The following is a 144,179-nucleotide window of genomic DNA, read 5'->3' as shown; positions in this document are numbered from 1 at the left end:
GTTTTTATTAACTATTGAAAATTCAGAATAATAATGAATATTAATATTAATCGGATATTAATAGAAAACTTAATATCAGTGCAAATCAGTGATGCATATACTAACGAAAAAAAAAAATATCGAAATGAATAAATATCATACGATAATTTTTTTTATTAATATCAAGAGACTCGGTAGAGTCTCCAGTCATTTTTTTCCAGCGCGAGATGACTTACCGAGTAATAATATAAATAGGTTGCATGGGTATGACGTCACGAATTTTTAATTTCTCAATAACTTACTTATTATTAAATATAAATCAAAACTAAAATCGAGGGTCCGGATACAGTGACACGCTCCGCGCTCGAAGACAAAAAAAGGGGCGTTGTTTAAGTTGAAAATTAAAATTCAAAAATAAAAAAAATAAAAAATACAGTCATCTATAAAATTGAAAAATATACATTTTTATTTAAATAATTTTTTTTTTATGATAATTAGTTAATGAGATAAAAAATAAAAACGAAATTTTTTTTTTTTGAAAAAATACTTTTTTTTAAACATATAACTCGTGATAACTTCTTTAAAAATTAATAAATTGACCTGAAAATTTGACTGTAGCTTTATTATAGACTAGCGATGGCAACCGTAACATTAAAAAATCTATTTATTAATATTGTTCAATTTTTATTATACGATTGTTTAATGTCGACGAAAAATTCAATTTGTCAAACTTTGAATGAAAAAAGAGTCGGAGAAATTTAAAAACTGAGTAACTTGTCAGCGGCAATATTGTTAAGCAGTATATCAAGAAGTTTTATACAAATTTTTAGATATTTTTATTAATTATTTACTGAGTTATTAATTTAATAACAAATAGCGCATATATCGTTTCCATGTATATATAATGGATATACGAACGCGCGAGCATAGGCGTTCGCGAAAAAAGGGGCGGACAATCACGCATGTAAATAGCCTTAACGGTGGTTCTGAATTTGTTATTAAATTATTAACTCAGTAAATAATTAATAAAAATATGTAAAAATTTGTATAAAACTTCTTGATATACTGCTTAACAATATTGCCGCTGACAAGTTACTCAGTTTTCAAATTTCTCCGACTCTTTTTTCATTCAAAAATTGACAAATTGAATTATTCATCGACATTAAACAATCGTATAATAAAAATTGAATAATATTAATAAATAGATTTTTTTAATGTTATGGTTGCCATCGCTAGTCTATAATAAAGCTACAGTCAAATTTTCAGGTCACTTTATTAATTTTTAAAGAAGTTATCACGAGTTATATGTTGAAAAAAAGTATTTTTTCAAAAAAAAAAAATTTCGTTTTTATTTTTTATCTCATTAACTAATTATCATAAAAAAAAAATTATTTAAATAAAAATGTATATTTTTTAATTTTATAGATGACTGTATTTTTTATTTTTCTTATTTTTGAATTTTAATTTTCAACTTAAACAACGTCGCTTTTTCTTGTCTTCGAACGCGGAGCGTGTTACTGTATCCGGACCCTCAATTACTTTCCTTATTAATATCAATATTTCCCTATTCAACGAGCCTAGTCTCGAATTTTTCTGATGTATAGTTAAATAGATATGATAACCCGTAAAAGCCAGGTACAAAATTTTATTAAAAAATAAATGTTTTTTGTTAAAATTGTCCGATTCTGCATTTTTCTCTTTCTCGCGTTCGCAATTTCTATCTCTTCTTCGCCTCTAATCCACTACCAAGAAGACTAGAGACCAGGAGAGTCAACTATGTACATTGGGAATGGGACAAAATATGTCGTGAAATAAGGCTTGTACATTTGGCCACAGAGAGGCGCTTTCGGCGTCTCGCGAACCAAAATTGTTCACAATTGTTGTTGATATTTTAATGCTGATTTGTTCTATTTTACGTATATCAATTTGATATCAAAATACGCCACAAGTTTGTTATCTAAATTTATACAATTAATTGATTGTATGTAATAATTTTTGCTAAAAGAAGGATGTAGCTAAATAAATTATTCGTAGTCTAAAAAAATTGCTCAACTATTCGCCACAAATATTTTAATTTATTATAGAAAATGTTGCCAAGAAATTAATCTAGACAACATATAAATTTATTTGGCCAGATCTTTCCCTTAGATACATTTTCTAATAGCTATTCAATCGATTAATTATGGAAAATATTTTCTAAGAAAAGGATGGAACCAAATAAATAAATTAACAGTCTAAATTAATTCTTCAATTATTTGCCACCAATATTTTGATTTATCATATATAATAATTTATATATGATAAAATAATTGATTTAGCCAAATAATTTAATTTGTAGTCTATATCATATTTTTTATGATAAATAAAAATATTGGTGGCAAGTGATTAAGGAATTAATTTAAATAGACTGTTAATTTATTAAGTATATGTATTATATGTATTATATTCAATACATGTGTGCGTGGTTCGTGGGTCGACAACAGCGCTGAAACGGCGTTTTTATAAAGCCTGCCCCTGTGTAAAAGTTTACGACGTTTTTGGTCCCATCCAGCCTATCCCCCACTACAGGGAGTTGACTCTCCTGGTCTCTAGTCTTCTTGTCCACTACTTACACATACATGTAGAACACGCATGCGTATTAGCAGCTGTGCATACGGGATAACTCGGCACGTATTTGAACTCATTTTTTCTCTTTTTTAATAAACAAAATATGTGAAATATAAATAAAAAAAATTAGGCTATTCTTTCAAAATCACAGAATCAACTTTACAAACTATCGTAAGATATAACCACCTAATTTTATTTATTTATATTTTTATTTCACATATTTTGTTTATTAAAAAAGGGAAAAAATGTAACTACTTTTGTTTATGAAAATTAACAATTTTTGTTTTGATGTTATATATTTGATTTTCATTGAAATATATTGCATAAAATTTTTCATTGTTCAAACAATATAATGTTTTTATTTATATAATGCCATTGACAAATGGCTCAAGAAAAACGAAATATTAGCCATTTTTTGAATTTATTTTATCTACAAGTCGTGGTAAATATAAAACTGCATAAAATAAAGAGTTATACTTAATCATTTCATGAAATTGTTTGGAGATTTTTATTGAGGGTGAGTTTGAAGTCTCAGATTCATAGTTTCACAAAAATTCTATTTAGAAATATATGTTTTATGTACATGACTTGAAGCAGGAAACGTCGTATTTCGTGTACAAGTTATAGCAAATATAAAAAAGAGTCAAAATTGATTTTAAAATTTTTTAGGATAGAAGTACTGCACGGACAAAAATGAAAAGTAAAATTTATCATAAAAAAATTGTATAATTAATATTTTACGGAGGAAAAGAAGAATCTAAGGACAAAATCAAATGAAAATTACCTATTAATAAAATGAAAAAACGGAGACGTGTTTTTATATTTTTTTAATATGAATTTTACAATTTAAAAAAATAAAACACAAGCTTAACCATATTAATTTATAAAATTTACATTTTTTTTTTCCTGTAGTTTTTTTCATGAGGTGTTTTTTGAATATAGGAATCATGATTTCGGGAAAATTCTATTTAGAAATATTTTATTATGAACATGAGTAATTTTGAAATGAATGTTTAATTAATTAATTGGGAATTGCATCACAGAAATAAAAGAATCGAAAATAAAGTGATCGAGACTTTGATGAATAAAGTATTATGGGTAAATTATGAGAAGGGTTTTTTAAAAGACATGAGAAAACATAATTATAGTTTGCTCTTTTTGTAACTGAATGATTAAGTTATCAAAAATACTCAGCCATGAAAAACTGAATAGTGAAATAAAAAATATTCGAACTAAACATCCACAAAAATGTCATAAAGAAATGAGTTTTGCTTCAACAGTGGCTGTACGAATTTGTTTAAACTCTATCTTTTTTAAAAATTGTCTTTTATTCGTGTGAACAGAGTGTTGTTTTTTTTTTTTAAATTATTACTAAATAACAATGAAAATAATTGAAACATAAATGTGAATTACTATTTTTACAAAATAGCTCAATGAATAATGACATCAAGAGAAAGTATGATTGTGATAATATTTTTTAAAAAACTATCTTCTCATTTTTATAAGAAAACATATGAAGGCCCAGTGATCTCGTATTATATAAAAAATATTCATAATTATATATTTATTTGGTTTAAATTTGGATATTAATTGTGAAGGTAATTAATATTATAATAATACAATAAATAAATAAAATCAATATAGATTGATGCATATAGTAATCAGGTATTGTGTGCAATTGTGTGATATTTTGGTGACAATTCATTTCCATTTACAAATGAAAAACAATAGAAGAAAAGAATGAAATTAAATGTAACCAGTGCAATAAAATTTTTAGTGAAAAAAGTAGTCTTTATGCTTATACAAGTTGGATTCATAAAATTGAGCTGGTTAAGGTACAACTAGGGCAAAATGAGAGACATCTGGCGGATGTTTGCTAAAAACATTATAAATTCATGAGTGCGAAAAGGACGAAAGATTAGAAAGAGAATACTGTTTCTCACTTCCACTCAAGTATTTAGACAAAGACATAAATTTATTATCCTCTATTAATTAAAATTAAATATTAAAACCTATACTAAATTTGGGTGATGATTTTTCGTCTTTTTTTCTAGTTTTATCCTTTAGTTTTTGGTAAATATGGCATTATTTTTTCAAGTATTTCGATGGGGTATTATGAAAAGCCGAACATCATTTTCCATAAGAGCCTATGTTTAACCTCAAAAAAAAGGACCATCTTTAACAGTTAATTAATCAAAAAAACATCTTATAACAAAAAAACTGATTAAAGAAAAAGGTGTATCGTTATTTCAATTATCTACTCTATAAAATTCGTGAAATCGTCATTATTTTTAATTTTCCCTAGTTGTACCTTAAGACAATAACTGAAAACGAAACTTGTGTATACTGTGATGAAAAATATGCAAATAAAACAGACTTGTATTATCACTATTCACATTTTCATCAAGTCTCAGATTATCAAACTCTGAATTTAGTTGGCAGTCCTAGAAGTTCTTTCTGAATGGTCGTCCTAGGACGGAAATGGAAGTTTAAGAATTTAGTTACTTTTTTGGTGATTTTTATAACTGCCATTTTTGCAAGCGGAAATTTTAGCTTGTCGTGAGTTCGCACCCTAAAATTGATGTCAAGTATTGGTTATTTGATTAGAGAAAAACCTTAAATTTTCCAAAAAAAAATTTAAATCTTTTAATACCAAATAAAAATAACACATTCATTTTGCAAGAACTTATTGATCAATCACTATCATTGTGGCACAAAGGGGTTTAATACATGTGTCAATTGTTTTAGATCAACGAAAATTCTAAGAAAGATTGAGGTCGGGCGGGGTCAAGTATAAAATTTCGTCAAAGATTAAGACTTAATTATATGCGTTTAATATTTCCTTCTTGACTTATTTTGGTATTATATCTGTTTGTATCTTAAAAATTAATAAATATCAATATAAAATAAAATTACTATAATCACATAATTAGTGGGGATTTCGAATACTTGACGCTCCTTTTTGTAAAAAAAACTGTGTTTCTTTTTTTGTTCAGATATATTATTGAACAAACAAACTTCCAATATTAAATACATAACAGTGGCTTTATATTTATATATTTTGAAAGAATGAAAAATGATTAGTTTCGGTGACCCAAAGAACAATCAACGAATGTCAAGTTATATGTTGGCCAGTCTTCAATGTGCCAACTCTTGGCTTAATTGTATTTTCTAGTCTTGGCCACCAAATAATTTACCAAGGCTTGGCCAATTTATTGCTTAATAAGAGCTGGCCACCTCTTCTTTAACCAATGGTCGGTCAAGTATTAGAATACGAGCCTTGGTAAGCAAATAACCAGCCAAGAGTCAGCCAAGCCTTAGCCCATGGATTGAAATTATTGTGGGAAATGGCCGAGAAATTAATTCAGACTACGCATTAATTTATTCGATAACATTCTTTTCTTAGCAACATTTTTCATTCATAATTTATAAAAAAAACTATTGGCAAATGTATCAAGGAATGGATGTAAAAAAACAAGATGTTGAAAATTGAATGTGACCTCAAATTTAACCTGAAATATTTATCCTCAATATTTAGAATAAATAAACTATTGAATGAATATTCTAAAATAAATATATGAATTCTAACAAGTACAGATTAAACTAAGATAAAAAGTTCTTGTTTTTTATACTTTGTGTTCCAAAAAAAAAAAATAATTATTTTTTCGTTAAAAATTTTTAGACTGTTAGATAATTAAAAAAAAAAAATGTTATAAAGTAAATATTTTATAATTTTAATTTATTATAAAAAATATGGCTACGAAATTAATCTAGACTGTTAATTAATTTATTTGCGGCTTAATTTTTTTCTTAGATACATTTGTCATAATTAATTAATTAAAAAAATATTCGCAAACGTTGCTGAGAAAAAGATGTAACCAAATAAGTTAATTTATAATCTAAATTAACTCTACAGCCATTTGACACGATAATTTTAATTTAATATAGAAAAAATTGCTGTGAAATTAATCTAGACTAGGATGTAATTTTTTTGGTGACATCCTCTCCTTAGGAACATTTGCTGATAGATTTTTCATTAATTAATCATGGCAAAAATAGCTAATGAAAGGGTGTAACCAAATAAATTAATCCAAAGCCTAGATTAACTTTACAGCAATTTTTCCCATATTAAATTAAAATTATTGTATCAAACGGCTATGGAGTTAATTTAGATTATAAATCAATTTATTTTTTCTTCGTTTTTATATTGATGAAAGATTTTCAGAAGTTGATCGATCTCTATAGTCATAGTGATATCAATTACAAAAGAGGTTTGAAAACAGTGACGGAGTTGAGAGCCGTCAATGCTGCTGCTAAACGAGCTGTTTGCCTGTTTGATGAATACAATTCAATAATAACACAAAATAAAGATCAAAAGCAATTTGTCATACAGATTGTGTCAGAATACCGTTTCCTGATGCAAAAAAAAACAACGGTCTAACCTTGTAGAGTTCAGTCAGTATGTAACGTCTCACATTAATAAGAACACTCAGGTTGACGTGATATATACAGACATGACAAAGGCTTTTGACAGGATAAACTGGTTAACACTTGTCTCTAAATTAATTGCAATAAACTTGCCTCGTACTCTAATAAATCTTATCTGGTCTTATCTTGTTAATCGATGTTGTTATGTCTATATAAATAGTACTCTTTCATCAGCATATTCACCAACATCTGGAGTCCCACAGGGCTCCAATTTAGGTCCATTATTATTTAACATCTACATTAATGATCTATCTAAGAGACTATCCTGTTACTCGCTCTTATATGCTGATGATGTTAAATTGTACCTGCCTATAAAATCATTGTATGATAGCAATCATTTACAAAAAAACATCAATAAATTTGTGAACTGGTGTGAATTTAATGACCTGCAAGTTAACATAGCAAAATGTAAAGTACTATCATTCAGTAAGTCCTGTCACCCACTCGTATTTAATTATACTATACATGGCGAAATATTGACACGAACAAGACAAACAACTGATTTAGGCATTGTATTTGATGATAAATTTCTCTTCAACTCTCAGGTTGAGCAGGTAGTTAGATCTGCAATGTCCTCATTGGGTATGCTAATTCGTTGAGCTAGATCTTTCAAAAGTCCTACCTCAATTAAGGCATTATATAATGCTTTTGTAAAGTCAAAATTAGATTACTGTAGTGCTGTTTACTCATTAAGAACAAAAAAACAATTACATATGATAAATAAGGTGCAACGTAAGTTTATTAAGTACTTATTATATCGTACGCAGGCACTTGTGTTAGATAAGGGATGTGATGATGACACATTGGTCCAGCTGGCTAACATGAACAACATCTCAGTTCACCGTGATACATTAACAATTATTTTCTTTATAAAGCTTTTAACTGGGGCTGTTGACTGTCCTGGTCTTTTGGCTGATATTAGAATACGAATATTATCAACTAAATTGCGTAATGTATCACCGTTTTATGCAGCATCTGGATCAAGTGTGTCATCAACTATTCCCCCACTACAAAACATGATTAATCTTACCAATGAGGTATGTCGTAAGTCATCACTGTTTAATAAAATCATGACATTTGAGTCAATTTCTCCTTGTTTTGTTCTTGATTGTGTCAAGGCATCTAGGCGCTCCTGATACTACTATTTTCTTTGTAATTTATTTTGTGATTTAATTTAATATAACTGAATAGTATTCAATTTAATATATATAAAATTCTAACTCCCATGGTCAATATATATGCTAAATCTGATATAATTGTTAATATCATTTTACTATATTGTAAATAACACATCATATATTTTATCTGTAAATATTTTGTAATATTATTATGTATAATGATAAATTGCTTAATGCAATTTAACCTGTATCCCAATAATGGCATCTTCGCCGCTGGGTACAACAAAAATTTAATAAATAAATAAATAAATACTATCTATATAAATTATATATAATTGTTGTATATAACTTTTATATTATTTTTATATTTATTTTATAAAAAAAAATATACAATTTTTATAAAAAATTTTTACAAAAAATTTTTACAGTATTTCGAATGTCAAAATGTTTGTTACAAACAATGATTGTTGAAATATTTAAATAATTGAAAAAAAAAAAATATATTAATTTTATTGTAGAAACCATACAGAAGTAATTAGCTTTTGTTAATTATTCCTAAATCTAAAAATGTCACTTAGCGGAGATCGAACTGGGGTCTACCGGCTGAAATTTGGGGTGGGGGGGGGGTCGTTTTATAAATAGCAAATAACTTTTGAAATAATTCCGAAAAAAAAAACGAAAACGCGAAAATTTACTTTGATTATCGTACATTAAATTCGGCTTAGGGCTTGTTTCGTGTAAACACAACAGCTATTTGTGTGTGTGTGTGCGTCGAGTCGGATACAGTTGGATAGCGTCGGGTAGCGTCAGGTCGAAATAAAACCATCTCTCTTTTTTATATATCTATTGCTCTCGCGCAGGAGAGTTTTGGGTGAAGAGGTACGTTCCAAAAATAACTCGGAAGCCCGGAAACGGCGCAGTAGACAGAAAAATTTAGGAATAAAATAAACTTAAAAGTTACTGGAGGTTACTGTTGATTGTAAACAACAAAATTGGCCATATTGCATACATGCCACTTGCTTTTGTTATTTATTACAGTTGTGAAAAGTATTTTTATAATAATTAAACAATAACATTTTTCTGATTTGCACCTATTAAAATTCATGGAAAAAAATCATGTCTACCACAACAAAATATCAAAAATTTTCTATGATCACAATCTTGAACTTCCGGGCTTCCGAGTGATTTTTGGAACGTACCCAAGATTCGTAAAGAGGTAACGCGTTAATCAAAAATACAACACTTTTAAAATTAATTATTCGAAAACGGGTGGTTAAACTTATTCTAAAGCTAACAGGAAACGCGAAATAAATAAAAATCCCGAGGAAAAGCCGTAGCTAAGAAAAAGGACTAGCTAAGGAATTAAAGTTGCCAAAGAAATTATGTTTTAAACAACAGTAATTCCTTAGCTACATCTTTTTTTTAGCTACTGCTTTTCTTTGGACATATTTATTGTTGAAAAATAAATTTACATGTATTTTTTTTATAAAATAAATAAAAATCCTAAGGAAAAGCAGTAGCTAAGGATAAGATGTAGCTATGGAATTAAGGCTGCTAAAATATTATGTCTTAGGGAATTAATGTTGCTTAAAACATAATTTCTTGGGCAACTTTAATTCCTTAGCTACATCTTTTCCTAAGCTACATTAATTTCTTGGCTACATCTTTTCCTTGTCTACTGCTCAGCTACATCTTTTCATTGGCTAGATTCTTTACTTAGCTAGATTTTTTCCTTAGCTTTAATTATAGCCAAACACACAATATCTATATAATTTTACCAGCTTAAATTTTCCTTTAGCTGCATCTTTTCCTTAGCTAGATTTTTTACTTAGCTACATCTTTTACATAGCTTTAATTATAGCCAAACACACAATATCTGCATAGATTTGCCAGCTTAATTTTCTACTCAGCTAGATTTTTTACTTATAGGTGTAATTGTAGAAAAACAATCAATATCTAGCTTATTTTACTATCTAAATTCTTGGGTAAATTGTGAATAAGGGAAATATTTAAAGTGAATTATAAAAAAATATTATAATCAAACTTAAAGAAAAATTAGAAAAAAAACTTGAAAAAACAAAAATTTCACGAAAAAAAACTAAGTCCCTTATTTTGAACTATGCAAAACTAACAAAAATAAAATGCAAAGGGAACTACGAATGGTTGAAAAGACATAATCCATAATAAGGCGCCACGGGGGGTGCAACGAATCTGAATTTACCTACGTCCAAAATGACAACGGACAATTTAACAAATTGTTATATTTTATTTATTCGTTAAATTCACTTCACAAATTCTAATTTAAGTTTTTTTTCTGCTGATGTAATCTATAAAAGCACAAAATCACAACACATCATCGATAGACGTTATGGCCCGTAGTTGTTATCTGAACGTTCCGAGTTCGCGTCCCGTTGATGGTTAGGTGATTTAAGTGATGTTATATAACATTGCTATAGTAAATTAGTTAATCGATTTACAAAACAACAAATAATGAAAAACAGTTTTTTTTTAAATTTACTTGATCCGTTTCAGATCAGGAATCCTGTTCCATTCATGATCAGGTATCCTGGCCAGGTTTCCTGACCCGATTCTGATCAGAATCCTAAAAAAAAGCGTTACATTCTGTTCCGTTCCTGAACAAGATTCCTGATCTGGTTCTGATTTGAAATCAGGTTTCCTGATCGGGTTCTGATCAGAGCTCGAGTGCTTTTCCTTGGAGAATTTCATTTAAAAAAAATAAAATTCCATGTATTTTATTTATTAAAAAAATAACAATCCCAAGGTCAACATTCATTCCTTTGCCTTTTCTATTTAACACTAAAAAATCTAAGCAATTTTCTGTTTATTTATTAAAATAAAACTATTAACGCTTAAAACGCTTAAATGATAGTAAATATTAAAAAAGCTGTTAAAACCGTCTTTCATAAATAAACGCAATATTGTTAGTAGGTTGAGAACCGTTGGACGCCGCTTTTATTCCGGTATTCTACGAGTATTGTACAAGCATTGCTTACAACCCTTGTGCGAGAGTTGTACAATGCTTGTAACTTTCAACAAGTCTTGTGTGAGTCTTACAAGTATTGTATACATGCAGTACAAGCTCGTACAAGCAGAATACACGGGAGGGATAAACGAAATAAAAAACCATCGTTGTACATACATTGTACAAGACTTGTAGCCATGCTCGTACAATGCTTGAACGAGTATTGTAATCGATCTCAACGATTCAGTCCGTAGACACAGCCTTGTACAAGACTTGTTCAAACCACAATTAAGCCACGTCTACAAGGCTTGAATAATCCATGTATTTTTGGACAAAACAAGCCTTGTAGCGTTCCGTCAGGGTTTTACTACAATTATATTTAAAATAAATTGAAAGATGATGAGGCCAAAGCACTGTATATGGATACTGATTCATTAATTTTATGGTCTAAAGTGCCTGATATTTAGGAGAATATGAAAGAAAATTTGAAAAGATTTGACACATCAGATTATCTACCTAATAATATTTATAACATGACAAGATTCAACAAAAAAGTTATGAAAAAGCATGATGAAGGATGAAAATAATGGTAAAATTATGACTGAATTTGCTGGTTTAAGAGCCAAAATGTATAGTTATAAAATCATGAACATTGATGATGATAAAACTTACAAAAAAGCAAAAGGTGTAAAAGGTTCAGTTCTAAAAGATATAAATTTCAATAATTATATGGCGTGTCTTTTCGATCATCGCACCAAGTATTACGCGTACTGATCTCATAGTGATATTTAGCAATTTTTATCTTTTAGTCATATATAAAATTAGGAGAAAATAATAATATATACAACAATTTTTATTTTCATGTACATTATTCGATTTATTTTTTTTTTTTACATATTGTTATGAGATATATATGGAATTAGTAAGTTTACAGGTAAATTGAATATATATATTAAGGAGGTTATGCAGAAATTACTCTTTTTTTTTAAAATATAATAAGAATGTTCTGAAATTTTGTACACAAGTAGATCTTTTCATTCTGAATACAACGGTATAATTATTTTCTTATGTTGATCGGTTAAATTTTTTGTAATTAATTATTTAAAATAATATTTAACATTGGTTCTAATGGAGATTTCAACCATTTTTTTCGGATAGAAAAAATGATGAAAAAGTCTTGAAAAAAATCACACATATACTAGAAACCGAGTTTAATTAATTGCGCGAAAAATTTTCATATGTTAATCGGTCAATTAATGAGAAATTAATTATAAACTTTACAAAAATTAGATATGGCAACGGATGGCATGTTCAAACACACACACATACCCGCAATCCCATATATTTTATACGGGGCGCAGGCGCTTTTCACTTTATTTTTTTACAGTGTAGCCAGATTTCAGTTTTGTCTGTGACGTCAGAAGCGCCCCGCAACACCCGCAATGAATTTGTGCATAACCTCCTTAAACGAGCTTGCGTACTGAACCACTAATTGGATTATATTCAACAATTCGATCATGCAAAATCAAACAATAAGCTGATGTTTGAGCTGGAAATTGTGTTGTTGAGTCAAATTCAAGTCGAATATCTACTAGTCCAGATTTCAAAAATTCATTTTGCTTTGAACCATCTATGACAATAAATGGAGCTTCTTCCAAAAAATTTTGTCTTGTAAATAATGGTTGTGGTGTTACTGTGTAATAGTAGGAAGCTTGGAAATATGCAAACTGTAACGAAATTTATTATTTTGCTGGTTCTCGAAATAAATAATCAACAGAAAGAGCTTGTTAACGAGTAATGATTTCTGATTATCTATTTGCTGTCGTGCGAATTGTTAATAATTGATTCGAGTTGATTATGAATAATTCCAAGGGTCACTGTTATAGCTCTGTGGAGGGTCAAGTCTGCTACGAGTGGTGTCAGTGTGGCACATGTTTCTATTGAAGCCGGGTAGGGACATTGAGTGCTTACGTGCAATCGTACAAACGTAATCAGACAAACCGAAGTTAGTGTACGTGCGATCGTACGATTGCACGTACGCACTCAAGAAAAAATGATAGAAATCAGCGCGCGCATGCTTAATCCGCCATATTATTTATGCGGAAAGCGTGCTGCGCATGTCCGGGACGATAGATGGGAGAGTGCGCGAGTGGGAGAAGAGAGCCCTCAGTAGCTAAGCACTCAACGCCGTCGTGAAACGACACAACTTGTCTGGCTCTCGAACTGATCACTACCTTCTCTTGACTGGCTCTCTATGGTTCACTACTAGTTCTCTCGACATCGTTTGGATATTTCGTAAAGGCTCTATGGGTATCAGAAATTAAGTCCTGGTGAAACTCTGTCCGAATTTCCAATGACAGTCTAATACTAATGATCACGCTATATGGCTCTCTTATTATAATGATAATTATTATTATATTCTTACTACGCAATATGTATACGATGGTTAGACTATCATCACACATAAATGTGTATGTGTGAGTTCACGAATGGATCGCTGTAAATAATAACAATAATAATAATATTGAGATATCAAGAGGCACGGTAGTGCCTCGAGTCAAGTATGAGAAAGAAAGTACGCGTGTGGATGATAATATGTGTGAGATGAGATTAACTACTACTACCGTGCCTTATTATACATCAAATATTTTGCCCCCTTTCGTCGCGAATCTATTAGAAATTTAATTAAAATATGATAGACTTGAATGAGGATGCTGAGGTTTGGTAATGATCCCATAAATCGATGTCGACCTTTTTTTAAAAGAAAAAATCAGATTTTTCCGTTGCGTAATTATATTTAAAGCATAATTTTGATATTTACGGTCTTTGCATTTTTCTCAAATCGACCAGATTTCTTCCGTTCAGTTGGTAATAAACTTTGCAATTATTTCTTTTTTCTTTTTTTGTGTTGCTATATTTTGTGTTGCTATATTGGCTGCACTGCATAATTTTATTATTATTATTTTATTTTTTATATTCATTCATACATAACCTCCAGAATATGTTGCTTCTCACGTCAAATGCAGTTAAATGTTAGAAAAATAAACAACATAAATTTATAAATAAATAATATAAATAAATATTGTTTGTGATGGTGACAAATTATTATTTTATAAATTTACAAGGATGAAAGTGTATTTCCATTTGATACACCGGTAAAATAATTGTTTAAAAATAATGAATTTATAAATACTTCTAAACATGAAAAAAAACATCTATAAATTATTTAATTTATATTATTCAAGGAATCACCAAATGATTATCCATCAGTTTGAAAACATTTCTTGGTTTTAGTCGTGACTTTGTTGAATATGATGAAACTTATGAAATAATAATATTACCAAATTTTACAAGTATGAAATATACATCAGTTGATTTACCAGAACAGGTAGGTATAAATAAATAACGCTAATAATAATATACAAATTGAAATATAAATAAACATATCAAAATTAATTTTACAGATAATAAAACAATTACTGGAATATTAGAAGCTGAATCAGCAATTAAAATTGGTGAAAGAGAAACATTACTTACGAAGCTGGTACATGGGATGGTGAAGCAAGAATAATAACAAAGTAATTATAAAAAAAAAAATAATAAGTTTAAGTATGAATATTTATTTGTTTTTTTGAATTTTTAGACATGCAACAACATTGCCACAATTAAATAATGGTAAAAAAATACCACCAAGTAGTTGGAAATGTAAAAAATGTGATTTAACACAAAATTTAGGGTTAAATTTAACTGATGGTAGTATATTATGTGGACGTAAATTTTTTAATGGTACTGGTGGTAATGATTAATGATCATGTAAATAAACATTATCGTACAACTGGTTATCCACTTGTTGTTAAATTAAGTACAATAACAAAAAAAGGTAATGGTGATGTTTATTCATATGAAAATGATATAGTTGATGATCCAAATTTATATAATACATTTATATCACATTAGGGTATCAATATTTCAAATATGGAAAAAACTGAAAAATCAATGACCGAACTTGAGCTTGATTTAAATCAGAAATTTGGTGAATGGGTTGTATTACAAAAAGCATCAAGTAAATTAATACCAATTTATGGTGCTGGTTATACTGGTTTAAATGATCTTGGTAATTCATGTTATTTAAATTGTGTTAAATTGTGATTTTTAACTATAGGTATATTATTTTTTTGACTCATTCACATTCCACACACGCCAACAATGTTATTATCAACGATAAACAAACTGACAAATGACAATGTCAACAACAGTGTCATGTCAGACTACCAATAATCATTGGATAATGTAAAATACAATACATAATAACAAATAAAATAGAACAAAAAGCTATATAGTTTTATCAGGAGAATCTCTAGGATTTGATGATGAAACTGTTGACATAAAAAGTGTATGTTAAATGATAATTTTTATTGTTTATTTCATTTGTTTACATAACTATTGTTTTTTTGTATACCCTAGCGAAAATGGCGACACCGATCCGACACCAATCCGACAGTCGGTTTGTGCACTGATCTCATACAAAAACGACACAAAACCGACACACGACTATAAGAATTTCTAAGTCACAAAAAAAAAATAGTAAAAAGCATTTAAAAAATAAAATATTATGTCTAAAAATTTCTAAATAATATTCTTATAATTTAAGACACATTAAAATTTTTTTTAAATAATTTTTTTATTGAAAAAACTTAATTCTGTTTATGTATTATAAGCGAGGTTAGCTGTCAGATTCATCTGTACACGACTGTGAGATTTTACAATTCTCACACAATTCCGACACAATTCCGACACACGACTGTGAGAATTGTAAATCCGACACAATTCCGACACAAATCCGACAGACATACGACAGTATATTTTTATTTTGTATTTAATATAAAAAAAGAGCATTTTATTAATAAAAATTTTTTTTCAATATTAAAGTTATAATATTTTAATAATTTTAGACATATTAGTTTTTTTTTTTTTTTTTTGAATAAATTTTGACAAAAAAAATAATTGGAAACATATGGGAAACCAAATACATGGTTTCATTACAAATTACATTCGAGTTACAAAAATACCAAATACGTGGGAAACTGATTAAATGTATTAGTTTTGAAAAAAAAAAAAAAAATGATAATTTTTTAATAAAATAATTTTAAAAAAATCTAATATGCCTATAATTATTAAAAGATTATAATTTTATTATCAAACAAAAATTTTTGCAAATCGCAAATTCTCACAGACGATTCCAATTATTTTTTTTGTCAAAATTTATTCAAAAAAAAAAAAAAAACTAATATGCCTAAAATTATTAAAATATTATAACTTCAATATTGAACAAAAATTTTTATTAATAAAATGCTCTTTTTTTATATTAAATACAAAATAAAAATATACTGTCGTATGTCTGTCGGATTTGTGTCGGAATTGTGTCGGATTTACAATTCTCACAGTCGTGTGTCGGAATTGTGTCGGAATTGTGTGAGAATTGTAAAATCTTACAGTCGTGTACAGATGATTCTGACAGCTAACCTCGCTTATAATACATAAACAGAATTAAGTTTTTTCAATAAAAAGATTATTTTAAAAAAATTTTAATGTGTCTTAAATTATAAGAATATTATTTAGAAATTTTTAGACATAATATTTTATTTTTTAAATGCTTTTTACTATTTTTTTTTGTGACTTAGAAATTCTTATAGTCGTGTGTCGGTTTTGTGTCGTTTTTGTATGAGATCAGTGCACAATCCGACTATCGGCATTTTCGCTAGGGTAAGAAACATTTTTATCAGCTTATCATCTAGACTTAGTTGTTATCAAATTTTTGAATTACAGTTTAATTTGTTTTTTCAAGGGGATATTTCAATAAAGTATCACACCAACTTGTCATAAACAATTGAACCAGCTGGTGAAGCAACTGAATCAGTTGATGATAGTATTTTTAAATAAAATACTTATTAATTAACACAAGTATTAATTTAATCAGATGAACATACTTGAGGAAGGTGCAAGTACAGCTATATTGATGCAATAGCATGTGCACCATACGTTGAATGAACCAGCAAATGCTAAAACACATTTCATCAAATACAACAGCAGATTCTCCACAACAATGTGTACAAAAAAAACAGCTGAACTAAATCGACAATCATTTGATACAAATAATACAATTATTAGACCACATATTAAATTATCATCATGTTTAAAATCATGTTCATATTTATAAAAAAAACAGCACTCACACTTTTTTTTAACGATAAATCTAGATGGAAAATTGGGGAATTAAAAAATTGACAATAAATACATTGTAAAAAAAGTTTCTTTTCGTTTGGTGTAATACAAATTATCTTTATTTAGTTTTAGTTTAGTCTTAATTCTTTTTTTAATATTTAAAAGGTTATTTTTTTTTTAGTTTTTTAGTACGTTTGTTTACTTATTTATTATTATTATTATCAAGTAATCTATACTTGTTAATAATTAATAATATATTATTTACTTTATTATTATTATAATGATATGATTTATTTACTTTATTATTATAATAATATGATTTATTTACTTTATTATTATTATGATAATATATATTTATTATTATTAAATTAACTTTGTACTTTTCACATCACCTTTTGTTAACCATATCACGTTTTTTTTTTTTTTTTTGATTAAGACTTCTTTATAAAATTTTTTATAAAAAAAAGACATTTTTCCCACTATTATATGCACCTCCACCACCTCGTGTACCTCCTCGTCTACCTTCTCGTCCTTGTCTTCGTGATCCTCCATCACCACCACTGAGTATGGATTTGAAATATTGTTTACGCCAATATCTAGACAAAATGATTAAAAATTTATAGTTTATTATTGTTATTTATTTTTTTTATTGTTGATTAATTCGATAGTTTATTGTTGTTATTTATTTTTTTTAATTGTTGTTTAATTTGAAAGTTTATTGTTGTTACTTGTTGTTTATTTTTTTTATTTATACATATAGTATTTATTATTTATATATTATTTATATTTAGTATTTATTATTTATAAATACATATAGTATTCATTGTTTACCTGAAACGTTCAGAGTCATCGACTGGCATCTGGCCAGGATTGACAGCTACAGCACGACCTCCATAACCTCCATAAGCCCCAGCATTACCACGTCCAGTATTTTCCCCTCTCAATCTTCCATCACCACCACCACGACGACCAACACGAGCAATACGATGGACTGGTACCCCAGCAATACCGCCGACTGGTACACCTCGTAACATCTCCTCACGACGAGCAATTGCATCACCAGGATCATCATTAAGATTAACAGCAGCACCCAAATCACCACGATCATCAGCATTATCATCATCAGCATGTTGATCAATATTATTATTATTTTCAAAGATAACTTCGTCCAAAGCAGTACCTGGTACATCATAACCTTCCTGAATGAATTCTTCTTCAATTAAATAGAGCTGTGCTCGAGCTTGCTCGTGACGTCGAGCAAGATCAGCCCTGCGGCGTGTCCGATTTGCTTCCTCTTTTTCACGAGCAAGCTCGTTACTTCTCATTGTACTTATGATGTCCTGAAAATAATTAATTATATTGTTATTATTATAATCTTGTATTTAATTTAATAATTAATAGTCGTGAATAAATAAACTCGTAAGTTAAAATAATGAATATATAAATGTTATAATTATAAAAAAAAGTAAAATGAAGGTTATGGTATTTTTTGGTAGAGATATCTTACAATATTTTACTATTAGTACTGTTAGAAATTTTATTCATTATTTTAACCTAAAAGTTTATGTATTCACGACTATTAATTATTTATTGATATAAATAATAATTGAAATTTATTTTGTTAACAATAATTAATAAATATGAACTTACTCTTGGTCTTTGTGCCATGGTTTGTTTTGTTTTTTATTGCCACTGCGAAACAACGATAACGAGGGCTCGCCTTTGCAAACCGCTTACGGCGTTGTTTACAACAACCAAAAAGACTAGAGGGCCTAGAGTCTCTAGTTTCCTTGATAAAAAGCTTCGTTTACAACGTGGAGTATAGTCAAAATAGTGATTGTACAATTGTATTGTAAAATTATTCCTTTAATAATTATAGCATAATTTTTTATAGATGCCAATGAATTAATTTATTATTTATTGTTGTATAAAAAAAAAAAAATTTCGACAGTTGTGTAGTGGTGTAGATTAAATAAATGAGTCAGTTCATTACAAAGGAAAAAGAGGGCACTTTCAACTATCATACACTTTTGTAGTATCATCTGTATGATTGTCTAATAACCCAAAAATGGTGTGTTAATTAGTAATTAGGAATAGCATTACTGGGTGCATTCCTTTAATAAAAAATTTTTTTCGCTCTGCGATTTCGCCCTGTAATACTGACTAAAAGCTAGTCACAGAAAAAATGACAAAAGTGACGAAATCCTCTATGTAATTATCCAGACTTTAAACTTTTACGATAATATTTTGTATCACCTATGTGATAATAACAAGCAAGTACAACAAGTCTATTTTCTATTTATTTCAGTTTGATATGATCATTAAACAGTCATTCAGGTTATTTCTTCAATAATTCGAGCCAAAAAAAAAAAAAAATGCCATGTGCCAGCAGTCCAATTCACAAGGCATTACAATTTAGGGCGTTTTTCCTCCACTGGCGGCGCTTGTAGAGCTTTTGTATGTGAAATCTATATAAAAAAAACTTTACAAGCGCCATCACCGGCAAAAAAAAGCCCTAAATTGTATAAAATTTGCCCTGTGAATTGGACTGCAGTACTGCCACTACAAGAAACAGCTTTTTCCTATAAAATTTTGGTCAGTATTATAGGGTGTTATAAGGTAAAATTGCAGAATGGCGAAAAAATTTTATTAAAGGAATGCACCCAGGAAGTTAATTCAAAATATTTATTTAATTATTAATTGAAAAAAAGTTGACCTCTGAGAGGTGTTACAAATGATTTATCTTAAATACAAGCCATGATGTATGATACGTGTACGATTCCTACGTATAATACAGTTGAATGATACTTTCCTAACCCTGACGTTTGTCAATCGGACCACACCTTTTTTCCTTGTCGCACTCGAGACAAAGTTTTGACATTTGTGTGTGATATTTAATGTGTTTTATTGTTTCTAAAATAGTTCAAATATATTAAAGTGATTCATATTCATCTATCAAAATATTATTTTATGTTAAAAACTTTTCAATTTAATTTTGATGACTGCTATTTTTTTTTTGTAAATTATTCCTCGTTTGACGTTTACCTAACCTATCTTTTTTTTGTCCCTTTTACCTTCTTCCTTTCTTTATATTATATTTCAGGATTTTACTTCTTTCGAGAAAGTATTATTGGCCTTATCAAGAGTTTTTTCTCTTTCTAGAAGAATTCATTTCCTTGATAAGAGTATTTTTTCTTCTTTCGAGAAAGTATTATTGGCCTTGTCAAGAGTTTTATCTCTTTCCAGAAGAATTCATTTCCTTGACAAGAATAATTTTTCTTCTTTCGAGAAAGGTTTATTGACCTTGTCAAGAGTTTTTTCTCTTTTCAGAAGAACTCATTTCCTTGACAAGAGTATTTTTTATTCTTTCGAGAAAGGTTTATTGACCTTGTCAGGAGTTTTTTTCTCTTTTTAGAAGGATTTATTTCCCTGACAAGAGTATTTTTTCTTCTTTCGAGAAAGTCTTAATAACCTCGTCAGGAGTTTTTTCTCTTTTTAGAAGGATTTATTTCCCTGGCAAGAGTATATTTCAAAACGTCTCAAATTTATAAAAATTTTGAGTCGTGGTTCTTTTTATTTACATATAATTTTTATTACTAGATTTTATAACTAGAAAAAAAATGTCTGAATTTGATCAATTCGAATTCGATCGTAGAATCATTTTAAATTCTGGTTCATTGCTGAGAGATGAAGAAATTGACTTTTTCGCCAATTTATTGCATGAAAAATTAAATTATGAGTTTATACGCTGTTGGGCGCTCCAACATGCTGATCTCGCAGTCCAAATACCGGCTAATAGAAAACATATTCAAATTTTACATACAGCAGCTGAAGATATTTCTCATCCGAATGCATATAAAATGATTGGTGGTCATTGGATATGCAGTTATTATGATGGCGATTTAATTCATATTTATGATTCCTTAAACAATTCAAATCTAGATAATCAAATTATAAAAAAGTTGCGGATGTTATATGGCAATGCATTTGATGAAGAAACTGTAGAATTTCAAAGAGTACAGAAACAACCTAACAGTTATGATTGTGGAGTATTTGCTATTGCAAATGCAGTAACTCTTTCATTAGGCGGAAACCCCGAAATGACTACATATAGGCCATATAAAGTTCAAGACATGCGTGACCATTTATTATCAATGTTTGAACTTCGCGATATCTTACCTTTTCCTTGATCAAATATTCATAGTTCAACTAATAATAGGCTGAGAGATGACGAGAATACTTTTGAGAAAAAAAATATCAAAGTACCTACTTTTCTGCCAAATATTCAAACTCCTAAAAGAAAATGCCCAACTAATGGTGACGTTTTGTTGAATACTAAAGGATATGATTGTGGCCAAAAGCGCATTTGTAAACGAAAGGTTATACAGATTCCAAGTATTTCAGAAGAATCTAAAAATAGAATTGGAGGGAATCGAAGATTAAATGGAGACGACATGCTGTTCTTCGGAAAGTTGCTATCTGGTTGTTCTGATTATGTACCGCAAGATACCTTATATATCCAAAACTTAGATAAAATTCAAGCCATTCCAAAAACTAAAAAACATATACAAATCCTCCATAGCAGAGGCGCTTCTGGCCCAATGACTGATCACTGGGTTTGCAGTTATTACGATGGTAAAAATATTCATATTTATGATTCATTAAACATTCATATACTCCATAATGATTATCAAATGTATTTACAACGTTTATTTCCATTTTATTCAGTTGAACAGAACAATGTGCGGTTTCCAAGAGTTCAACAACAACAAAATGCTGATGATTGTGGTGTGCTGGCTATTGCATTTGGAGTTTCTTTATTATTTCGTCATAAACCTGAAACTATTGAATACGAGTATGACAATTTGAGAAAGCATTTGCTCAATATGTTTAAAACCCAGATAATAACTCCTTTTCCGATGACTAAGCATAGCGATCCACCACTTCCACTACCACTGGAAGAGATAGTGAAAAAAGAACATAAAGCATATTTGGAACGAACACGCTTAGACAACAATGCTCAAACAGCGACCATTCAAAGTAAAAAAAAAACGTATCGAAACAGCCTCAAATCTTGAAAAGTGAGCTACCAAAAGACGATAATACATATGTTCCGTTTAAATCTTCAATAGAAATATATATTCAAAATCTTACATATGAAATTCTGGTTGAGTCTATCGACAATCTTACAAACGAAACAGAAGCCAGGCTCAGAGCTGAAAAAATGGTCAAGTGGTGTATGCAAGCAAGGAAAAATTATTATTCTGTCCAATTTAAAACTCTTCAAAGAATGATAAAAATGGCAGATTCACGTTTAAAAAATATGATTGATGATTCTGACATTGAGAATTTATGTGGAGACTCAGAGCATACCTCATCTTCTGAACCATATTTTTATGATCGATCATACAGTTTTAATTATGAATCAGAAAAACCAAAACAAGTAAATGCTATATCAGTAAAAAGAAGGCATGAAGACGACGAACACAATGAAATGATAATGGAAATCAAAAAGCAAAAAAAGTTTTCAGAGACTTTTGTTATAAATCCACAAGGTCAAGCAGTCAATATATTACCAATTGACACAAATAAAAAGGGTGTAAAATTTTGGAGCTGTGATTCTATTTGCACAGTATTGAAAGACCAAAAACTTTTTAATCTCTATAAAAATTTTCTCCAAATTTTAGTAACTCAGACGTTGTCAAGTTGTCCAAAATTTCTACAACAATGTTTTATTACGCATTCAGAAGATAAGTTAGGTCATTCATTTAGCTGTTATAGCAGTGAATATCCATGTAAATCAATCAGCTTCTCGCTGCATCTTTTATCACCTCATTTCTCATCAATAAGGTCAATGTTACGATGTTTATACAGATTAAATGAATATTATAGAAAATTACTGAAATTGAGCGATGATTTAGATATGTCAAATATAAAATCATTATTAGAAGTTGAAAACGAAATGAAAAAACAAAATGTAGAATTTAGCACAAGTCATGAGATGGATTGCTTGAATGAAGATTCGATTATTGCAGAGAATAGTGCAGCGTTCAAAATTTACACAAAAAAAATGATGGATTTACCTAGAAATCATTGTAGATCTTGCCAACGATTACTTTTTGAACGTTCCTTAAAGAATATCAATAATTTTTATTTGCCAATTGTAAATCCATACTGGGATCAGATGGAAGAATTCTTCATCAATCATCCTGATGAAAAAGATAGCGATTATATTTGTGATAATTGTCTAAAATATTTCCGAAAATCAGATATTCCTCCAACATGTATACTGAACAATTTTCAGGACGGTAATGTTCCCGAAGAAATTAGAGAGTTATCAAACTATGAAGTAATGTTGATTCAACAAGCAAAAGCTTTTCAAGTAGTTCAAAGAGCTGGGACTGTACAAAGAAAAGATATGCCACATTCTTCAAGATATCAAATATCTAAGGGACAGTGTTTTCATTTACCTCTACCACTTTCAGAAACTTTGGGAAAACTAGCTTCGAAATTCGACCCAATCAATACAAACCATGAGCTATATATACTAGTACGAAGTATTCCTACAAAAGCTAAAATTGTTTGGCAAAATTTAGTAAATTTAGAGAAAGTATTCAAAGCTTTACAATGGTTACGTTCAAACAATCTATTATATAAAGACATTGTATTGCCAGAATCTGCTGAAGAGTTAATTCAATATTTAGAAAAAAAGGATGTTGAATATTTTGTTGAAACGAATGTCTCAGAAAACTTTGAAAATAATGAAGAAGCATTAGAAAACAATACTAGTACTGAAAAAAATAATATCGAAAATCCAACTGAAGCTAATGCTCTCATCCGAAGTTCTAAAAGTGGAAAAACAGCATCAACTGCCAGTGATGTTTTACAAAGCTCTAGCCAACATGTAGCTGAGCAAAATTCTCAATCTCTTGACAGTGTAGAAACTACATTAACTGTCAGTGATATTTTACATAGTTCTAGTCAACGTGTACCTAAACAAAATTCCCAGTCTTCTACATGTTCTACATGTTCTACATGTTCTAAAAGTTCTAAAAGTGAAAAAACAGCATCAACTGCCAGTGATGTTTTACAAAGCTCTAGCCAACATGTAGAAAAAAAGGATGTTGAATATTTTGTTGAAACGAATGTCTTAGAATACTTCGAAAATAATGAAGAAGCATTAGAAAACAATACTAGTACTGAAAAAAAATAATATCGAAAATCCAGCTGAAGCTAATGCTCTCATTCAAAGTTCTAAAAGTAGAGAAACTACTTTAACTGCCAGTGATGTTTTACAAAGCTCTAGCCAACATGTAGATGAGCAAAATTCTCAATCTCTTGACAGTGTAGAAACTACATTAACTGTCAGTGATATTTTACATAGTTCTAGTCAACGTGTAGCTAAACAAAATTCCCAGTCTTCTACATGTTCTACATATTCTAAAAGTTCTAAAAGTGGAAAAACAGCATCAACTGCCAGTGATGTTTCACCGGATTGTAGTCTAGATAAACAAGGTGCTTTTCAGTGTTCTAAAAGTGCTTATATTAATGACAGCAAAACAAAATCTGAACAAGATGAAATAATACACTCTAATCATAGTTTATCAAAATACTTAGAAAATGATAATGATGAACTCCTTCTCTTAGCGAACGCCTATGATTGTGGTCAGAATGATAAAACTGCTATGAAAACTCAACATAGTTCCAATGATGATGAAACTGATAATGAAAGCCTAGGTGTACTTATTTCTGGTAAGAAAATTGAAAAAATTATCACCGAGTATGCAAACAAAATTTTTAAGCCAGATCTGAATGCAGAGGATAAAAATGAAACAGAGAATTTGAAGAAACGAGCTATGCTTACTCAAATAGATCATTCAGAATTAAACTACGAACAATATACAATATATCCTTTGTACGATAAACGAATAAATCAAACAGCTACAGACATTTATCAAATGTTGAAAATTCAAGACGATTCATTGGATTCACGAGTAAAAACTTTAGATTTGCAGTGCTTTCCAAACCTATATCCTCGAGGGATAAATGGACAGTGCCAAGACCGAGCTAAGCAGGTTCGCGATCATGATTTTATAAAGCAAAAACTCTGTTCCCTTAAGCCACGATTCAGACTAGACCAGCAATATATATTTTATTTATTACAAAATGATAGTATTCGAAAATTAAAGTCAGGAATTTATCACATGTTAAATGTTACAAATCCACGTGACAGTTATACTGTAAAAAATTATTTAAACAAATTAAGTGAGGGTCTGTTAGAAAGTGAGTTAAGCTCTATATTTGAGCGTCTCCCAAACACAGAACAATTTTGGAAAAAGCCAAGAAATAATCTTAGGTGTATGATAAGAGAATATGGTCCAGCTACATGGTTTCTTACTCTAAGTCCAGCAGAGTATTTATGTGATGATTTGATTCAATATGTTCGTGAAATTAATGCTCCATTCTTAGACAAGATGTTACCGGGTCAAGTAATTGTTGCAGATCCTGTGTCAGTTTCTCGCTACATGGATCAAAAATTTCATGCCATGTTAGATTTCCTTAACTCAGAAAGTAATCCACTTGGAAAAATTAATCATTATTTTTGGCGACGGGAATATCAAGGCCGTGGTATTCAACATTTCCATATATTATTATGGGTTGATAATGCGCCTATGATAGGTGCAAACGAAATTGAAGGAATAGTTGAATTTATCCAAGAATATGTGACTTGCAAAATACCAAATAAAAATTTGGCACCATTATTGCATCGTAGGGTAACGACTCATCAAAATCATCATCATAATGGTTATTGTATGAGGTCATCAAAAAATAAATACGGAAAAACGATTAAACGCTGTCGATTTGGATTTCCTAGACCTGTTACCGAGACATTTGTCTTACGTGATCCAGCAATCGCAATCGCAAATCACAGACATTCACGGTCTAAGAATAAACTATATGATCTCCCTAGAACCGAAGATGAAGGAAATATTAATGATTATAATCCTGTTATTCTTTCAGTTTGGGAAGGGAATGTGGATATTCAATATGTAGGTGAAACTTCCTCAGCCCTAACAGGGTATGTTACAAAATATATAACGAAACATGAGCGATCAAAAACTCAAGCGATGGTCAATGATATTAACTCCACAGCACCATTGCTCACCAGATTATGAAATTTTGCTTTTCAAAGTTTAAATAACAGAGAAATTGGAGCTCTTGAAGCAGCAGATACATTATTAGGAACTTCTTTGAGTGGAACTGATAGTAATACAACAATAAAATGGTTGAATGTGAGACAAATTAGAGGGCGTAAAGTAAAACCGTTTGAGGAAATTAAAACATTGGATGAAGATTCAACCGATATTTTTGCCCCGTCTTTAATTGATGACCATTATCCTTCACGTCCTGTTGTTTTGAAAAATCTTTGTCTATATGAGTTTTGCAAAGAGTGGGACGTTGTTAGATCTGAGCCTGTGTCTGATAAAGTCGAGTATTATACACTCAAAATAAATGATCAAGGGAACCCTATATTATGGGTCAAAAAACGATCTCGAGGCTATTTAATCCATCATTGGATATACAATATAAAAACCCACCCTGAAGACTTTTACTTTTCATTACTATTTTTATTTAAACCTTGGAGAAACACTGATGAATTGAAAGATGGTTTTGAGACATTCGCTGATTCATTTAATGCTAAAAAAGATGAACTTCAAGAAGCGTGTAATTATTACAAGCGTCTAGATGATTTTCAAGAAGGATTAGATCATATGCAAAAACTAATTGAAGAAAAAAAAAATGAAATTATCGGAAATAAACCTGAGGATCAACTAGAAGATCCAATAAATGATGGTATTACGGAAAAAGCTGCAATTGTTTGTGAGCAGCCAAAAAATGACGTCAGTGAAATAGTTTAAAACGTCAAATGTAGGGGCGCTCGTGATGTGTATGAAACTACAGATGCTAGACTTCTAAATTCAATGCAAAATCTTGCATCACTATTCACTAGATATGACCAAAATATATTCAGTAATAGCATAGTTTTTCGAACAAGTTCTATGCCATAGTCCATTTATTACCAGAAACATCTAGATTATTCCCAGTTATCACTAAAAAAGTCAGTTTCTGGTAATAAATGGACTATGGCATAGAACTTGTTCGAAAAACTATGCTAGTGGCCACACACCTTAAAATATAATAGTAACCAGTGATATGAATTTTTGCTACAAGAACTTGCATGAATAATCTAGCTTGTCGACACACCACCTTACAGGGTGAAATCCAGTAAAATCGTAGAGCATCAACATCATTAATGTCGTCGTCAATATATTATAAACAATTATAAAAGTGTGTAGGCTTGAAATTTTATTTGAGAAGAACCGGGCGGGGTCAAGTATAAAATTTTGTCAAAAGTTAAGACTATTCATATGGATCAATGATTCGTAAAGAAATAAGTACTTTTGTACTTGACTTTTTTGATATCCTCTTTTTTTGTATGTTTAAAAAAACAAAATAAAAATTAATTTCGAATACTTGACTCTCCTTTTTGTACAAAAATTTATTTTTGTTTTTCGTGTGATATTATTATTGCAACGGCAACGTATGTATAAGACCTGGTCGCGATGGATCACTGTATGGTTCCCTATACAAAATACATATTTTACGGGCAGACTATTTGCTCCCACACTTACGATACTTGTGACGTAGGTATTTTACTATCGTATAGTCGTAATGTAATATAGGCGTATGTAACACACTATACTTGGTTCTTGGTTTTTTTCAATTATTTAAATATTTCAACAATCATTGTTTGTAACGAACATTTTGACATTCGAAATACGGTAAAAATTTTTTATAAAAATTGTATATATTTTTTTTTATAAAGTAAATATAAAAATAATATAAAAGTTATATACAACAATTATATATAATTTATATATATAGTATATATAACCTTTTATACAATACACCTTATGCAAATTATATAAAAATTTTATACTATTTTTGGCCCAATTTTATATAAAATTTATATATAAGAATTTTATAAAGTGATTATATATAATTTTTATAAAAATTTCATATATTTTTTTCGTGTGGGGACTAGAACACTTTTTTTTTTTTTACTTAACAATAAATATATATAATAACAATAAATCAAACTATCTTCATAATATGTAAAATTTTATATAATCAACCATCAACGACCACGCCATTTATGAACGACTACGCGCATCACCTTCTGGCAGTTGACTGAGCCGACTGAGTTTCCGTTGGCTTGCCACACCCGTATTCACGGAACTATATGGTCTACTGGAAACTCAGTCGACTGCCAGTGCCAGAAAGCAATGCGCATAGTCGTTCATAAATGGCGTGGTCGTTGATGCTTGATTATATAAAGTTTTACATATTATGAAAATAGTTTGATTTATTGTTATTGCGTATGATTGAAAATATTTATTGAAATAGATAATATATAATTAAAAAAAAAAAAAAGTATTCTAGTCAAGTTTAATAATGAGATAGACCCTGATGATTCAGAAGTGACTGTAACTGTTTGTCAATGGATTAAGTGTCATCATGTTCAATTGGCTTGGTTTATATCTTTGTTTAAAAAATGAATATTATTGTACAATAAATAAAAAGACTCGTTACAGCAATAAATAAATGAAATAAATCAATTATATACAATGTTATACATATATGATAAAATCTATACAGGACTATTCTATAGAGTTTATATAATATTTCTATAAAAACTATTCTATAGGAAAAATTTTATAAAACATTCCGTTTCGGATATTTTATAAAAATCATTCAAAATTCTATAGAACAGCGTATTATTATGATTATGATATATACAAATCATTTTTTTTATAAAAATAATCCTATAAACCAAATCCTATAAAAAATTAATAAATTCATTCTATAAAAATCAACCACAAATTTTATAGAATTTATTCTATAAAAAAAGCGCCAAATCTATATAAGAGTTTGTATAAAAATTTTTATAAAAACGTTTTATAGAAATGTTTATAAAACTTTTTGCTACGTGAGATTCTTACCGATTCTGGCAGATTAGGGCCGATTCTTACAGATTCTGGCAGGTTATGACAGATTATGGCAGATTATGACAGATTCTTACAGATTTAGACCGGTTTTTGGAATAACTGCCAGATTATTCTGCCAGATTCTGTCAGTTCATTCTGCCAGATTCTGCCAGTTTTTTTTCACCAGGGTTGTTTGTTACAGAGTTCTTTCGTCCTGTTTGGAAGCCTAAAATTATGTATCTCGGTTTTTCCAATTGTGTTGATGTTTTCACACTCGAATTTCGTTTTGTACACTGCAAAAACTGCGCCTTTGGATTATAGGCACTGTTCCATTGGATTCATGGAGCACTGCTCCGCTAAAGTTGTTCCTTTGATTTCTTGGTCCTGTACCTATATATTTGTTGAGCAGATTTCGGCGTTTCGGAGGCATGCGCAAACACAACTACATTATATTTTTTCTCTCTCTCTATTTGTACTTTTATATCTGTCATGTCATGATATTTACATCATAAATATTCATTTATAAATTATTATAAATATTCTATATATCTTTAGTTATTAAATTTATCGAATATTTAACATATATGTATTCATATATATGTTAATTGTTTAATAGTTACTGATATAGAGAGGTTATGTTATGTGTATGCGTGTCTCTTTCTTAATTCGAGTGACGGCTCAGGCTGCTCAACGAATACAGTTGAACAGTACCTTTGAATTAACAGAGCAACTGGACCGATATCGGTGCTCCTTGAATATCATTGAGCAGCGCTCAATAAAATGTGCTCCATGAATCCAATGGAACAGTGCCTATAATCCAAAGGCGCAGTTTTTGCAGTGTAGTTGCACGTAATAGTGGATACTGTATATTGCTATGTACGAAAATTGGAAATTGCTCCATCATCTCATAGCGGTATTTTCCACATGTGTGCCATTGCTATTCGTACCAATGAAGTCGTTTTTGGCACAAATTTTCCGTCACTTGTAAGAAGTTGTCCAGTAATATGTAGTGAACTTTTACTTGGTAGTACGAATAAATCTTGATGTTGAATTCCAATTCAGATTTTTAATGTTGTTATCAAATGCCAGTTATTGTCATAAGGTGGCTGGATGTTGAGCATGTTGTGTAACTCACAATGGGCAATCGATTCATAAAAAATGATCGGATCTTGTATACTCAAAACTTCATCCATGGTATAATACCAAAAAAAAACAACAAAATGATACTTTTATTCTATTTGATGTTGTTAACGTGGATTGAGACTGAGATTTTTGAGAAACTGAATACTCTGATGTGTTATCGCTTTGCTTCCTTGCTTCTGACTGATTTTTTTTTGGCATAATGTCTCGCATTTATAGCTTTGCCCAATTATTTTATTATTATGTTTATTCTTTTTTTCTTTTTTTTAAAAAACAATGCTCATATTTTTTTTCTCCTATTTGACACTTTTAATGTGTAGTCGAATTGTAATAGTTTCTCCACGGAAATTCACGATTTCACCATCTTGATCGACAATTTTTAATTGCAATTAATGTATTGCTCGCACTGTGACTGGAAAATAAATGACATGAGATAGTACTTCAACAATCTTATATCCAGGAGGCACAACTGGAAAAATTCATGGATAGTGTGAACTTTGTGATGATTCATATATGCACCAGTTGTTATCCCACACGGAAATAAAATATATAATTTATATATAAAATTATATATACTATGGGCGAAAACGTGTATATAATTTATATAAAATCTATATATAACGATTATATATAATAGTTTATACAAAATTATATATATTTTTTATATAAAATTATATATAAATTTTATCACATTTCCCCCCCCCCCCTCTCCTTCCCTCCCATGAATTGTTTTTAGTTAAAAATTTTCTTAAAGAGATGAAAGAAATTTAAAGCATATATACAATGATCATGTAAATACTGACATGGAATTTCTAAAATTCCGCAATATATGCTCGATCGACATGTTGGAATAAAGATAAATATGGCTTCCTTGTGATTGACAAAGATAGTGACATTAATAATGGCCGATACAGGAGAGGTTTCGATTGTTATATAATCATTACAAACGAGTCTTCTGAAAATAAAGTTTCTCCCTCTGCTACCACCACTGGAACACCTACTATCTAAAAAAAATATCAGATAATTTAGAGTAATATTATACGATATATAGTAAAAATTTCAAGATAAAAAACAGTAGGATGTGTACTGTGAACTGTCAACAGCATCGATATCCATCATGAAGCATACAAGCTAACATGCTGAAGAATCACTATTGCATGAAATCGAAAAAGCAGGTGACTCTATACAACGTAAATACATATAAATTAATTGAATATGGTCGAGTTGAATATGAGAGAATAACAAGTGAGGACTTATAACTGAACCTTTAAAAAAAATTGCTAGCAGATGTATCAAAACAAAAATGATCAACCCCTAACGGGACGATCCAACCCTATATGAACCGTTATCAAACGGTTGTCTCGAGTTTGGAATGTGCGCAAAAAAAAACCGAAAAAAAATTTGTGTGTGTTAGCAGTACGCGCGGAGGAAGTGAAACTTCTTTCGCAGTTCGTCAAGATATTTGTAACGACTTTAATAATATTGACAATCAATTAATTAATGATGATATTATTGATGATATTAATAATATTGATAATGTTCATAGTATAGGGGTCTTCGATTCTCGGCGATTTTATAATTCCTCGAGTACTGGATCGATTCATATCGAGTACAAGTATCCGATTCTTTTCAGAGCCGATTAATCGATTCACGATTCTTTTTCACCGAATATCGCCAAAAGAATTGGTCTTGTTTTTCGCCCTTACAAAGCGCATTGTTCTAGGTTTTATAAACCTAGGCAATCTTTTGTATTTATTTTAAACTCTTTTTTAATATAAAATAAAAAAAGAAAAAAAATTAGAAAGAAACAACAAAGTTCGTTGACACTTGATGATTGGGGATTGGCTTCTGACAGTTCTTATATAAATAATAAATATTAATATTGAATAATAATTGTTTTTTATTATTAATAAGAATAATATTGATATTAAATAATAAATATTAATATAAATATGAATATTATTTAATATTTAATATTTAATGTATAATAATAATATTTAATTATTTATTATTAATATTTATAATATTCTCTTTTTAACATCATATTTTTCATTCAATTTCATTCGTTTTTTTTTTCTACTAATATTGTGTATACATAAAAAATAATGTATGATTAAAAAAATTAATAAAAAAATAATTATAATAACACGGTTTTTTAATCGATTCTTTATGAATCGAGTACTTTTTGTGGCGATATATCGGCTACCCGATTCTTACAAATTCGATTCTTGAAGATCGATTTTTTTTCTAAGAATCGAAGGACCCTATTATAGTATAAATGATGATATTTATAATAATAATATCGATCATATTGCGATAATATCCAAACTATAAATATTGATAATATTATCAATATAATATCGTTATTGATATTATTATTATTAATACCATTGATATTATTAAAATTATTATCAATATTATTATTATTCATATAATCATCCTTATTATTATTATTATTTATACTATGAATATATATGAATGATAATGATAACAACAATAATTTCAATAATATTATCAATTATTAACAATATTATTGATATTAATAACAATATCTATAATAATAATATTTGAAATGTGAATACTAATAATTACTAATATTTATATTTGAATATTTTTAACAGTACTATTATTATTTTTATTATTATTATGAATATTATATATCGTTATTAATAATATTAATATCAATGATTTTATGGACAACTATTATATTTTCTCCGTCATCGATCCCATGCAGGAATAATTTTTCCGCCATCAATCTCATGCCGGAGTAATTTCTCCGAAGATGGGCCAATAACGGAATAGGGCCGGAGAATTAAGCCAGAGTGATGGCGGAGAAATATTTCTACCAGGGATGAGTCGTCTGACATTAGTAGATGTAATACAACCACAAACAAACCCTATAAAAACTTCAAACCTCAGGATAACCTGATTCCAATCCACGAGACTGATTGGGTCGTTGCGGCAACCTCAAAGCAACCGAAATCCAACCGAAGTTATTGAACGGTTAAATAACGGTTACAGCAAACTGGCCTTCGGTTCATATAACCTTAGAATAACCATTATACAACGCGGTTAGAGACGGTTGTTTTTGCGCACATTACAACCGTCAGATAACAGTTATCTAACCACGAACAAACCTTAGAAAAACTTAACCCCAAAATAACCTGATTCCAACTGACGAAACGGGTCAATGAAAAAAAATAATGCTCAAAGACAAGACGAGGAATACACGACAGAAGAAGAATACGAGACGGAAGAAGAAGAAGAAAAATCAATATTGATAAATAATAATGAAAAAATTGATATTGATCCGTTAACTTTTCATAAGAATGATATTAGTGATGGTGATGATGATGACTCAGACGACGATATAATAAAGGAAAAAAAAAAAATTTGGATGATGAAGAAGCACCTCGAAAAGCAAAAAATAATAAATTCTAATGATAAGACTTAAAATACAATGTACACTATTCGAAAAATGAAAAACAATAAATTATCGTTTATTCCAATACTTGAAACAAAAAATCATCATATTTATGTGGAAGATAAAATTTATCCTGCAACTCAGGGTCTCTTGGAATTATTATTTCAACAATCACCTAATGCACACAGAAGGAAAGTTATGAGAAATTTTCATTGAAATTATAATGTTAACATATAACATGTAAAATTTAAACCTGGTGGTGCATTTTGATAAAAGGACACAAAAATATAAAAATATGTTTCACTGTTTATCAACTTTAAAACATAAGTATGAGCAAATAGTTTAACTTGTATACTATACAAAACACTATTAAAAAATAAGTAAATGACACAATTTATATATTGGGATGATAAATGAGTTGAATCGTTTCAATTATGTAGCTTAGAAAAATGGCAATAATGTAAAACAAAGAAAATAATCAGAAAAAAATAAATTTAAATAAATTTATGACAATGAGTACACTATTACTTATATTACAACGTAGACATGTTCATATTAGAGCTCTTGATGAAACATGGCAAGCGTGACTGGCGCATCAAAATATTATGCTTCCGTAAATGAAAATTACAAGTTTATACTTACAATAATTAATAATTTTTCCAAATATGCATTTGCTGTACTACTCAAGACAAAAAGTGCAAAAGATGTATCTGCAGCAATGAAATCTGTTTTCCTGAAAGGTCGATATCCAAAAAAATATTTACATGTCGATCAAGGAAAAGAATTTTACAACAGTGAATTTGAGAATCTCATGGTAGCATATAATATAAATATGTACTCAATGGAACCTTGAAAAATAAAATGAGGGAAAGATTAACTTTCCAAGGCAGTTATAAATAGTTGACCTTTCTGAATTGATCAGAAATTAATACAAAGCATGTCCTTTCATATCCTTTCCTCAGACATTTGCCGACAGTAATTAATTTATTTCAATAACCAAGGGAAAAATCGGCAGATCAAATCAGATCCAAATTGATCTGGGTTAGAGAAGATTTGATACAAACAGATCAAATTTGATCTGATCAAAAATGGTACAAATTATAAATATTGGGAGATCGAATTATCTGACCAATTTGACTAGGTCAATCTTACTCGTAGATCTACACAGATCGAAGATCTGCGCAATAATCGTCAACCAGAACTGACAAGATCAAACTCTATGTAGACCCAGATCAAACTTGATTTGTTTAGATCTGACTAGATCTGATTTAATTAAATTTGATCTGCACTCAAATCAAACTAGATCGAGGTTAAATAAATGTTTAAGAAAACAAATTTTCTTTACATCTGATAATCACTGCTGTGGTTAAGTAGGTAAAGCTCTGGTATTTAACATCAAAAGCCCTTCAAGAACAGTTCAAGTCCAAGTGATGTCAATTATTTATCGTAAAAATATATAATTCTTAATTGTATTTCATTAAATCTATAAGAAAAAAAAACCTGAATTGTTTAACCAAGTATCGAATATTTTGGAATTATTTTCATTAAATTAATAAATTTTTATCCAGATCAAGTCAGATCAAGTCAGATCTAAAAATGTCCAATAATCCTTATTTGGCTTGATCTGAAATTTGATCGGATTTGATCTGATGATTTTTTCCTGGGAAATGAAATACTATTGACAAATGTCTAAGGAAAAGATGTGACTTACCTGTTAATTCCTCTTTGGCTATATAAATTTTCCAGAAATTAACAGGTAAGCCACATCCTTCCTTTAGACATTCACTATTAGTAATCGATTCATTGAAATATATTAAATACTCTTGACCAAAGTCTGTAGATTGAAAGTCAAATGTTGAATTATTTATAAATTTTCAATAAAAAATGAATAAATGAATATTTTTCAATGTTCACAATAAATATGCAAATTCTTTATATATAATACTTGGCCGACCATTGGTTGAAGAAGAGGTAGCCAGCTCTTATCAAGCAATTCATTGACCGAGTCTTGGTAAATTATTGAGAAGCCGAGACTGGGAATATACAATCAAGCCAAGAGATGGCACATTCAAGGTATCAAAGACTGGCCAACGTATGACTTGCCATTCGTCGATTGTTAATTGGATCACCAAGACTAATAATTTTCCATTCTTTTGACATATATAAATATATTAAGAGCCGCTATTATGTATTCAATATTGAAAGTTTGTTTGTTCAATCATATGTAACAGCTATTCATTTTTTTACATAACGAGAATTTCAAGAAAAAAAAAATTTTTTTTATAAATTATGAAAATACATTCCAGGGTATATGAAACAAATAAAATTTATATATCTGACTCAATCAATTCTAGATTGCGATGATTAAATAAATGTTTAAGAAAACAAATTTTCTTTACATCTGATAATCACTGCTGTGGTTAAGTAGGTAAAGCTCTGGTATTTAACATCAAAAGCCCTTCAAGAACAGTTCAAGTCCAAGTGATGTCAAGTATTTATAGTGTTATATTTTCGGACAGATAAATCATTAAATACATAAATAAAAACATTAAATTGTTCAAACAACGAAAAAGTATTTTTTTTTTATTAAATTAATGAATTTCAGGTATATGTTTCTATATATTATAATATATAGTTATATATGATTATATGTTAGCCTGTCAAGCCAATTTTAATATCCAAGCATATATAACAAATAACCATTCTTATATATGATCATACCTATATAGATTTATATAACTATATATTGTTACATATAAACTTTTTTCACCGGGTATATATAATCAATAAATATATAGTTACCATTATGATTGTCAAGTAATTATTGCTACACTTTTTTATTTTGTTATAAGTAGATTTGCTTCGTAATGAATAATTGTTTGTTTATGTCAAATACGATCACAGGTAGGTTATATCCATGCATATGCTTTGTAGTTTGTATATACCATATATACTCAAAAATAATATAATAGCCAGTGTTACCACTTCAAGAAACGGCTTATTCCAGAGATATTTTCGCCGGTATTGCAGAGCGGCAAAAGTAAAGGGAAAAAAATCATTAGAGTGGGTATCAGTGTTGGGTAGGTAAGATACCATGTAAGATACTGTATCTTACATCATTGGTTTCATACATCGAGGTATCTAACATTGCGTTCCTAGCGCCTTCTACGAATAAAAGTAGAACCTTCGTGCTACAATTTGTTTTTATTCGATAAATACATGTAATTCATTTATTGAATAAATAAAAATTCAAAACAGTAGTAGGAAAAGATTTAGCTAAGGAATTAATGTTGCTTAAAAAAGAATTTCTTTGGCAACTGTAATTCCTTAGCTCCATCTTTTCCTTAGCTACTATTTCTCTTTGGGATTTTTATTTATTTAAAAAATTAGTTATTTAAAATCAAAGCAACATTAATTCCTTAAAATATAATTTTTTGGCAACATTAATTTCTTAGCTACATCTTTTTCTTAGCTACTGCTTTTCCTTGGACATTTTAATTTATTTAATAAATAAAATTACATGCATTTTATTTTTTAAATAAATAAAAATCCCAAGGAAAAATAGTAGCTAAGGAAAAGATAAAGCTAAGGAATTACAGTTGCCAAAGAAATTCTTTTTTAAGCAACATTAATTCCTTAGCTACATCTTTCCCTTAGCTACTGCTTTTTCTTGGACATTTCCATCTTTTAAAAATAAAATGACATGTATATTATTTATTTAATAAATAGAAAATGTCCGAGGAAAAGCAGTAGCTAAGGAAAGGATGGAGCTAAGAAATTAATGTTGCCAAAAAATTATGTTTCAAGCAACATTAATTCCTTAAAACTGGTTTTCCTTGATATTATATATATTTATATAACAAATAAATTACATGTACCAATATATATCGAGCAATAAGAACTAATTGTCGAGTCGACAGTCAATAAGAATGTTCAAAATGGCGTCAGAGGTATCTTACAGTTTCTTACAGTATCTTACTGTAAGTGGATGAAACCTCAAAAATCGCCCATTTACCCATCACTGGTGGGTATGATCTATAAATCATACATTAAAAGCGCCTTTACATTACATTTTTTAAACTATATTACTGACGTCATTTTGCCTATACCACCATTGTACACATATTTTGCGCCTAAAAGCAATAGGTGCGTTCTTTCGTCAATTTGTTGTTGACGCATCATGACTGTGAATTTGCGCAAAAGCAGAAAAAGCACGTAAGCTTTTAATTGTTTCTAAGTGTGGGTAACGCACACATACATACTTTGAAAATTTTACTCGATTCCTCGACTTCTGCGCAAATGCGTGGTCATGATGCGCCAACAAAAAATTGACGAAAGAACGCACCTAATAGGTGCTTTCTTTTGTGTATTTATTTTTTTTCACTTCCTTGGACAGTTTATTATTTATCAAATAAATAATATACATGTAATTTTATTTGAAATAAATACAAATGTTCAAGGAAACGCAGTAGCTAAGGAATTAAGGTTGCCAAAGAATTATATTTTAAGCAACATTATTTCCTTGAAACATAATTCTTTGGCAACCTCAATTCCCTAGCTACATCTTTTCCTTAGCTACTGCTTTTCCTTGGGCATTTGTATTTTTAAAAAATAAATTTACATGTATTTTATTCATAAAATAAATAAAAATGTCCAAGGAAAAGCAGTAGCTAAGGAAAAGATGCGTGGCTAAGGAATTACAGTTGCTCAAAAAATAATTCCTTATACCCACTCCAGCAACTGTAATTCCTTAGCTCCATCTTTTCCTTAGCTACTGCTTGTTCTTGGGATTTTTATTTATTTAAGGAGGTTATGCAGAAATTACTATTTTTTTTTTAAATATAATGAGAATGTTCTGAAATTTTGTACACAAGTAGATCTTTTCATTCTGAATACAACGGTATAATTATTTTCTTATGTTGATCGGTTAAATTTTTTGTAATTAATTATTGAAAATAATATTTAACATTGGCTCTTATGGAGATTTCAACCATTTTTTTCGGATAGAAAAAATGATGAAAAGTCTTGAAAAAAATCACACATATATTAGAAACAGAGTTTTATTAATTGCGCGAAAAATTTTCATATGTTGATCGGTCAATTAATGAGAAATTAATTATAAACTTTACAAAAATTAGATGTGGTAACGTATGGCATGTTCAAACACACACACTTACCCGCAATCCCATATATTGTATACGGGGCGCAGGCGCTTTTCCCTTTATTTTTTTACAGTGTAGCCCGATTTCAGTTTTGTCTGTGACGTCAGAAGCGCCCCGCAACACCCGCAATGAATTTGTGCATAAGCTCCTTAATAAATAAATGACATGTATTTATCGAATAAAAAAAAATTGTGGCACGAAGGTTCCACTAAAAAATCATAGGAGGCGCTGGGAACGCAGTGTAAGATACCTCAATGTATGAAACCACCGATGTAAGATACAGTATCTTACATGGTATCTTACCCATGTAACATACCAAGGTATCTTATTTACCCAACACTGATACGTATGATTGTATGATACCCCGAATTGTCGAATTACCCATCACTGTCTGTAACAGTATTAATTTTATCAGCGACAAATAAAATATTTGCAGCTTGCAATTGAATAATTGTCAGCAACATACCTATATTTTATTTTCAGGGTGCAAAGATTTATTTTTCAGCGAAAAATATGACGTCAATAAACACCAGGATTCGAGCCCAGCACCCGTATTCAGAGGATGTTCTCATTAGGGCTTTTTTTTCCGATGGTGGCGCTTGTGAAGCTTTTCTATGTAAAATCTATATAAAAAGTTCACAAGCGCCGCCATCGGAAAAAAAAGCCCTAATGAGAACATCCTCTGAATACGGGTGCGGGTCTTTTGCACACCGGGCAAACGCCTTGACCTCTGGATCACAGGGCTTTTTACTTCTTTCCAAGTTTCAACCAGTTAACACCGATGTCGATCTATTCGTCATTGATTTTTTGAAAAAAAAAAACAGAAACTTGGAAAAAATAAGATGTTCCGCCAGGATTCGAACCCGGGTCTTTTGCATACCAGGCAAACGAATATATATATATTCATAACGCAATATTATTATAATATTAATGTTAGTCATGTTTTATAATTTCTCAATTTTCAATAACTTCAATTAGATTTGTGCTCTTTTTGATGAGATTCCTGACTCAAAAATAAAAAATAATCAACACTTTTATAGTCAACAGTGTTTCAATGGTTATGCCAAGCTTCACTTTGATAATGGAAAAATATACCCTGTAATCATTTGGTATGAGCCGATAAGAAAACAGTAACTTTTTTATCAATTTTAATTGATAATATATTACGAGTTAAAATATATGATAATTTTAGTTCTCGACTTATATTGGAGTTTGTTCAGATACATGATAACTATTTATATCCTGATTTTAAAAACATAAATGAAGTTAAATATTTATTTTTATTCAATACAAATAAATTAAAAATTTGCTTACTGGAGTGCTATTCTTTGTCCTGTATTGCGGGAGTTATTGCGGGTCACGCAATAACGATTCGCCGACAAGAAATGTTTGTCGCGATAGAAAAATATAAAGGCCTTTGTAGTTGCTCTCATGGGAAGCTGCCATAGTCGTATGCAAATGCAAAAATAAGGTAGAATTTACATGAAAGCAATAACAAGCGTCTTCATGTTTTTCTGTGTTTTTCTATCGCGACTAACATTTCTTGTCGGCGAATCGTTATTGCGGGACCCGCAATAACTCCCGCAATACGGGACCAAGAATAGCACCCCTGGTATAATTTATATGTATTCACTAATGAATATAAAAAAATTAAATGTTATTGTATTATTTAGTTGTATTATTTTTTTACACAAAAGAATACTCTAACTGAACCACACAAAAAAAAAGTAAAAAAAAACCCATGTGACTTCGGATCTTATTGCCACTAGTGTCGTCGCTGGCGATAATGTGTACTGACTTGTTCCATTCTGTGAGCTTCAGTAAAATTTGAGAGATTACCCTTCTTGTAGACCTAATGACCGTAAATAACTTTTATGACCTGTTGAGCAACAAGTGATATACACATTTTGATATAAAATCATATTATATCAAAAATATGAAAATGAATATAAATATAAAAATATCACTGTATTACGCTTGAATATTATTACAAAGTAACCGCTGCAATGAATCATTGAAAGCCACAAAGATCGATTATTGCGTACCGTTCGATTACTTCAAATTAATCTCATAATTTTTCATTATGATTATAGTATCTCTCCCTGTAATGACCACCGATAATTATTTTTTTATTCATCCCGTTCACTGATTTATCGTTAAAAAACTATGTAGAAAAAAATGAATAAGTTGATGATTGGTTGAAACTTTAATCGAACTCAAAGATTATGCAGACACCAATTTGAGAATTGTTGATGTTCTGTTACATTATATTATATACATTGGACGACCACCAGCGTGAAAAGCAACATGTTTCGTTTAGTCAAAACTAAGGTTTTCTTCTGTTCAAAAACAACAACACGATTTTTTCGATTTGTACACATTATTTATCTGTTTTAGTTAACCGTTCCTGGGACGACCAGCAAATGTTTTGCTGATCAAAAATTTATCAAAAAAACTGGAGGAACTGCAAAACAAACAGTTCCTGAATTCGCTGATGTCGTTATAATCGGTAAGTTGATATACCAAAACAATTATTGAAATATTCTTTTTGGTATGTTTGACAAAAGTAAAATAAAATAAATTGTAAATTAGAGAGGAATGCATTAACTTCTGAATGAGTTAAGTTTGCATCATTTATTGCAAGAAGCATCTGTTAAAACTCACTGAGTCAATTGTTTTTTTCCATAACTTATAGAGAATAACTTGTGGAGTTCTTAACCGTAGCAATGCCTAGAAACTATAAAAATGTCTCGAAATATTTTTAAAAGCGTCATGTAAAAAATAAATTTCAAGACGTTTTTTCTTTTACATCAGACTTTTGAAAAAATTTCCGAATAATTTGACTTTTTGTTTAAACGAAGCATGACTAGTAAACCGGGAGAGCGTTCCAAATAAAAGGTTAACGTGCGGGTTAGAGTGCAAACCATGGTCCATGGAGGTGAATAAGAGGTGTGTTCGTTCACTTTTCCATGGAGTGTTAAACTCCATGCACTTTTCACACCGAGCGTATGCACGGAGCGTATGCAAGGAAGCGCTAGCGTTTTGCGGTCATTCGAAGAAACTTTAGCAACTAAAATTTACTATTTATTTATTGCTATTCGTTTTTTCCAGTTCTTTCGCTCTCTTTCATTATTATTAATTGGTAATTTGTTCTTGCGTCTGAGAAAAAATTATTAAATTAACAAAATAAACACAATGACTGAAAATAACGAATGTTTTAGTAAATTTTAGTTACTAAAGTTTCTTCAAATGACCGCAAAACTCTAGCGCTTCCTTGCATTAGAGTGGGTATACCCACTCTACTTGCATACGCTCCGTGCATACGCTCGGTGTGAATAGTGAACGAACACACCTAAGGAGTGTAAGCTTTGCTTTTTTACTGTGTTAAAGCATAGGCTGTCACTGAAGCCTAAATTTCGGAGTAAGTCAGTTCAAAAAACTACCAGCTGCGGCGCTGACATCGACCCTTGACCAAAAAAAGAGATAGAACAAAATATTCTTATTCACTTCCATGGTGCGAACTCACGACACGCAAAATTTTGCGTTTTTACATGAGGTGTGTTCGTTCAGGGCTCAAACTCACGACAAGCAACATTTCGCTTGTAAACATGGCCGCTGTTCCTACGGACCTACTGGGCATGCGCGAATCCGTGATTTCAGTATGAGCTGTGCTATTGTCACGGTTCAAAAAATAAATAAATATAACCTTATTAAGGTTGAATGTAAATCGCATCGGTGGACGAAGTTTGGACCCGAGAGGGTGCGCATCTACATATGGTTATAAAAAATATTTTCAGTGCCCCTCCTTCCAAAATATATTCACTATACTGGCAGGTTCTTGGTAGTATGTGTGTATGCAGTTCATCTGGATAGACACACACATACTACCATAGTCAAGAAACATGAGACAGAACGACGAATAAAAGAAAGAGAATGACCGCTAATGATAGAAAATTTTGATTCTAATAATTGAATATCTTTCAAAATTAGGGTTACCATGCGTCCTGATTTAGCAGGACATGTCCTGATTTTGATTGGCTTGTCCTGATACGGTCCTGATTTGTCAAATGCCCTGATTTTTGAGACTTGTTCACAATTTAAAAAATTTTTTTTTTGTGGTAATTTTTTTTTTTAATAAAAAGGTATAATATAGAATTTATCATTTACGCTAACTATGATAGACTCTTGAATACCTCTAATTATTGAAATTAAAATGGCGTGCAGAATATGTACCTCGTCCTATCGAGTATAGAGGGCCCGATGCAAAATTTCTATAGCGTAGGCAACCCTTCTTTTATTTTTGTAAATTTTGTGGCTTGCCACTTAATTTCTTTAGCTAAATTAATTTTTTGAAAATAAATGAGTAAGCCACATCCTTCCCTTAGCCATTTTTTTTACAGCTTATAATTTGTTTAAATAAATAAAAAGCTATTAACAAATGGCTAAAGAAAGGATGTGGCTTGCCAGTTAAATTTTTTAGCTAAATTGATTCTTCAAAAATTAATTGGTAAGCAACATCCTTTCCTTAGCCATTTTTTCTATAGCTTTCAATTTCCCTGGTAGAAATAATTTATCCGGATTTTTTCCGGATTTCTCCGAATTTTCTACGCAATTCACAATTGAGACTACCGGAGATATTAATCCGGAATTTATTCGGATTTTCTCCGGATTTTCTTGGAAGAAAATTCGGTTTTTATATTTCGGATGTAAACTTTTATTTCTGGTTCTTTTATTAATTTTTCTATTTTTTTTTGTTGGTTTTTTTTAAGCGAAAATTCCGGAAAAAATCCGGAGATATTATGAAAATAGTCTAGAGATTACTCTGTAAATATCTCTGGAAGTCTCAATTACGTCGAAATCCGGAGAGATTTTTTCCACCAGGGTTGTTTAAATAGATAAAAGGCTATTGACAATCAATTGGTAAGCAATATCTATTTCTTAGCCATTTTTCCTATAGCTTTCAATTTGTTTGAATAAATAAAAAGCTATATTGTCAAGTTGCTAAGAAAAGGATGTAGCTCGCTAATTATTTTCTTTAGCCAAAGTAATTGGTAAGCAACTTCCTTCCTTAGCCATTTTTCTCATAGCTTTCAGTTTGTTCAAATAATTATTAATTTAACAACTTAAAAGCTATAACAAAAAAGCCTAACGAAAGGATTTCGCTTACCAATTAATTTTTGATGGATTAATTTAGACAAAGAAATTAACTACTGTGTAGCGTGTCAAAATAGATACACCCATATTGTAAATATAAAATGTATATATGTATGTATTGGTGCCTCCGTGACACCAGTATAATTGTTGTATTTATTGAGTGATGTATGTATGAGGGGAAATATGTGTCTGCGTGTCGTAGAGACGACGTAGAAAAACTAGAAAAATAAAACGACACTTCTCGTCCGGCCACCATCGAGTGCGTCCGAAAAACATTGAAAATATTAATTAAAAATTGTCTTTGTGATTTGGCTCTGCCATATCACAATTAGTAAAATATATACATATTGTGTCTTGTTAAATTGTCATATTACATATTCTACTTGTTAAATAAATTGTTTCATTATTATTAATATTAAATATAAATCTCGTGTCTATCTTTTAAATTATTGTTTGAAATTAAATTAAATTATAAAACAAGTAAAGTGAGGAATCTACACCTTACAACTGTAAAAAATTTTTCTATCGTTTGTGTAATTTTGATGAATAATTATTGAATAATTAAAAGAAAACAAATGAATAAGTAACATATAATCAAAATAAATGAATTGTTATGATTATCTACTTGAAACATAAATTTATAGGTGGAGGGGGTAAAATTTTGGAGTGGGAGGAAAATGTCCTAATTTGGCTTTTTCGAGATATGGTAACCCTATTCAAAATCCGTTGTAGAAAATGATCATTGAGGGCTTAAAAAATCCGTATTGTAAAGAAGTACAAACTGATAGTAAATTGAGTAAAATCGTATAGAAACTTTTTGAGCTAGAGAAGAAAACATGTAAATTACAATGGGTTTCATACCTACCCAACACTGCTCTCGGCGACACGAAGTTCGGCTTCCAGTTTTATTATATTTCAGTAGTATAAGCAGAGTGGTGCCAAAGGCGAAAAGCTGCCCTGAAATGACGTCACTCTGCTATACCAACTACATACAAAAAGCAGGATATGACGGACCTGAACCCGCTATTGGCACCACTCTGATTATACCCACTCTATGCCAACTTTGCAATTTGGTTGTGTGTGTGAAAATGCGTGTTCAAATGATGATAAACGGAAAAATAATCTTTTTTTTTTTTTTTTAAATACCCTGGTGACAATAATTTTGACAAAATTTGCCAAAATTAGTTAAAGTTTGCCAAAATCTTCAATTTTTGGCAAACATTGGCAAATTTTGACAAAATTCAACTAATTTTGGCAAATTTTGTCAAATTTTGTCAATTTTAATAAATTTTTTCTTATGATAAATTTTGGAAACATTTGACAAAATTTGTCAAATTTTGTCAATCTTAATAAATTTTTTTTTTTGATAAATTTTGAAAACATTTGACAAAATTTGTCAAATTTTGTCAATCTTAATAAACTTTTTCTTCTGATAAATTTTGAAAACATTTGACAAATTTTGTAAATTATAATAATTTTTTTTTTTTTGATAAATATTGCCAAAATTTGTCAAATTTCGTCAATATTTAGCAATATTTGTCAAATTTATTTTTTTTTGAAAAATTTTGAATACATTTGACAAAATTTGTCAAAATTAGAAATTAATAATGCGCATGATCATACACATGCGTAAATCATGCAAAATTGAGGAGAGAGCAGTGGCGTCGAAACAAATAATTCTTAAAAAATAAAAATTAAAACATGGCTGATCCAGCTCTTTATGTCCTACGCTGTTGCAATCTGACTTTTTGCTGACTGCGCATTTAACTGCGCATGCGCGAAAATGAACAGGAAAAAAAATAAATACACAAAAGAAAGCACCTATGAAGAAGACTAGAGACGGCTTGAGGACACACGGAAAGAATCATGTCGGTACGATTGATGTAATAGCACGATATGAAAAGTCTCTGAAAAAACAATGATCAAATTGTGGCAATAACTAAATCACCCTTTTACCGCGCGGAAAGTTTCAACGACATTTTTTTTTTTGAAAAACTTAGATCTATCGAAGTGTTTATAAATATAAATTAATTTGATTCAACTTGTAAATGCTATAAAATCTTTAATAAATTATCAATAGCGTTAGAAATTTTAGGTAATAAACTGAAATTATAATTACTCTATTATACTTATTTATAGATAACCATTTTTATCAAAATGAAATTATAAACCAACTTGTTGTGAATAATTCTTGAAAATGCATACCATATGATCAAATCGAATTTAAGAGTGAATGACGATTAAAACAATAAGAATGATATCATTAAAGATAGACTTAAGTACTAGAATGAAAAAGAAGCAAGTGTGAAATCATTTTACATTAAGTTTGATGCGTTTATAAAATCATAAAAAAAATATTGTTTTTGAAAATGCTATTGTAATTGAATCATAATCATTTTCCTTCAACAATCATATTGAATTAAATATACATGTAATCAGAAATATAGAAGCAGAATAAATATGGTTCGTCTGTTTATTGTGCGTGGAATTAATCGCATACTACTTGCATAAGTCATAATTGGTTTTCTCATGATTCAGAAACTGAATAATAAAAGAAGACTACAAGTATATGTAATTAGAGAATCCGTCAATTTTTTAATAACACATTAATACAGTTGAACATTAATTAAATTTCAATCTTAATGAGTCAAGATGTATGTGATTGTGCTCTTTATAAAAATATAGTAATTGTAAATAATGTCAGGTATTAACAAGAGATTAGTTAGTGGAAGGAATCGTATCTATCAATTTTCTTGCGATAGTATTTAATTACTGAATATAATAAAGTTTTACTTGTTTGGTGGCAAGAAATCAAAAAAGTGTAATTTATGATCTATCCGACGAAAAGAGATCGATAGAAAAGACTTGGGTTTCCTGATGGCATTGTATACTGAGAGACAAAAACATTTATTTTTACGTTATATCAATTTTTACCGGACCATATGGCCATCCCGAATGAAAACACATTGTTTTTTCATTTATTTTCAAGTGAAAAAAGTGTTAAAAGCCTTTCACGTGAATTCCAAGTTTTTTTCCCGAGATATCGAATTATAATAACTTGGTAATCACGTGAAAGATGCTTTATTTTAGTAGTTCAGTTAAAATCCTGCACAATTTACGTTGAATTGAAATATTTTCACTGGACGATCACGTGAATTTAGAAACCCACGTTTTTCAAACGAGATAAAATATTTATATTCACGTGATCATCCAGTGAAAAAATGAAATAACATGTATTCTTTACATCAAATCAATAAAAATTCCATGGACAAGCAGTATAGCTAAGGGAAAGATGAAGCTAAAGAATTACTGCTGGTTTTTTTTCTCATTTTTTTTTTTTAATCGACCACATGTTATATATTTATTCAATAATTTTTCACATTTCCAAAGATTTTTCTTTTATTTCACAAATTTATTTTTTCACATAAAATTAATTCAAGCTCTTCATGTATACGTTCCAAACTCTTTGTCGTAACGTTTACTGTCATGGCGCAACAAATAACGCGTTCCCTTCTCACTTCGCTGTCCCGCGTTCAGACCCCTCTCAGGCTAGAAATCAATATCGTTTTCGGATAGTTTAGAAAATGAAAAATATTATGTCTAATTTTATTCCTTAATTAATGTGATTGAAATAATTAAGAAAGTCAATTAATTTATTATAAATTAATTTTTTTTTTTTCACGTGATCTAAATGTAAAATTCAACGGAAAAAAAAAAACAGTTTTATTTAAACGTTACTCATAGTATTTATATCTCGAAACTGGATTTATTTTCACGTGATCCTAACGTAAAATTATCATTGTTGAAATATGTGAAAAAAAAAAAAAAAAGAAAAATTTATTTTCACGTGACACAAAGTTTTTTATCTTATACAAATTTATTTATTTTCACATGGTTTCTCAGTAAAAAGTCATTTGTTCACGTTCAGTTTATTTTAACTTGACGATCACGTGAAATTATCTTTACAATTCGTGAATTTTACTGGAATGGTCTCGCGGTCCGTCGAAACTTGATCCATCACGTGAAAGTAAATGAATTTCCAAATCAAAATCAGGATTGATAATATTAAAAAATTTGCAAAAAGTTGGTCATTACCATCAACAACATCAACTGATAATAATTTAAATTTTTCTGATAATCTTGCTATAATTGGTGAATACGATTATGAATCATATAGCTATTGTAAAAATTTATTTTTAAATTGAAGCTCTGAATTTGTTGATTGTTTTGCTGTTATTGATACACATGATCCAATCTCATTGATTATGCTGTTGCATGTAAAAGTGTAAGATCAATAAGTGAAACTTGTACATTGGCAATTGGTTACACAGTAAAAAAAAGTTGGTAATTCGTTTGTAATTTGTAGACTTCAGTCGTAAAATCTTTTGACAAATTTTATTTGTCAATTTTACAAACAAAAAATTTGTAAAATATTTTTACAAACTCTGCTTGTTAATTTTACAAACTCCGTTTGTTAATTTTACAAACAAAAAATTTGTAAAATGATTTTACAAACTCCGTTTGTTAATTTTACCAACAAAAAATCTTTAAAATGTTTTTACAAACTCCGTTTGTTAATTTTACAAATTTTTTTTTGTAAAATTAATTTGTAACATATAAATGAAAATTTAATGTAAAAATAAGAAGAATATCTGAAAAAATCTTGCATACGGTCGGATTGAGTCGGACGATGTGTGTTTTTATAAGCAGTTGATAATAGACAACACGTGAAGTATTTTTTTTCTTCAAAAACAAATAAATAATTATTAAATTATAATTATAATAAATCAATAATTCGTGTTTTCAATGACTTTATCAAGTAAGTTAATTTAAAGTGATTTATAAATCCCTTCAAGATTATTTATAAATGTTATTTTATATTTTTAATTAATTCTTAATTAATAACATAATAACAATATGCTTGTTGACAATATTTTCGAAGCTACTTACTTGATAATAAATTAATTGTTAAATATCAGGTAATATTGTAAGAATATGAATGGATTAGAAGAATTTCCTGATCAATGTCAATTCTCGAATGTGTTTTTATTATTGTTCAGTATAAAAATGAAAAAAAATGGGTACAGCTATCAGAGCATTTTACATATGCTGATATCATCCACAAAGGTTTATTACTTATTTTTTTTGTTTAATTCACTTAAGAATTTGTTTAATTCATAAATACTTTTTTCAATTTTAAAGTATATGCAATATTTGCATTACCTGAGGAGCAATATATTGAGATTACTGATCTAAATGATGTTTTAATTGATTCAGATATATTATGTAATTTTATACGTTGAAATAGTCATAGCTTGACATCTAAACTTAGACAGAAAATAGTAAATTTGTTAGATATATGTAAGATTTTTTTGCTTTTTTATTTTATTGAAATTATTAACTAAAAAATTGATTATTTGTTGACATTATCATATTATGTGATGTTTTTTCAGCTGAAAATATAGTTGCTAATGTTACACAAACTCATGGATTAAAGCATGCTGATAGTAGTACAAGTGCTAATGTTATACCAGTATCATCAGAAAACCAATTGATCTCAATGACGACAAAGAGCCTTTACCGAAAAAAACCAAAATTAAAAAAAAAAATAATTGGAGACGTGGTTTTAGCTCAAGTTAGTTGTTAAGAAAGAATTTGAATTGTATTTTTTTTTCCCTTTACTGAATATCTAATTTTTTTATTTATCAAGCAATTGAAAGAACGTCTCATTAATCACTAATATGGAGATAAAAAATTTGAATCATACAATGATTTAGGATATTTAAGGTATAACTTGCCAAAATTTTTGGGGGCGTGTCCTAAATATACTGCCTATGCTTTTACATGGATAGTTTTTGCGCTGCCAACCCCAAATAACTAAAAAAATGGATCTTTTTCGGGTGTTTGTGGCTTATTAATAATACTTTTTACTAGAGAATCTTATCATTTCGTCTATTTTATTGCATAATAAATCATATTCTTGTAATTTAAACAATTTTAATTAGTTTTTATTTTCTCGTAATGACCCCGGCAATAGTGCTTTTTTTGTCAGTTTGCAACACTGATCTTGACGCCATCTTAATATCTATTTCATGAATGTATGTGTGTGTATGCTGTGTAAAAGCTAAACATGGATGCTAAATTTTGCTAAATTTGTTGTTTAAATTTTCCCGCTTCAATGCGCTGTTGCCAGAGCCTCAATACTTGTTCTCATAAAATTGCTAAAAATCGTGTTTTTAGCTTATATTTTTATTAATTACGTGAGATTTAGTCTTATAAGCCTATTTCATCCTGATATCAAAAAATTCCTTATTTTTTCTTTTATTATCTATTAGTTTTTGGGATAGGTGAACCAAAACAAGTATTGTTTTGTTAAGTTCGTAGATATTTTCTAACACCTCCTCCTATAAGAGCCCATGTTTAACCTCTCTAAATTATGTCAACTTTGAATAATTATTAAAAAAAAAAAAGTATTATAACATAAAAACTGAATTGACAAAAAGATGCATTATTATTTCATTTATCTAAATTATTAATTTCATGAGCCTCAGACTATTTTTCATTTTGGCAAGTTATACCTTAACAAAAAAATGTAGAAAAGTTATTGTCAATATTGTGGCATATGAACTTTTAAAACATAAAAAAATAACCCAGAGATGTGGTTTTATTTCAAGGTAAATTTCATCAACAATGTTTGACTAAAAAATTTGCTGATAATAATTATTAAGTTTAAACCCTAGCGAAAATGGCGACACCGATCCGACACCAATCCGACAGTCGGTTTGTGCACCGATCTCATACAAAAACGACACAAAACCGACACACGACTATAAGAATTTCTAAGTCACAAAAATAAATAGTAAAAAGCATTTATAAAATAAAATATTATGTCTAAAAATTTTTAAATAATATTCTTATAATTTAAGACACATTAGAATTTTTTTTAAATAATTCTTTTATTGAAAAAACTCAATTCTGTTTATGTATTAAAAGTAAGGTTAGCTGTCAGAATCATCTGTACACGACTGTGAGATTTTACAATTCTCACACAATTCCGACACAATTCCGACACACGACTGTGAGAATTGTAAATCCGACACAATTCCGACACAAATCCGACAGACGTACGACAGTATATTTTTATTTTGTATTTAATATAAAAAAAGAGCATTTTATTAATAAAATTTTTTGTTCAATATTAAAGTTATAATATTTTAATAATTTTAGGCATATTAGATTTTTTTTTTTTTGAATAAATTTTGATAAAAAAAATAATTGGAATCGTCTGTGAGAATTGCAAATTCTCACACAATTCCGACACAATTCCGACAGACGTACGCGACAGTATATTTTTATATTTTGTATTTAATATGAAAAAAAGCATTTTATAAATAAAAATTTTTGTTTAATATTAAAGTTATAATATTTTAATAATTGTAGGCATATAAGTTTTTTTTTCTTTGAATAAATTTTGACCAAAAAAATAATTGGAACCATGGGAAACCAAATACATGGTTTCATTACAAATTACATTCGAGTTACAAAAATACCAAATACGTGGGAAACTGATTAAATGTATTAGTTTTGAAAAAAAAGTATTTAAAAAAAAACCTTTCTTAACCTCATAAAAAAACCAAAAAATGATAATTTTCTAATAGAATAATTTAAAAAAAATCTAATATGCCTATAATTATTAAAAGATTATAATTTTATTATTAAACAAAAATTTTTGCAAATCGCAAATTCTCACAGACGATTCCAATTATTCTTTTTATCAAAATTTATTCAAAAAAAAAAAATCTAATATGCCTAAAATTATTAAAATATTATAACTTTAATATTGAACAAAAATTTTTATTAATAAAATACTCTTTTTTTATATTAAATACAAAATAAAAATATACTGTCGTACGTCTGTCGGATTTGTGTCGGAATTGTGTCGGATTTACAATTCTCACAGTCGTGTGTCGGAATTGTGTCGGAATTGTGTGAGAATTGTAAAATCTCACAGTCGTGTACAGATGATTCTGACAGCTAACCTCACTTTTAATACATAAACAGAATTGAGTTTTTTCAATAAAAAAATTATTTTAAAAAAATTCTAATGTGTCTTAATCTATAAAAATATTATTTAGAAATTTTTAGACATAATATTTTATTTTTTAAATGCTTCTTACTATTTATTCTTGTGACTTAGAAATTCTTATAGTCGTGTGTCGGTTTTGTGTCGTTTTTGTATGAGATCAGTGCACAATCCGACTATCGGCATTTTCGCTAGGGAAACGTATACAAAAGTTACAAAGATGGTAGTGTATTTAAAAATAATACATTTTTTCAAATAAATAAAATTTCAATTCATCTACAAATGTATTATGAGGAGTTTGAGGTTTGCAACCCTTTGAGTCCGAAAGCAGGTATACACAAAATTGGTGCTTTTTATTTTTCCATTTTAAATTTACCTTAACATATGCTTTCAAAATTAGACAATATTCGTTTACTTGCCCTCGGTTATGATTTTGATATTTAAAGTTTTGGTATAAATCCAGTTTTAAAATATAATAGTTAATGATTCAAAAATTTTCGAAACAGATTGTATATTTATAAAAGGACTTAATTCTTTTGTCAAAGGTAGTTTAATATCTGTAAGTTTTGATAATTTAGGAGGAGCAAAAATAATAGGTATGAATGAATCTTTCGTAGCCACGTATTCTTGTAGAATTTGTAAAATAACTATAAAAGAAGCTAGAAAAAGTGTTTCATTAAATGAAAGTCTGTTGCGAACTAAATCAGAATTTATCTCATTATATCATCAGTTAGAATATTGTAATAATGATACATTTAATTTTTATAGTATAAAAAAAAAAAATCTTTGGGTAGAGTTGAAATTTTATGATTTTGTTGATAGTTCAATTGTTGATATATTCCATGACTTTTTAGAGGGTATTTGTCACCGAGATATAAAATATGTACTTAAATATTTGATCAAGATAGGTATTGTCGATCTGTCAAATTTAAATAATAAAATATCAACTTTTGATTATGGCTCACATAATAGATCTATAACCATCCATGTCCAATAGATTTAAATAAAAACGCAAATTTAGTAGGTCAGCGTGGTGCTCAAATGTTTTGTTTGATAACTTATTCACCACTTTTTTTAACTGATGAAATAACGAAATTGAATCATGAGGGTACAAAAAAATGGAGAGTTATTTTATTGTTAATAGAAATTATGAAAATTGTTTTTGCTCCAACAATAAGCTATGATATGTTAGATAGACTAACAGTTTTAATTAAAGACCATCATAGTCTTATTATTAATGAATTTAATTCATCATTGATAATGAAAGATCATTTGATAACACATTTTCCAATGATTATAAGTAAAATGGGACCACCAAGAATTCATTGGACCATGAAATACGAAAGTAAAAATGGATTTTTAAAAAGTTTCGTATACAAGTTGAAAAATTTCAAAGACATAGCACATACACTGGCTAATCGTCATCAAAAATGTATGCTACAAACATGGAGTAATAGAATACTATATTCTGAAGACAAACCACAAATTAACAACACAAAAATAATAAGTTTAAAGTCAAGTGAATTTTGTGATATTATTAACAAAACGTTAAATATAAATTCAAATAATTATATTTCTATAGGTAATAGTGTTGATATTCGAGATGAACATTTGATAATACAAAAATTTATTTGTACATCAAATACTAATAGTTTTCCAACTTTCGGAAAAATCCTTATGATTTTTTCACATAATTTAAAGTTTTATATCATTTGTCAAAGTTGGAAGACAGAAGGTATTTCACCATCATGCTTAGGATATATTGTAGAAAATACTTTTGAATTATGTATACATGAAGTTATCAATCTATACCTCATACAAAAAGTTAGAATATAAACGAGTCTATACAGATAAAAAATTAGTTATTGTAACAGATTATTTTTTGTAAATTTTGTAATTGATAAAATAATATTGTATAAATATTCATATGTACAGAGTGAATCATTTCATTGTTTAGTTATATGAAAAATAATAAAATTTACGTATCAAAAAATATTATATAAATGAATATACATTTTTTTTTTTGCTTAAAAAAAAAAAAAAAAATTAACAAAAAGTATTTGTTAAATTAACAAACAGCTGCTTGTAAAGTTCATTTTACAAACAAAAATTTGTAAAATTAACAAACGGCTGTTTGTAAATTTCATTTTACAAATAAAAATTTGTAAATTTAACAAACAGCTGTTTGTAAATTTTATTTTACAAACAAATATTTGTAAAATTAACAAACAATTATTTGTAGACCTAATTTAACAAATAAAATGTTTGTTAAATTAACAAACTGAATTTATTAATTTTACCAACTATTTTTTACTGTGTATATGCAAATATGTGGTTTTTATAATACATATTTAAGAATACCAGATACATGTACATTAGGGTGTTTTTTTTTTTTTCGATATTTTTTTTTCTCTTCACCCATCTTTATACAAGTTCATACAACTCTAAATCATGCCCAGAAAAAATTTGAACTCAATTGAAAAATATTTAGAGGTGGTTCAGGAGTCATTTGTTTTTTCCATTTGATTAACATGGGGTTAATACACTTCATTCACTATTTTGATCATGGAGGCTTTAATTTTCGACCGTTCAAGTTCACGTTGGTCTCATTTGATAAAGTATTAAATTCTATAGCATATAATATTCATAGTTTTGATCATTTACAATTAAAAAAAATAGTAAAATAATGCTTCAAAAAGGTAGTATTTACAATTTTTCTGAAAAACAAAATTGTAAATGATCAAAACTATGAATATTATATGCTATAAAATTTAATACTTTATAAAATAAGACCAAAAATTAAAGCCTCCATATTCAAAATGGTGAATGAAGTGTATTAAACCCATGTTAATCAAATGGAAAAAACAAATGACCCCTGAACCACCTCTAAATATTTTTCAATTGAGTTCAAATTTTTTCTGGGCATGATTTAGAGCTGTATAAACTTGTATGAAGATGGGTGAAGAGAAAAAAAAATATCGAAAAAAAAAAACACCCTAATGTACATCTTGTTCAATGATGATTGATGGTACAACAGTTGCTGAAGGTGAATTATAAAATATGAAAAATCTGTTAAATTACTGGATGTTCATGTAAAAGGTACAACACCATGTCCATTTTGTAACATTGGTACCCCTAACGGTACGACCCAACCCCTTATGAACCGTTATTAAACGGTCGTCTCAAGGTTGGAATGTGCGCAAAAAAAACCGCAAACAAACCATTTTTAAACCTAAATATAAACAAAGTAGAACTAACCGTTAATTGACCGTTGATAAACCTTGTTCAAACCCAAATATTTTAGATTAAAATAACTAACCAAAAACTAACCAGAAACTAACTTTTCGGGTCAGCATTTATGGTTTACTCATAGTTTATTTAGAGTTTGTTAGCGGTTCATTCAACTCAGTTTATTTGTGGTTGGTTAGCGGTTTGTTAGCGGTTAATTATATGATTATATATCACAGTAAAAAAATGACTGTATAAATTCGTTTATACTGAAAATAATCTGAAAATATGCAAAAATAACAAGGTTTCAATAATAATTTATCATTTCAGTCATATAAATATGGTTACAACATACAATCTCATCACTAGAACCACTTACATGTGGATAACCCTGGTGAAAATAATTTGGCGGATTATGTCATAATATGGCATAATATGACATAATCTGACATAATATGACAAAATATGCCATATTCCGACAAAATTCATTTGCCAGAAAATGGCATATTATGGCATCCAAAAATCATGTGAGAATATGTCAGAATATGTCATAATATGGCATATTCTGACATATTCCGACAAAATTAATTTGCCAGAAAATGGCATATTCTGGCATTCAAAAATCATGTAAGAATATGCCATATTCTGACATATTCTGACATATTCCGACAAAATTAATTTGCCAGAAAATGGCATATTATGGCATCCAAAAATCATGTGAGAATATGGCATATTCTGACATATTCTGACAAAATTAATTTGCCAGAAAATGGCATATTCTGGCATCCAAAAATCATGTAAGAATATGCCATATTCTGACATATTCCGACAAAATTCATTTGCCAGAAAATGGCATATTATGGCATCCAAAAATCATGTGAGAATATGTCAGAGTATGTCATAATATGCCATATTCTGACATATTCCGACAAAAATTCATTTGTCAGAAAATAGCATCCAAAAATTATGTAAGAATATGTCAGAATATGTCATAATATGGCATATTCTGACATATTCCGACAAAATTCATATGCCAGAAAATGTCATATTCTGGCATCCAAAAATCATATAAGAATATGTCAGAATATGTCAGAATATGGCATATTCTGACATCTAAAAAGTTTGTAATGGCAAAATCATTTTGATAATAGTTTTTTTAGTAAATAATATTTTATTCTCGGTCACGTCGTTGTTTTAGTTATGTGACTTTGTTATTAAATTATTACGCAAGAAATTTTTTGAGTGATACTATTTTTTTTACATTTCTTCTTGTACATTGCTTTTTGAAGTTTCTCGCATGTGGTCATCTCACAACTAGTTCTTATATATACGATAACGATATGGATCCATCATATTCATATCCAAAAAATATGACGATATAATAATACAAAAATTTAAATAATCAATGTTTCCCGTAATTGTTTGAAAGAAGTAAAAATGAATAATACGTAAATAGTTATGTTTAATGAATATCAGAAATTCGCCAGGTGCCATAAAATGCCATAAAAAGTTGCGGCGGATTATGCCATATTATGACATAATGTGCCATAAATTGCTATAAAAAGTTGGCGGATTATGTCATATTATGACATAAAATGCCATAAATTGACGTTAAAAAATGGCCCATTATGTCATAATATGTCATAATATGTCATAATATGACATAATATGGCATAATCCTCAAAAAAAAATCTTGTAAGAATTTGTCGGAATTTGTCGGAAGTCCAAATAACCTTAGAAATTCCGGCATTTTCCGACAAATTCTGAAAAGTAATAATGACAGAAGATGTCAGATTATGTCATATTATGCCATAATATGCCATAATTTTCCTGTCATTTTATGGCATATTATGGCATATTATGACATAATCCGCCATATTATTTTCACCAGGGAACATAAACTTTTTAAACCACATGCTGATGTTCTTGACGTAAATTAATCACCAGATGCCAAACGTTGTATACCAATGGAACAAAATGATCTTCAAGATATGCTGGACTGTGTTGACTTGCAATATTACGCGACAATTCAACTGCTTTGTCACGTACAACTGTTTCTTCAACAGCTGCCAATGCTTCAAGTGGTGGCTGAAATTCATTATTTTCAATTACAATTGATCTTATTGATTGATTACATCGATAAGTTTATTATTGTCTGACTTATTTACTTGAATGTAATATTTTATTTTTTTTTTTTTTTTTTTTTTGACGTTTAAATAATATTTTTTCAAGTAGATGATTGATTTTATGAAAAAAAACAAAAAATCAAGTTAACGTTAAAGTGAGTATGTTAGTTTTTTCATTTAAACATGTGAAAAACAAACCTAAAGTTTGCTTGTATTTATTTTTTATTAATTAATCAAGCTATATAGTCTAATCAATAATGTTAAATTGTTGAATGTCAATTTAAATAATTATCGTTTTTTTTCAAACACTTACCAATAAACAATAAACATGATCAAGTCCACCTACCAGTGGTGTGAATGTTACAAGTTGTTCAGCGAGTGCCAATTAAACTTCATCTCCATCATACATTGTCCACGTCAAAAAAGGCATCAACTCATTACGAGTACGTTCAGCACCAAGTGCCAAGGCAATCGTTGAAAGTTTTTCGATTGAATTAATTCGCAGCTATAAAATAAAAATATATTTATTAATTGAAATAAAATAAATTCTTTATCATATTTACATTTTAAACAATCGTTTCAAACAATTGTCGATCAACTGATATGATGAAATTAATCAAAAAAAAACCGCCGTAGTTGTAACCTCACTGTTACAAATACTTGCTGACTAAGATCAAGCTGTTTTTTTTTTTCAAACATAAAAAACTTTGGTACTATTGTCAAAAATAATAATTATTGTACTTACTAGTAAATTTTCATTCTATGATTCATCTATCAAAACTGCAATTGGATAAAGGCTGTCGTTGGTTGATGAGTCGGCTGCTGCCATTATTTCCTCAACCACAAATTTACCCAAGCGAAATTTATTTATTCTCACTGTTTTAGTATAAGCCTCGGGCACAATATTGCTTTTTTTATTATTTTATCTGTTTATTTATATGATTTTCCATTGCCTTATACACTAGGGCACAACACTCTAACTTTTTTCTTTTTACAAGATAATGTATAAAAACAGTCTACGTTGCTTCCATCGATTAATAGGGGCTTTCTTTGACGGCGGACTACTGCTCACCGTACTGCTCACCGTCACTACTCTTATATATGTCAATATGTGTAAGTGTTACAGTGGCGCCAAGAAGACTAGAAAGTCTTTCTAGAAAGACTAGAAAGTCTTTCTAGTCTTCTTGAGTGGCACATTAGGAGTCAATAGGAGTAATGACGGCGAGCAGTGGAGGTGGTATTTCTGGCAGGCATTCGCCGTGGAAAGAAACGCCTAACAATTATGTAACAAGCGGTGATCAAATATGTATTGGATTATAAATGTGTGATAGAAGTATGGAACTTGACAATTTTTTTTTGTAATTAAGTATTTGTATGTGCGAGGTTGTATGTGGTTCTCCATAAATCAAAAGAACACAAAAGAATAGATTGTCATATCATGAAAATATTCAACCGATGAAAAAAAGACTTCTAGTTTCAATCTCATGCCAGAAAAATTTCTCCGCCATCAATCTCATGCCGGAGTGATTTCCCCATCATCGATCTTGTGTCGGAGTAATCCCCCCCCCCCATCCACCAATCGCATGCCGGAGTAATTTCTCCGCCAACAACCTTATGCTGGAGTAATTTCTCCGGAAATGGGCGAAAAATGGAGTAATGCCGGAGTCATGGCGGAGAAATATTTCTACCAGGGATATGTCGGATTAGTAGATGTAATCCAACCACAAGCAAACCCTATAAAAACTTCAAACCTCAGAATAACCTGATTCCAATCCACGAGACTGATTGGGTCATATCGTTGTGGCAACCTCGAAGTAACCGAAATCCAACCGAAGTTATTGAACGGTTAAATAACGGTTACAGAAAACTGGTCTTCGGTTCATATAACCTTAGAATAACCATTATACAACGCGGTTAGAGACGGTTTTCTTTGCGCACATTACAATCGTCAGGTAACAGTTATCCAACCACGAACAAACCTTAGAAAAACTTAACCCCAAAATAACCCGATTCCAACTGACGAAACGGGTTGGGTCGTACCGTTAGGGACTAAACAATCACAAGATGATAAAATATTTAAATGTCAAAATTTTGATTGTATGATTGAATCTTGTGTTGATTGCAAAATGATTAATCATTAACCAAACCCATGTAATTTAACTGGAATTGCAAAACGTTCAATTGAAAATTCAATGAGTCATGTATGAGTCAAGCAATCAAGAGAATGTCATAATTGTCAAGAAATATATATCAAAGATTTGGCTGTAATAGAATTATACATGCATATGTGGTGTATCATTGTGTTACTTGTGTAATAAAAGCATACATGGTGATTCACATTTTCGTAAAGAAGGAGAAAAAGCTAGATTAAATGAAACACCAAATAATGTCTATATTACTGTGATGATGATTATTTAAAACAGTTAAAAAAGTTGGAGAAGAAGTTAAAAAAAAATTAATGGCTATTACTCCAAAACTTGATATTGATTTGATCATTTATTATCATCAATACCAGCACCAACTGTTGATAGACCACATATTGCTGTAACTTTTTTTATTTTTATCATTTATTATTTTATTTAAATTTTCGTTTTGTTCCAAGTGATAAATTTGTGCTTGACGGTGCATTTACACAATTTAATAAATTTAAAAAAATAAAAATACGACACTCAAATTATAAACGTAATAAACATGATAAAATTGGTAAATTATTTGATTTTATTATTCAAGCTCTTCCAGAAGGTATTGAAAAAATTTATTAATTGTCTCTTGATGTTAATAAATTGAGTCTCGATTGAATCTTTACATGGCATTTAAAAAATTTCCTTCACTTTGTTGTCTTAATAATGTTAATATTTTAATTTTCATTTTAAAACAAACAATTCAGCAAGCTTGAAAATATATTATTTGTTCATTTTGTAATCTTTGTAATTATAATACTGTTAATTAACAAAAGTTTTAAAAATGTATGAATCCAGTAATTTTAATATATTGTATGTAATTTAAAATTACAAAGTTATATTGTTATTTATAAATTAAATAACAATAAAATAAATAAATTGTCTAGTATTATTAATAAAAAAAAAGTAAAATGTTATTTTCATTTTTTTTTCTATAATTTGTTTTTCACTTGTACAAGAATCAGTTATAAATATAGTATGACAACGAATTAATGCAAATAATCACGCAATTTATTTAAACGTTCATGATGTTGTACATCCTCTTAGATTAAATCAATAATCTATCTATTTGCTTGGAGTAACACAGCTAGACCAAGATATTTTTCACTAAGCCACAAGTATGGCGAGTAAGGTGGAAAAGCAAATAAACAACGATCACGATTTTATAATAATTATTTTGTACCAATTTTAAATGTTTCATCATTGACACATTTTAAATATGACTCAATTTTTTTATATTGTTCTAAAAAATTTGAAATGCCTGGTACTGAATCACGTATTACATATGCATGTGGTAATTGTTAAAAAATTATTGGTTTTTTATCGCGAATAACTTTACTAAAAAAATAGATAAATTTTAGTTGGTATCTTTGTTTTTTAAAAACAACAATAACAATGAATCACCATTAAATTTTTTTTACTCTAGAATTTTTTACTCTACAAATTTTAAATAGTAATAATAATAATAAATATCCATGTATAATATAGAGTATGATATTAATAATTACAATTTATTATTTAGCCTCTTATTTCCTGTTTCTTTATATTTTATTTTTTTGTTGTTGTTGACTTATTGATGTCGATATAGCGTGTCGAGTCTATGGTGTATTAATTTTTTTTAATAATCTTTTATCATAATAATAATAATATTAAAATTAATCCTACAATGGACCCTCTATAAGACTAGTTTTCAATGTATAGTAGTAAACACTGCGTCCAAGACAAAGTTAAGCAATCAAAAATACACCTGTAAAAATCACTTGTGACGAAAATTAAAATTTTCAATACTCCGGTGGGTCATGTGCAATTATTAATTGGTTCATTTTTTTTTTTTGAAATAAATGTTATATTGCTCATAGGTTATGTCGTTTTGTTTACTACAGCATATTATTATAAACATATGTTCATCTGTGTGAGTGCGTTTTACTGAGCAGGGCTGCCAACTTCGTGCGACTAATCTGCCTCAACATAACTTGACAGATTCCAATGTTAATCAGTTCCGTGACTCCGAAAATAAAATTTTGTAATTAATCATCAATATCTTTGTCAATTTTTAAGATATCGCGTTCATATTTGCGGCAAATTGTAGATAAAAATAAAATGAAACTTTAAATTAGTCGGTGGAAGTTAATCGGATGGATAGTTTGAGAGTTATTAATTTTTTTTAAAAAAAGACAAAATGACAAATTTGATATTTTTAGCATTTACGGCTTTAATAATTACTTTTTAAAAAAACGAAAATATACGAATTGTAGGTATTAAAAATACGCTTCTTTTGATCATAATATGAAGTCTCTAGGTCTATTGGCTAAGGAGCTACGACACTTTTTTTTTTTTCTTAGACAAATTCAATACGTAGGTGACGCGAAGCGTCCTACCTACGTAAAAAATTAAAAAAAAATAAATGTTGATAAAAATATGTTATTTATTTTAATACCATGATTAATAGATGCTTACCAATATATGCCACGTGGATGCTACCGTTTTGACTTGCAATATTATATGTAGCAGCCTGTAAATAATTAAAATAAATAATTTATTCAAACTTATAAATGATAATGATGATGATGATTATTGCCTTATTACAGCAGCTCCAATAATCAGAGCAATACATACCAATGATGATAAACATTATTCCACGTCCTTGTGCAAAATCAGGACCAACAGATGATACTTTACGACAATCTTGGCATCTTGCCAAAGCATTATTGAATGTATTAAACTATAAATTAAATTAAATTAGCCAATAAATTAATTAAATAAAGATAAATAAATAAAGTTAAGTAATGATTATTATTATTTACCAAAAATGTATCATTACAATGAGCACAACTGCACAACAAACTCTTCCATTCCAGGCATTAAATGAATTGGTGGTGTAACTGGACTAGATGCAAGATTAATAATACGTTTACAATTTGGTCTTGGACATGCAATTTTTTGTGATGAACGGCGAAATAGTTTTTCAAAAAAAAAAAAAAAATTTTTGATGTGTAAACATCTTTAGGCGCGGGTGACAGTAGGAGTGAAATGAAAAAACCAAAAAAAGTGCGTCATATCCGTTGACGGATCTGGGCAGGAATCCATTTTCTGTCAGGCTACATTGCGTCATGCAGCACCATAGTAATCGATCAGCCAGCCGTCGGTAACCGTTACCATAAGGCGTTCTATAGTATGAATGAATTTAATTGCGGGTATTTATTTATTTATTTATTATTATATGTATGTATATGCCGTTGTAGATATAATATATATTTATATATAATAATATAAATACAACGGCATATCAGGATTCACGTTAGTGCCTCGCGTCAAGTATGAGAAAAAAAAAAAAGTGGGAGAAACGAGATTAACTACCGTGTCTATATATTATCGGCATAGAGCTAACCCTAACCCTCTAATTCCTTGGGAATTCATTTTAAAATATGATTGATTAAATAAAAATATTATGTCTTCTGATCATTTCATTAAATCAATATCAAGCTTTTTAATAAAGTTCATTATCTTGTTCATTATCACCTAAACTACTCATATCAATTACTGTTTTTAATTTTTTCGTTGATGGGAATTAATTACGCATGTTTCAGTCAGATTTTTTCCTTAGATGGGTCAATTACCCCTACTGTTACCTTATTAAATTTTTTTTTTTTTAAATTTCAATAACAGCATCCAAAAAAACCGCTAGATTTTTTACTGAGCCACTAGATTTTTTACTTAGCCGCTAGACTTTTTACTTAGTCTCAATTATAGCCAAACATATTTTGATCAGCTTAATTTTTCCCTGAGCTACATTTTTTCCTTAACTAGATTTTTTACTTAGCTAGATTTTTTACTTCACTACATTTTTTACTTAGCCACTTAATCTTTTACTTAATCTCAATTATAGCCAAACACACAATATCTACATAATTTCACCAGCTTAATTTTTCCCTCAGGTACATCGTTTCCTTAGCTAAATATTTCTTGAGCTATATTTTTTACTTAGTCTCAATTGTAGCTAAACAAACAATACCTATATTCTTTTACCAGCCAAAATATTTTACTTAGCTACATCTTTCCTTAGCTCTATTATATTATCAATTACGAAACAAATTACCACTAACACCAGAAAAATATCGATAACTCAAAAACTATTTAAGATATTAAAAAATTTTATTTGAACTTTTTTTTCTACTTGATGAGTTTTATCGATCATTATTAAATTAGGAAAAAAAGAAATCGATATATCGAAATTTTAAAATCATTGATTATTGAAAATTACTGAACAACAATTCTTCTATGGAAATAGAAAAAAATAAAATAAAAACAAACAATATTTTTATAAATGAATGAAAGAAATTTGTTAAAATGTGTACTTATTAATATTTTGTTCAATTACAACAACATGCTGAAGATGTTTACACATAATAAACCCGCGAGTCTAGATGGCTCACAAATTTTTTTTTTGTTTCATTTTTTAATTTTTTTGTCAAAAGCAATTGTGTTTAGAAAGATGATTCTTAAACAAGGCTATAGAGTTTTCGAAGATGCTTTTTTTAAGCCTAAGACGAAGTTTCTATGAGGATTCTATCAAGAGTTATCGAATTTATAGTTTTTTTACTATACAATTTTCACACGATATTACACGATATCTCTGGATAGCATCATCGTAGCGAGGTTATAATAGACGCATCTTTTCAATACCTTTCAACCACTTACAAAATTGCTTCTTAATTAGTTATACTTTCAAAAAAAAAAAAAAAAAAAAACTAAAAATCGAAAAAAACAGTTTTTTTTTCTCAAAAATTATGATTCTGAAATATTGTAGTCGGATTAAATTCCGAACAATTTTTAATTGTCCTATAAAATAACTCTGCCTGATATAGGGGAAAGCGGGGCAAAATGGAACACCCAAAAAAATATTTTGACTTACATTTTTTTTCATTTTTTCGTCACTCTTTGATTTAAAAAGCCGGAAAAAAATAGATGCGATAAAAAAAAAAATTTTTAGAAAATTTTTTGATCATTTTTTTTAAGAACAAAGAAAATTATTTTTTATATGTTTTTTTTTTGTTCATCGAGAAAAATGGTGATAAATTAATTTAAAAGCAATTGTTTGTAATTATAAATGAAGAGAAATAAAAAAAAGTTAATTTTTGTGATTAATATCACATGTTATTAACGTACAAAGCTAGCAAAATTTTTGGGGCGTGGCCTAAATCCAGCTCCTATGCTTTAACACAGGAAATATTCATGCTTGACAACCCCAAATAAATAAAAAAAAATATTTTCAATTCGTTTTTTATGTATGAAATCAATCATTATTTATATATATTTTGATCAGTATAATTATTTTATAGCATAAAAAATCATTTTTCCATAAAAAAAAATTTTATAATCGTATTTTTAAAAAAAACACTGAATTGTGTTTATTATGTTGTCAGATTGATGGTGATAAACAGTGAAAAACCTGATGAAATTCCATTTTTTTGTGGATAGTTTTTATAATTACAAAAAATCTAATATTATTTGCCCCAATAATATTGGTATCAAAAAAAACTTGATATTTTTTTTTATAATTCAGTAGTTTTTGGGAAATCTGTCATTTCATTTGACCACATTTGTTTATGTTTCAAATTATTTAGTCACACTTGCTCCCATAAGAGCCATGTATAACCTCTCTAAAACAGGCCTACTTTAATAATTAATATAAAAAAAACGAATATTATTACCTATAATTCTAAGGGCATATTAAGATTCGTTATTATTTCATTTTTCTAATCTCAAAATTTCAGAACATTCTCATTCCATCAAGTTTACTAGCGTTGTACGTTAAACAACGATAAATAAATTTATAATAATAATTGTTTTTTTTAATTTTTAAAAATTATTTATTATTAAAAAGTGAGAAAAACTAATCGGAAAATACTATTGTCACACATCGATTTATATTTTTTCCTTAAGTGTTTCATTTTGCCCCGCTTTCCCCTATCATTTTAATTAGCCCAATTTACCCAGCGTACTTAAGGCAATCTAGAGAAAAGTTTGGGATATAGACGCGTAATTTAGGAAAGGTAAAATCACTTCTGGAATTGACGGGAAAACACAATATAAAAATATAGATAAATTGATACAAATTAATGAGGTCGAGACATGAATTTATATTTGAGCAATGTAATTAAATTGATTGATAAAACACCAGAATTATGATATAAAACTTGTACACAAAATACTATTCATTTACAGTCGATTTAAATTATTAAACGATCGATTATCGATTCAAATACCCCACGCGTTGATAAAATAAAAGAGAGAATAACCGCGTGATCATTATGGAGTCAGTTGCGAGAAATTATATAAAAATGACCCGTCAATAAAATATTACGTAACCCGGAAAATAACCACCTAGATAGTGGAGCAAGCTAGCTGTAAAATAATTAAACACTGACTCTACAACTACGTAATAAAAACACTTGGTGCTTGACAAAAGCTACTTAAAATTATACTACAAAAATCGCAAACAAACACTTCAAATAACATATAAATTGTACTTACAATATTTGATGATGCACTTGCGTTGCACAGAAGTTGAAATATAATACAATTATAATAATGGACCACTTTTACTTGTATTTAATTGAATAAAATATATAAAATAGTTTTAATATACGTTGATGATCGTAGTTAAAATAAAATTACTGACCACGAGGTCATGTATTTTATGTTCAAATATTTTAATTGATTTCGCAATTAAGTTCGCGGCTAAATTGGCCAACTATATTTTATTTTATTTTATATTTATTTGATTAATTTATAATAGCTCAAAACGTGCTATTGAATTGAGATGAAAACCATGGAAAGCTGTAGACCATGCAGTCTATAGATATTATAAATCAATGGAAATAAATTTAAAACAATTTCGAATCAATAAATTATATAGCCAAATGCTATATCATTATTTATTAATATTGAAGCAAACAAATCAGTAAAAATACTGAATAAAATAAACTTACAAGTTTTGGCAGAGAATAATAAAATATTCTAAGTAATTATTTGAAGAATAAAATGTCTATGTAATTAGAGCTGGAAGAGCTGGTGGTCTCTGGATCAGAGATCCCAGTGAACTGGCCGATATTTTGGGTCAATGGCACAAGTTAACTGTGGGGTAGGTTGGGAATATTCGGGGGTACTCAGGGATGCGTTTGCTTCCTTAGCTCATTTTCCATATTCCTACCACTTATTTAACTTCTTATTGGTCAGCCTAAATCGAGGGATCTTCATTTATTACTTAATAATATTTCTAATTATTTAATTGTAACATGAGCGGTATCTAGAGAATCATTGTAGTTTTAAGATTCTTTCGATATCACTCATTGTATTACTTTATGCTTAAATTTTATTATTTGATTTGGCGGTATTGTCGCTTGCTCAAAAAAATTGTTGAGGGTGCAAAAACTCTAGCTCCACTAAACGTGTTCCAAATACTATGCGCAAGATGGCGTTAGGGGTGTCGAATTGCTAGAGTGGGTATAAGCAGAGTGGTGCCAATAGCCGTCTAGTTTTTGATTGGTCCGCCATTTCCTGCTTTTTGTATGGAGTGGGGAGGAGAGGGAGTTTTGAACAGTTTAAAAGAAAAAACATTAATTTAATATATAAATAAAGTGAATATATATTTTGAATAAATAATAACTTATATTTTGAATTATCAAATTAATCTTAAATTAATTATTGAATTATTTATTTAATAATTCAATAAATAATTTAAATAAACACAGCTATAATAATAACTTAATTTTATTCATATTTAAATTATATTTATGAAAATATATTCAATTTAACTAATATAAATATACCTATATATTCTAATATTATATATGTGGCGTTTTTAGCACGGGGTTTGCGGCCTGACCCTCTGCGATTTCGCTCATTTTTTTATATGTTGTAGATTTTGGTCTTAAAAAAAATCCGTATTTTTTTTTTTCAATTTTTTGGGGCGCTACTATCGAATTTTAAGATATCTCAAAAAGCTCCTTTTTTTTTAGCTGAATTTTTGATCTTAGATTCAAGGACGCAGAACAAGTATTTCAAGCCCTTTAATAGAGTGGGCACTCAATGGGAAGTATTTTTTTTCGACTTTTTTGATTTTTGAAAAAAAAAATTTTTTTTTATCAAAATTGTATTTTTTTTAACATCATTTTGGTTGTAAAAAAAAATAAAACGAAAGTTACTTTTATGAAATTTTCAATTTCTCGTTAGTTTTTTAGAAAAACCGTATAAAAGGTCAAAAGTAAAAAAGAAACAATCCAAAAGACTCATTTAAAGTCACTTCTAACTCAAATAATCAATATTTTTCAATTAAATATTTATTTATAATTGAGAAATATATATGTTCGCTGTAATAAAATTGATTATTTGTGGTTAAAGGTGACTTTAATTGCGTTTTTTTTATTTTTTTTTTTTACTTTTGATCTGTTATACGGTTTTTCTGAAAAACTAAAGAGAAATTGAAAATTTCATAAGAGTAAAATTCGTTTTCTTTTTTTCTTACAACTAAATTTTTTTTTTCAAAAATCAAAATTTCAGACATCGAAAAAAAATACTTCCCATTGAGTGCCCACTTTATTGAAGGGCATAAAATACTTGTTTTGTGTCCTCGAATCTGTGATAAAAAATTCGGCAAAAAAAACAAGAGCTTTTTGACATATTTTGAAATTCGATGGTGGCGCCCCCAAAAATTGAAGAATAAAAAAAAAAAATACGGGTTTTTTTTTAAAGCCAAAATTTACAACATATCAAAAAATAAGCGAAATCGCAGAGGGTCAGGCCGCAAACCCCGTGGTTTGGCTAAGAACGCCACATATATAGTATGTTTATAATTATTCAATTTATGTATTATTATAATTTCAATATAAATATGATAGAAATATAGATATTTGAAGAGGCAAAGCACTACGGATAAAGTGACAAATAATATTTTTAAATTTATTAATTGATTTTGTTGTTGTCAATTCCAACTATTTTACATAATTATAAAAACATTTACGTTGGTATTGAATACTCAAAATTTATATATGTACAATTTGTTGTGCAATAATATATATTTGATAAAAAAGTCCAAAAAAATTAGAGGCTTAAATTCAGCCTAAAATCAACCAAAAATAGCTCATCTTATCAAAATCGTAGGGGGTCAGGCAGATGACCCCGTGATTTGATTAAGAATGCCCCATATATATAGAGAGAAAAGCGGGGCAAAATGGAACACTCAGGTCAGAAAATGATCGATGGATAAGAATAGTATTTTCCGATTAGTTTTTCTCACTAATAAATTCAAAAAATGATAATAAGTTTTGAAAATTAAAAAAAAAATGGGTATTTATAAATTTATTTATCGTTATTTAATAAAATGTTATATTAGTCACAAATTTTATTATGTTTCTATTTTTATTGAAAAAAGTAATAAAGAAATTATAAAAAAAAAAAATTAATATAAGTCAAAATAGTTTTTTTGGGTGTTCCATTTTGCCCCACTTTCTCCTATGTGTTTTCATTCTCCGCCTAGGAAAATTTGAATTACTTTGAATTTTATATTTATTTATTTTCGTTTACCATCGAAATCCGTGAAATTTACATCATCCGTAAGGGATTACAAAATGATATTAATTACCCAGTAATTCAATGTCAACTATATTGTAAAACATCCATTTAAAAATTGTAAATTTTTCTAATTATGTTGTCACCATGATTTCTGGTAAAAAATATTAAATATACATTCAAAATCCATATTTTTAACGCTACAAATTGTAAAATTACTCTAAATGTTTTATCAATAGGAAAATTACAGTTAAGAATCGTGCTTTCTACGTTTTTTTGAAAGTAAATCTTGGACTGGTTCTATAACGAACTTAATTTGTAAAATTCATTTTACAAAGGAAAGAATGTTGCCTGCATGTTAATTTCTTTGGCAAAATTAATTTTCTATAAATTAACATGTAATCAACTTCCTTTCCTTAGCTACCATTTTTCCTATAGCTTTTTGTCTATTTAAATAAATAAAAAGCTATAGGAAAATATTAACTAAGGAAAAGAGGTTGCCTGCATGTTTATTTTTTTGGCTGAATTAATTCTGTAAAAATTAACATGTGGCAATTTCCTTTTCTTAGACATTTTTCCCATAGCTCTTCATTTATTCTATAAATTAAATTACAATTACCTTTTTTTAAGTCATCAATTGCATTTAAAATTAATAAATATAATTTTGTTTATTTTATTTGAATTCATTTCCGAAGAAATCTACCATTGAGCTGGTAAAGCAGGTTTGAGACCGATACTGTAGAAAATAAATAGGATTACCATATGAATGCAACATAACTAGACCTTGTCTGGGGAATCGGGAGGAACTAGATTGCAAAATAAGCCGCCTCGGATTTACACGTAGTGCTGGGGCCCTGAGTTTTAGTCTAACTAGTCGTTATTAAATATTTTTTTCTTTTTTTAAATTAAAGGAGGTGGTAGTGCAGGATGTCATGCATTGTATTATTTGACTAAGCGTGGATGCAAAGCCATACTTTTGGAGAAATCAAAATTAACGTCTGGAACAACATGGCACAGCGCGGGGATGTTTTGGCGTCTACGCCCGAATGACGTTGACATACAGCTACTTGATTCAACTAGAAAACTGCTTATTAATTTGGAGAGTGAGACTGGTATTAATCCTGGTTGGACCGAAAATGGTGGACTATTCATTGCTCATAACAAGGTTCTTTTCAATCATTTGTTTGCAAGCATTAATTTATAAATTAGAATGTATTGCATTATTTGAATTTAGACAAGAATGGAAGAATATAAGAGACTCGTGACTGCCGGTAAGTTTTTCGGAGTCGAGGCACATGTGTTGTCACCACAAGAAGCTAAAAATGTCTATCCCTTGTTGGATGAAAAATCATTCACTGGAGCAATTTACAGCCCTCAAGATGGTACAGTAGATCCAACTATGTTGGTTGATGCTTTGACGAAATATGCAAGAAGTCAAGGAGCCAGGGTAAATAATTACATAAACAAATACCATTTTTAAATCATTGAAAAACTCTCTTATTATCTAAGTTTATTATTAACTTTTTGAGTTGATGATATTCAGTATTTTTTCTAGATTCCAATAGATAATTAACTGTAACTGTTTTGGGAGACTTTTTTTCAGTCAAATAACTTTTAAAAAGAAATTCTTTAAGCAAAAAAGAGATTGTTCAAAAAATAATTGAATTTTTTATAGAGGTTAGGAGCCGAAAAGGCTCAGCCGTAGTATTAAATTTATCGGGTGCGTGAACCTGGCCTGCATAAGTCCTAGGAAAATTATCTAGGATACTCATCAGAAGCGTCTTGATTTGTAGTAATTTGTACCACCATTAATTTAATTTGTACCTCAAAATTAAAGGGTCCAGAAAAGGTTAAATATCGACTTTTTTTCTAGATGACTTAGGGGGGTAAAAAAAATTGCTACAGACGCAGAATAATTTGTACTAGCTTGTACCGCCAAGCCCGGAATTTGTACCTCAAGAATAACAACAAAAAAAAATTATTTACTCCAAAATGATAATTTACAATTGCATATCTACTTTAATTATTTAGGTACAAATTCTAATTTGATCGGTACAAATTAGCTCTTGTTCTGTTCCTTGAAATAAAAAAAAAATTATTGTTCAATTGTTAGTTGAATATTTTTATTAACAAATGCATGATGCCTTCAAATATCAATATTTTTTAATAACTTGTTTTTTATTTCAAAGAACAAAACAAAAGCTAATTTGTACCGATAAAATTAGAATTTGTACCTCAATAATAATAATAAAGTATTATCAATTGATATTTCGGAGTAACTTGTTTTATTATTATTATTATTGAGATACAAATTCCAGTTTCATCGGTACAAATAAGCTTTTGTTTTTGCTCTTTAAAATAAATAAAAATTATTAAAAAATATTGATATTTAAAGGCGCCATGCATTTGTTAATAAAAATATTTAATAAACAATATTTTTCAATAATTTTTTTTTTATTTTAATAAGCAGAACAAAGGCTAATTTGTACGGATAAATCTAGAATTTGTACCTCAATAATAATAATAGAAACACAAGTTACTCCGTAATATCAATTGATAATACTTTATTATTATTATTGAGGTACAAATTCTAATTATATCGGTACAAATTAGCTTTTGTTTTGTTCTTTAAAATAAAAAAAAATTATTAAAAAATATTAATATTTAAAGGCGCCATGCATTTGTTAATAAAAATATTTAACTAACAATCGCATGGCGCCTTTGAAAATCAATATTTTTCAATAATTTTTTTTTTATTTTGAAGAACAGAACAAGAGCTAATTTGTACCGATTAAATTAGAATTCGTACCTCAATAATTGAAGTAGATATGCAATTGTTAATTATCATTTTGGAGTAAATAATTCTTTTTTGTTGTTATTCTTGAGGTACAAATTCCGGGCTTGGTGGTACAAATTAGTACAAATTATTCTGCGTCTGTAGCAATTTTTTTTACCCCTCATCTAGAAAGTCATCTAGAAAAAAAGTCGATATTTAACCCTTTCTGGACCCTTTAATTTTGAGGTACAAATTAAATCAATGGTGGTACAAATTATTACAAATCAAGACGCTTCTAATGAGTATCCTAGATTATTTTTCTAGGATTTATGCAGGTCAGGTTCACGCACCCAAATTTATCACCCAAAAAAAACGAACGTTTATAACTTCTGAACTAATTGTCGTAATGACTTCGATTTTAGCCTAAAAGAAGCGTCTCTGAAAATTCTACCGCCTCTAATAGAAAAAAGCATTATCTATTTAGTCATTTTCTTATTTTCTCCAAAAAATGAAAAAAAAAAACAGTTTTTTTTTTTTTTTTCACGAAAAATACTATTTTTACAAAAAAAAATAATTTAAAAAAGTTATAAAATTTTGCACGGAGAGAAAAAAATATTATGTTTTACTATGCTACGGTAGTGGATGTTTTCGGATTTTTGATAAGATATAATATTTTGTTTTTTAATTTTTTATTATTTATATTATATATATTTTAATAAAGGCACATAGTCAATTAAATCATTTGTAATCAAACTATGGAACAAGATTTTTTTTACTGAAGACATAGTCGAAAGTACTAACGAAATCTTTTTTTTTAATGAACTTTAGATACAAAGTGCTATAAAAGAAAAAATTACAAAGCGAATAGTAAAAACTGCGTTGCTCCTATTATTCGTAAGAATTATTCGTATATTGATAAATAATTTTTACAATGAAGTTATGTAAAAAATTTGGCCATTGACTATATACAATACTAAGCCATAAAATTTACATAATTTTATTGTAATTTTTCTTTAAAAAAAATGACTAAATTCACGATACTCACAAGTAAATTTTAGCAGACTGAGAATTTACCCACTACCGGTCTTAGAATTTACTATATTTTATTATAAATTTTATTTAAAAGTTAGACATTTTTTGTGCTAAGTTCGGCAGTTTGTGCTAGATTCACGGAGAATGGCATCAATTCCCGGCAACATTTTTTCTTTTCTGTTTACATGCTCAAAACTCGAAAACTAATTGATAAATAGAAAAAATTAATTCTTGATAAATTGTTTAGAAATAAATTACCAATAATGAACCTCGCTTAACCCCATACCTAGCTTCAACAGATAAGGCTGTAGAAATGCTTGAAATCACATGACAATTCAATCATTTGTTCAATCAGTCGGCCATCTTTGTGTTATTTCACCCCACAACCAGAATTTTCACAAAGCGATATAAATATACATGATAAATTTTATTATTTATTATTAAAATATTTATTAAATTGTGCAGTATTTTTTATTCGAACTTAATATTTTTTATTGTTTCCACAAAACATGTATGTTCTTTATTTCAATTAACTCATAACTCATTATCTAAGAGATTAATCAAAAAAAGTAATTCTTTATATATTGTTTAGAATTAAATTCTCAATAATTAACTTCACTCAACCCCATGCCTATCTGCAATAGATAACGATGTACAGAGACTTGAAGTAACATAACAATTTTTTGACATTGTGACATTTTACATAATTTTATTGTAGAATATCATCTCTCGCGGCCAGTCCCAGAAATAAAACACAAATTACAAAGCAGTATAGTAATTTCTATTCAACCATGGTTTTAATTTTTAGTTAAAATTTTTCTCAGTGTAGAATTGACAATTGACGCTCTTAAAAATAATCATTCAGTACCTAAATTCGAACAATGTTATTTCTACTACTCATCAATTTTAAAAAATACGATTCCCGATTTAATTATTATTGTGTGTTTTATATTAATTACGATATTTGATGCGAATTTTACTATGTTCACATGGTAAAAAATGCAGAAAGACGAAATATCAAACAAAAGAGTTAATTTTACGTTAATTCCAGTTAAGTCCCGTAGCTAAGCGATCTAAAGCGTACCCGATACCACGTCAATACATACTTCGTCGGTTCAATCCCCGGTCAGAGTGCGAAAGAAAAAAAAAAAAAAAAAAAAAAACAAAAGCTTCTGCGATGATGATACACCAGAAAAAAAATTGACAATTTTTTTTAATATTTTTTAATCTAATATATTTTTAACTATACAACATAGTACTTTTTATTTTAAACATGGCCATTTTTACGATTAAGTATGATGATATTTACATGATGAATGTTGCTAAATTTCCCAAAACATCCACCAGTACTATAAAACATAGTAAAATCCAGTGTTTTTTTTTAGTAAAATCTAATATTTTTTTCTCTCCGTGTGAAAAACAATTATTTCAAGCCTAATTTGAAACCTTTGATCTATGTCGGTTCGATCCCCGGTCAGCGTGGGATAGAAAAAAAAAAAAAGCTTCTGCGTAATAATACAACAAAAAAAAAAAAATAATCATTTTTTTTTTTAATTTTTTGATTAAATATATTTTCAACTATACAACATAGTACTTTTTATTTTGAACATGGACATTTTTACGATTAAGTATTATAAAATTTACTACGTTTGATTGAAATTCTAAAATATAGTAAAACTCACTGTTTTTACGATTAAGTATTATAAAATTCACTACGTCTGATTAAAATTCTAAAATATAGTAAAACTCACTGTTTAGATGATAAATGCTGCTAAATTTCCCAAAACATCCACTGATACTATAAAACATAGGAAATTCCAGTATTTTTTTTTTAGTAAAACCTAATATTTTTTTCTCTCCGTGTACTTCCTATAAAATTAGAAGACGCTGGAAGTTACTTGAAAAAGATAAATTTGATGTTAGGGGGAGGTACGGGTGAAAAAGAGTTGCAAAACTGCAGACGCTCAGGAAGAAGGTTGATTGCAGGGGACAGGAGAATGGGAGCCGGTTAGTAATACAGAGTTGATGGTGGTAATTTATTTATATCATTTAAACGTGGGATTTTTCACTTTTTATGGGGCAGTAATATAGACTTGATTGGAAAAAATTAAGTTATATCATTTTTAAGTGGAATTTCTCACGTCTCATGCTCAAGTTTCAAGTATCTTATATACTGTGACTAAAATCATACACATGAATCATTATGTAGTGGTAGTATAAACTATCATTATTATGAGAGAGCCATACAGAGATCCAGCGTGATCATTAGTATTGGTGTGTCATTGGAAATTTGGGCAGAGTGTAACCGTGAAATTACATCTGATATATAGGGAACCACACAAGATATCCAAACGAAATAGAAGAAGCCATTAGTGAACCATAACGAGCCAGACAAGTTGTGTCAAACTGTCGTCTTACAACATGGGAAAATGCTAAGCTACGTATCGCCTGTACATGCGCAGCACGATTTTCTAGCCCGCAACACGAATAGGTTTACGATCAGATTCCCAAACGCATTTTTCGTGACAACTCACTCGTGAATTGCTGTCGCTCACTCGGCAAAGTTCGCTGGCGAGCAAGTATCACGGTGTATAAACTGTATTTCACCGGTGAGATTGTTTGTTATTGTTTAAATAGGTTTCTTTCAATAATGAGACAGTCTTCCCGGTGACAGTTGATCACAGTAATAATTCACGTTATTTAATCTAAATTAAATGACAACATAATTCATTTTAGAACAGTAATAATGAATCTTTGCAAACAATCTTACCGGTGAGTAACAGTTTATACACCGTGATATTTGCTTGCCAGCGAACTCGGCCGAGCGAGCTGCGTGAACCTGGCACCCCACTTTATCGTAGAGACTTGTAGTATGGCTCATTTTGAAGGTCTTAATTTGTAGTAATTTGTAGAGAAAAGGGTTTAATTTGTAGTTCAAAAATTAAGGGTGAAAAAAGGGTTAAAAGGTACTTTCTTCAAAAATTGACTTAGAGCGATGAGAGTAGGGCCAAAACGTTCGTTGGAATTTGTAGTAATTTGTAGTAAAAATAGTTTAATTTGTAGTTAAAAAATTAGGTGTGAAAAAAGGGTTAAAATGTACTTTCGCAGAAAATTGAAGAAAAATAGTAATGAAGAGGTCAAATAGCTTTCTTAGAATTTGTAGTAATTTGTAGTGAACAAATTTTGATTTTGAGTTAAAAAATAATGACACAAAAAAAATATTTTTTTTTTTGGAGCAATAATCATGATAAAATTGCATAACTTTTTTGTTGACAACCAGAAAAAAATTACGAGTAAAATAAATGGAGAAAAAATCGTGAAAAATATAAATATATTTTTACTAAACCAGTTTCCCAAAAAAACAAAGTCAAAAAAGTGGAAAAAAAAATTTTTTTTTTACTCCAAAATATTGAATACTAAATAACTTTTTTATTTATTGACCAAAAAAAAAACTAAAATATTGGATAGATAGAAAAACATCCTAGCTAATTTGTAGTGAAGGAATTGGAATTTGTAGGTGAACCATTTGTCCGGAAAAATTATTTCTCTCATATAATATCTTAATAAATTATTGCGTAACTTTCTTATTTATTGACCACAATTCAAACTAAAATATTAAATAGATAGGGAAACATCCTAGCTAATTTGTAGTGAAGAAATTAGAATTTGTAGTTAAACCATTTGTCCGGAAAAATTAATTCTCTCATATAATATCTTAAAAAATTATTGCGTAACTTTTTTATTTATTGACCAAAATTCAAACTAAAATATTAAATAGATAGGGAAACATCCTAGCTAATTTGTAGTGAAGAATTTAGAATTTGTAGTTGAACCATTTGTCCGGAAAAATTCATTCTCTCATATAATACCTTAAAAAATTATTGCGTAACTTTTTTATTTATTGACCAAAATTCAAACTAAAATATTGAATAGATAGGGAAACATCCAAGCTAATTTGTAGTGAAGGAATTGGAATTTGTAGTTGAACCATTGGAGAAAAAAGTTACGCAATATTTTATTAAGGGAATATGTCAGAAAAATAATTTTTCCGGACAAATGGTACAACTGAAAATTCTAATTCCTCCACTACAAATTAGCTAGGATGTTTCCCTATCTATTCAATGATTTAGTTTGAATTTAAGTCAATAAATAAAAAAGTTACGCAATAACTTAATAAAGTATTATATGAGAGAATTAATTTTTCCGGACAAATGGTTCAACTACAAACTCTAATTTCTTCACTACAAATTAGCTAGGATGTTTCCCTATCTATTTAATATTTTAGTTTGAATTTTGGTCAATAAATAAGAAAGTTACGCAATAATTTATTAAAGTATTATATGAGAGAATTAATTTTTCCGGACAAATGGTTCAACTACAAACTCTAATTTCTTCACTACGAATTAGCTAGGATGTTTCCCTATCTATTTAATATTTTAGTTTAAATTTTGGTCAATAAATAAGAAAGTTACGCAATAATTTATTAAAGTATTATATGAGAGAATTAATTTTTCCGGACAAATGGTTCAACTACAAATTCTAATTTCTTCACTACAAATTAGCTAGGATGTTTCCCTATCTACTCAATATTTTAGTTTGAATTTTGGTCAATAAATAAGAAAGTTACGCAATAATTTATGAAGATATTATATGAGAGAATTAATGTTTCCGGACAAATGGTTCAACTACAAATTCTAATTCCTTCACTACAAATTAGCTAGGATGTTTCCCTATCTATTTAATATTTTAGTTTAAATTTTGGTCAATAAATAAGAAAGTTACGCAATATTTTATTAAGGGAATATGTCAGAGAATTAATTTTTCCGGACAAATGGTTCAACTACAAATTCTAATTTCTTCACTACAAATTAGCTAGGATGTTTCCCTATCTATTTAATATTTTAGTTTAAATTTTGGTCAATAAATAAGAAAGTTACGCAATAATTTATGAAGGTATTATATGAGAGAATTAATTTTTCCGGACAAATAGTTCAACTACAAATTCTAATTTCTTCACTACAAATTAGCTAGGATGTTTCCCTATCTACTCAATATTTTAGTTTGAATTTTGGTCAATAAATAAAAAAGTTACGCAATATTTTATTAAGGGTATATGTCAGAGAATTAATTTTTCCGGACAAATGGTTCAACTACAAATTCTTATTTCTTCACTACAAATTAGCTAGGATGTTTCCCTATCTACTCAATATTTTAGTTTGAATTTTGGTCAATAAATAAAAAAGTTACGCAATATTTTATTAAGGGAATATGTCAGAGAATTGATTTTTCCGGACAAATGCTTCAACTACAAATTCTAATTTCTTCACTACAAATTAGCTAGGATGTTTTCCTATCTATCCAATATTTTAGTTTTTTTTTTGGTCAATAAATAAAAAAGTTATTTAGTATTCAATATTTTGGAGTAAAAAAAAAATTTTTTTTTCCACTTTTTTGACTTTGTTTTTTTGGGAAACTGGTTTAGTAAAAATATATTTATATTTTTCACGATTTTTTCTCCATTTATTTTACTCGTAATTTTTTTCTGGTTGTCAACAAAAAAGTTATGCAATTTTATCATGATTATTGCTCCAAAAAACAAAATATTTTTTTTGTGTCATTATTTTTTAACTTAAAATTAAAATTTGTTCACTACAAATTACTACAAATTCTAAGAAAGCTATTTGACCTCTTCATTACTATTTTTCTTCAATTTTCTGCGAAAGTACATTTTAACCCTTTTTTCACACCTAATTTTTGAACTACAAATTAAACTCTTTTTACTACAAATTACTACAAATTCCAACGAACGTTTTGGCCCTACTCTCATCGCTCTAAGTCAATTTTTGAAGAAAGTACCTTTTAACCCTTTTTTCACCCTCAATTTTTGAACTACAAATTAAACCCTTTTCACTACAAATTACTACAAATTAAGACCTTCAAAATGAGCCATACTACAAGTCTCTACGATAAAGTGGGGTGCCAGGTTCACGCAGCTGCCGAGCGAGCTACAGGATCTCACGAGTAAACGCGCTCACGAGTGAGTTATCACGAAAAAAGCATTTGAGAATCAAGTTCCTGGCCCGTAGCCTTCGGACAGTTTTTTTAATAATATGAATTTTTTAGTATCTTCACAGCAGTGTCCAGTATTTTTTCTATCACAATCAGCTGGGATTAATGCCAGTTTGTAGTAGTCGATGAATCTCGAATTCATAAGTAGATGGCTCTACGAGCATGGATACTTGACTCCTTTTGTGAATAATATATATTCCTCTTCTTCAATTGGTAAAATTCTGATTGAATCCCCAACCATGTTTGCAAGAGATTTTAAAAAGAAGTGTACGTAAGTAACAACCTGGGAGGTTATGAAACACTACTGGTATTGTATGTAAATCTGTATAATTGACGTTACAGTCAAGATGCGCTGCTCCTCTGTAGTGATCTGTGAAATTACAGTAGTCACGGTGTTTAATGTTTGACGGAGAAATTTCTCTTCACAAATATGACATATTTGAGCTGTTTAAAAATCCATGATTTAATCCGGTTCTCGATTTGTTCTGGAGTACTAGTTATTTTATATCCTTGCTGCATAATCTTTATCAATTTGAAACTGTTCTGAACTGATTTTAATATTTGACTTTTCACATTATGAGAAGTAATAAGAAACTAGTCATGGTTCATGTCTTTCGGGCTTTATATTGAACAAGTTTCGTTTTGGAAAGATCAAGAATGTTCTAAAAGGATTGGAAATATCGATTATTCAAGAATATTGTAGACTTAAAAAAAAATTTGATAGAATTTTCTTTGTTTAAAACATTTTGAGAATATTTCAGAACATTTTTTATCATTCCATCATTCTAGAACTTTTTACAAAACTTTCGCGTTAATGAGTGATATATTCGAAGAAAATATTTCTCAAATCCATCGTTTTACGAGGATGCGATCGAGAGCAAGTATTACCAGATAAAAAGCTCTCGTTACAATTAAAAACAATTTTCTCGATGAATATTAATATCAAACTTATTTATCAGAAAATATATTGCGTTAAATATTTTTATTGTAACATAAGTAGGCTATTTACCGACAGATAACAAAAAGTTCATATTAAAATAAAATTTAATTCAACGTTAAAATAATTTGATATAGATAAATATTTATTTTAAAGTTTCTGGACTTTTCTGTTCATTGTAACGAGAAGTACTTTTTCATTATTTACAATATACAGACAGTCCTTTGAAAATCCCGATAATAGTTACTTATGTTGTCATTTTTGGTATAAGAATTTTGTCAAAATAACAATTATTATTTATTTTTCAATTATTTTTTATCAATAGTTATTTTCATAAAATATCAATCAAATTCCCTGCAACCACTGTTGAGTTGAAATTCATTCCATTTCGTCTTTTTGGTAATATTTTACTTCAAATATTTCTAATTTTAATGTTCAATTCTTTAAAACTATGTATTTTCAATGACTTTGGTAGAAATTCTGTCTCATACATATAGTATATTATATATATATTATATATTATATATTGTAACGAAATTTATTATTTCGTGGGTTCTCGAAATAAATAACGATCAGAATGAGTTCTGATTATTATTTATTGCTATCGCTTGCGTTGTTAGGGCCGGTTTTTTTGTCCAACATTACAGTTAACTGAGCATTAACTAACTTTAACTAACTAAGGATTAACTACTTATCGATTAATATTTTTAATATTGAAGCATGTAAAAAACGCAGTCGGTAACCAAATCCTTAGTTAGTTAACTAGAGTTTAAACCAGTTTAAACCTTAGTTAACTGTAATGTTGGACGAAAAAACCGGCCCTTAATAACTAATAGGAGTTAGTTATTAATAATTCCGATCACGGGGCCAGAAGCTATGTACAGGGTCAAGACTATTATATCGACATCAATGGGGCGCCTGTTCGATGTTTATAAGATGTCTTGATACACCAAACCTTATCGTGGCGATTTCCCCACTCCTCCATCGTCGCGATGAACTCACCGAAGGCTGTGTACAAAGCCGGATCGTACACCTATTCGTGTTCTGAATGCGTGCGGCGCATGTCCTAGGCGATAGGTAGGAAAGTGCTACTAGGTGCTTTCTTTTGGGTGTTTATTTTTTTTCCTGTTTATTTTCACGCATGCGCAGTTGAATGCGCAGTCAGCAAAAAGTCACTTTGCAACAGCGTAGGACATGAGGGGCTGGATCAGCTATGTTTCAATTCTTATTTTTTTAAAATTATTTGTTCGACGCCACTGTTCTCTTCTCATGTTTGCATGACGTGTGCATGTGCATGATCATGCGCATTAAAGTGAAAAAAAATAAATACACAAAAGAAAGCACCTACTGAGTGGGGGGAAGCTGACAGCAGCTGAGTACTCAACGTCGTCGTGAGACGACACAACTTGTCTGGTTCTCGTACTGATCACTACCTTCTCTTGACTGGCTCTCTTGGTTCACTACTGGTTCTCTCGACATCGTTTGGATCTCTCGTAAAGGTTCCCTAGGTATCAGACGTTAAGTCCTGGTGAAACTCTGCTTGAATTTCCGATGACGGACTAATACTAATGATCACGTTATATGGTTCTCTTATTATAATAATAATTATTATTATATTCTCACTACATAATGTGTATGTGATGGTTAGACCATCATCACACATAAATGTGTATGTGTGAGTTCACGAATGGATCGCTGTAAATAATAACAATAATAATAATATTGAGATATATTATTATTGCAATGGCAACGTATGTGTAAGACCTGGTCACGGATGGATCGCTGTATGGTTCCCTATACAAAATACTCATTTTATATGTAGTATATTTGCTCCTACACTTATGATACTTCTGACGTCAGTATTTTGCCATAGTATAGTCGCAATATAATATAGGCGTATGTAACACTATGCTTGGTTCACGATAGTTCCCTCAGGTTTAGTTACGTATCTCATAGTCCGATCAGGTGGACCGCACCCCTCTACCATTTCTAAGACTGAGTTAGGTTCTCGTATTTTGTTCTCGTTACTCCTACGGCTGTTGGCTTCCGAGATAACCAACATGGCTCCCCCCGGTGATTTTGAGGAGGATGGTGAGAAATCCTCGTTGTTAACCTTGGCCGATAGTTCTCGCCGCGCAGGTCAGAAAATCGGTTACAAAATGGCTCCCAACGTGGGGCCTGCCGTGAAAGGATTATGAAATAGGGGTTACCTACTGAGGCTGCTATAGATTAAAAATCATAGTGAGTGGTTGCGTTGTGTATAGAACTAGTGACTGGATACCGTAGTTACCGACGGATACATTAAAACAAGATGGTTACCGAAAAACGAAAATTTACATTGAAAATTTTTCAAACTTTCCCGCCAAAAGTGGTTCACGAAAATCCCAACAGATGTCGCTAGGTGCAAAACCTAGAAGAATGGATAAGTTGTAGGCGAATTTTCTGATTGGCTGACGCCATCGGATAATGTCTGGGTTCTCTTTTGTGATTGGCCGACACTCCTCATTGGTCGAGAAGGGCTAGGAGTTGCGCAAACGGCAATTATCAGTTCTCGATGGAAGGGATGATAGCCTATATAAGGAGCTGTCTCAAACAGAGCAGCTCATTATCGTCTTGGCTATCTTACGACTTGGATCTCTCTTGACTTGGATCACTACTAGACATTATCGTTTTGGCTACCGTACGACTTGGATCTCTCTTGACTTGGATCACTACTAGACATTATCGTCTTGGCTACCGTACGACTTAGATCTCTTCTTAAAAGACATTATCGTCTTGGTTCCCTGACATGGATCTCGTTGTGTCTCGAAATAATAGCATTCATTAGCTGAATGAATGGTTCTCTGGCTATCTTCTACTCCCTCAGGTTAGAGGTTGAGAACGGTTCTCGTTTGGTATCTCGATGTATCGAAAACTTAGATGTTGGTTCTCGTTCGATATTTCGATTGTTTTGATTTTACTTCTCGTCGTATAGCTTGATGGTTCTCTTGTAATGAATCTCTAATAGTTCTGGTTCTCGTCGCAAGTAAGACTTGGCGCGGAAGTTTTACCACTTTCACTCAGTTTGCGCAGAAGTCTTGTGCGTTACTTGGCTCGGAGTAGGAGTTACCCTCTCTACTTTTGAAACGGGTATATAAGCCCAGTCGCGAGCCCAAGTAAGTCACAATCTTGGCTCTTTTTGACTAGTAAGGATCTCTTAAAGAATGACAACAATCTTGGTCCCGGTAAAAAGACACTGTCTTTTCTAACAACTTTATCGGTAGACACTCTCTTAAAGCATTGATGGATTAGAAGGTATTCGATTGCTAGACGCTTCGAATGTTCTACCATTAAGGTAAGGATCACTAAATGGGGAACTATAGATGGATCACTACAGGATAATTATAGAAAATTATCATCGACGGTATCTCGTTTGACAGATCTCTCTGGAATAGATAAAGGCAAGCTCTCGATTACAGACTTAAAAGCTGTACAAAAAGGAATGACATGTGATGTCAAATGAGTTGGGCAAGCTAGCAATGTCCATAGGTCAGTGGAAGGGTAGTTGGTTCTGTCAGTTTCGGGTCGAAACTTCCCTCACGGGGAGAAGTGTAACGAAATTTATTATTTCGTGGGTTCTCGAAATAAATAACGATCAGAATGAGTTCTGATTATTATTTATTGCTATCGCTTGCGTTGTTAATAACTAATAGGAGTTAGTTATTAATAATTCCGATCACGGGGTCAGAAGCTATGTACAGGGTCAAGACTATTATATCGACATCAATGGGGCGCCTGTTCGAGGTTTATAAGATGTCTTGATACACCATAGCTATTAGCTATTTCCATTGAATTCAAACTCACAATTAGCTAATTCTTAGACAATTTTACGGAAGCGAAGCCATACGTATTGAAATCCTCGCACGTGAGAAGTCTCCTCACATTTATGACATATTGTTTTATTTTCTGCATCTGCATTTCTGCATCTGATGAAGCTGAAATTGTGATATATATATCTGAGAGGTTGACTTAGGTTATCCAAAATATTTACATGCATAGCATAAAGATTTACCGTTGTGTCCAGAGCAATTTACAGCACCAAATTCACAGCAATGAAAATTAATGACAACTCTATTTGCGAAAAAAAATTATGTTATACATTATAGAAATTCAAAACTATATTTTCTTAGTTGGCCTGAAGTTGAATAAAATTCATCGTATATTGAAATTTGAACAAAACTCATGGCTTAAAAAATATATAGACCTTAATACTGCTATGCGTCAGCAAGGCACCACTGATTTTGGCAAAATTTTTTTACAAATTAATAAACAACAGTGTGACATTGATTTTTAAATGATTCAGTTTTTCGAATTTTGGTATGTCCCGAAGTTTTTTTGGAAAAGATATTTCATCATAGGATAATATTGTACTAAAATGTGTATATGATGCAACACGCCACACATTTCTTTGTGCAGGATGTAAAGCAATGGATCTACAATGACCGCGCGTGCTTGCTGTACGTCACGGATCATGTTTCGATGCCCCGTTCAAATCATTGTCTTCACGTTGGACGTGATTTATATTATTTTAGCAACATGAAAGATATAGTCGACTTTACTTTTTTGATTACTTTCCATTTTTTTATCTTTGAATACATTTGACGAGAATCATTTTTTGTAGAGTATAAGTATAGGTAAGGTATAGGCTCTACTTATACTCTATTTATAGCTGTCAGTGAATAATATTATTTATTTTATTTAATTGTCAATCAACACGAGATGATATAACAAAACTATTTATTATCATTTGAAGATGGAAAGATATCGTAAGTAAAATTTTAATATAAATATTATATTCAATCTTTATTTTCTTTAATTAATTTTTTTGTAAATTTTTTTTGCAAATATACTTGAGTGAAAAATTTTGAAGTTAAATGTTGTAACTAGCCACTGAAATATAATAAAACTGGCAGCTGAACTCTTATGCTTAGCCAATGTACGGGAGTGTCGCCAGGGATAGCAATATATTGGTGAATTTCCTTCTGGCTCGCGCATGCGCACATTAAATCTTGTACAGTCAACGTCAAAACAAACTAGTACTACACGATATAAAAGTTACATTGTATGTCAGTAGTCTCAACCAATTTTAGTTGACGTGACTGTACTGACAAGGACAAGAATTCACTAATTTCGTTTTTCTCTCGGCGATACTTTTGACGAAAGAGTTCGGCTTCCAGTTTTATTATATTTTAGTGTAACTACCGCATTATATACCACACTAATATTTTTTTTTTTTTTAAAGTGAAATTATTCGTCATTTATTGAAATGTGAGTAAATAAAATATTAAATACAATTCAATTATTTTGAGTTTTTGAGTAATGTTGATTCCAGTAAAATCCAGTACCATGAAGCCTTATTCAATTTGAACCTGAAGAAAGACCCCTAAAGCAAAATCTATTGAACTGCTGGTGGTTGTCTGAAGATGAGACCAGAATAAAATGCTGAAAAAATCAAGTGAAATTTTGTAAATTTTTATCATTGCAAAAATTATTATCAGTATTTTTATTATTATTTAACCCATATGTCATACGAATTATTAGGTAAGAAATAGCAATTTATAAGTCTGATACAAATAGCGATTCAATCGGAAGATATTGCTTACATTTCGCGCTCATAATCATATAAGTAATAGTCTAAAAAACCTTCTCTATGGATTACATGACCTGAACGTCGGTGAGAGGGCTTGAGTATCTCGGTCTAGTTGTATTTATACCCTTGCCCAGCATTCAGGGCTCTGTTGGGTTAAAATCGTATTTCCCTAGATACTCGTGAGATTTCGTATGGGTACCGAAAAAACCAAAAACATTATGCCGCAGGGCTTACTGATTACTGGGACTCCTCAGGAGACACAGAAGTGTAAACGATCGACCGAGGGGGAGGGCAAAGCCTTTTCCACCAAGAGTCATAGACAGGGATTGCCTTTGACTAAGCTCAGTAGCTAAGCTCGAAGGACGTTGGCAAGAGCAGGGATGGCAGGTACCTCGGAAGGAGGAACTGTTGCGCCTGTTCAAGCTCAAAAACGGGCGAGGCGATCGGGAAGTACTCCAAAATCTGCTCAGCAAGAGCTTAAAAAGAGACCGGATTAGAAGAATTAATTTTCATTCGCGGTTGTCACAGCCAATGTGCCCAAACTCGTGATCATTCACGAGGACCAGTCGGACATATTCAAGCCAACTTGATGCTAGGAGAACTTCTGGAAAGGACGGACGAAATAGCGCTTGGCGTTTTTGTCCCGAGATTCCAAGGTTGTTACCTTTACCAAGGAAGAATTCAGGTGGCGTGCGCGGATACCGAGTTGGAAAAATGGCTGGAGAAGGAAGGGGCAAAACTACTGGAAAAAGACCTCCCAAGACTGGCCAGAGCGATCGCACATATACCGGATAAACTGGTTAAGGACGTCCGTGTAATAATGACCCGAATTGCCAGACAGAATCTGAAACTCGACACTAGCATCGGGACCACGATAATTTCAACGAAAAAGATCGTGGCCTAGCTCATGTCAGGTGTAATATTCATTATACTAAGTCTCACACTATACATGTAGTCATGCACAATTCATCATGATATGACTTTCATTTTTTCATTTAAGGACTTTGCAAGATATTTGATGGTCAAATACACATTTTACCAATAAACAAAAAAAAAAAATATTTCATTTACAAAAAAAGTGGAAAAAACTGTTGTGAAATTGCGATTCATTGACTTATACAGATTTATGCCAAGTAGTATTGACAAACTATTATACGATTCGAGCAATGAACAAAAAATTATAACACTTAGTAAATGCAATAACGAATACTTTAATTTATTGTGTGGAAAAGGTGTATTTCCCTATGGATATATTGACTTATAAGAAAAATTAAGTGAAAAAGCTCTTTTTTATTTTATTTTTTTCAAAATGAAATAATTCTGATATATCAGATGGAGACTATGAACATGCCAAAGGTATTTGGGAAAAACTTAGAATAAAGACATTAGGCAAATATTCCGATTTATATTTGAAAACTGATTTGCTTTTATTGGCAGATATTTTTGAAAATTATTGTTTGAGCTGTTTTTCAACATACAGTTTGGATGCACTTCATTATTTTACTGTACCATGTCTAGCATTTGATGCAATCTTAAAGTTTACTTAAAATGTATACTTAAAATTTCATCTATGGTATAATACAAAAACAGCAACAAAATGATACTTTTATTTCTTTTGATGTTGTTGACGTGGATTGAGACCGAGACTCTTGAGAAACGGAATACTCAGATGTGTTATCGTTTTTCTTCCGTGCTTTTGACTGATTTTTTTTTGGCATAAGGTCTCGCATTTATAGCTTTGCCTAATTTTCTTATCATTATGTTTATTCTTTTTTCTTTATTTTTGGAAACGATGCCCATATTTTTTTTCCTATTTGACACTTTTAATGTGTAGTTGAATCGTAATAGTTTTTCCACGGAAATTTACAATTTCACTATCTTGATCGACAACTTTTAATTGCAATTGATGTATTGCTCAAACTGTGACTGGAAGATGAATAACATGATATGGTACTTCAACGATATTATATCCAGGAGGCACAACTGGGAAAATTCATGTATTGTGTGAACTTTGTGCTGATTCATATATGCACCAGTTGTTATGTAACACTGAATTTGAATTGTATTGACCTTCAATATGGCAACAGACAAGTCAGGTTTATGTAGAATATCAGCTTCGAGAATTCGTTTTGTAAAGCCCAACAATCTTCCAATAGTCTTCTGGTGTATAATGAATATGTCTGTTACATTTTATTTCACTATGTAGCTCATTGTTCTTTAGTTGAATACTAATGGTAGCAGTACTATAAACTAATGCTTTTTGGATATAACTTCCAATATCCTTAATTTCATAACTTCCTGGTGGAATCGTAATCACTTTACATCTTTCAATATTATTACCAATATCAATATTTGGTATAGAATTAAATGTTGTAAGCTCGACAAGCCCAACAACATAATTTTTGTTTGCTGACAAGTGACAACTCAATCAGCGGAAAGTATTGTGTTTCAAGAGTCGATGACCAGCCTGACAATGTTAACGTAAATGAATCATCCATGACTAATGATTATTCCAGGAAGTGTAATGATTGTTTATAGTCTCTTACCAGCCAGAAACTTGGGACATAGATGACCGCAAACAATTGTATTATAATTTTGATTTTTTTATAATTATAGTGAATGCTACCAATACCGAGATAATTAATCAGCTCTTGTGGAGGCTTCAAATCACCAAAGCTATCAAAATACATGACATCATTGAGACGTTTTTTATATGCAGCCCAATGTGTACCAGCGCTATCTTTATCATCAAGATTTACAATTGCTGACTCATTTTTACAAAGACAAATTATTGGTTAACCGTTTCTCATGGAAACTCCCTAGAAATAAGGAATTTGAAAAGCTTTGGCGTATTTGATAATATCAATATTTGTGAAAGCTCGATGTAGTAGCGTTACAAGTTTTTTTTATTCTTTAAGTTTACTTTCTTTGCTGGATTCAAAGAAAAACCTAGTCCTCTTTTGTAAAATGATCGATAATCTTTTGCCCAATACAATTGATTCCATTTTTTTATTATGACGTTGATTTTCTCGGTATAATTTTTTTGCTGCATGCACAACATTTATTGTTTCTAAAATTGTTGTTGCACTGACCGTCATAGCACCAGATGCACTTAATCCAGCAAATAGTGATATAAAAAATGGTAGTATACTACCATCACTGTTATTTTCTTTATTTGATGGTAGAGGTAAAATTCGTGGTAAATGAATTTTTTTTTTTCCACTAACTTTTTTTACAGCACCACTACAGCTCTTCCAGTAAGTGATGAATTTTTGGCGAAAACACGTTGCAAAGCTTTATCGGCACGTATTTTATCACCTTTATGTCGTTCTTCAAGATTGTCAGGATTTTCTGAGTAAATTATATCATGCTCACGACAATGTTCATCCAATGGATTAACACCACCATCTCCACGAGCTAATCTTTTATCAAGCCCTTCCTTTTTTTTTTTTAATTGCACGTCGATGCTCAATCTTTGTTCAATAAAATCCCAGATATTTATATGTTTTCGCGTTAGTACAAATTAAGCAAGCAGCTTATTCAGTTGTAAAAAACATGGAATTTCAAGAACAACCATTAAAGTTGCCAGTCATAAATTTTAATCAAATTGTGCAAAAACTACTCTGAAAAAAACCATGCGAAAAAAGACATGGAAGTTTATTACCAAATAGTGTGGGAGGTGTATTTTGTGAGCCTTTAAATTCTGGCAAAACAAACGCAATTTCTTTTTGCAATAATAATTCACTGAATTTTTCAATTGCCGAATTGAAGGACGGTGGAGGTTGAGTCGTCATTGGTCATCATTGACGTTCAATGAAGTCAAATGATGTCTCAGCGGGTGAAAGGCAGGAGTAACCGATTTTGCAGATGAATTTTACAGACTTTTTCAATGTTAAAATTAATTTTTCACGTGAAGAATAAAAAAAAATCGAAATTTATCTGTGGCAATACAAAAGCCAGAGGGAACCCAGAGTTAACCAAGAGTAAAATCAGACAAAAGCCAGAGCAAAGCCAGTGGAAAACCAGACTTGTAAACATGCCATTTACTTGTAACAATTCTAAGATAAAGACGGTAGGATTGTGTATTGTTAACTGTCAACAGCATCTTTATCTATCATAAAACATACAAACTTACATGCTGAAAAATCACTATTGCATAAAATTGAACAAGCAAGTGACTTTATAAGACGTAAACATGAATTAATTAAATATGGTCGAGTTGAAAATAAGAGAATAACAAGTGAAGTGTTAGGACCTATTACTGAACGACTAAAAAAATTCTAGCAAATGTATTAAAACAAAAATCAGCACCAAGTTCCAATAAAAAACAAGCATTTAAAAAAGATGATGAAAACCAAGACGGAGAATACGCGCCAGAAGAAAAATAAAATGATGAAAAAAATTTTATCGATCCGTCAACTTTTTATAAGGATAATATTAGTGGTGATGGTTATGATGATGATACATACGATGATATAATAAAGATAAAGAAAAAATTTAGATGATCGAGAAACAAATTGGAGACCGTAGAATGATAAACCCTTATGACAAGACTCAAAATAATGATACTATGTATACCATTCAAAAATCAAAAAACAATAAATTATCGTTTGAATTATCGTAAAAATTTCAAAGCTGATGGTGCATTTCTGACAAACAGGACACAAAAATATAAACATTATATTTCACTGTTGGTCAAGTCTTTGAGAAAACAAAGTAGAAAGCAAAAAAGGTTCAGCACTTGTATTACCAAAATACGAAACATTACAAAAAAATAAGAAAAAAAATGATACAAATTGGGTTGTATGTCTACAAAAAACAGCGCAAACATAGACTATTATATGATGTGTACATTTTAATTAATAAATATTGTCCAATAAATAAATAAATAATAGTAAAGGTATAAACATAAATAAATCTTTCTTACCTTTTTTCTGCTTGGATTATGTATTTAGTAAGAACTTCCTTTAAACAGTCTCGATTTTCGAATGACAATATTTCACAATAACTTCTAGCTTATATAGAAATAAAAAAAATAAAAAGAGCAAAAGGAGTAGCGACTGAAATGATTCACAATCAGCAAATTCTCACGTGCAAATTTTATAAAAGAAATTAAGAAAAAATGTAAGTTAATCTTGTGTTCAAAATCTGCAAATTTAATAAATAAAAGAAATTTACAGTAAATGTAAGTTAATCTTGTGTTAGGAGTCAGCAAATTTCTTCGATAAATAAAAAAAGATTAACACAAAATGAAATGCAAAGTAATATTCTAAGATATATACAGACTGCGATCAAGTTCCATGTGTCAACCAAATATGCAATACAATTTTTTTTATTTTCATTTCAATTTTTTCCTAGTTACAGAAACATTCAATTTAAAAATATATATGTTCGTAAGGCATGAGATATGAGACATGAGCTATAAGACATTATCTATAAGACATAAGCCATAAGACATGAAACTTGAGACATGGGACATGAGACAGCGAACATGGGATATGAGACATGAGAAATCTCACGTTAAAATGACAAAATTTGATTTTTCCCGGTCAAGTCTGTATTACCGACACAAGGCAAATGGGAAATCACACATTCAAATAATATATTCAAATTTCTTTACCATCTCTGCATTACTCACACATGACAATTGGGAATTCTCACGTTAAAATGTCATATTTATATTTTTTCACCATCTCTGTTTTACTGACCAGGTTGCAGTCCTTCGTCCCTTCCGATCTACTTTTTTCTGACCGCCCTCTGATATAGAAATCTACTAGTTACACTACTGCTGACTCTTGGCCGATGAATCGCAAGTTATAGGTTGGCGAGTCTTTAATAAACCTGACCAGCCTTCGATCAGCCAGCTTTGACTTAGATATCTATCCTGTCTGCGTCAACCATGAATTTATCGAAACATGGTTGATTCATGGCTTAAAAAGAGCTGGCCATACAAGCATCGACATACCAATATTGGTACATAAAAAATCAACCAAGAGTCAGCTACTCGTTGACCTATATAGATAACGCGCGATGGGCTGCTGAGCATCGACCCGAGGAACGAAATTTATATATAACTTTATATAATTGTATAAAATTTTCTAAAGTTGTATAAAGTTATATATGGTTTTATATTGCCACTTTATTTATAAAGCTATATATAACATGTTGTATAAAACTTTATATAACTATATAAAACTTCATACAAAGTGCATAAAGGTATATAAAATTGTATAAATGTATATATATAACTGTATTTTAAAATGGTCAAACGCAAAATTTGCTTTGTTGATGAATGCTCAAAAAAAATATTATAAAGAAATGTTCTTTTTTTTTTTTTTTTTTTTTCTACATTAAATACGTAGACATAAAACTGTCCAGGCTCAGGACTTGAACCCCATACCTTTCGGTTACCAACCCTACGCAGTATCCGATGCGCCACGATAACGCATGTGAAAATAAAAATTTATTTGTTTTACATCAACAAGCAAAAGTCACGCCTGCGCAGTCGACTAAAAAGTGGAGGCAGTTGACATTTCTGAGTCCGTCATCAATTTTGCTATGCCCCATTGTAATTTTAAATATGTTGCTTTGTATTTGTTAGTGACACGTACAGGAATGCCAAGAAAGTTATTAAAATTACTATGCTACATTGTAAATTTTCAGAGGATCATTTCAATTTTGTCCACAACAGCAGAGTAAATTTTATAAATATACAAAGCAAAAAAAAAAAAAACATTTTTTGCTATGCTGCAATGTAATTTTTAGGCTGGATTATTTTAAATTTTAAATTTGGTTTCTGTAAAAATTTCTTTATGCGTTGTAATTTTTTCATCGGGAAATAGCAAAAAAAAAAAACGTAAGAAAATTGCTATGGTACATTTTAATTTTTCAAGACTACAATTGTTTTTTTTCGTTAAAATGATAGTAAATTTTTTAATAGCTAAAAGATAGTTCTTTGGTAATGTGGCAGCATAGTAAAATTTGATGAAATTTTTTTTCCGTGTAAACTCTATTGACCTTATTATACATTCTTTGCTTGCATACTTAACATATTATACTTATTGACCTTTTTTTCGATAATAGCCTATCATTTTTCGTTCATGATGCTGTTGGAATCCGAATAGAACACATTATTCCAATTAAAGAAGCCAGCGAATATATGTTGATCAAATTCAGTATGGTACAGAACATAAGACTTGTCATACGGGTCGGTGACTATGTCTATAAAATACCACGTTTTATTAGAAAGAATATGTGATACATTTTTTATTAAAATAATATTTATGGTGCAATGTGACTTACATTTTAAGAAATAATAGAGAATCTTTGTTATAAATGAATTAACGCGTAGAACTCGCTCTATATTATTATTTGTAACTTTGGTTCACTAATTTATAAATATTATGTTCTATGAAGGTTAATATAATTATATAAAACTGTACATGTAGGAAACTTATTTATACTGCTATATACAGCTATATATAACCTTATAAAGGTATATAAAGTTATATATAGTTATATACAATTATATACATAACTTTATATACCTTTATAACGATCGTTCCTTGAGTAAAAATATCTTCGTATATTCATATACAAGTTTATATACTTTTATAAAACTATATGAAACTTTATACAGCTACATATATAGAAATATATAGCTTTATATAATTATATATACTTATACACAAATCGTTCACAAGTTTGTACACATTTATATATAACTTTATAAAATTATATATAGCTGTATGTAACTTTATAAAGTTGTATATAATTATATATAGAGAGTTTGAAAATTTTTTAAATTTTTATATAATTATATAAAATTATATAAAATTATATAAAATTTTATAAAGTTATATGTGAATATATAAAGATATATAAAGATATATATAAATTTCGTTCCTCGGGGAATGCCACGGGTGGCACTTCCAGTCATACTATTATTATCATAATTATTCTTCAATTTTCTAAAACTGTTTATTGTTGTTACAATTATTTTGATATATCTTAATTTTATATTATAACGAGAATCGACAATTCTTCTGTTCTCGGTGACATGATAATAATAACGGTGTCACGCTCCGTAGGTGTTTATCAGTGTTAACTCTGTGGGTCAAAAGAGTACTTGATGATAAATAACACAACTGAGTCTGAGTGGTCTATGTGTCGCTCTTTAACAGACAAATGTTAAGATAACAGGATACTCGACTTACTTCAGAAGTAACAGAGAATTTTTCTTTTTCAGATTATTGAAGAATGCCCAGTCACTCGAATATTAATTCAAGATAATGGTTTTGGTGCGTCAAAAAACGTGACTGGAGTAGAAACGCCATATGGTACAATACGCACAAATTGTGTGTTAAATGCAGCTGGAGTGTGGTCTAAAAATTTATCAAAAACGGCTGGTCTTGATATACCACTTATTCCAATGAAACATGCATATGTTGTCACCGAAGCAATTGAAGGTGTCCAGGGTATGCCAAACATTCGAGACCATGATAGTAGCATTTACCTTAAAGTCCAGGGTAATTCACTTCATATTGGAGGTTACGAGCCGAATCCAGTAATCTTGAAATCAGTAATATAATCAAATAATAGTCTTCATTTATTATAAAATAAATAATTAAAGTTTTGTTATTATATTTTTTTATAATCAATTTATTGTTTATTAGTTACCTGGTGATTTCTCATTTTGTCTATATGAACTTGACTGGACAATTTTTAATGTGCATGTTAAATCAATGATTGAATTGATACCAAAATTGTCGACTACAGGAATTAAATCAACAGTTTGTGGTCCAGAAAGTTTTACGCCAGACCACAAACCAATTATGGGTACGTAATAATTCATTCCAAATGTACGCTCAGGAAGTATTTAATCAAATTTGCATATACATCGTAACGAAATTTATTATTTCCCCGGTTCTCGGAATAATTAATCAATAGAAAGATCTTGTTATTGGAGTAATGAGTTCTGATTATTAATTTGTTGTCGATTGGATTATTAATAACTAATGGGAGTTGGTGGTTATTAATTCAAAAGGATCACTGCTCAAGCTCTGTGAAGGGTCAAGTCCATTACATATGGTGTCAATAGTGGCACATAATGCGTATACAGGATGTCTCGTAAGTCACGCATGCCAGGTATACCACGAGATTGAACGTGAAATTTTAAATAGTACGTGTTTTTAAATTTTGGGTCTACGACGCTTTGTGCCCGAGTTATTCACGTTTTAAGTTGACCAATGAGAATCGAGCGTCGATAATTATCATCATTATGGCGTCTGAACCCACGTGTGTGTTTACGCGCCATGGATTAAAATGTTTTTGTTTTTTTAATTAATTCAAAATTCGAACGCCAGATAGAGCTCAATCATAAATTCGCTGGATGAATGCGCAGCTGCATACGCACACACTAATTATGACAAAATAATCACTTATAATTTAAAATCACATTTATATTTTTGATCACATTATGTGATTTCTTTTTTGATCACATTTTAATTTAAAATACTTTTATATTTTTTTGATCACATTATGTGATTATTCTATCAATGTGATCAATAAATAAATCACATAATGTGATCAAAAATATGATCTTCTCTAATTTAAAATCACATTTATATTTTTGATCACATTATGTGATTTATTTATTGATCACATTGATAGAATAATCACATAATGTGATCAAAAAAAATATAAAAGTATTTTAAATTAAAATGTGATCAAAAAATAAATCACATAAAGTGATCAAAAATATAAATGTGATTTTAAATTATAAGTTATATTTTTCATGTGTAATGAGTGTTAGTGCTATGTGTGTGAGTATGCAGCTGCGCATTCATCCAGCGAATTTATGATTTAGCTCTATCTGGGTTCGAATTTTAATTAATTAAAAACAAAACATTTAATCCGTAAACACGTGGGTTCAGACGCCATAATGATAATATCGACGCTCGATGTCATTGGTCAACCGTTAATAACTCGAACAAAGCGTCGTAATTCACGTATATTAAACGCTTCCTCGTGGTATACCTGGCATGCGCGACTTACGAGACATCCTGTATACTCGATATCCCGTAACATGTCTGGATACCTCAAACCTCAATTGCTCAATTGCTCAATCGTAATTCTATTCGTGTTGCGGGCAAGGAAAGCGTGCTGCGCGTGTCCGGGGCGATAGGTGGGAGAGCGTGTGAGTGGGAAAAGAGAACCTTCAGTAGCTTAGCACTTTACGTTGTCGTGAGACGACAGTACTTGTCTGCACTTGTCTGGCTCCCGATTGATCACTACCTTCTCTTGACTGGATCTCTATGGTTTATTACTGGTTCTCTCTACATCGTTTGGATTTCTTGTGAAGGTTCTCTAGGTATCAGAAGTTCGGTCCTTGTGAAACTCTGTCCGAATTTCCAATGACAGACTAATACTAATGATCACGCTTGAGATATATTATTATTGCAATGGCAACTTAAGTGTAAGACCTGATCTCGATGGCTCGCTGTATGGTTCCCTATACAAAATACTCATTTCACATGTACAATATTTGCTCCTACACTTATGATACTTGTGACGTCAGTATTTTCCTATAGTATAGTTGCAATGTAATATAGACGTATGTAATACACTATACTTGGTTCAGGATAGCTATATTCAGGTTTGGTTTTGTATTTCATAATCCTAACAGGTGGACCGCGCCCCCCTACCGTTTCTAAAACTGGGTTAGGTTCACGTTTTGTTCTCGTTACTCCTAGGGCTGTTGGCTTCCGAGATAACCAACATGGCTCCCCCTGGTGATTTAGAGAAAGATGGTAAGAAATCCTCGTTGTTAACATTGGCCGATAGTTCTCGACGCGCAGTTCAGAAAATCGGTTACAACATACATCTCGTTTCTTGTTGGTAGAGGTGAAAATTTAAATTGAATGATGCTATTACACTCGAACAGGCATTTGACGAAGCATGATCCGACAAAAAAGAAAGATTCTCATTGATTATATTTTTGGTTTGAAGATTACAATCTATTACAAAATATTCAATTGGAACCAGCCTACTTTATTATATAACATATTTCTTATCATTGTTTTGGTCAAATCTAAATATGTATAGTTTAAAACGTATACATACAGCATAGGCAGCATACATATAGCATAGTATACATATCATATATGCCAGGCATAGGCAGTATACATATAGCATAGGCAGTATACATAATGCATAGCGTATACATATAGCATATACAACTAAAAAATGAAAATATCGCTTCATAGTGTTGGTCTCATGGTTGTCATAGCCGGCACCAGTGATGGGTAAATGGTCGATTTTTGAGGTTTCTTACACTTACAGTAAGATACTGTAAGATACTGTAAGAAACTGTAAGATACCTGAGACGCCATTTTTGAACATTCTTACCGACTGTCGACTCGACAATTAGCTGTCATTGCTCGATATATGTTGGTACATGTATTTTATTTGTTTAAGGTGAAACACCAGTTATTCTGTTTTACCGGTAGAGCCCATGTGTTTTATATAGGAAAAAATTTCAATAATAATAATAGTATTTTTTTTGTATATATAAAACATACAGACTTTACCGGTAAAACAGAACTGGTGTTTCACCTTAAATAAATATATAAGATATCAAGGAGAAGCAGTGGCTAAGAAAAGATGTAACTCGGAAATTAATGTTGCCAAACAATTATGTTTTAAGAAAGTAATGTTGCTTAAAACAGAAATTTTTTGGCAACTGTAATTCCTTAGCTACATCTTTTCCTTAGCTACTGCTTTTCCTTGGACATTTGTATTTTTAAAAAATAGATTTACATGTATTTTATTCATAAAATAAATAAAAATGTCTAAGGAAAAGCAGTAGCTAAGGAAAAGATGCGTGGCTAAGGAATTACAGTTGCTCAAAAAATAATTCTTTATACCCACTTCAGCAACTGTAATTCCTTAGCTCCATCTTTTCCTTAGCTACTGCTTGTTCTTGGGATTTTTATTTATTGAATAAATAAATGACATGTATTTATCGAATAAAAAAAAAATTTTGGCATGAAGGTTCCACTAAAAAATCATAGGAGGCGATGGTAACGCAGTGTGAGATACCTCAATGTATGAAACCAATGATGTAAGATACAGTATCTTACATGGTATCTTACCTATGTAAGATACCAAGGTATCTTACCTACCCAACTCTGGCCGGCACCATAGCATTATTATTGTCGAAATTTTAGTTTATTGGTATATAATATAATATATATTATATTAATATATATGGGGCATTCCAAGTCAAATCACCGAGTCATCGGCCTGACCCCAACCGATTCACTTGGAAATTTTTTGCTAGGTGTATTTTGGACCAAAAAACGAACTTATTTTTTTCCAATTCTTTTCCACCATTTTTACACCATAAAATAATTTTATGTTACAAGGGCAGTGGGAATAATGTGTGAATTTCCAAAGCGTAAGAGGGGTAGTGCGCTTTTTGGAAATTCACACATTATTACCACTGTTCCTAGTAACATAAAATATAGTTCGTTACATGTGCCCAATCAGAGAGCCCGCTCACAACTCATTTGGAGGGGAAACACTCGCCAAGGCTCGTGCTTGCCCCTCCAAATTCGTTGAGAGCACACTCTCTGAGTGGGCACTTGTAACGAAATATACTATTCTCAAATTAGACCAGGTTTAAAATTCTGAAATTTTTCCCATATCATCTCGAGGTAAAAACAAGTCACCCATAAAATTTTGGGAATGGGCCGAGAATAATTACTAATTTTTTTACGATCTTTAAAAATAAAAAAATTTAATAATGGTTTCTTGTAGAGAAATCAAAAATAGAAATAAATGATATCTCGATGAATTTTGTTTTTCCCTATATTCAAGGATGGAAAGATAGAAAAACTGCGATTCTTAAAATTCAATTTTTGAAGCTTTTACCCTCGAAATATGGAAAGAACCTAAATTTGCCCAGATATCATTTATTTTTATTTTTGATTTCTCTACAAGAAACCATTATTAGATTATTCTAAAATTAGATTATTTTAAAATTGGTAAAAAATTTTTTTTTAATCAGTTATAAAAAAATTAGTTTTTATTCTCGGCCCATTCCCAAATTTTTATGGTTGACTTGTTTTTACCTCGAGATGATATTTTAATAATTTTTTTTTCTATTTTCATTTCTTTGAATCAAAAATAAAAACAATTTTCTATTAATTTAATCTATAACTTCCTTAAATTAAACGACTTAACTATTAAATTAAATGAAATGTCGCTCAATTTTAGCAACTTCTGTCTCGATTAGATTGCTTTTCTGCTTTAAATTGATTCAGAATTTTTTTAAATTAATTGATAATTTCTTCCAGTTAAACGACTTACCCATTAAATTAAATCAAATGTTGCTTAATTTTAGCAACTTGTGTCTTAACTAGATCGCTTTTTGTTTTAAATTGATTCATAATTTTTTTGAATTAATCCATTTTTCTTTTGTATGAAAACAATTTTCTATTAACTTAATCAATATTATCCTCAAATTAAACGACTTAACCATTAAATTAAAAGAAATGTCGCTCAATTTTAGCAATTTTCGTCTTGATTAGAACGCTTTTCTGCTTTAAATTGATTCATAATTTTTTTAAATTAATCGATAATTTGCTCAAGTTAAACGACTTACCCATTAAATTAAAAGAAATGTCGCTCAATTTTAGCAACTTTCGTCTTGATTAGAACGCTTTTCTGCTTTAAATTGATTCATAATTTTTTCAAATTAATCGATAATTTCTTCAAGTTAAACGACTTACCCATTAAATTAAATGAAATGTCGCTCAATTTTAGCAACTTGTGTCTTAACTAGATCGCTTTTTGTCTTGAATTTATTCATAATTTTTTTAAATTAATTAATTTATCATTTGTATAAAAAGAATTTTCTATTAATTCAATCAATATTATCCTTAAATTAAACGATTTACCCATTAAGTAAAATCAAATGTCATTCAATTTTAGCAACTTTTGTCTTAACTAGACCGCTTATTCGCTTGATTTAAAGGATATTTTTGCTTCTTTTTTAGCAAAGTTTCTCTTGAATTAATTCTCTTTTCTCTTAAATAAAAAAAAAACTGTCTTAAATTAATCAAATAAATTGCTTTAATTAAAAATTATTTTGTTTAAATTAATACATTTTTTTTTTAAATCAAAGCCTAAAACTTTCAAGCAAAATTTTGCTATATCTAAGCAACTTTTCTCTTAAATGCAGACATTTTTTTTCTCAGTGTATGTTTCCATTCATGTATAAATACCTATACATATTTATATTATTATGTGTACATATATATTATATTCTTATATTACTATATAATTTTATATAAAAATATTACAATAAACAAAAATATTATATTAAGGTATTTCGTCGATTTTTTTCCGAATATGAGAATGCTTTGAAATTTATACAGTAGATTCTTGAAATACTAATACATTTTATGTAATTTTTTGGTAATTGTTTGGAAGCTCGTTATTTTTTTCTTAGTTTTCAAAGTTGACAACTTTTAACATGGGCTCTTATGGAGAATGCGATTTTTGTCAAAAAAAAGTCCATCAAAATACCAAGATCTCTAATCGACAATATGACATCGTGAAAAAAAAAACTATCGGGTTATAAAATGAGACAAAACAAAACGTATAGAAAAAAAATAAAAAGGGTTTGGAGCTTAGTTTTTTTACAATTAATAATTAAAGTATGAAAAAATTGATTTTTATGAGGAATTATTGAAAAATCACTAGAGACCTCTTGCGGATGACTTTGAGAAGCACAATATTTCTATGAGTGCGAAAAAGACAAAAAACAGAGGAAAAATGTTGTCTCACTCTTCGTTTTAAAAAATTGACGAAATCCCTTAATCTCTTTTTATAATGGTTCAATATGAACGCAGAACGTTGTGAAGAGACAGAAAAATTGTCATTATCATCACAAATCCCTGATGAATCTGGAATGGATAATGATCCCAACAAATTAATTGTTGATAAAATAATGAAATCGAAAATGTCAATAATAATACTTATTCTTTACTACTTTATTTAAATTGTAATTCAAAAATATTATTACTAAAACTAATGTTTGTTATAATAGGTATGCTTGAAAAAACAGAAACCAATCTAAGTTCATCAGTCGTCGAGACTCAAGTTTGCCATTCTGATTCAACTGATCAAAAACTACAGGAAAAAAAACTACCATTTTATCAAGTACTGAACGTTCACAGCGATATCCTTCTAGACAACGATAATTCATAACGAAAAAAAAAATTCATAATAAATAGTTAATAAAATGAACAATAATATGAATACCGACCGTAATATAAATTGTCAAAAACAACAGAAAAATCGATAAAAAAAACTTATAGAGTCATAACCACAATCACTCCAAAAGAAGTTTCACTTCCCCCGCGCGTACTCGCAACACGCATAATTTTTTTTTTTTTATTTTTTGGTGGATCTCGAGAAAACTTTACGGAAACGTACAGTGAAAGTTCAAGTATCTTTGATAGCTCGTGAGCCTACTTAATTTTTTTCCGGGAGAAAACGAGCATTCTTACCGTAGTATTATGTATATTTCATTTATGATAGACAATCCTTATTTTACAACGGGATCCACGTGAAATTTTCACGGGATGCACCCGAAAATTTTTATAATTGTGGTAGTCTCCCGTATATTCAACAAAAAAAACACGTAGAAAATACGGGAGATTACTGCTATTGCATATACTTGAATAAAAAAATAAAAAAAACCTGTTTAATTTTATATTTATGGGAGTCCCATTCAAATTAATTGGTATATTCCCGAAAAAAAATATTACGGTTTTTTATTCATAGGTGGCGCGAAAAAAAATAAAAAACTTGCATCATAATTTGACAAATAACTATTTTATTAATGAAAATCTTTAAAAAACATTAATGTTCAGGTTAATACTTTCTAAGGAAAAAAATTTATTATGGGAAAGATGCGTGATTTATCAATGATACTACCGATGTTATATCTGTAGACTCCTGTAAATATTTGGGCTTTTAATTTTTAAGAAAAAAAAAAATTATTTCAGCAGGATAAACTACTGTTTTATCGTCGATAATACCTCAAATTTTACAGGAAGCCCCCGCAAACTTGAATTATTATGATGATTTTCTCAATTTTATTTTTTAAAGATACTCCCGAAAAGTTTTCGGTTTAATCCAGTAAAAACAAAAAGAGTGTCGTTACGTCTCACCAGTTCAGGAGACTCCCGAAATTATTAATCTTTTTTACAGCAATTATACACTCAGAGAAGGATAAGTTAAGGTACAACTAGGGCAAAATGAGAGACATCTGGCGGATGTTTGCTAAAAACATTATATATTCATGAGTGCGAAAAAGACGAAAGATTAGAAAGAAAATACTGTTTCTCAGGGGGATAGCACTACATGTATTTTTATGGGCTGTAGTTTGTCACCCTAGATGAGTCGATTACCCAGAAAAAGTCTAGTAACGGAACGCCATTTTGTAGTCACATGATAAAAACCTTTTTAATTCCTACGTTATCTATCTCGTTTCTTCCTTACCAGTTAAATTGCAGTTTTCCTCGAATGGATAGTAAATTTAAATATATAATGAAACCATACAATTAATTTGATTAACATTTGTATTTTTAAAAAATAAATTTACATGTATTTTATTTATAATATAAATAAAAAATGTCCAAGGAAAAGCAGTAGCTAAGGAAAAGATGTAACTAAGGAATTAATGTGACTAAGAAATTACTGCTTTTCCTTGGACATTTTTTATTTATTTTATAAATAAAATACAAGTAAAATTTTTTTTTTAAAATACAAATGTCCAAGGAAAAGCAGTAGCTAAGGAAAAGATGTAGCTAAGGAATTAACGTGACTAAGGAATTAATGTTGCCAAAGAATTATATTTCAAGGAAATAATTCATTAGTCACGTTAATTCCTTAGCTACATCTTTTCCTTAGCTACTGCTTTTCCTTGGACATTTTTTATTTATTTTATAAATAAAATACATGTAAAATTTTTTTTTAAAAATACAAATGTCCAAGGAAAAGATGTAGCTAAGGAAAAGATGTAGCTAAGGAATTAATGTGACTAAGAAATTAATGTTGCCAAAGAATTATATTTCAAGGAAATAATTCATTAGTCACATTAATTCCTTAGCTACATCTTTTCCTTAGCTACTGCTTTTCCTGGACATTTTTATTTATTTTATAAATAAAATACATGTAAATTTTTTTAAAAATACAAATGTCCAAGGAAAAGCAGTAGCTAGAAAAAAGATGTAGCTAAGGAATTAATGTGACTAAGGAATTAATGTTGCCAAAGAATTATATTTCAAGGAAATAATTCATTAGTCACGTTAATTCCTTAGCTACATCTTTTCCTTAGCTACTGCTTTTCCTTGGACATTTTTTATTTATTTTATAAATAAAATACATGTAAATTTTTTTTTTTAAAATAAAAATGTCCAAGGAAAAGCAGTAGCTAAGGAAAAGATGTAGCTAAGGAATTAATGTGACTAAGAAATTAATGTTGCCAAAGAATTATATTTCAAGGAAATAATTCATTAGTCACATTAATTCCTTAGCTACATCTTTTCCTTAGCTACTGCTTTTCCTTGGACATTTTTTATTTATTTTATAAATAAAATACATGTAAATTTTTTTTTTTCAAATACAAATGTCCGACGAAGAGCAGTAGCTAACGAATTAATGTGACTAAGGAATTATTTCCTTAAAACATAATTCTTTGGCAACCTCAATTCCTTCGCTACATTTTTTTCTTAGCTACTGCTTTTTCTTGGACATTTTTTATTTATTTTATAAATAAAATACATGTAAATTTATTTTTCAAAAATACAAATGTCCAAGAAAAAGCAGTAGCTAAGGAAAAGATGTAGCTAAGGAATTAAGGTTGCCAAAGAATTATGTTTCTAGGAAATAATTCCTTAGTCACATTAATTCCTTAGCTACATCTTTTCCTTAGCTACTGCTTTTCCTTGGACATTTTTTATTTATTTTATAAATAAAATACATATAAATTTATTTTTTTAAAATACAAATGTCCAAGAAAAAGCAGTAGCTAAGGAAAAGATGTAGCTAAGAAAAAGAGGTTGCCCTACATGTTAATTTCTTTGGCAAAATATATTTCGTATAAATTAACATGTGACAACATCCTTTCCTTAGCTACCATTTTTCCTATGACCATTTATTTTTTTAAATTAATAAAAAGCAATGGTAAAAATATTAGCTAAGGAAAAGAGGTCGCCTACATGTTAATTTCTTTGGCAAAATTAATTTCGTATAAATATACATGTGACAACATCCTTTCCTTAGCTCCCTTTTTCCCTATGACCATTTATTTTTTTAAATTAATAAAAAGCTATGGTAAAAGTATTAGCTAAGGAAAAGAGGATGTCTACATGTTAATTCCTTTGGCAAAATTAATTTTATATTAATTAACATGTGGCTACATCTTTTCCATAGACATTTTTCCAATAGCTTTCTATTTATCATACGATATTAAATAAATAAATAAAAATAAAAAATATTAATCACATTTCAAATTATAATATAAATCAGTCGGTAGCATAGTTCGGGCCGATATTAAAGATATTATTGTCATATTATCCACATTCTCCCCTCCTTTCACCCAAACGCAAAAATCGGTCTCTGCGCATGGGAAAAATCTTCAGTTAGGGAAAAAAATAAGCCCAGAAAAAAATACACGTAGTGCTACCCCCCTGCTGTTTCTCACTTCCACTCAAGTATTTAGACAAAGACAAAAATTTATTATCCTCTATTAATTAAAATTGAATATTAAAACCTATACTAAATTTGGGTGATGATTTTTCGTCTTTTTTTCTGGTCCCTTTAGTTTTTGGTAAATATGGCATTATTTTTTCAAGTATTTCGATGGGGTATTATGAAAAGCCGAACATCATTTTCCATAAGAGCCTATGTTTAACCTCAAAAAAAAGGACCATCTTTAACAGTGAATTAATCAAAAAAACTGATTAAAGAAAAAGGTGTGTCGTTATTTCAATTATCTACTCTATAAAATTCGTGAAATCGTCATTATTTTTAATTTTCCCTAGTTGTACCTTAACAGTTAACATACCAATATGTTTACACTAAACATACAAAAGTTTAATGTTAAGATATATATATTAACAATAAACATAGATATCTTAACTGTTAACATACGTATGTTTATAGTTAACATACGTATCTTTACGCGGCCAAATATTTTGATGACCCAGTCTACTTCTTGTAATCTTTTTTTTTTGACATTATATTGTGATACTATTCTAATTGTAATATAATATAATATGTACTCGTGTTGTCATAAATTTATTTAAATTTATTTTTTTTGTAAATTCATTCTTAATTTTACATTCAATTTTCATATTTACATACGTAAATGTCTTCAACTATCAGTCTAACCTTCAAATTGTGTCAATTACAGATATCTTAATAGTTAATATACGCATATTAACTATTAAGATACGTATGTTTAATGTTAATATATATATCTTTGATGTAAACTTATCAGCCACCACCCATTTTAACATGGCATATGTTAACATTAAACAGGATATGTTAACTGTTAACATATCCTTCTCTGAGTGTGAAAGGAAAATTCTCTCAGTGTATACGTGCATGCGCCGTAGGACTTTATTTAGGCAATTAATTTCAAATTTTTATTTAATTAATTTAAAAAAAAGTTGACCTCGGACAAACATTACAAATATATATTTGGAATGTACAAATGATTTCCTATAAAATACAATCATAAATTAATTTTTTCAGCTGGTTCTTATAATTCGGCGGCTAAGTGCAACATAGAATTTTAATTAATTAATTACAATTAATGAGGGGGATTACAAATTATTAAAAAAACATTACATTGAAGTACAAATCGATTACAATCATTAATATTATGTCGGCCCGTCAATTGTCGGCTAACTGATTACAACCAGCTGATGCTGAATGGGGAGAAATGTTCATATTATCGTCACGTCAATAAGTCAGTTAATTCACTTGCCAAGGATAAAAGTACCATTTTTTCTCACTCATCACTTTCTTGTGGTAAATGCGAAGCAGCCGTTGAATCTGCTAGACATCATATTACATATATATTTCCCTGTGAATAAAGTAAACTCCATGAATAAAGTGTACGAGGCACTCTTTTATCCGTTACGTGTGAACCAGTCACCGAACTTTTCTTCGTGCTCATTTTAACAGAATTCTTTTTACTACTTACACACAATTCTCTTCAATTACTTTTACGTTCTTATCCAGAAATGGGCTGAAAGTCTCAGTTATACTTCCAGCTTTAAAAACGTCAACGCCAATAAATACCTTTTATGAACAGCCTAAATTCAACTTTACTTATCTATATTTTATTATTTATATTTGTAGGTCATGTTTAAAATTTATTCGCATCAATATAAAATTGATGATTAATCATGTTCCAATTTACCTTAACTTATGATTTGCTGACTCTCACTATTTCGTTCATTTCATGTTACAACTACATCATTTCCTAAGCTATATTTGCTCACAGTATTTTAATTTATTGAAATAAATAAATTACGGGCTTGCTTAAATAATCATAAACATTATTTTATACAAAAATATGTAGTATAATAATTTTATTTCCTTGGATACATTCACTGTAACTGTTTTTTCACAATCAAATTATGTAATCATAGAGATCCTTCTGACTGGAAACCAACAATCAGATTTTCACTCTACTGCCATCTATCACTACCGATAGTAAATCCGTAAAAAATAATGTTCGCATATTACGCCACCTAGATCAATGTCAATATTGAAAATTGTTGAGATGAATAATGAAACTATAAATTACAAAAGAAAATTTGAAAAAAAATATTCAAAGGGAAATATTAAGAAAACTAAGCAAAATTCATGGATTCGAAAATTTGACGGAATAAAGTACGGAACAAAATTGATATTATTAAAGGTCGTTTTTATTTTTATTTGTTAAATTCATTTATTCATTCAACAAAAACCAATATCTGTTTTTTTAGAAATTACACAACTTCTTTAAAAATCATTTTACATGTTTTTTTTTGGTTTTAATGGATTAGACATGCCAAAATCTACAACCAAGGCTATACTAGGAATTTTTTCAACAATTAGTTTATTTATAATCAGCAATTGTTTATAAAAAAAACCTGAGTAAGTGCTTTACACAATGAAATAAACCACAAAAGAGTCATTTCTTGAGCATTTTTAACCATGTAACTTGTAGAAAATGTTTCAATGAATTTTTTGACGATAGTACGAGCTCTTTTAATTGATTAGTTAATTAATAAATAAAGATCGAAACAATCACGATAGTCGTTATTTAATAATTTTTTTAAAAGTTGTCGAAATTCAGCGGCAGATAGCAGCACGAAAATTCAGTGATTTTCCTATAATTCCCTAATGTTCCCTATACAAAAGCATATGAGTGTAAAAACTGAATGACAGATAGAGACACTGTTTATTGACAATTAAAGCATTATCTTTTTTATCATAAATAATTGTAAGGTTAAGAATTTAATTATTTAATTTTATACATATTGTGTGTATCGAACCAAAAATGATGTACCCAAACGTGCCATCCCACCGGAGTTTAGGAAATTTTCAATTTCCAATTGGTAAGAGACTAAAGGTCGTCCGTTAATCCATTTTACTAATTTAATTTTTTTCAGTTGTTTTTATCTTTAGGATTTTTTTCGGGATGATATCTTTTAATATTTTCCTGATATATCAACTTTAGATGACTTAAGCTTTCAATATTATTGAATATTGAGTCAATTTTAGCCTCGTAATCTCACATGTTACAGCCTGAAAAATATAAATAAAATTAATACAAATTATAATGAAAATAAATTTGATTTTAATTTAGTAGCTATCTCTTCAATATTTGAATAAAAAAAAAGACCTGGTAACATTTGTTGGGGCACGTGGCCAGCGTTACCCGTTGGAAATTAAAAATTTTCAATACTTCGGCTAGGGCCATTGTTATTTTTATTGCTTAGACATATTTTAACCGTTAATTAACGAAAACATTATTCATATTTAAAAGAAAGGCAATAGAGTTTTTCAAAGCTTTTTTTGGAGCCTTATAAACATTTTATTTCAACTCTATAATGACATGATTGGTCCGTTTTTTTAATTTTTTTTTCGGCGAGCCATAACTTTTGTTATAATCAAGATAGGGAGTTCGTATTAGGCTCAAATTATGCGCCTAAAAAAAATCTATCGACGGCATTCCGGATTTTTTTTTCTCTCAATAAGAGTTTTCGAGCAAAAAAATTAAATAGCAGAATTTTTGGTTAAATTTTGAAGGTTTTTTTTTTTTTCTCAAAAACTATTATAGATAAGGAAAAAAACCCATTATGCGGGCGATAGAGTTTTTTGAGACGCATAATATAAGCCTTATACGAAGTCTCTCTTTTGATTTCGCGTTGAGTTATTCATTGCGCCGTTTTTAAGTTTTTTTTCGGCGAGCCATAACTTTTGTTATAATCAAGATAGGGAGTTCGTATTAGGCTCAAATTATGTGCCTTAAAAAAAATCTAGTGACGGTATAAGGGGTTTTTTTCTCTCTCAATAACGGTTTTCGAGAAAAAAAATTAAATATCAGAATTTTTTTTTTTTTAATTTTATAGTTTTTTTCTTTTTTTTTCAAAAACTATTATAAATGGAAAGGAATTTTGCAAAGCGGGAGATAGAGTTTTTTGAGACACATAAATTGAGCCTAATACGAAGTCTGTACTTATTTTAAGTTACATAATTAATAATTCAAGAATGATGAAATATAAAACAGAAAAGATTCAGGAACGAAAAAACCTTTGGTGATAAATACTCTCTGATGGAAAGTTTAGACACCACAAATTTTTAAGTAAGAAAAAAAATTTTTTCAAAATTTACATTTTAGTTTTTTAATTAAAAACTATTATCAATAGAGCAAAAAACCTATTACGCAGGCGGTAGAGTTTTTTAATGCGCTTCTTTTGAGCCTGGTACGAAGTCTCTCGGTTACTTAGTTCGTAAGTTATGAGCGTTTTTTTTTTTTCGCTGATGAATTCAAGACTGCGGTTGAGCCCTGGCTCCTAGCCTCCGTAAAAAAAAAAAAAAAAACAAAACGAATTATTTGATGTTAAATAAATTTAATGTCAAATATTGATCGATTTTTTCGACATCTTTTTTATGGGCGAATTAACCGCAAACACATGATGGTGCATCATCGCCGCCGCCACCACCACCACCATGTATTTGTTCTATTATGATTGCTGCTGTTTATATATGATCAATATTGTTGTTGTTATTTTGATTTCCACTCGGTACATCATTTACTAAATTATTATTTACTCCTGTTGTTGTTTCATTGAATGATTCAATATTTAATCATCTGTTCCATTTTTTTGTCCTTAACAAATTCATTCAAGATCTTGAATTTATTTCGATCATGGCAAGCACGATCATAAAAAGCACAAGCACTTGAATAACCACTATCTTGTGTATTATTTGATTATTGAACAGATTCATTTCAAATACTCATTATTTGATTTAAAATATTATTACAACTACCAGTACAAGTCTCATAAAAATTACCAGACATTGGTATAGCACCTGGTCCTATTTTAAATTTTACTGATTTAGGATTACCAGTACATTTATCAGATGTTTTTGATAATATTTCAGTGTCATTAATTGTCTCTTGAAATCCTATACAATCTGAATAACCATCTTTGCTATCTTTACGTTCACGTGGTACCACATTTTATCCACATATTATTAATTGTTGTTTGGTATTGTGATTATGATGTTGCTGTCGTATTATGTCAAGCACTTGAATAACCACTAACTTGGGTTTTATTTGTTTATTTGACAAATTCATTTTCAATACTCATTATTTGATTAAAAATATTATTACAACCACCAGTACAAGTCTCATGAAAATTACCAGACATTGGTATAGGATCACCAGTACATTTATCGCATGTTTCTAATAATATTTCAATGTCATTAATTGTCTCTTGAAATCCTATACAATCTAAATTACCATCTTTGCTATCTTTACGTTCACGTGGTACCACATTTTATCCACATATTATTAATTGTTATTTGGTATTGTGATTATGATGTTGCTGTCGTATTATGTCAAGCACTTAAATAACCACTATCTTGTGTATTAATTGTTTATTTAACAGATTTATTTTAGATACTCATTATTTGTTTAAAAATATTATTATAACCACCATTACAAGTCTTATCAAAATTATCAGACATTAGTATAGCACCTCGTCGTATTTTAATTTTTACTGATTTAGGATTACTAGTACATTTGTCACATTTTTCTGCTAATATTTCAATGTCATTAATTGTTTCTTGAAATCCTATACAATCTAAAATACCATCTTTACTATCTTTACGTTCACGTGGTACCACATTTCATCCACATATTATTTATTGTTGTTTGGTATTGTGATTATGATGTTGCTGTCGTATTATGTCAAGCACTTGAATAACTATTATCTTGTGTATTATTCACCTGATATAAAATATATGTCTTAAATACTGAAATCTTATTTGGGAAAAACCAGGTGAGGTCAAGTTTAAAATTTTTTTTTTTTCAATAGTTCAGACTTAATTAGATGCGACAAAAATATATATTTCTTTCTTGAATTTTTAGTGTCATATCTAAATTAATATACTTACAATTATAGTGACAATTTCGAACACTTGACTCTTTTTTGTAGAAAAAAACTTTGTTTTTTTTTTTTTTTGTTGTGATATCACATGTTTTTGTAGAGTCATTTGGTCATATCAAATTTAATAGATCCAGCCTCAAAATTATTGTTTTGTAACTTTGACACATTTACACATTTGTTTTGAGTTCGACACGTACTTCACAAAAAGTTGTTACCAAAAAAACAAAAGAATCTCTTGATATTAATATAAAATATAAAGAAGTAGAGAGAGATATATAGCTAGTAATAAGAAAGTATGAGAGAGATGAAAAATTTCTGTCCTTAAACGTAAAAACGCACAGTCGAAAAATCCATTTAATTATGAAAAATAAAATAAATGATTAAATAATTTGGTTTTTTTTTATAGCAAAGCTTGATACAATAGAATTTTAAATTATAAAAATCGTTCATTTTTATCGTCATTTTCATATTTTAAATAAATTTTTAAAAGTTACCGAGGGATGAGGTCACCTCTATTTGATGTATATTAGGCTCGGTAGTGTTTTTGCGCTTTCATTTTTTTTTTTTTTTTTCGGTATTATTATTTTTTTTCTCACACTTGACACGAGGCACTACCGTGCCTCTCGATTATACACAAGCAATTATTTCAATATTTTAAATACTATATTATCAATTATTTTATATCACATATTAATTTGAATGAAAATATTTTGTCTAATTTTCACGTATTATTTTTATCATATAGTACATTTATTATTATTATTTTCTGATAAAATCAGGCGTGCCCAACGCTCTGTTGCCACGTGTATCCGAATTTTATTATTATTATTTTTATTTTTCTGATGAAATTTTCACAAATATGGCGTGTTCAACACTTCGTTGCCACGTGTATACAAGTTATTATTAATATTTATTCACAAGATTTGTTGATTTTCTTCAAATTTATATGCGAAGATTCTTTTCCAAAATTTTTATTTTTAATTTAATGATGTACTTTATACTTTTATCAATTTGTATATCAATACTTCTCTTCTCACTCCCGTGATTGAGATTATAATTTTGAGCCAATTGTATGTACTCACGACTGAAATTTCACAATTTGATTAATTTCTTTATTTTATCAAATATTTATATTTCTTATTTTTTTCTTTCTCACACCTCGTGGTCGAGCTTCTAGTTGAATGCTAACTGTGAAATTTGGTCACAACTAAAATTTTATAATTATTAATTCATATAAAATATTACTCTTTTTTTTTTTTTTTTTTTTCACCGCGTTGTTCAAACCCCACGTTGGGAGCCATTTGTAAGTGTGTGGTTTCCCTCACCTTACTTTACATTTAAAATTTAAACAATTTCTTTTTAAAATATTATTTCGAAATAAAGATACAAATTTTATTATTAATATTTAAAGTAAAATAAAACAATTTATTTAATAATTAGACTGTTTAAGAAGATAATTTATCAAAACACAATATATATAAATTAATGGTTGGTGGTTAAACTTTTACAATATAGTTCGGACACACCGTTTAGCTTGCTGGCCGGACTAGAAGCGAAGAGAGCGGACAAGAATAGTATATATCATTACAAGTGCCCACTCAGAGAGTGTGCTCTCAACGAATTTGGAGGGGCAAGCACGAGCCTTGGCGAGTGTTTTCCATCCAAATGAGTTGTGAGCGGGCTCTCTGATTGGGCACATGTAACAAACTATATTTTATGTTACTAGGAACAGTGGTAATAATGTGTGAATTTCCAAAAAGCGCACTACCCCTCTTACGCTTTGGAAATTCACACATTATTCCCACTGCCCTTGTAACATAAAGGAGATTTCCCTCTGACACACACATACAAGAAGAGAGGGATATGTTAACAGTTAACATATCCTGTTTAATGTTAACATATGCCATGTTAAAATGGGTGGTTGCTGATAAGTTTACATCAAAGATATATATATTAACATTAAACATACGTATCTTAATAGTTAATATGCGTATGTTAACTATTAAGATATCTGTAATTGACACAATTTGAAGGTTAGGCTGATAGTTGAAGACATTTACGTATGTAAATATGAAAATTGAATGTAAAATTAAGAATGAATTTACAAAAAAACTAAATTTAAATAAATTTATGACAACACGAGTACATATTATATTATATTACAATTAGAATAGTATCACAATATAATGTCAAAAAAAAAAGATGACAAGAAGTAGACTGGCGCATCAAAATATTTGGCCGCGTAAAGATACGTATGTTAACTATAAACATACGTATGTTAACAGTTAAGATATCTATGTTTATTGTTAATATATATATCTTAACATTAAACTTTTGTATGTTTAATGTAAACATATTGGTATGTTAACTGTTAACTTATCCTTCTCTGTACACGGCAACACCTCATTGACGATGTCACATGACAGGTCAATGTGATAGGAGACATCAAATATGCGCAAAATAATTCTATCTCGCTACACATTTAATTTTTTTTGGCTACATTAATTTCTTAGCTTCATCTTTCCTTAACTACTGCTTTTCCTTGGTATTTTAATTGCATTAGTTTTATTTGTTAAATTAATTAAAATACCAAAAAAAAGCAGTAGATGACTAATGATTCAATTTAATTTTACTTTTTCCTTAGACATTTGGCAATAGTCTTTTAATTTACATGGTGACACTGTAAAATTAAAACTGTTATTTATCGAATTTCATATAAACAAGAAAACTCACAAAATGTACATGGTTTCTTGTAGAAATGAAAGGATCCTCCGGAGATATATTGCTCATTACCAAGGCCTGGATATTTGCCGGAGTTATTGGATGTTTTTAATTACTATAGAAACCTAGTAATTGATTTAAATTAATAGAATAAACATTTTCCTGATAATTTTTGTTGAATTTAGCTTAAATAAAATGAAAGAATATCCAATTCTTATAAGGTTTTTACCGATTCAACCTCGATTCGAGCTCGTTTCGACGTCGAAAAGAGGTTGAATCGAGCTAGAAAATAAAATGCATAAAAAAATATTAAATTATTAAATTTATAATAATAATAATAATAATCATAATAATAATATATTAAATTATAATAATAATAATATATTACTATTATTATTGGCTTAAAAGCGCCCCCTATATAAGGAGAATTATGTTTTAAGAAAATAATGTTGCTTAAAATATAATTTTTTGGCAACCTTAAGTCCTTTATCCTTAGGTACATTCTTTCCGTAGCTTCTGCTTTTTCTTGTACATTTTAATTTATTAACAGAGCCGGGAAGTTCGTCTGTTATTTCAGCTTGCCGTAAATACCATGGCAACGTGGTGAAATATAGTTTAAAAGAAAGACGATCTGAACCTCGTACATGGAAAAAATGGCCTCAAAAAGTGGCTTTATTTTTTTTGGCCTCTTAAAAATGGCCCTTCAAAATGGCCTTATATTTTTGGCCTCTTAAAAATGGCCTCAAAAAATGGCCTTATTTTTTTTTTTTTTGGCTTCTCAAAAATGGCTTTAAAAAATGGCCTAATGTTTTTGCCCTCTTTTGGCCATTTTTTAAGGCCATTTTTGAGAGGCCAAAAAAATAAGGCCATTTTTTAAGGCCATTTTTAAGAGGCCAAAAATATAAGGCCATTTTAAAGGGCCATTTTTTCCATGTACGAGGTTCAGATCGTCTTTTTTTTAAACTATATTTCACCATGTTGCCATGGTTTTTACGGCAAGCTGAAATAACAGACGAACTTACCAGCTCTGATTATTGAATAAATAATATACATGTAATTTTATTTTTTGAAAATAAAAATGTCCCAAAAAAAGCAATAGCTTAGGAAACGATGTAGCTAAGGAATTAAGGTTGCCAAAAAATTATGTTTAAAGCAACGTATTTCCTTAATTCCTTAGCTACATCTTTTCCTTGGCTACGCTTTTCCTTGGACCTTTTTAAATTTTTTCTTAAATAAAATACATGCAAATTTATTTTTCAAAAATACAAATGTCCAAGGAAAAGCGTGGCTAAGGAAAAGATGTAGCTAAGGAATTGAGGCTCCCAAAGAATTATGTTTCAAGGAAATAATTCCTTAGTCACATTAATTCCTTAGCTACATCTTTTCCTTAGCTACTGCTTTTCATTGGACATTTTTTATTTATTTTATGAATAAAATAAATGTAAATTTATTTTTTAATAATACAAATGTCCGAAGAAAAGCAGTAGCTAAGGAAAAGATGTAGCTAAAGAATTGAGGTTGCCAAAGAATTGTGTTTCAAGGAAATAATGTGGCTTAAAATATATTTTTTTGGCAACCTTAATTCTTTAGCTACATCTTTTCCTTAGCTACTGCTTTTTCTTGGAACTTTTTAATTTTTTTTATAAATCAAATACACGTAAATTTATTTTTTGATAACACAAATGTCCAAGGAAAAGTAGTAGCTAAGGAAAAGATGTAGCTAAGGAATTAAGGTTTTCCAAAGAGTTATATTTTAAGCAACATTATTTCCTTGAAACATAATTTTTTGGCAACCTCAATTTCTTAGCTACATTCTTTCCTTAGCTTCTGCTTTTTCTTGGACATTTCAATTTCACAAATACATAATATACATGTAATTTTATTTTTGAAAAATAAAAATGTCCATGAAAAAGCAGTAACTAAGAAAAGGATTTAGCGAAGGAATTAAGGTTGCCAGAGAATTATTTTTTAAGCAACATTATTTCCTTGAAACATAATTCTTTGGCAAGCATTCCTTAGCTAAATCTTTTTCTTAGTTACTGCTTTTCTGTGGACATTTTTATTTTTTAAAAATAAAATTACCTGTATATCATGTATTTGATAAATTAAAATGTCCTTGAAAGAGCAGAAGCTAAGGAAAGAATGTAGCTAAGAAATTAAGGTTGCCAAAAAATTATGTTTCAAGGAAATAATGTTGCTTAAAATATAATTCTTTGACACCCTTAATTCCTTAGCTACATCTTTTCCTTAGCTACTACTTTTCCTTGGATATTTGGATTTAAAAAAAATAAATTTACATGTATTTTATCGATAAAACAAATAGAAATACCCAAGGAAAAGCAGTAGCTAAGGGAAAGATGTATCTAAAAAATTACGGATGCCAAAGAATTATGTTTCAAGGAAATAATGTTGCTTAAAATATAAATCTTTGGCAACCTTAATTCCTTAGCTACATCTTCTTCTTAGCTACTGCTTTTTCTTGGACCTTTTTAATTTTTTTTATAAATCAAATACACGTAAATTTATTTTTTGATAATACAAATGTCCAAGGAAAAGCAGTAGCTAAATAAAAGATGTAGTTAAGGAATTAAGGTTGCCAAAAAATTTGTTTCAAGGAAATAATTATGCTTAAAATATAATTCTTTGGCAACCTTAATTCCTTAGCTACATCTTTCCCTTAGCTGCTGCTTTTCCTCGGACCTTTTTAATTTTTTTCATAAATAAAATACATGTAAATTTATTTTTTGATAATACAAATGTCCAAGGAAAAGCAGTAGCTAAGAAAAGGATGTATCTAAGGAATTAGAGTTGTCAAAAAATTATGTTTCAAGGAAATAATGTTGCTTAAAATATAATTCTTTGGCAACCTTACTGCTACTGCTTTTTTTTGGAACTTTTTAATTTTTTTTATAAATCAAATACATGTAAACTTATTTTTTAATAATACAAATTTTGTTTAGCTACTGCTTTTCCTTGAATTTTTTCAATTTCTTTTATAAATAAAATACATGTTAATTTATTCTTAAATAATACAAATGTCCAAGGAAAAGCAGTAGCTAAGAAAAGGATGTAGCTAAGGAATTAAGGTTGCCAAAGAATTATGTTTCAAGGAAATAATGTTGCTTAAAATATAATTCTTTGGCAACCTTAATACCTTAGCTACATCTTTTCCTTAGCTACTGCTTTTCCTTGGGTATTTCTATTTATTTTATCGATAAAATACATGTAAATTTATTTTTTAAAAATGCAAATATCCAAGGAAAAGCAGTAACTAAGAAAAAGATTTAGCTAAGGAATTAAGGTTGCCAAAAAATTATATTTTAAGCAACATTATTTCCTTAAAATATAATTCCTCTTATACAGGATGTCTCGTAAGTCGCGCATGCCAGGTATACCACGAGATTGAACATGAAATTTTAAATAGTACGTGTTTTTAAATTTTGGGTCTACGACGCTTTGTGCCCGAGTTATTAGCGTTTTAAGTTGACCAATGAGAATCGAGCGTCGATAATTATCATCATTATGGCGTCTGAACCCACGTTAAAAAATATAAATGTGATTTTAAATTACAAAAGATCCTATTTTTGATCACATTATGTGATTTATTTATTGATCACATTGATAGAATAATCACATAATGTGATCAAAAAAAATATAAAAGTATTTTAAATTAAAATGTGATCAAAAAATAAATCACATAATGTGATCAAAAATATAAATGTGATTTTAAATTATAAGTGATTATTTTGTCATAATTAGTGTGAGTGCTGTGTGTGTGAGTATGCAGCTGCGCATTCATCTAGCAAATTTATGATTTAGCTCTATCTGGCGTTCGAATTTTGAATTAATTAAAAAAATAAAAACATTTTAATCCATGGCGCGTAAACACACACGTGGGTTCAGACGCCATAATGATGATAATTATCGACGCTCGATTCTCATTGGTCAACTTAAAACGCTAATAACTCGGGCACAAAGCGTCGTAGACCCAAAATTTAAAAACACGTACTATTTAAAATTTCATGTTCAATCTCGTGGTATACCTGGCATGCGCGACTTACGAGACATCCTGTATAGAAAGCGCTTTTAAGCTAATATTTATAATAATAATATATTATTATTATCAATATTATCATTATTATTATTATTATTATAAATTTAATAATTTAATATTATCGAATAACGTTAACTTTCGACGTCGAAACGAGGTTAAATCGGGTTAGAAATTAAAATACATGAAAACCTTTTAAATTTATTATTATTATGATTTTTATTTTTATATTTTTGTTTAATATAACTAATAATATTGATTTTCTATTATAATATCCATTATTTAAGTCTTTTTGTGCGATTTTTATTTTCTACCTCGTTTTGACTTCCTTTCGACGTCGAAACGTGTAACAATTCTACATAGAATCGAGCTCGGCGCCGACATCGATTCGAGCGTCAAGCTCGGAAGATACACTCGTTTCGACGTCGAAACGAGGTCGGATTTCTACCTGGGTAAACAGCCAAATAAATTGTTCAAAATATGTGGTAGATGGACTTACAGTTCGGTAAAATATGAAAATTTTATAATTTATTTATTAACATTTTATTTTTATATAATAAATTCAACATTCACTTGAACAATAAATTCAACTTTCATTTTAACGAAAATTTGAACAATATTTCAAACAAAAGTTTAAACAATTGAGGGTCCGGATACAGTAACACGCTCCGCGCTCAAAGACAAAAAAAATTAGCGTGTTGCGAGTACGCGCGGGGGAAGTGGAACTTCTTTCGGAGTAGTTGCATGTCACGCTGAATATCTCTCTGAATAATAATAATAATGATAATAATAATGATATTAATGCTGACAATAATATTCAAATACATATAAATATTAATAATTATTAGTATTTATATTCCGAATATTATTATTATTATTATAAATTTTATTATTAATATCGTCGCATAAATGGAAGAAGGACGTAAGCGCCATTTTTGGGAATTTTTTTTATTGAAAGAAAAAGGGCGTAAATGCAAATTCATAAATTTTCGGGTTTTTCATCTAATTTTAAGGTTAAAAAAAAAGGAAGAAAGGTGTAACGACCTTCTATAAGGAATAAAAGGCGTATGTTCACGGACTTATGCCTTTTTTTCCATTATCAAAATCATTTTTAATAAAAGATGAAGATTTGTAATAATTTTATGTTTTTTTTATAAATAATAAGATATTTATAATTATCAGTAAGCAATTAATAATTTAAAAAACCCTGCTATTAAATAAATTTTGAATAAAATTGGAAATACGACCTTCATATTATATCAAAAATTATTTTGATAACGGAAAAAAGGCGTAAATTCTTGGACATACGCCTTTTATCCTTTATCAAAGGTTATTACGCCCTCTTTCCTTTAATGCGACGATATAATTTATACCATTGATATTACTAATATTATATTGATATTATTGTTAATCATAATATTATTAGAATTATCGGTATTTATAATAATATTATTTATATATAACCATAGTATGAATAAAATAACAATGATTCCAAAAATATCATCGATAATAATAATATCAATATAATATTAGTAATAATAACAATGTTATCAACCATATATTAATAATAATATTGATATCAATAATAATAATAATAATATCGATATAATACTCATATAATCGTTATAATTATCATCATTTATATATATTTATAGTATGAATAATAATAATAACAATAATTTTATAAATAATAATATTTATAATAATAATAATATTAATTACGATATTTTGAATATGATCTATGCTCAGTTAGGTATACTATTTAATAATATTTGAATAAAAAAAAAAGTTTCAAGTCGCACACGCATACACACAAGCTGACGCTCCGAGTTTGTACGCTATCATACGCTCTAGTGTATGCTTCCCAGCTTCCCTACTCTCTCTATGTATTCTTCCCTCTTCATCCGCTTGTGACAGAGCGTATAACAGAGAGTATAACAGAGCTTGTGATGGAGTGTGTGATAGAGCGTGTGACACTCAGCGTGACGCTAGCGGGGCCTCGAATTTTGTCGCTATCCTCCGTAAAGAAGTTTCACTTCAAAAAGCGACGTTGTTTGAGTTGAAAATTAAAGTTGAAAACAAAAAAAAATGAAAAAAAAAACCATCTATAAAATTGAAAAATATACATTTTTTTAATAATTTTTTTTTTATAATAATTAGTTAATAAGATAAAAAATAAAAACAAAATTTTTTTTTTTTGAAAAAATACTTTTTTTTAAACATATAACTCATGACTTTTTTCAAAATTAATAAATTGTCTTGAAAATTTGACTGTAGCTTTATTATAAGCTAGCGATGGCAACAGTAACATTAAAAAACTCATTTTTTTATATTGTTCAATTTTTTTATTTATTGTGTTGTGCCGATATAAAATTCAATTTGTCAAACTTCGAATGAAAAAAGAGTCGGAGAAATTTGAAAATTGAGTATTTAATCAGTGGCAATATTGTTCAGCAATATATCAAGAAGTTTCATACAAATTTTTAGATATTTTTATTGATTATTTACTGAGTTATTAATTTAACAACTAATAGTGCGTATACCGTTTGTATTTAATGGATATATATACAGTATAATCTCTCTATAGTGACATCGTCGGGGCTCAAATTCTCGGAATTTATTATAGAGAGCGTCTCCCACTCTAGCGTCGAGGGGAATTGAGTGAGCGCGACGGATAGAATAATAAAATGAGAAAGAATATACTACGTCACACACCGAAACACCAACACAAGTAGGGACATTCTGGAGTGAGGGAAAAAATTCTCCTACGCTGACGCTCGATGTCACTATAGAGAATGTCACTATAGAGAGATTATACTGTATATACAAACGCGCGAACATAGGCTTTCGTGAGAGAGGGGGCGGACAATCACGCCTGAAAAAAACCAGAAACTTAGAAAAAATAACGAAGTTCCCCCGCCGGGAATCGAACCCGGGTCTTTTGCTTTCCAGGCAAACGCCTTGACCACTAGACCACAGGGCTTCTTATTTTTTCTAAGTTTCATCAAGTTAACTCCGACGTCCTTCTATGCGTCAATTCATTTTCCAATTTTATAGATGACTGTATTTTTTATTTTTTTTATTTTTTAATTTCAATTTTTCACTCAAACAACGTCGCTTTTCCTTGTCTTCGAGCGCGAAGCGTGTTACTGTATCCGGACCCTCAATTATTTCAACAAAAATTTAAACAATATTTTAAATATTAAATTCAATGTTCGTTTAGATGAATGTTAAAAATATTGTTTGAATTTTTGTTTAAAATATTGTTTAAATTTTTGTTCAAATTTTTGTTTGAATTATTGTTTAAATTTTTGTTTAAAATATTGTTTAAATTTTCGTTTAAAATATTGTTTAAATTTAGTTTTTTTCTTTACACTTTTTATCCGATTTATTTTTCCCTAAACCCCTTAGCTTCCGCAGTATTCTCAAAAAACTCCATTTTTATTCTTTTTTCACCTCTAAAAAATTTTTCACCGATTTTTAATTACCACGCTTAAATTCCTCATTTAATCAATTTAATTAATTATTTCAGGTGAAGATCCACGATGCAATGGATTCTTCTATTCGTGTGGCTATAATAGTGCTGGAATGATGTTCGGTGGTGGCTGTGGTGAGCAAATAGCCTCATGGATTATAGATGGACGACCTGAAAAGCACATGTATAATTATGATGTTCGGAGATTTACACCAGAACAAACCCGTGATTCGGTATGGGCCAACGAAAGATCGCATGAGGCATACGCAAAGAATTATAGTATTGTTTTTCCACATGATCAGCCGTTGAGTGGAAGGAAATTCAAGACAGATGAATTCCATGATGTAAGAATAATTTTATATCTATTTAATATTTTTACATCTAATTAATATTTATAATTTGAGAAGTGGATGAAGATTATTATTTTTTTCGATAGGACAATCCATGGTATTGAATGAATTAATCATATCATTATGCTACCATCTTGGATTATCATCATCACTACTGCCATCTTGTAATAGTTTTTGTTATTACTTTTCATAAAAAAAAATTTCGATTAACCGAGATTCGAACCCAGTTCACTGCCATGGAAGTCCATTCTACCCTTCAGCCGTGGAAGCTTAGCATTATTGAGAGAAAGTATGAGATCGTTATTTATTGTTGATCAATAAAGTGTTTATATAAGATTATTATTCAAATATTTATAATCGTTCATAAACTACTAAGATGATTATTTCAATTTATATAAAAGAAAAAAAAAAACAATATTCATAATTTCAGAATCAATATTTTTTAATCTTCGATGTTGATTTTGTTTATTTGTGTATCGATAATCGAAAACAACTTACCCAGGTAAGAGTGGGCTTGAACAACTTGTGCGAGGGTCGTGTATTAAGCCTTGGGAGCACAGGCTTGACACGAGACTGTCCCCGTTGTTTTTCATTGGCCTCACACAGGCTTCAATAGTCCAAGCTCGGGTCAAGCCTGTTTTTTTTTGTTGTCCCCGGCCTCACACGAGCCTTGTGTCAAGCTCGTTTTACCAAGCCTGACACGATACTTGACTTGTGTATATATTCAATTAAAAAAAAAAAAATTATAATAATTAGATCTATAAATTGTAGATAAAAATTTTAAATAACAATTATTAGTTTTTGACTATTGTGCCAGGCTTTTACAAGGACTGTATATCAAGTCTCGAATAAATTCATTCATATCAAAAATTTTTACTGACTCTTTCATGAATACCCCGGTGGTTGACATGATAGAGTGCTGGAATTCTGCATGAGAGACCTAGGATCGATTCCCCGTTACGCCGTTTATTTTCGTTCAATTTATCATCGTTCATTCAAATTGTATCACCTAAAAAAAAATAGTGTCAAAAATAATAAAGTAATAATAATAATAATAATAATAATAGTTTATTTATATTTTTTTATGATTTTTTTTGCAAGACTGTGTTAAGCCTGAAACACACGCCTGCATCGTGAACATTCCAAGCTGGTGTTCCAGACTTGACACAGGCTTAAGAGCCGGGTAATTAGGCTTGTCCCAGGCTTGTGTCCGTCGTCACTTTCTACCTGGGTGTCTAAATTATCGATTTTTTACCTGGCTTACCTGTAGACGGATACCAATCAAAACGTTAGGGAGTGGGTGCAACGTGTTCTGGGTCTCAAGGACTACTATTGAACGAATATTTGGCCGATTAGGTTCTGTCTCGTTTTTTTGCCATCATCCCACGGACTATCATGTTTGTCGTGCTGTCACAACAATTTTTATTATTTTTTTATCTCCGTGTATCAGCGGATTCTCTTACAAAAAGTAAAGAAAAACAAAAACTAGTGATAGTTTCATTCAAGAACGAACGGCGGGAAAGTAAGGCATAATGGCGGTATAGGTTTTCTAAGAAACTTCTTTTCCTAACTTTCCTGCGGTCTCTTATAAAAAGAATCGACTGTATTTTGAATTTATTTTGTCCTCAATTCTTCTTTTTAATTTTAATAAATGCATTTATTTTAATTATTAAAATAAAATATTATTCTGTAATTTTGAAAAAGATTTTAATGGTTCTACAGTTTTTGTTAGGTGGAATAATAAAAATTGTTAAACTAAATACAAAAATTCATCAATTTTTATTTGGAGCATAACAAATTTTGCTAGACAGTACGGTCATTTTCACTTTACCTGATAAGCATGAACTATAATACCAGCAGGACAAATATAGTTGAGTTTCAACTTAGCCTCTACTTTGCTGTGCGGCACAACTATTTTTTTTCTGTTTTTATAACAGTTTTTATTACTTTTTTCTCTCCGTCAGTATATAAACATATACGCATATACTACTTGAACTTATCGGTATAGTGAATATATTTTGGACATAAGGGCACGGAAGATCCTGAATGGAAATTGAATCCGACTTGGCCGGATCCTGATCCGAATCGGATCCGTTATGGCTAAAGCTAACCGGATCCAGCTTTCCTCACTCTTTCCTGATCCAAATCGGATCCAGGACGCCGGACTTTAATCGGAGTTTATTTTTTTTTAAAGTTATCTCGGTGTTGAGTCAGGTTTGGCTAAGGTAAGCCGGATCCGGGTTTCTTTTACTTTTTCCTGATCTGAATCGGATCTGATTGTATTGTTTTTCCAAGTTTACTATGTTATAAATTGATTTTTATTGAATCATATTATTATTATAATTATCATTACTTTGAATAATTATTAAGGTTGATTCCCAGTCTCATTACCGAAATAATATTTATGCGTTGGATGGCCTGTTTATCAATAACGCTTTTTTTAATTTCCGTTTCCTGAAGTTTTTTGTGGCGCCACTGATGTAAAACCAAGTTTTTAATGTGTAAACATCTTTAGTCACGGGTTAGGTATGGAGTAAAAGGAAAAAACATAGAGTGTAGACGTCAGATCCGGTAACGGATCTGGGCAGGAATCCATTTTCTGTCAGTCTACATTGCGCCTTGCAGCGCCATGGTAATAGGTCGGTAACCGTTACCATCAGGCATTCTGTACTATAGATGAATTTAAATTCGAGTATTTATATATTCAATTTATTTATTATTATATATATATGCGCCGTTGTATATATTAATATACAAGTATTTTATTAGTTATACTTGCATTTATTAGGCGAAGTAAAGTTCATATTGTACATATATATACATGCATACGCAAGTATTTTTCATTTGAGAGAGATTAATATACCTATTACTATTGCTCATATAAAATAATATTTCCTAAATTCAAAACATAATATTGAATTATTATACAATAATAATTTATTTATAATATTGACTAATTTTATGTTTTAAAAAAAGAGAAATAGACATTGATGTGTTAGTTTGGAAGAGAAAAATATTATTGTAATTGTACGATAATTTTACAATATAATTTAGTTATACTTTTTTAATCAAAGTAAAAGAAAAATGGTATTCCTATTTAAAAAAATCACTTTATTTCAGCTAACCGAACTGAAAGATTTTTATTTTGTTATTATTTTTTTTGTTTATTGTGAAATTAGCTGAAATAAAGTGATTTATTATTTTGTTGTTTTTTTTTTAATTTGTTATTTTCTATTTTCTCGAATCGGAAAATGCAGAATGTGACAATTTTGATAAAATATTTATTTTTTAGACAAATCTTGTACCTGACTTTTACGGGTTATCATATCTATTTAACTATACATCGGAAAAATTCGAGGCTAGGCTCATTGGATAAGGAAATTTGGATATAAATAAGGAAAGTAATTTTAGTTTTTATTTATATTTAATAATAAGTAAGTTATTGAGCAATTAAAAATTCGTGACGTCATACCCATGCAACCTATTTATACTATTACTCTCTGAGTCTCGTGCTGGAAAAAAATGACTTGAGACTCTACCGAGTCTCTTGATATTTACATTTTTTTAACGTGATAGGATAATATTGTATATATTTTTTTTTAGATTAAGTTTTGTAGATAGTTGAAATGGTCTTAAAGGTTAAGAAAAAAGTTAAAACTGTGGATTTCATGATTTTATCGATTTCCGTTTAGTTTTGACTGTACACGGAGAGAAATCCGCAGCAAACAATGCTGTAGAGTATCAAACAAATTTGACTGTAGTCTACTGGAAATTGAGAAGTTGCGTGGGGAGGCCACCAGGATCGACTAGAATTTCCTACTACACTACAGTAATTTTAATCAAAACAAAACAAAAAAACAACACAAAAAATTAAATAAAACCTTATTGTTTAAACATCAAAATAAAAATGTAACATGTTTATTAATTTTAAAAAAATGAACCATTTTATAATTTTCATGTGTTTCACCGGATTTTTATTTAGATTCATGAATAAAATAAAAACAATAAACTTTTTTAGAAGAGGTTAGGAACACACATGACTTCCAATAAATATTCGAGTCATGTGGCGGGAACACCTGCTGTACACTACAGTAATTTCTGGTGTAAAGTATACCATTAACTCAAGACTTCCAAAAATTCCGGTAGACTACAGTAAAAAATCTAGATGAAATATAATAATAATAATTATAATAAGTGGGAATTAGTCGCTTTAATAACGTCGGCTATGATTTTTACGATACCATCACAGTAATAAATGCTGCGGATTTCTCTCCGTGTAGTGGAAAAAACCTTTTCGTGGCTACCATTTTTAAATTTTATTGAAAAACCAGATAAACATAGTTCAGACATATTGAAACAAAATGATTAATTTTAATTGTTTTTCAAGTAAATAAACACTCCAATGAGTTGACGATGCCCCGCAGTACAAGTAAAATTTATCTTTTCATTTTAAATAGCCTCATACGTATTGCTTTATTAGTTAATAAAAAAATCACATAAAATGAAAGCAATACGTATAAGGCTTAGAAAATACAAAGCAATATGTATGAGGCTTAGAAAATCCAAAGCAATACGTATGAGGCTTAAAAAAATCGAAGCAATACGTATGAGGCTGGAAAAAAAATTGAAGCAATACGTATGGGGTCAAAAAAAAGTAAAGCCATACGTATGAGGCTTACAAAATAATTATTTCTTATTGTTTTCTAAGTTAATCAACACTCTAATGAGTTGGCGATGCTCCGCAATACAAGGAAATTCTATATATCTATTTTGAATAACCTCATACGTATTGCTTTATTGAAAAAATAAAAAAACCATATAAAATTAGTTCAGGCTATGAAATATTGATACAAAATAATTATTTCTAATAAATAATCTAATTTTAGAATAATCTAATAATGGTTTCTTGTAGAGAAATCAAAAATAAAAATAAATGATATCTGGGCAAATTTTGGTTCTTTCCGTATTTCAAGGGTAAAATCTTCAAAAATTGAATTTCAAGCATCGCAGTTTTCCTATCTTTCCATCCTTAAATATAGGGAAAAACAAAATTCATCAAGCTATCATTTATTTTTATTTTTGATTTCTCAAAAAATATTAAACCTATTTTTAAAATTCGTAAAAAAAATTTTTTTTAATCAGTTATAAAAAAATTAGTAATTATTCTCGGCCCATTCCCAAATTTTTATGGGTGACTTGTTTTTACCTCGAGATGATATAGGAAAAATTTCAGAATTTTAAACCTGGTCTAATTTGAGAAATACTTGATAGCAGGAAAAAAGAAATTATTTTATGGTGTAAAAATGGTGGAAAAAAATTGAAAAAAAATAAGGTCATTTTTTGGTCCAAAATACACCTAGAAAAAAATTTCCAAGTGAATCGGTAGGGGTCAGGCCGATGACTCGGTGCTTTGACTTGGAATACCCCATATATAGAATAATATTTATATGAATATACTAATTTAATTTAATATTAAATATTATTTAATATTATTGATAGTTTATTAAATGTATCGATAAAGAAAATAAATACATTCCAATAAATTAAATTTCATTATATTATAATCCCTCATAAATAATTCCATTATATTATAATAATAATATTAATGATAATAATTATCATTATTATTAAACAATATTGTGTATCATACGATAGTGTTAATAATATTAATAAAAATATCAATAATAATAATAAAAACTCAAAAAATGTAGTGAACAGTGTAGTTATTGTAGTAAATGGTGTAGTCATTGTAGTATTGTAGTCATCATATTTTGTTGTTGTAGTCAAGGTGTAGTATTTGTCTTTTTTGACTACATTATGTAGTCATGGTGTCACTAAATCTGGCCGTGAATAGCCCCTCGAAAGAGTCAGTCAAAAATTTTTATATGAATGAATTTATTCAAGAGTCAATTCACAGTCTTTGTAAAAGCCTGGCACGATAGTCAAAACCTAATAATTGTTATTTAAAATTTCTATTTACAATTTATAGATCTATATTCATTTTTTTTTCTAATTGAATATATGCACAAGTCAAGTCCCGTGTGAGGCTTGGTCAAACGGGCTTGACACAAGGCTCGTGTAAGGCCGGGGAAATGAAAAAAAACAGGCTTGACACCGGCTTGGACTATTGAGGCCTGTGTGAGGCCGGTTAAAAACAACGGGGACAGTCTTGTGTCAAGCCTGTGTTAACAAGGCTCGTGTGAGGCCGGGGAAAACAAAAAACACAAGCTTGACACAGGCTTGGATTATTGAGGCCTGTGTAATGCCGGTTAAAAACAACGGGGACAGTCTTGTGTCAAGCCTGTGTTAACAAGACTTGTGTGAGGCCGGGGAAAACAAAAAACACAGGCTTGACACAGGCTTGGATTATTAAGGCTTGTGTGAGGCCAGTTAAAAACAACGGGGACAGTCTTGTGTCAAGCCTGTGTTAACAAGGCTCGTGTGAGGCCGGGGAAAACAATGGGCACAAGCTTGTGTCAAGCCTGTGCTCCCAAGGCTTGATACACGACCCTCGCACAAGCCTGGCACAGTTGTTTGAGCCCGAGAACTCTTACCTGGGTATTAACGAATCAAACAAATTGTCTGTATCATTATTTTTAGTATTTTTTTGACTATAATTTTTGGTTAAAAAAAAAGTTACGGAAAAAACCGCGCGAAGCGCGGGTATTCCTTAGTCTTTGATAAATATTTATATTCATAATTGTTCAGGTTATTATAGTATATTAAAAAAGGTACTTCTTAGTTTAAAAAATAATTTTTGATTTAAATTAAAAAGTGCCTTTTTTAATAAGTATAATGTATTACGTATGAAAAAACACAGTGATATTCAAAGTTTCAATATCGATATTATTAGGATTCAACTACATATGATATTTCATCTGTCGATATTTATTGATTTTAAATTATTCAAGATCGTTGAACATACTAAATGCGAGATAGTGTTTTTAAAATATAGTTTGGGAACTGAACTATCGAGGTGCTGTAATGTATGTTACACGGCGTATAAGAATGAAGACGTATTAATATAAATAAAAATAAAAAAATATTAATAAAACAAATGCAAATGTATTATATCGTCACTTTCAGAGGATATTATCATAACCCAGATAACATGTTTTTTAATCCGGTTTTTATAGAAAATTTTTTCACGATTACAGGAAAAATACGGAAAAAATTCCTATACATGCGCAAAGTGGTTAAAAATGGAGTTGGAGTATGGAAAAAACGGCTATTTATCAGTTATATATCGTATAGTTATTAAAATAACGATTCATTCTAAAGTTTATTAATATTAATCAATGAAGCTCGTCAAGGAGAAAAAAACGTTTCGATAAAAATTTAGATAATCTACACGGAGAAAAAAAAACGACAAATATTGTTGAGGAAACAGGACAAAAATTGTCGTGCCGCACAACAAAGTAGAGGCGAAATTGAAACTCTATAATATTTGTTCTGCCGGTACATACAAATTTGTTATGCTCCAAACAAAAACTGTTGAACATACAACAATTTTCGTATTTAGTTCAATAATTTTTATTATTCCACATAACAAAAAATCTAAAACCATATTAAATTTTTTTTTTTTCAAAATTACGAAATAAATTTTCATTATGATAATTAAAAAGAAGAAGGAAAACAATTAAGGAAGGATTTTTTTTTCATATTTATAATTATTAAAAATTAAAATAAAAAATCTCTGCATTAAAATGACAGATGCAGGTTATGTTTGTCATTTTCATATAATTTCATACTTTATTGTTGATGTGATTTGTTAAATATCAAGTTTGGTTATTTATCTAGTTGCTTACAAATATTTTAGTCTATAATTCAATGATTAAAATGTTATTAAAATTTGACATCTTGAGATTAATTAATTTATTTTTAAAACGTCAGTCACACAAAAGCTGGGGGGCTATGCTCGAATTCATACGAGTCGACTCGTTCACACGGATCGAGGTCCGTGGACGGATCTTGCCTTGAGTAGAGATGTGAGATCCGTTCACGGACCTCGATCCGTAATTTCGATGTAACCTCCAGATCTCAACTTAGACTGACTTAGAAAATTCCACACAATGCCATGTAGATATACCGAGGCACACGAACAAGACCGAGTCTTACCGATAACACGCGAGAATCAAATTGTTGTGCAACACGGTAATATTTGCCTTGAAACTGGAAAATATTTATTGAGCAGCCGAACAAATATTATTGAGCAACACAACAAATATTATTGGATGGTAAAAATTGTTGTGCCGCTAAATAAAATTTGTTCAACGATACAATAAAATTTGTTGTAGCACAACAAATTTTGTTTAACGATAGAACAATTTTTGTTGCAGCACAACAAAAAGCGACAGGATAGGATTTCGCCTCTAGTTTGTTGTGCTCTCACAACAATTTTTGAGGTTTTTTTTTCTCAGTGTATATATATAAATGTGAAAATGAAAACCTTTGAGGCATATGTTCTCAGCAACTACCCAACCGATCATTATGATTTTTTTTTTAAATTAAAGAGCTTAGCACGGAGATCGTTTTTAGCGTTTATTCGATTTCATAACTTAATAAACAACCGAGTTATTAATTATTATAAATAATAACCTTTTCGCCTTTGGCACCACTCTGATTATACCCACTCTAGGCTGCTTCACACTCATACAATCACAGAGTTAGAAAAAGAGAGAGAACGCGCTATAGTCCCAAATGATTTATCTATTTGCATAAATGCTACATAATCAAAAAATTGAAAAAAAATGAGCGATAATGTTTTTGAATCAACTAGCTTAGGAATCATCAGGCCGATAGATGAATAGAAGTGTAGGTCAAGATAAAGTTACACGCTCAAAAATTTTGGTAAATATTCGGTTTAAATGGAATGTGTTATCAATAGAAAATGTGTAATAAAATGAAAATATTAACGTTCAAAATAATAAAATTTAGTCCGTCAGTACTTAATAATTTCTTTGTTGGATAACCTTAGTTTAGATTTTCTATTATTCTGTCTTCAATGATAATGAAAATGGCAACGCAACATTATTTAATAATTATCATCATACCTTATGTGGCAGTTGTTAATACAGATACGTATATTACCGACATAAGGTGGCACTGTAATATGTATGTGTATGGGGGCATAAGTAGATATAATTATTATTATTATTATTAGAGACTAGACAATTAAGGACCATGATCTAAACACGACATGTATACTTGATAATTAATAAATAACTTGATTAAATAATAAATCACAAGTTGTTACATGGTGTCAGAAGTAAACTCAAGTCGTTCTGAGACAAGGAAAACAAGGTTAAGTTGGTAAATGAATGAAACGAGTAACGAGACGAATTCACAGCAAACAGGTGAAGGTGAAACAACAATGGCAAATGTTGGATTTGATGGGTCACTAAGACCACCTCCACCGTTGGATCTGAAGGGTTCGAATGACCTTCATATAACTTGGAAAAATTGGAAAAAGAAGTTTGAAAATTATCTCGAAGCAGCTGGGTTGAATGCCACGACAATAACAGATAAACGACGAGTCGCCATTTTAATTAACCTGCTTGGAGATGATGCAATGGAAATTTATAATACGTTTGTATATGACACTGGTGAAAAAGATGATGTGTTGAAAGATGTCCTACAAAAGTTTGAAAATTATTGTTTACCTAAAGTCAATCAAACTGTAGAAAGATTCAATTTTTTCCAGATAACCCAACAAGAAGGAGAAAATTTTGACTCATTTGTAACAAAACTGAGAACAGCAGCTGTTACTTGTGACTTTGGTGAACAGAAAGACAGCTTGATAAGAGACAGAGTGATTTGTTGTATCAGAGATTCAGGTTTACAGAGAAGATTATTGAGAGAATCTGAAATTACACTGAGTAAAGTAGTTGAAATGTGTCGTATAAATGAAATTAGTGAAAGAATGGTGAAAGTCTTGCAAGAAACAGCTGATATCAATGCTGTTAAGAAAAGAACTGAGAGGAAGCAAAATACAGAGAGATCCTCTTCAGTGAGTACAAATAATGAAAATAAGTTTGAGTGCAAACGTTGTGGATATTCACATTTACCGAGGAAATGTCCAGCGTATGGAAAAACTTGTAACAAATGCAAGGGTAATAACCACTTTTCCAAAGTGTGTAAAAAGAGCTCAGTGAATGAAGTACAAGAACAGGCAACAGAAAAGAATAGCTCAGACGAGTATGATGCAAATAATTTCTTCATTGCTGAAGTCAGTAAAAACAATAGAAATAAGGAGAAAGCGTGGTACGTTGACCTGAAAATAAATGGTGAAAATGTTAAATTTAAATTGGACACTGGTGCTGAAGTGAATATAATAACAAAGAAGTTGTTGGATGAGATGAATATCAACGTAAAAAGTACAAGAACAACGTTGACGTCATTCGGAGAGTTCACTGTACAACCGATGGGTGAAGTTAATTTAATGTGTGAACGGGAATCAGGATTAAAAAGAGATTTGAATTTTGTTGTTGTTGATGTAACATCAATGCCATTACTGGGATTACAGGGTTGTCAAGAATTAGAACTGGTCAAAAGAATTGATTCTGTTGGTTTGGACAGACTTCAACAACTCATTGAAAGAGAGTATAAAGAAGTATTCCAAGGTGTTGGTACGTTACCATTTGAATATAGCATCAAGCTGATGCCAAATGCAAAGCCAGTTGTCCACCCACCTAGAAAAGTACCATTTGCTATACAACCAAAATTAAAAGACACATTGAATGAGTTAGAAACAAGTGGTATAATATCAAAAGTGGACAAGCCCACTGAATGGGTAAATAGCCTTGTTATTGTAGAAAAAAAAGATGGATCACTGAGGTTATGTCTTGATCCAAGTAATTTAAACAAATATATAATGAGAGAACATTTTAAAATGTCAACTACAGAAGACATTGCAGTACACATGAATGGAATGAAAATATTTTCAGTCTTGGATATGAGAAATGGATTCTGGCAAGTAAAATTAGATGAAAAAAGTGCTGATATGTGTACTTTCAATACTCCATTTGGTAGGTACAGGTTTTTAAAACTACCATTTGGTATTTGTTCAGCGCCAGAAGTATTCCAAAAGAGAGTATTACAAACTTTTGGAGATATCGAAGGAGTGTTTGTGGTGGTAGATGATTTAATAATTGCTGCCAAAACAGTTGAAGAACACGATAAAACAATAAAGAAAGTGTTTGAGCGTGCAAAACAAAATAATGTCAAGTTTAACAAAAACAAAATGAGGTTGAGATTAACAGAAGTACCGTATGTTGGTCATATTGTGTCTAAAGATGGTTTAAAAATTGATATGAGTAAAGTAAAGTCAATTGTCAATATGGATGAACCAACAAATAAAGATGAACTAAGAAGATTTTTAGGAATGGTAAATTATCTGTCTAGATACATTCCTAATATGTCTATCTTGAATGCACCACTTAGACTGTTATTAAAAGAAGAGAACGAGTGGATGTGGGAGAGTGAACAAAAAGAAGCAGTAAAAAAGTTAAAAGATAAATTGACAACAGCACCTGTATTGGCTTATTATGATTGCAACAAACCAATTGTTATACAGACTGATGCATCGAAGAATGGTCTTGGAGCAGCACTGATACAAGAGTCACATCCTATTGCTTATGCATCGAGGTCTCTCACTGAAACAGAACAACGATACGCTCCCATCGAAAAAGAACTGTTAGCAATTGTGTTTGGGTTGGAACGATTTCATCAATACGTGTATGGAAGACAAATAACGATACACACTGACCACAAGCCCTTGGTGACGATTGTGAAAAAAGATATAAACAAGGTGTCGGGAAGAATGCAATTAATGCTACTGAAAATCATGAAGTACAGACCAATTGTGCAATATGTGCCTGGTAAAGAAATGTTTTTGGCTGACACTTTGTCAAGAGCATTTTTAAGGGATCCTGTGCAAGAAGATACTGAGCTGAATGCTGTCATACATTCAGTAAGTAGACATTTAGCTGTAAGTGATCAAAAGAAAAAAGCTATGCAAGCAGCAACGTTAGAAGATGAAGTGCTTCAAAGAATAATCCAGTATCAGCATAATGGTTGGCCAGAGTATATTCAAAATGTAAATCATGGTGTAAGATCATATTGGAATTATCGTCAGGATATTTCTGTTGATGATGGACTGGTATTCGTTGAAGATAAACTGGTAGTTCCAGCAACGTTAAGACAAGAAATGCTGAAGATTGTGCATGAAGGTCATCTGGGTGAAGAAAAGTGCAAAAAGAATGCAAGAAGTGTATTGTTTTGGCCTGGAATGACCAACGAGATCGAGGTTATGGTATCATCATGTTCTGTCTGTCAACAATTTCGTCATTTTCGTACAAAAGAACCAATGATAGCACATGAGATTCCATTAAGACCATGGGCAAAAGTTGGTACAGATATTCTTGAGTTTGCTGGTCGAACTTATTTAGTTGTAATTGATTATTACTCCAAATGGTTGGAACTGCTACCAATGAAATTTAAGACTGCCAATGAAGTTATATATAAGTTAAAGGAAACATTTTCAAGATTGGGTGTTCCAGAGGAATTGGTATCTGACAATATGCCATACAACAGCATGGAATTTAAGAAGTTTGGTAAAGAATGGGACATTAAGCTAACAACATCAAGTCCAAGATATCCAAAATCAAACGGTCTTGCAGAACGAGCAGTACAAATAAGTAAAAATATTCTTCGTAGAGCTTCAACAGGTCATGCAGATATATTCACTATGTTGTTGGACTACAGAAATACTCCAGTAAAAGGCATGAGTGTTAGTCCTGCACAACTATGTGCCGGTCGACGTTTTCGTACAAAAATACCAGTACTAACAAGCAAGCTCACTCCAAAAGTACCAACAAATGTCAAACAAGAATTATTAAAGAAACAAACTACTCAGAAAATTTATTATGATAAAACTGCTCGTGAACTACCACAATTAAATGTCGGTGATAAAATATTATTAAAACAAGGTAAATCAGTTGAACCTGCCAAAGTAATTGCCAAACATGATAGTCCACGGTCATTCATTGTTACTACACCAGATGGTGGTGAATATCGAAGGAATAGGAGTCATTTGGTTAAGCCAAAATATGGTTCTGTTGATTACTTTATTGATCCTGAATTAATTGTCACTCACCAACGACAAGCAGAGACTGGCCAAACGTCTGAGGGTTTGCCAGAAATTTCCAGTCAGTCAGCCAATCAGCCGACAGTTGAACCAGATCAAGGAAATGATAAGCAAATTCCGAAGCCCACAGATGTCAACGATCCAAAGGGACCAAGTTTGAGACCACGGCGTGATCTCAAGCCTCCTTCAAGATTCAACGATTTTATTCTTGATAAATAAAAGTAATGTATTGTTATATAAAAAAAAAAAAAAAAAAAAAAAAAAAGAAAAAAGGGGGGGATGTGGCAGTTGTTAATACAGATACGTATATTACCGACATAAGGTGGCACTGTAATATGTATGTGTATGGGGGCATAAGTAGATATAATTATTATTATTATTATTAGAGACTAGACAATTAAGGACCATGATCTAAACACGACATGTATACTTGATAATTAATAAATAACTTGATTAAATAATAAATCACAAGTTGTTACACCTTATTAATCCATTCAAAAAATAAATAAAGAAAATTTCATTTAAATAATTAAGGTTGAAAGTAAATCCTATCGTCAAACAAAGTTCGGGCCCAATAGTATGTAATCCGTATTGTAAAGGAAAACAAACTGATAGTTCAAAAAGAGTAATAGTAAAAATTTTTTTAACGACAAGGGTGAATATGTATTTTGCCCCTATGCCCTATGCCCCTGCCCTTATGTGTTGAAGTTGTCAATTTTGATATCCATTATCTAAAAAAAAAAAACTAGCATGAAAATTTAAAATAAATCCATCGAAAAAAATTTTGACTTTTATTCGTTACTCGAAAAACTCGAAAATTGAATAATGGGAAATTTATTTAACTTTCAACCTCAAGTTTGGAATAGGAATTTCATTTGGAGCTAGCAAGTCTTCAATATTTTCAAACAAATGATAACATCTCTGAAATTGTAAAAATAATCCCGAGCAAAGCCGGGTTAATCAGCTAGTAATTTATAAACTTCAATATATATATTTTTTTTCCAAATATAATAATGGCTAATAATAAAACTCTTCGAGTAAAAAAGAACGTCAAAATAAAAATTTCGATATATTCAATTTTTTTTTTTTTTTTTAAACCGCTAGATGTTTAACTGAGCCACTAGATTTTTTACTTAGCCGCTAGACTTTTTACGTAGTTTGTCAAAACAAATCAACTTAGGATAAATTCAAATAATGAAAAGTTTAATAAAATTGTAAATTAATTCTGAAAAAAACAATAAAAGTATTTTTTTTCCGTATTTAAATATGAAATGTAGCATGAAAAAAAAAAAATATATATCTGTGTCTAATAAGCTTTTTAAATAGATGAAAAAAACGTTGTCTTTACTTGAGCATCGTCGTGGCGCAGCGGTCAAGGTATCCGCTTCTTACTCGGGGATCGTGAGTTCGAAGCTGAACTTCGACGGCCAAAGTGAAAGAATTAACGTTCATCAACAAATAAAGAAAAAAAAACATGAAAAAAAATGAATAATAAATAATAAATAAAAATAAATTTATTTTTAAATATTTTTTTTAAAAATTAATTTAAGAAATTATTAAACTTTTAATTATTTGAATTAAACTAAAGTTGATTTGTTTCAAACGATATACCTTATATAAGAAGAATCCATTTCTTTATTTCAAAGCCATATTGAGGCATATTTTTAGGAGTTTATTTCTTGCCAAAAGTCATCAATCGTTTGAAACAAAAAGTTAGTCTGTAATAAAAATCCTCATACTGTTTGTATCAAACAGCTAGTAGCAAAAATTTAGCAGTTTATTTCTTGTTGCTGTCCCTCTAACGTTTCAAACAAGAAGCTTATCTATTATAACAATCATCATAGTGTTAGTGTCAAGGAGTAACAATGGTTGACGTTTAGAAGTTTTTTTCTTGACACATACCATCTATCGTTTGTTACAAAACGTTGTCTGATGGATATAAACAAATTTTGTTTAATTCAAGATTTTTTGTTTCTTTTAACAACACAATTATTATTTTTATTAAATATTTTATTTCTTTTTTCAAAAAGTATTTTGCCAAGAAGTTTATTCCTACTGTCAAGAAATATTCTTCTTTTTTTCATCAAAAAATTTTCTCAGTGCAGCTACATCTTTTCCTTAGCTAAATTTTTTCCTGAGCTAGATTTTTTACTTAGCTGCATTTTTTACTTAGCCGCTTAATCTTTTACTTAGTTTTAATTATAGCTAAACACACAATATCTACATAATTTTACCAGCTTAATTTTTACCTCAGCTACATCTTTTCATTAGCTCAATTTTCCCTTAGTGATATTTTTTACTCAGTCTCAATTATAGCCAAACAAACAATATGGTTAACTTTAAAAAAAAAAACAAACTTCAATTAAAGTCCGGTATTCCGGATCTGATTTGGATCAGAATAGAGTAAAGAAAACCGGATCCGGTTAGCCTTAGCCAAACCTGACTGAACCCGGAGATAACTTAGAAAAAAAAAATAAAGTCCGGCAATCCGGATCTGATTCGGATCAAGAAAGAGTAAGGAAAGCTGGATCTGGTTAGCCTCAGCCATAACGGATCCGAAAAGGGCCAGGAAACCCGAATCCGGATTACCTTAGCCATACTGGATTCGATTCAGATCAGGATCCGGCCAAGCCGGATTCAATTTCCACTCGAGAAAAATCGATATATAAAAATTTTAAAATTATTAATTATTGAAAATTACTGAACAACAATAATTGTATGAAAATAGAAAAAAATAAAATAAAAACAAACAATATTTTCATAAATTAATGAAAAAAATTTGTTTAAATGTGTACTTATTATTATTTTGTTCAATTACAACAACACGCCGTAGATGTTTACACATAATAAACCCGTGAGTCTAGATGGCTCACAAAATTTTTTTAGTAGTATGTGTGTCCATACTACAAGCAAAGTTTACATCGTACACTGAAACAATGCTTGGATTCATGCCTGTGTGCCGTATGCCGCACTTCTCGCGAAATAATAATAATAATAATAATAATAATAAAATTTATGTAAAAAAAATAAACTAGTTCCAACATTATATGCTCGGTGGTTGTATTAAAGTATTTCGTTTTTGGACATGACGTGTGTTTATTATTTCTCTATTTTTTACCCTACATTCTACGATAAATATTGAATAATAAATTTTTAATAAATAAAAATAATTTGCAGATACTGTTAAAGTACGGTGCGGTTATGCAAGAGGCTCAAGGATGGGAGCGACCTGGTTGGTATCAACCTGGCAAAATCACCATTATTGAACCATATGATTACTATGGAAACTACGGTTCTTTGACGAATAGCAAAGATAATTACGCGCGAACTTTGAAAAAAGAACACACTTTTAATTTTCCGGATCATCATCACACAATCGGGGAAGAAGTTCATGCATGTCGTAACAAAGCAGTACTGTTTAACTTGTCATATTTTGGTAAATATTATCTGTGTGGCCCGCAATCATGCGATGCTGCTAATTATTTATTCACGGCAAATGTCAATCGTGAGCTCAACAGGACAGTTTATACGTGCACATTGAATGAAAAAGGTGGCGTTGAAAGTGATTGTACAGTGACATTAATTGACACTGGCTCTGGTGGAGCAGTTGATCCAATATTCCAGGGGAAGGCGTTTTACATAGGTATTCATCTATCATTTGTGGTCCTAGTCACATTTCTGTACATACAATAATTAAAACTCAAAAATAATTGCAGTCGCTGGTGGTTTATCGTCATATCACACGTACTCTCATTTAAACAGAACAATCAGTAGACAAGGTTTCGAGGTGACACTCCACGATGCTACTGAAAACATGGGAATTTTGTCCCTTCAGGGACCACACAGTCGCTCTATTCTCGAAAGGTTAACAGAAACTGATCTATCTGGCAACCAATTTCAATTTTTGATGTCTAAAGTATTATCAATCAAGGGACAGATTGTTCGTATTTTTCGAATAAGTTTCGTCGGTGAACTTGGCTACGAACTTCACATACCTCGCGAATCTTGCGGAATTATCATAAACTTGTTGTTTGAAATAGGTAAAGATTACGAGCTCCAGCTTGCTGGTTTCCGGGCAATGTACAGCTTGAGTTGTGAAAAAGGCTATCATCTGTGGGGATCAGATCTTCGACCCGATGATAATCCAGTCGAAGCAGGACTTGGTTTCGTTTGTCGCCAACACGATCTTTACCAGGGGAAAGAAGCAGTTGACAAACTCAAGACAATTGGAGTAAAAAGAAAATTGATTCATGTCCATGTTAAGAATGACAAATTACCACTTTGGGGCTTAGAAACACTGTACAGAAATAATTCTGTGGTTGGATACTTGAGACGGGCTGAGTACTCGTACTTTTATGGGAACAGTATTGGTCGTGCTTACATTGTTAACCCTAATGGTGATAATGTGACAAGACATTTTATTGAAACTGGCGACTATAGTGTTGAAGTTATGGGAGTTAAATATCCAGCAAAAGCTTATTTAACTAGTACGTTTGATCCGGAAAATAAACGGATTCACGGCAATTACAGTTAAGTCATTTGAATGCAATTTTTCATGACTATAACGACGGTCTATTTATGACCGGTTTTTAGTAACATCACTACTACACTATGTTAGCAACTACACTTTAAAAAAACGTCTACTGCACTACTACACTACTAAAGCTACTACACCTACTACACGTCTACTTCACTTTTCTTTGAATCACTTACTACAACTCATCAATATCAATTTTTTGGGCGAAATAGAATTATTATTCAAAGTAGATTTATGATTTTTAATGTTTCATCGATGTTACGAAATATTATACTTTGAGAATGCTCAAGAGAGTACCTTCGTCAATGAGTTTTCTTACCGATTCTCTAATATTTTGATAGATGAATCTTGAAATTCCCCTGCATCAAATGATCCTAATTTCGTAATTATGTCCTATCCAGTTTTCGAGATAATTGATTCTTAACAGGTAAACTTTTCAAGAGGTTTAACATTGCATGTATCCCAAATAGAAAGTGATGACGGGGACAAGCCTGGAAGAAGCCTGATTTTCAGAGTCTGAGGCTTGTGTCAAACATCGCTGACGGGCTTGTGCCAAGCCTGGATGAACCCTGAAATTTATACATCTAATTACAATATTTTTTTATTTTAATTAAATATATGCACAAGTCAAGTCTCGTGTCAGGTTTGTTGAAACAATGGGCACCAGCTTGATACGAAGCTGTGTTACTAGGCTTGTTTGAGACCAAGGAAACCAGTTGCCAGTTTGATCCAAAATTGATCTGTTAAAATTGATATTGTTTAGATAATTTAAAAGAAAATTGAGATTTTTGTCCCATCCTGATTCAGAAATATTGTCAAATAAAGTTTACGAAATACATTAATATTTTACATGAACAGTGAAGTCGAGTAGCAATGATGTGTCGCAAACAGCTGTACACTTATTATATATGTCACGTACATGCATACATACATCCTGATGAAAATAAACTTTTTTATGCAAATAAATTGCAATTTTTTTAAATTAATCTTTCTTAGGATAACTAAACGCATTATATATTTCAACGAATCTATAATAAATTTTTCAACCTTTTTCTAGAACTAAATTCAACAGCTGTCAACAACAACAAGCATCGAATATTCACACACCCGGAAGTATATATTCAACTAAACTTAGCCGAGATTGGCTGGGATTGGTACAGTATAAGGCAAAAATTTTGGGCTACAATATAGACTTTTTGTTTTCTTGATTCGTGCGGAGGTACTCTCTTAAAACTATAATAAATTATTTATACATTCGAGTGGGATAAAACTATAACAGTTGTTGATTTTCAATCATAAAGATAATGACAAATTCGACACCAAACGCCATTTTATTTTAAATATTCGAATTATATGATGGCTAGACTCCACTAGTACAGCAGTACTACTCCATATCTGCACTTCTACTATAATTTTAGTTTAGTACACAAAACTACTACAAAAAGTGTAGTAGTAAAAAAACAACTCTTACCCTACGACCTATAGTACACCCTACTTCACTCGACTGACACCACAGACTGACGCCACTACAACACATATGAATAGCCCCTCGGGTTATAATTTTTATAAACGTATCAAAAAATAAATAAAATTACAGTTACATACTGTAATTGAATTTTGTCACGCTGTTCCCTGAATGAATAGATCATTCTGAAAGTTATTAAAATAGTCAAGTGTTTATGGTTTTAGGACTGAAAAAATTTCAGTCGAGGCCGAAGTCACTTCAAAATTTAGCGAACACCGGATTACAGATTCCTTGTAATCACACAAGATTTCCGATAATTGCACAATTTTTCTCTTTTTTGGTGTCAATATATATATATATATTGTAACCGATTTTCTGACCTGCACGGCCAGAACTATCGGCCAAGGTTAACAACGAGGATTTCTCACCATCCTCCTCAAAATCACCGGGGGGAGCCATGTTGGTTATCTCGGAAGCCAACAGCCGTAGGAGTAACAAGAACAAAATACGAGAACCTAACTCAGTCTTAGAAATGGTAGAGGGGCGCGGTCCACCTGATCGGACTATGAAATACGTAACCAAACCTGAGGGAACTATCGTGAACCAAGTAGAGATGCAAGCCGGTATGGTATTTGGTATGGTATGGTATTTAATACCGTATTGATACGGTATGATACCGCGGCCCTGAAATGATACCGATACCCGGTATTTTCCGTATTTTTATGCAAAATACCGTATCAGTTTTTACGATACCGAAATGCACCTCTATAGTTGAAAAATACGGTATTGATACCGGTATCAATACCGGTATCAATACCGCGATACAGCGCTGGCGTCGGTCGGCCATCTTTTATTTTTGTGTAAACAAACAAAAAAAAAAAAAAAAAAACAGACGCTGGTGAGAGAGACAGAAGCATGGAAGTAAAAATTACATATTTACATTGCAAAAGGTATGAAAAAGTACATTAAAAACATAAATATTGTTGCTACATTTATTGTTAAGGGTTTAGAAAATTGGAAAAATAATATTTTTTGTCTATTTTAGATCAGATTTCAGAAAAGTCCTAAAAAATTGTGCTGGTGCTGGAATAAAATCCAAAATTGTTGTGTTTGTCAGTTGGCATGGTTAGTCTAATTTAGCATTTTTTAATTATTTTTTTTAGAAAAGTTTATCTCTGCCTACAATATTTGATTGTCAAATTAAACAATAATTTTTTATTTTATATTATAGGTACAAAAATTGAAATAAGGTTGTGAAAAAAAAAGCTGTTGTGCATTTGATGTCAGTTGTTATTAGTAAGGTTAGTTTGGCTGTGCATTTTAATTTATAATAATAATTAAATGCATGATTTCAACGTCTTAATTGAATATATATATTTTTTTTTTAGTTTATACGTTGAGTTTATAACTTTTTAAGATTGCTGAGATTGAGTGATAAAGAGAAGTAAAATCTGGGCACCATTTGAATGGTGGATGTCATTGTCCAAGATGTGTACACTAAGCAAAGTAGCAAGTGCAATATTCACTCTGAACAGTACCACAGCTCCTACAGAAAGAACTTTTAGCACATATTCTTGGATACACTCTCTCAAACGAAATCGTTTGAGAGTTGATAGAGCTGGTAAAATAACATATATTGCACACAACATGAAACTGATGAGAACACAAGAAAAAAGAATGTTTAACACTCGTAAAAATCGTTGTGACATCAATGATGATTCCAGTAGCAGTGATGGAAGTAATTCTAATGTTGAAAAATTAGACATACTTCACGATGACTTGAGTGACCTTGATACAGCTGATTATGATTCGTCAAAGTAATTGCTACCAAAGAAAAAAAATATTAAGGCAATCAAGGTGCTGTTTTTAAATATAATGTTATTTTAAAATTACTACAAAAATTATTTCTCAGGATTCAAGTATTTTGAATTGAAACTTTTTATCAAGAGACTCGGTAGAGTCTCGCCTCAATTTTTAAAAAGCGAGACTCTTTACCGGGTATAAGTATTTTAAGTCAGTGGTCCGTGACGTCGTCGTTTTTAATTTATCAAATGGCGTTCTTATTAATTTGTTAAAAAAAAAAAATAAAAATAGTTTCATTATGTATATCGATGCCTCTCTTTCCAATAAGCCTACTCTCGATTTTTTCCAACAAATAATAAAAAAGATATAAAAGTCGGTAAAAGCCAGGTATTAAATCTTACTAAAAAATAAATTTTCAAGCTGAAATGTCTAATTTCTTCGGATACGTTGCGCATACCCCGCGCCTATCCCTACTCCTGAATTTTTTTTATATATGTGTGTATGCAGCCGTATGTGTTAGTTATTTATCATTGATGGTATAGCAGAATTTGTTTCTTTTTCCTTTTATTCAAAGCGTACATATATAGTATATATACACGTTATTAAATTTTTATATTCCAGAAAATTAGTATTCGATTATTATTTATTATTTATTATTTATTATTTATTATGGTATTCACGGTCAATTTGAAGTAGACGAATTACAAATATAATTTATTTTTAATTTAAACAAAATAAGTGAAATAAAAACAAAACATAAATTTACAATTCATGTCGCCAAAAAGCCTCAATTTTTAAATACCTGTCTATTCATCATACCTTTAATAATCAAAAGACGTAAAATATCCAAAAGAATGTCAAAATTTTGAAGTATAAAGTTGAATAATTTGCTGGATAAAAAAAAATTGAAAAAAAAATTAGGCGCTATTTCGATACATGATATAATAATAATATAATAATAAAAACTGCAGCGCCTAATTTTTTTTTCAATTTTTTTTTATCCAGCAAATTATTCAACTTTATACTTCAAAATTTTGACATTCTTTTGGATATTTTACGTCTTTTGATTATTAAAGGTATGATGAATAGACAGGTATTTAAAAATTGAGGCTTTTTGGCGACATGAATTGTAAATTTAGGTAAAAATAGGTAAAAAAATTTATTATTTCATTTAAAAAATTATTTGTAAAATATAGTTGTGGTTGTTTGTCGGAAATGAGGTTGCAGCTGGTAAATATAATCTTATTTATTTATTTATATTCATTTCTTAGATTTTTTTTTTTTTTAATACCGTATTGATACCGTATTTTGCAACTAAGAAGATGCATTTGGTATTGATACCGTATCGGTATCATAAATTTTTTTGATACCGTATTTATACATAGCAGAAGCCAATTAGGTATCAATACGGTATCAAATACGGTATTGATACCGAAAAAAAAAATACCGGTATTTTTGCATCTCTAGAACCAAGCATAGTGTGATACATACGCCTATATTACATTGCGACTATACTATAGCAAAATACTGACGTCACAAGTATCATAAGTGTAGGAGCAAATATTCTACATGTGAGATATGTGTTTTGTATAGGGAACCATACAGCGATCCATCTGTGACCAGGTCTTACACATACGTTGCCATTGCAATAATAATATATCTCAATATTATTATTATTGTTATTATTTACAGCGATCCATTCGTGAACTCGCACATAGACATTTATGTGTAAGGATGGTCTAACCATCACATACACATCATGTAGTGAGAATATAATAATAATTATTATAATACGAGAACCATAAAGCGTGATCATTAGTATTACTCTGCCATTGGAAATCCGGACAGAGCTTCACCAGGACTTAACGTCTGATACCTAGGGAACCTTTACGAGAGATCCAAACGATGTCGA

At 29.8% G+C, this 144,179-nt stretch overlaps 2 protein-coding genes and 2 long non-coding RNA genes across 6 annotated transcripts; 2 read left to right on the top strand and 2 right to left on the bottom strand.

Annotated features, from left to right (window-relative positions):
• The first annotated feature begins 12,573 nt into the window (after positions 1-12,573).
• LOC122855056 lies at positions 12,574-17,442 on the top strand. Of its 2 annotated transcripts, XR_006374038.1 has the most exons (7): positions 12,574-14,330; positions 14,421-14,563; positions 14,640-14,753; positions 14,819-15,055; positions 15,133-15,259; positions 15,338-15,568; positions 17,021-17,442. It is a non-coding gene; the product is annotated as an uncharacterized LOC122855056 (long non-coding RNA). The 2 variants fall into 2 exon arrangements; XR_006374037.1 differs by having other exon boundaries at positions 15,133-15,568.
• Positions 17,443-17,784: 342 nt separating this feature from the next.
• Positions 17,785-19,774, bottom strand: LOC122855055 (PE-PGRS family protein PE_PGRS5-like). Its single transcript, XM_044156178.1, has 3 exons — positions 19,048-19,774; positions 18,229-18,737; positions 17,785-17,993 (listed from the first exon to the last, which is right to left on the bottom strand). The coding sequence occupies exons 1-3, from the start codon at positions 19,063-19,065 to the stop codon at positions 17,852-17,854; spliced, it is 669 nt and encodes a 222-aa protein (XP_044012113.1). The 5' UTR covers positions 19,066-19,774; the 3' UTR covers positions 17,785-17,851.
• Positions 19,775-41,177: 21,403 nt separating this feature from the next.
• Positions 41,178-142,006, top strand: LOC122855053 (sarcosine dehydrogenase, mitochondrial). Of its 2 annotated transcripts, XM_044156177.1 has the most exons (12): positions 41,178-41,504; positions 41,571-41,682; positions 70,426-70,679; positions 70,749-70,961; positions 94,206-94,538; positions 94,633-94,795; positions 121,023-121,309; positions 137,640-138,105; positions 138,179-141,414; positions 141,510-141,589; positions 141,696-141,765; positions 141,853-142,006. In XM_044156177.1, exons 1-9 carry the CDS (start codon positions 41,481-41,483, stop codon positions 138,994-138,996), a joined length of 2,670 nt encoding a protein of 889 aa, XP_044012112.1. In that variant the 5' UTR covers positions 41,178-41,480; the 3' UTR covers positions 138,997-141,414; positions 141,510-141,589; positions 141,696-141,765; positions 141,853-142,006. The 2 variants fall into 2 exon arrangements, with proteins under 2 accessions (XP_044012112.1, XP_044012110.1); XM_044156175.1 differs by having other exon boundaries at positions 138,179-141,589.
• LOC122855054 lies at positions 57,535-58,831 on the bottom strand. The gene is made up of 3 exons (XR_006374036.1): positions 58,510-58,831; positions 58,078-58,269; positions 57,535-57,726 (listed from the first exon to the last, which is right to left on the bottom strand). It is a non-coding gene; the product is annotated as an uncharacterized LOC122855054 (long non-coding RNA).
• Positions 142,007-144,179: the final 2,173 nt, after the last annotated feature.

Source organism: Aphidius gifuensis, linkage group LG4 (assembly GCF_014905175.1).
Source record: "Aphidius gifuensis isolate YNYX2018 linkage group LG4, ASM1490517v1, whole genome shotgun sequence".
NCBI classification, from domain to species: Eukaryota; Metazoa; Arthropoda; class Insecta; order Hymenoptera; family Braconidae; genus Aphidius; species Aphidius gifuensis.
The sequence above is the reverse complement of the archived record's forward strand: the minus strand, read 5'-3'. Positions and strand labels throughout refer to the sequence as shown.

Bases quoted from the DNA above. Each gene is read 5' to 3' on its own strand.
- LOC122855055 (XM_044156178.1), bottom strand. The intron at 17,994-18,228 runs GTAAACAATGAA...CATTTTGTCTAG, and splicing joins GATGACTCTGAACGTTTCAG to ATATTGGCGTAAACAATATT.
- LOC122855053 (XM_044156177.1), top strand. From the start codon at position 41,481: ATGTTTCGTTTAGTCAAAACTAAG. The intron at 70,680-70,748 runs GTTCTTTTCAAT...ATTTGAATTTAG, and splicing joins TATTCATTGCTCATAACAAG to ACAAGAATGGAAGAATATAA. The intron at 94,796-121,022 runs GTACGTAATAAT...TAATTATTTCAG, and splicing joins AGACCACAAACCAATTATGG to GTGAAGATCCACGATGCAAT.